The sequence below is a fragment of the Nyctibius grandis genome, chromosome 1 (assembly GCF_013368605.1).
Source record: "Nyctibius grandis isolate bNycGra1 chromosome 1, bNycGra1.pri, whole genome shotgun sequence".
NCBI classification, from domain to species: domain Eukaryota; kingdom Metazoa; phylum Chordata; class Aves; order Nyctibiiformes; family Nyctibiidae; genus Nyctibius; species Nyctibius grandis.
Window position 1 is genome coordinate 98356811 of NC_090658.1, and position 136650 is coordinate 98493460.

The 136650-nt window shown below is 39.8% G+C and overlaps 2 protein-coding genes across 6 annotated transcripts; both read right to left on the bottom strand.

Annotated features, from left to right (window-relative positions):
- Positions 1-288: 288 nt before the first annotated feature.
- On the bottom strand, positions 289-5928 carry SDHAF4 (succinate dehydrogenase complex assembly factor 4). Of its 2 annotated transcripts, XM_068402138.1 has the most exons (4): positions 5870-5919; positions 5247-5282; positions 3167-3319; positions 289-557 (listed from the first exon to the last, which is right to left on the bottom strand). In XM_068402138.1, the coding sequence occupies exons 1-4, from the start codon at positions 5907-5909 to the stop codon at positions 448-450; spliced, it is 339 nt and encodes a 112-aa protein (XP_068258239.1). In that variant the 5' UTR covers positions 5910-5919; the 3' UTR covers positions 289-447. The 2 variants fall into 2 exon arrangements, with proteins under 2 accessions (XP_068258239.1, XP_068258247.1); XM_068402146.1 differs by lacking the exon at positions 5247-5282 and having other exon boundaries at positions 5870-5928.
- Positions 5929-9458: 3530 nt separating this feature from the next.
- On the bottom strand, positions 9459-57268 carry FAM135A (family with sequence similarity 135 member A). 4 transcript variants are annotated; one of them, XM_068403975.1, is made up of 14 exons: positions 57137-57268; positions 54397-54474; positions 52131-52180; positions 50232-50387; positions 43018-43091; positions 42561-42715; positions 40024-42307; positions 37743-37807; positions 35962-36053; positions 33801-33898; positions 28040-28191; positions 23026-23136; positions 11700-11813; positions 9459-10955 (listed from the first exon to the last, which is right to left on the bottom strand). In XM_068403975.1, the coding sequence occupies exons 1-14, from the start codon at positions 57177-57179 to the stop codon at positions 10750-10752; spliced, it is 3678 nt and encodes a 1225-aa protein (XP_068260076.1). In that variant the 5' UTR covers positions 57180-57268; the 3' UTR covers positions 9459-10749. The 4 variants fall into 4 exon arrangements, with proteins under 4 accessions (XP_068260076.1, XP_068260060.1, XP_068260051.1 ...); XM_068403959.1 differs by having other exon boundaries at positions 37743-37903; XM_068403950.1 differs by having other exon boundaries at positions 37743-37903; positions 39991-42307.
- Between the last annotated feature and the right edge of the window lie 79382 nt (positions 57269-136650).

A 136650-nucleotide genomic window follows, 5' to 3' on the forward strand; every position in this document is an offset into this window, starting at 1 on the left:
GGGGCTTTTACCATCGAACCACTGTGCTAAATGCGAACATCAGCTAAGTACTGATCTCCTCGGAGGCGGCTGTACTTTTGATGAACGGTATCTAGGTTCATGAACTGCAAAGCTCTTTTAGCACTTTTAAGTCACTACATAAATGTTTAAATAAAGAACTCCAAGCCCTTATACATCTCAGTAAGATCTTGACTACCAATTTCACATCACTATACTTGCATTTACACTTGTATAGTGTAAATAGCACTAAAGATCAGGTGCACATTGAACAAAAAACAGCTCTAAAAATTGAGTTGCAGCATCATGTTTATTTACATAATATCTCTCAGAAAAGTCATCACAAGCATGACAGAAACAAGACGCTTCACAGTAAATCCAGGTCAGAATTTTCTGTATATTTTTCAACAACTAGAAATATTTTATTAGCAATACATACACATTTATACATTAAAAATCAATACAACGTCCTTTTCTCTCCCAGTCTCCGAAACGTGTAGGTTCAGGGCCTTTAGGTCCACCCCTCTCTTTTGTAACGGGATTGATTCCATCAGGGAATTCTAAAATGACAGGGAAAGTTCATTAAAATGCCTATAATGTTGACAAATGTAAGGATATGTCACCATCAACGATGTTTGCCTCTTAGTTTCATTTTCAAACACAAAATCAGTTCTCTCTTGTTTTTAAAGGCAACCTTGAGTTAAACATTTCCCAGAGTCATCCAACAGTAATTTCAGAGACTTTTGTGACTACAGTCAGCAACATATATGAGATGATATTCAGTTATGCAAATAAAAAAGCAATTCAACGTATGAAGGCACTAAAGCACCACCGTTTCTCACAAATTCATGGCGAGAACTTGTGTCATTCAGGTATGCTGTACATATGTTCACTACATCTAAAACACCAGGTCACTTTCTGTGTTTGTTCAGGTCTCTAATTTTAACCACTTGGGTTTTAATTTTAGTCAAGATTCTATTATTCTTGTATTTAAAACACCATGTTTTCATGGATACTGCTATGTTTTTCAAGAAATAGCATGTTGATATTAACAACAGACTAGATACCACAGTCACAGCAGGTACTATAAAATCCTAAATAGCTAAAATTAGACTTTTTACCTTCTAAAACTTAATCTAAGCTCGCTAAGTCATTGTGATGCCCTTTCAGGAGATGGAGACTCTTTGTGAGTTATGAATGGGACTTTCAAATCTCTCTGGTTAGCTTACACCTTAGCAGTGCTTCTTCTGTTCCCAGCACCCTACTAGCTTATGCCATCTACTAAAACACCATGGAGCTTTCTGCACCTCACAGTCAACATCTTTATGCTACTTAGTGCTCCCTTACTCAGGGCCCCCTCTTAACAGTTGCTGCACTATGGCCATCCCCCTAGGTACCACCAAGCCACAAAGTACTTTTTAGCACAGCACCACCCTAGGCTGAGTGTTTTGTCATCCTGCACTAGGCTGCAGGGCTCCCTGAAGTTCACTGTACCCGACACATCCCCTTGCCATGCTGATTCTCCAGAGCCTCCCATATATACGCGTAACTCAGGGCTCCCTCAGCTCCCCAACTCAGCCCTGGCAGGCAACACAAGTAATGAGAAGCAGGGTTGAAAGTGAGAAAAGACAACAACAGAAATCCTGGAGAGCAGAGAACGACAGCGATGGAGGGAGACTCACGTAGCTACAGGCTATACGGAATGATATATTGGGATGCCTGTTTAAAAATTCATGGAGACCAGGATAGGAAATGTCAGTATCTGAGCACCTCTGGCAGTACAAGGAGCGCAAATGCATCTAATACTATTTTGTAGATGTCATCATCCCAATATCCAAGCACTACTGATGTGCTGACAGTGGATGCAGAAGCTCAGAGGATTTCTCATGAAGCTACACAGCACTGGGAATTTGAACAGCCAGCTTAAACTCCTTATGTTTTTTCCTAATAACCATTGAGGACACAATGGGCAGTCAGCATTCTAACAAACTATTGCTGGTGTTATATGTAAAAATTATACAGGTACAACTAAATTTAAAGCAGAAAGAAACCTTCAGTCTTGCTCTAAACATAGAACACCTAAGCAAAATGCAAAATATAGTAATTACGCATTTGTTTTAAATGACGCAGCGATGGTATTTGTTTTCATGGGAATAAAAGGACAAGAATTAAATAGCTGCTTACACAGTAACTGCAACTCTGAGTCAGTTCTCCAGTGAGTCACAACCTGAAATTGCTTGCAACCATTTTGGAGACGATACTGTAATTTTTCAGTCATTTTGTCATCTGAATATTCATAGTAATTGACTGATATATTAAAAAAGCTTGTCCTAGAGACCTCAAAATAGATAAACATGGGGTATCACTACTCTAACCAGTAACAGAACAGCACGTTATGGTGAATAAGATAAAGCACTTTTAGTTAGGGAAAGACGGCTAATTAAAAAAAAAGGAAAAAAGAGATTCTGTCTTTCTCCTGTCTGATAAAAAAAGTACACGTTTCTAGTGACTTTAGCAGCGACGTACGTGGTGCCTCAGCCTTGCCAGGTTCTCTACATCAACACAATCAGCAGTTCATTAGGCCTCCCCTGACCTCACTGAGTGGCTCAGTAAACTCGGTATTTGTTGTTGCTTTTCAAAACACTACCTGCAAGATTAAGAGAAAGACTGACCATGAAATACAGCACGAACCGGAAGTCTTTCAGGGACTAAGAAACAGAACAGGCTTTTTGGATAATAAAAAGTAGCTGGTGCCCTCATGAGTTTACTACCACCATTTATAGCTGTGCTATAACAGACCAATACCAGCTACATTTCTCAGAATCATGGAGTGGTTTATACTGGAAGACACCCTTGGCAGACATCTGGATGCAACCCTGCTCAAAGCAAGGCTGGTGTTAGGTCAGGGCATCCAGGCAAATTTGAGTATCTCCAAGAAGAAAGAGATCATAAATTCTCTGTGTGACTTCTTGCAATGTTTGACCAGCTTGTTTTGAAGACCTTTTCCTCTCATACACCATTTGCTGCAACTTGTGCCTATTGCCCTGCCTTAGAAAGTGATTCTGAAGGGTGCTGAATGCCTACCCCTCTTCTTAAACTGACATCAGGCACAGCATCTCAGGGTCTTGCCTTTAAAACATGGCTTTCAATTCTGTAAAACAGGACTTACTTTCCAGGGGTTCCCTCTCTATACTGGACTCCTCTGGTTCATCAAATCGACCTACTGGTAACTTCGGTTTCTTAAGTGACTGCTTAGCAGGTTCAGATCTTCCATCTGTCTTAGAGCTGGTGCTCCTCAGAGAGCTGCAAAGCAGTGATGACTCTATCAAACAAACGGACACATGTAGCATAAATGTGAGTTTAACACTGAGTAGCTCTATGACTGTTCAGAGCACCTCTGAAAAATCCTCACTTCAGAAACTAGGGAGCACAGGACCAGAAAACAAACTGCAAATATTAGTTTACATTCAACTCATGAACACCTAAGAAATCAGCACAGATAATTATTTTTGGCCCTAGAAACATATGCAGGCAAAACTGTGCTAGTTGTATAATTCAGTTCACATGAACAGTGTATTTTAAACCGCTCAAACTTATCTTCACTGTTATCTTCTTGTATTTTAGACTCTCAAGAGCAATTATGCTAGCATAGACCAGTACATTCTGTTTTCCTGTAGAAGTCCTAACCTCCCCCGAGAAGCCTGCTGATTTCCAGGTCTTGGCTCATTTCCAGCAGCTTTTGAGTCAGAAAGAGCTTCTGTTTTCCCAAAGGAAAGTTTTAAAAAATAAAACGTTGTTCCCTTAGTAACAGGTTTTCCAGAATGTTGGTAGAGAATAGCTGGGCTTCCCTTATGATGGCAAAATAATTCAGCTGTTAGTCAAAAGCAGGACAAACTTGGAGCACATTTAAGTTCAATTATATAACTGCATGCAAATGCTTTAATTAAAAGCATAAACTTTTTTCCTTTAAAGTCCTGATAACATTTTTTTAACGTAAATGTAGGAGAAAGCCTATTAATATCCATACCTAAAGTTCTTTCAAGTAGTATAAAAACGGAGGTGCACAGGTATCATAAGTCATAATACAAGAGTCATAAACAACTCAAAAATTACTTATGAAGATCCGTCAAAATGACTGATATTTCCGCATTTGGTTAAAAAGCCAAACGTCCACAGTGAACGTGAATTACTCCCTAAAAATATTTTATCTATGGACACGTGCCTAACGCAGCTCTGGCTTTTCTTAAGAAAGAAGATTCAAACAGAAATCCTCCCTGCACCAGCCTGGGTGCAAGGCACCTGAAAGAACTATTATTCTACCTTGCCATCATCGGGAAACGTTCTCAAGCAGCACAGATCTGACTCACATATATATACCCCAACCAACAATCCACCTGCATTCCCAGAATCAGCATATTCATTCATCCTAAAATACCACAACCTTAACATTAAAGCCTACAGTCACATAAACTGTACTATGCCTGCCAACTGCTGCCAGTGCCCCAAAGGAATATTTTTTTTTTTGCTTTAAGCATGCCGTAATGGACTATCAGCAGTGAAGAAACTAATCCTTTTGCATACATTGGATCTGTCTACTCCTGCCAAGCATGTTGTCATTCTTCAGCAAGCTGAAAGAGAAGCTAGCTAGAAAATTAAATTAGAGCTGATATTCTAGCCCAAGTTTAAATAAAAGTCAGATTAAGGTACTGATATGAAAGTGATTATCTCAGGCAGCAGAGAAGAGGGAAATTCCATTTTCCTATTTGCAATACTTCATACTGTTGACCAAAATACATTCTTCTTGACACAGAAGTGACAGAAGTTCAATGTTAAGTACCTCTGAAAGAGATGAGATGAACAATCAACTTTACCAGTAAACCATATTCTACAAACTGACTCCCTCATCCTTTATGGACAGTCACAAAGCCATCCAATCCGAAAAGAAGCTGAAAATCCTGAGCTTTTAAAGTTGCTGCACAGCCAACATCTGCAATATCCAGTCTTTTGAAGTGACCCACAGACCGTGATTTATCATAACAAAGCCATTCATGCAGCTGGAGCTGGGCACCCAGCAGAACCCTTTGGGCAGACAGGAGCATCAGCCAAATCTTGCCATGAACCTAATGGTGAAATAGAGCCTAGGAGAGGTCACAAACATCTAACAACATTTTTTTCCAGCTCTTCTATTAACATATACCGTCTTGGTCTGTTTCAGGAATATTGTATCAAGAGCATCACAGAAATCTCACCTTTTGATGGAGAAGGAAGTGGCCTGACCTGCTGCCCTACAAAACAGCCTAAACTGAGCATGCATGTGGGACAGACACTGTTACACAGGCTACTTTTATTTGTCCTGCTGCCTAGGTTTCTCCATGAACAAATCACCTGAATTTCCTAGTATAAAGGACACAGACCAAGAACTTCCAAGGCCACAGTAAGTTCCCTCCAGCTATTCTACAAATATTAAACCACGGCTTAATGTATTACTACCGTTTAAAAGTTCACAGCAACGACGGGGAAAAAAAACCTCCGGAATTGATAGTGAGGCCTGATAGCAGTAGGTCTGCAATATAGGGGGAGAATATCAAGAACTAGAGGGGAAAAAAAAAGCAGGAAATCTACAGGGGAAAACAGGAGGGGGGCAAAACCTGTGGTGCCTCACCGCCCCTAACCGACGCCGTGGGTCGCACACGGCTCCCGCCACCCGCCGCCATCTTGGGCACCCCTCAGCAACCCCAGCGCCGACAGTCCCGGCCAGCAGCCGCCCCTCTCTCCCTCGCTCTTAACTCCCCTACGTGAGGAAGGGGAGGGGAAGCTGGGGAGCCCCTCAGCAGCAAAGCCAGGCCCCTCCCTCCATCCGCCCGCCTCTTACTCGCTGCCCCCGACGCGCCGCGCAGCAGCCGCACAGCCATGATGCCTGAACCGCGCCGCGCATGCGCAAACAGCGACGGCCCCGCTCAGTGGGCGGGCGAGAGGGGGCGGGGCTCGCCCGAGGTGGGAGCGGCGGGAAATGCGGTTCCAGCCAGGGCGGCGGCGTCGGGCAGCGTAGCTCAAACCGGCCTTAAAAACAGCCCCATTCCCCCGCCGTGTCCGATGAACGGAGGTGAACGGTGCCTTGTGAGCAAAGTTCTTGAAGAAGGCACCTCCGGGCTCTTGGAGGCGCTCGAGAAAGAAGCGGTAACCCCCCTCTTCCTCCTCCCCAAACCTGGAGTAAAGGTGTCTTTGTCTCTGAAGACTTCACCGCTTAAAGGACCCATTCCCCCCGTGTTGTGCAGCCCCGCTAGTTTTTTTTTTTTTTTTAATAATGAAAATAATTAAAGTGTTGATGTAATGCACAAAGGCAACTTCAGACATGAAAGAGTTTAGGCTGATGCCATACTGATGTATAGACCCAGTGTTTGTCCTTACCAACTGAAGGCTGCATAACTTCAAAGTTACCAGAACATTATTAAATTAATAATTACAATATTAAAATAATAAACTTCTATCTCTCTCAGTCCTATACCACAGCTGCTGCCTTTTCTGTACCCGAATAGGCAGCATTCATCCTCCCAGGAAGAAAGCATCAAGAAACTGAGCAACCAAACCCAAGTGCTGAACCAAAGGACTTCAGACCACATCTCTCCAGTTTCGCAGTTTACCCAGTGAAGGTGCTTTTAACACTCCCCTCCCTCTCAGTATAAACCTAACCCTGGGATAAGTAACACCTGGGTTCCTGGGGTGGAGCTCCCGTCAATTAGCTTCAGTTAATGTTTTGAATATGACAACGTGCTTTTTGTCACTCTTCAGACTTCTCTGGCTAACCTTGTTCTTCCATAAAACAGAATTCAAAACACTGTCCACAGCTATAGAACTGCAGGAAAAAACTTTCACGCAGCTGTCCTTGGAGATCAGAGTCTAAAATAGCATTTTGTGTTCACATCTGAAGAGTTTAAGGACGTAAATCTCCTTGGTAAATTAACAGCAGTAACGCTCTGTTGAGTTTATTGCATTACATCCGGCAATGCCTACACACTGAAAGTGATTAAATTTAACTGACTGCCTTATGTGTGACATTTTCTCAATCAGCTTTTTGTAACATAGTTAATTGGACATTAAAGACTGAAAATAATGGGAAACCTTTTATTTTAACACCAAGATGCTGTTAAAGGCTTCCAGATCAGAGAATAAAGAGGAATATTGGTGGCTCAAGCAGAAAAATTCTCTTCTGCTCAAAAGCAGCAAGAAAAAAAACAGATCTATTCCAAGTTCAAGAACATACCACCCATGTGCTCAATACAGCAAAAACGATCATGAAATTCTTACCTTAAAAACACGCCTACCAAGCTATCTGCAGGTACCAAGTAACTGTAAGCTCTGTTCCTTGACAGTTTAACACAAATCCATGAAAAATCATGTTTATGTGCAATCTCTAATGGTAAGGATGAAATAGTAATTTAAGATTAATTAGGAACTGTTCTTCCACCTAAAAATAAGCTGAGGTCTTCAAAGCATTTTTTTCCTGTTCTTTATTTATTGCACTGCTGTAAAAATGCAAAACTTACTTTTTACTCCTGAATTATGTATTTCTAGATCTTGTGAATGAGAAGGTAATAAATCTGAAGACCGGTAAATACAGATGTAGCACGTACCACAGGGATTTTCCACTTTGTGATTAAATGCAACGTTTTCTTTTTTTTTTGTTTTCCTCCCTCTGTTTACCGATATTTATCTCAAAACAATCCTGTATGCTGCTTTGTTTTGCTGTTCTAAAAAGCAGGGGACAGAAGACTTGGTGCTAGCACAAACTGCAGCAGGTCAATCAGCTGAGCCAGAATGTAAGCTGGCCATGGGGGCTATCTGGAAAGAACCACAACCAGCTCTGTCACAGGCAGCAAGCCAGCGTGCCGATTCTGCCTGAACACCTCCTCTTCCTCTCTGACCACGTCAAGAAGCATGGTTATCTGAACACCACCCCTAGTCAGGGCTGTGCAAATAAGATTGGCTTGGAATGAAGGGTGTCTTGCGATTACAGAGTAAGTTTTCTTGGCTCTGCGGCAAAGCCTGGTGATTTCCACAGTAGGTCGTGAGCTCTTTTTCCCAATCTGCAAACAAAAGTTCAGATGCTATCTCATTTTGTGCAGTGACCTCCTAATAACATCACTAAGAGCTTTGTGAAATAACAGTAGCAGCCTACTGCCTTCAGGGAACAAGAGACCGGCAGCTTTCTAAAGGACTGTTAAGACCTTAATTTTTCTCTCTCTTTCTGTAAGCAGCATTATTCTCTTTCAAGCAGCTGTAGGATACCTGCATAGAGGTCACTACCACTCCAGGAAGGTGAAGCCCCAATTCAAACGGAAGAGAGGAGGATGGAGCACTCTATAGCTGCTACTGCATCAGATGACATTCAACTATGTATATCAGAGTCCACATTTCTGTCTAGTAAATAGAAGGCAGAAATATGTGGGACCGGGGGGGTGTGCCATGCAACACATGCACCGTTGTCCTAACATCCAAGATGGCATGTGTTGATACAAGTGTGCCATACAGTCTGTTAAGTGCAACTGCATAAGCTTCAGCTTCAAGGACACATTGGGGGTCATCACGCTGCTCACTACCGTCTTACTGTACACAAGTAGCGGCCATTCCTTTGTGACTTCAAGATGTCACAACAGCCCCCACAAAAGCTACAGTACTGAGAGGGCTACAGATGCACTGCACTGGGCAATACAGACTAGGGGAGAGAAAATGAATGTAATGTTCTAATTTGCCTTGCTCCTTGATAAACTTAGATGCAAATATCACCTGATTCCCTGAACCATCCATTTTCCTCAATGAACAAACCAAATTCAAGCCTCCTTACATGGACGGGATCTACTATTAAAAAAAAAAGGAAGTGGCTATTTCCTGCCAGGATATTTCTGCTTTGCTCGTCACAAAAGCATGCTTTGCACTTCTGGATTTCCAGAGATTCAGCAAGACAGACATTTTTCAGTAGTGACAAAAATGTCTAAATACTTATGTACTAAGAGTAGCTTAACTTGATCATTGCAAATCAAGGGAAAATTTTTAGATCTAGCTGCCTAAACTGATAAATGTTTAGCCACTAGCCAGCTACTAGAGTACTGTTAAAGAAAAGACAGTTCAGATGTCAGAACTTAATTTAAATATTTAGAACCTACTAGCACCATCATAATGTAAAAAAATTATTAATAAAAGTAGGCATTGTTAGAGCTGGAATGTATTTAAGATATCTTTGTGTCGTAAGGACTTGCCTACCACAACTCCAATTAAATACTCTTTTAAGTGTGTACATTGCCAAATGGCAGGTGGTCATCTGAAACTTGTAAGCTACAGAGAAAAAAAATCTATTACAAAGACTGTATTAACAAACCAAATGCAGAATCACTTCATTATAAACTATTATTGCTATATTCATTTCAAATAATACAATATTATTAATTATATACAAAAAAGCCTCTCCAGAATTTTGATAATTAGCAGAACATTTCAGTTTCTTTAATTGCTTCCATTAGTCATTTGTTCATTTTATTAACACCGGATGCAATAACACAACGCTAAAAATAAACATGCATTATACAACAAACTCATATTTTTCAAAAAATGTTCATTACAGTTAGCGAATGCACATGTGACTCTTTCCCCCCACCTTTTAGTGAATTATTGTTTGAAACAGAGAAAAGGGAAGGAAGGGGAAACCAAACGTAATGCTATTCAGCACCAGTAGAAAGTCAACAGACCTTTAACATTCCGGTATATCAAAAACATTTTATCTGCATCACTAAACAGGTGAAGTTTACAATATCGTCCCATTTGAAGACGTATTGATTTATATTTACAATACTTTCTAGTCAATAAAACATTTTAACAATATTTAAAAATTGCTTAAATTCATAAAAGTATTGCAGAAATTTATAACATTTACTTATTTTACGTACATACAAGGAAGTCCATGTAAAACTGTCTATGTTCATCTGAAGAACTGACAGAGTAAAGAGCAATTTTAATACAGTTTGCAAAACCCCAATTATTTGAAGGCAGCTATCATTAAACATTCAAAAATCCTTAGTTGCCATTTGCTTCTGAAAACTAAAGTTCCAGTAATAAAATTGAGTATGTAAACTAACATGTTTTTGAGATCAGTAGAAAATATATTCCCACAGGCATAAAATATTTAACAATGATGATAATGATTTTGTAGAAAACCGTTAAGCTGTAGTGACATCGGAACAGAGGACTCGGTAGCGGCCTTTGAGAGACCCACAGATATAGTAATTTTCAAATATCTGGTATTTGAGCAGCTCGTTGTGTTTCCAGTTAAACTTCCTACAGTGCTAAAATACGACAACAGAACGTGTAAGACCTTATTAGAGTTTTTAAATCCAATTTATTTTGGCATCTAAAGCCTCTTGTAAAATGCAACCAAGTAACACTGACTTCTGTAGTCTAAGAGCCGATAATAAACCAACCAAAAAGTACGCACTGTGCTTTAGTCTCCAAATAATTAGGTACCCAAAATTAAGAAAAAGTAATAGAAAAGTAAAAAGAACAAAATAAAAAAATATTGCACAGTCACATTACCTAGAAAGTAAAGTTGATGTTAAAAAGCCCTAAGTGTGGACGATATAAATTATCTTCCATATAAAAAGTATAAATATCTCTTAAAATACAGCTGCAGCTATACTTTAATACCACACATTATTTGATTCATCTGTTAATGAGGTAATAACCCAGTCTCTTACAAGCTTTTCTCTACTGAAAATATTTTAGGGCAGCAACAAGAAAGAATTTTTCTAAAAATATTTCTGAATCAAGAACAGCAATGTGTGCAGCTCTCCCTATGAGCGAATCTGCTGTATTGGGTAACGCATTAATTACATTATAACGAACCAAATTACATTCCTTATTTTGAAGAACTGGCAGAAGCAGGTTCTGGATCATTTCAGCATAAATTGGTCCTGTAGAGGAAAAGAAAAGTTGGACTGTGTGAATCACCAGAAACAAGTATGGTTCTTTGACCTTGAACTCAAAATTAATACATTCCAGAATAAGAAAGGTAATGATATGTTTTATGCTGCTGTTAAGATAGAATATATAGGAAGTTTAATTTCCCCAGAAATCTTGGAAAAATAATTTTAAGCTATGCATTTTAGTATTTGTACATTTATAGTGAGAATGTGCTCATCAGTATTAATTTATTACACTATGTAAAAGTTATTTCTTTGACAATATATACCGCTAGAATGCAGTTGTGCTAGGATGTCTCAACAGTGAATACACCAACCAACCATCACTGAAAATGGGAAAACTACCTTTTCTGTCAGTGCTAGTATAGAGCCTCAACTAAATTCAGCCCACGTGCTCGCCGCTACAACTTGATGTCCTCAAAAATCAAAGCTTATTTGTCCTCCCTATTCATGGAGTGGCACACCAGGGGCTGTGTTCATCCCACCTAACTTTCAGCAAAGTCGATAAGCTAGAAATTTATTTGTCTCATCTCCCTCTGCATGTAAAAGAACAGGACAGATCCAGAAAGTAATTCAGCTCCCACATGGATTTTCTCCATTACTACAGAGTAAGCCCAGGGTGTCTAAACATGTAATAGAGGGGCCTCAGTTAAGCACCCAAAATCAAATGGGATGAATCTGAAGCCTATGAGGTTTAACCTGAGCAGTCTGTTTATTTTGCTGGATATTTATTACCTGATTGTTTATCCTTTAAAGCTGTTTTACACATCTCAATGCGAGCGGAGTGATAAGGAACATAACGATCCTGCAGAGAGCCTACTAACACAATGTTTTTGAAGTAATGAAGACCTACAGGAAAAGAGAAAAAGGCATCTACTATAATGAATCCCTTGACAATTACTACAGAATAATTAAATATTTTACAACTGAAATTTAGCACCAATTTATTACAAGATCTTGCACAAAAAGGCAGAAAGTTCAATTACAACAGGTAGAGCTACAGAATAACAAGATGTTGGGTACCAGCCTTTCCTCTGTACTTATTTTAATACCTACAGGTGTGACCCAGTGGTGATGTTCTCCATTTAAACAGAGCATGGTTCAAACCTTCGTCTTGCTTCTCAGGAATAAAGTGGTTGGTTTCCGCATTGCTAAAAGAAACCTAAAGATGGACGGTGCCTTGTCTTCACTGATGTTTCAGTCCACAGCCTAGCTGCACCAGGAGTAATACCTGGCACCGACAAGTGCATGATACACCCCACCTAGTGCAGGTGCCTCTGCTAGGCACTGCCTCACTGTAAGGTTTGGCCAGCTCCAGCACAGGTGTGGGGTCCACTCAACAACTCCTCAATATAATTAAACCTTTATAATTAAAGCCAGACTTCCTACTTCTTGGACAAGCACTCTAATAGTAAGACGATGCAAAGGTAGGAACCCCCAGTAATGATGGAGTTACAGTCCTTAAGACATTTAATTGTTCTGTTTTCTCTAAAAAGCTTCAGCAGATTTTGGGTGCTGCCCATCTGCTCAGGCCAAATACAATGGACCATTTAGGAAATTAGGTTGCCTTTGCCTCAGAAGAGCTCCTTCTGAATATCACAGCCATCTACAGTGAAGTAAAAAGGCAACTGTTAAGCACAACCAGAAAATGCTCAAACAGTTCAGGTGTGTGTAAAGGTAAGCCATACTGAAAAGCAGCCAGCCTGAATGGCTCTCTAGGAATCTCACAGCTGTTGGGTGCTTACGTCTTATCATTGGTAGCTTTGATCCAACTCTATTTGCACTGGTGTTAATGAGTTTTGCACTAGTGCTATTAGCCCAGCTTTTAATTTCAGGAGAATAGTGGTCAGATCCTGTAGCTGTTAGCTTTTAATTTACAAAATGTACTTAGTCCATTCTGAGAATTATAGAAATACTGCAAATAAAGTAATTCTTCAAAGGTGTTTCTTGGAATCTGCAGCAAAAACTTTCTGTGTTACCCTCCATAAACCAAACTTTTCTTTCATTAAAAAAAGAGATCTGATCGTGTAGGAAAAAGAAATTATTTGCTATCTGCTTTTCAGAAGCTATACTGCCAGGACAAAGTTCTGGATTCCAGTTTCCCCATTTTGTTCAGACTGAATATACACTAAGTATTAATACACATCTCTTCCTAAAGCTGTCAATCACTTTCCTTTTTTCAGAGGTGTTTTCCTAATTTTCAGTATTTTGTACACTCCATGTGATGAAGACTACATCTCCAAACCAAGTCAGTTACAGAAACAATGCTGAACAACTTTAGCATGTGAAAAAGAAAACGAATCTTTCCAGACTTCACAGAAAACTGAAAGCAACAAATTCTGTAAATCTATGAAAATATAAAGAAAATGCATCCAAACTAGATCCCGGTTCCTGTCCTCTTCAAATAGGAAATGTTTTGGGGTTTGTTTTTTTTTTTTTGCCTGTGCCCACTGAAAAACACCACTGTCTCAAAAGATCAGCTAAATCACTGAAGTCTTTTATTTGACAACTGGTGAAAAATGACTGCAGCAAATCTTAGACCAAGATGCAGATGCCAGTTCCAAAATTTTGTACTGAGTTGAAAAGAATGCATTTGGAATAAATCAAGGACAGGAATTCTGTGCAGGCTAATCTGTAATAGTTTTGTAAATTCCTTGGGAGCCTATCTATCTTGTATTAAGTTTTTTTGGTATGAACTTTCCCTAGAGAAATATCCATTAGCATTCATGTAAAAGGTACAAAGAAGGGGACTGCCTAGATCTTTTAATCAGTCTGGAAAAGGAAGAGATATCCTGGGGAATCTTTAGAGGAACATCAGTCTACATCAATCAACATTTATATAGACTCTCTTCATCCTCACATGTGATATAATACAAACAAAAAAAAAAAAACCCAAATCAGGCTTAGGACATCACAGTCTAATAAATCAGGCATTCCCTTTTGGTCACAGTGACTCATTTTTATGCTTTATATCCTGGTTCATAAAAATAATGTCTTGGGCTTCATTTTAGGCATGATAAATATCAGGGATCTTTCATTACAAAAAAGTGTTTGAGGGAACTCTTCAGTAGGAGCAAAGAAGGCATATAGGGTATTTCATAAGCATGAGTTTTATTGTTTAACTATTCTTGGGTGGTTTTTCTTTGGATGGCTCTTTGTGCCTATTTTGAAGATAAAGGCCCAAGTCTTACATCCTGAAGTTGATTATTCTGACATCACACAATCACAGAATGTTAGGGATTGGAAGGGACCTCGAAAGATCATCTAGTCCAATCCCCCTGCCGGAGCAGGATTACCTACACCATATCACACAGGAACGCGTCCAGGCGGGTTTTGAATGTCTCCAGAGAAGGAGACTCCACAACCTCTCTGGGCAGCCTGTTCCAGTGTTCGGTCACCCTCACCGTAAAGAAGTTTTTCCTCAAATTTAAGTGGAACCTCCTGTGTTCCAGCTTGCACCCATTGCCCCTTGTCCTGTCAAGGGATGTCACTGAGAAGAGCCTGGCTCCATCCTCAGGACACTTGCCCTTCACATATTTATAAACATTAATGAGGTCACCCCTCAGTCTCCTCTTCTCTAAGCTAAAGAGACCCAGCTCCCTCAGCCTCTCCTCATAAGGGAGATGTTCCACTCCCTTAATCATCTTCGTGGCTCTGCGCTGGACTCTCTCTAGTAGTTCCCTGTCCTTCTTGAACTGAGGGGCCCAGAACTGGACACAATATTCCAGATGCGGCCTCACCAGGGCAGAGTAGAGGGGGAGGAGAACCTCTCTCGACCTGCTGACCACACCCCTTCTAATACACCCCAGGATGCCATTGGCCTTCTTGGCCACAAGGGCACACTGCTGGCTCATGGTCATCCTGTTGTCCACTAGGACCCCCAGGTCCCTTTCCCCTACGCTGCTCTCCAACAGGTCTGCCCCCAACTTGTATGGGGTTGTTCTTGCCCAGATGCAGGACTCTACACTTGCCCTTGTTATATTTCATTAAATTTCTCCCCGCCCAACTCTCCAGCCTGTCTAGGTCCCTCTGAATGGCTGCGCAGCCTTCCGGTGTGTCAGCCACTCCTCCCAGTTTTGTGTCATCAGCGAACTTGCTGACACTGCATCTATTCCCTCATCCAAGTCATTAATGAATATATTGAATAGAACTGGTCCCAGTACCGACCCTTGAGGGACTCTGCTAGACACAGGCCTCCAACTGGACTCTGTCCCATTGACCACCACTCTCTGGCTTCTTTCCTTCAGCCAGTTCACAATCCACCTCACTACCCGATCATCCAGACCACACTTCCCCAGTTTAGCTGCGAGGATGCTGTGGGAGACGGTGTCAAACGCTTTACTGAAATCAAGATAGACCACATCCACAGCTTTACCATCATCTGTCCACCAGGTTATGTCCTCATAAAAGGCTATCAAGTTGGTTAAGCATGACTTCCCCTTGGTGAAGCCATGTTGAGTGCCCCATATGAACCCCCTATCCTTGATGTGCCTAGACACAGCACCAAGGACAAGTTGTTCCGTTACCTTTCTGGGGATGGAGGTGAGGCTGACTGGTCTATAGTTACCCGGGTCCTCCTTCTTGCCCTTTTTGAAGACTGGAGTGACATTCGCTTTCCTCCAGTCCTCAGGCACCTCTCCCGTTGCCCACGACTTAGCAAAGATGATGGAGAGTGGCCTAGCAATGACTTCCGCCAGCTCCCTCAGCACCCGCGGGTGCATCCCATCAGGGCCCATGGATTTATGGACGTCCAGATTGCTTAATTGGTCCCTGACCCAGCCCTCATCAACCAAGACAGACTCCTCCTCTATCCTGACTTCTTCTGTGGCCTCAGGGGTCCGGGGCTCCTCAGGACAGCCTCCAGCAGTATAGACAGAGGCAAAGGCGGCATGGTTCATATGACACCTGGCAGTGTTCAAGGTCAGGTCGGGGCTTTGAGCAACCTCGTCTAGTGGAAGGTGTCCCTGCCCATGGCAGGGAGGTTGGAACTAGATTATCTTTAAGGTCTCTCCCAAGCCAAACCATTCTATGATTCTATGATATATCTAGACCACATACCACTGTACAGATGGGAAAGAGAGGAGTCAAAATGGTGTATACAGATGTACAGAGCCTAGCTACCCCTTGGATTTCTACAACATGAGGTAATTCAAACCATTTGTCAATGAGAAGGAACTGCATTCAACAGCATCCTTTCTGCTCTCCAGACAGGGTGTGGGACTACTCAGGACATAGGCACAGAATGATCTCTAACACGGAAGCGTGCAGTGCTAAACTGTGCCTAAACTAAGTGTACTTGTGGACAAAGAAGCAGCTTATCACTATCTTTCATTTCTGTAGCAGTAAAAACTGACCCAGCAGTCATCTTTATATGTTGTTCTTTCACTTACTTCCTAGACTTTAAATATATTCTGCTGTTAATTAAATTAAAAATTCACGAATAAATTGTGAACAAGTATACAGCTCAGTTAATTCCTATGATCTACATCTTTATTTTCACACACTACACATAATACAAGATCTGTCACACATACTGTAAGTATTAAAAAAAATCCCAAAGTTAAAATTATTCTAAGTAATTAATGAACCATTTTTTCTTATACAGCAAAATTTTCAGCTGCTGAATTAAGAAACCAACCCCAAAATCTAATTAGGCCAACATTTCCTGATTGCTGTAGTTAGGCAAAAGTGCTGGAAGATTAAAACCTAATTCTATCAGAATAAAATACATTTGAACTCATCACATCATCTAGTGAACAGATCACATGTTTTTGCAGAGTACTATAAAAAGCACTGAGGTTGTCACTAACTAGAAAGTATTGACTAGATTTTTCAACAGGATCTGAGATAGCTTGGAAAAGAACAATCCAGGTGAAATATTACTCCTGAAATAACAAGGTTTGTCCCATATAACAGAATGTTCTTTCCTGTAGCAACAAACCTTTAATGGGCTTTCCAAATTTTTATGATGATCCTTATCACCTAATGAAACTTCAGTCTCAAAGTGAATGTAAGCACACATAGAGAGCACCATTTCTATCATTTAACCATAGTGCCATTCATGTCCACCAGTGAATTCTGAATAATAGCATTAGTCATTATTAATGATATCTATAAATTAATGAACAATGTTTTCCAAATAACGCATCAAGTGGAAAAATCTGTCTGGAACAGCAGATATAGAGACCTGGTAACTCACAACTAACTACAATCACAGAGGAATAAATTTTTGTATATGTTCAGGCACCAGAATCGCATGTTAAGTCTGCCCTCTAGCTATAGCCAACATCCAAGTAGGGAATGGGAGATGCAGTCACTGCTACAATGGGCTGCTGATACTGTCTGAGACTTGTATGACAAAAAGGATGACAAAATTCCATACCACCACCCTTTAACTCATTCAAAACAAGGCTTCAATTATTTGCAATGGACAATATTCACTGTGGATACCACAGAGTTCTTGAGCATAATCAAATCAAAATCACTCACAATAAACTTAAAAAAAAAGTTCAACAATCTGATTCCATTAGTAAACTGCCATCTTCCTTAGGAATATACCAATCACAGAACCCTAGAACAGAATAGCATATGTTGGAAGGGACCTTCGGAGACCATCTGATCCTACCCACTTGCTCAAAGCAGGGCCAACTTTGATGTCAGATCAGGTAGCTCAGGGCCATACCTGGTTGTTCTGACTCAAAGGAAACGTCCCAGTTTTGTCAAGGTACAATACTCCCAACGTTTTCTACAACTCTGCCCATTTACATGCTTGTTTAGAAAAGGGGTTCTGGAAGATTTGCCAAAAATGCAATCTGGAAATAGGGACATCAAAAATTATGCCCTGGAAGGCAGCCATCTCCTGCAGCTGGTTTTCCACACTGCTTTGTGAAGTTAACACATCACACACACAGCTAGAATTACGCCTCAAAAATTCAAGCATTGAGAGATCCTGAGTCAGCTGGGATCTCAGATTAAGGTGCCACAGTACAAATGTAAGGAAGCTCAGACTTTCAGCTGCAGTCCCACAAGAAGACTGATTAGGGAGCTAGATTTACATCAACTCGAAAGTTCCATGTCAGCTCAAACTCTGCCTTGAAGATTTTACTTTAAAGAACTTGGCTCCAGATGCTACAAAACCTACCAGATTCTTCCAGCATTGTTGGAACAGAGCTACTGAGGGCTGGGAAGTCGTTCCTCTTAGCAGAACTGATTAGGTTAGTCTCCACGCCATGCCACCAAAAGGGATGCTATTTCAATTCTAGTCTCATCCTCATCACGAGTCATAAACATGCACTCCCTCAAGTCAAGAGCTGAAATGTTTTTTTCCCCTCCACAAAGCCCAATAGCACCAAGTAAGCTAAGCTGACATCTTGTACATAATAGACAACTCAAAGAAGAAAACATGTCACACATGCTTATTCACTGCTGATCTGTTGTTAACATGGCAAATGAAAACCAAAACAAATGTCTTTTCCTCCTTTCAGAGATTAGGAAAATGCACACTTTTAAAGGGGGAAGATAAAAGGCAATAAACAAGCACATCAGAATTCTGCTAATCAAGACCTGTGGAAGTGCTAAGACATATGAATCTATGCCTACCTATGTACATACAAAAATATCGCAGAAGAGACTGTGGCTGTACATTCACATTTGTGAACTCTGTGGCCTAAGAGGAACAGAACTGTGGAGCAAACCCACTGGTATTAAGAACCCCTCATCCATCACAATGCCCATTTTCAGGAGAGTTTACTTTGGACTAGTTCTAGTCTGGTCCTGCGGATGCAATGTGCATTGGCTGCTAAAGCTCATTCATTGTGTTCTGAAGTAAACAGGGATCATAAAGAGATTTCCATCTGAATGCATTCCTTAGTGCTAATGTGGGCATATTCTATGGCTGACAAATGGGACTTAAAAAAAGTTCAGAACTAAAGCTGAGGTAGAAAAACTTGCAGGTCCAAAGTTTGTCGCAGGAAGCACTCCTGCCAGTGAACCAACAATTCATAACTGGGACAGCAAACAGCATTCTGAGGTTTGCTTTATAGAAGCCAGTCTCAGCAGGCCATGCTTCTGACACACATCATTATTCATTATAGGAGAATGAGTTCCATCCAAAGTTTTGGAGTCAGTCTACTCACCAAGTCCTTAATTGCAAATGATCAATCACAATTTATATCAAATTGGGATCTACCGCCAGGGTCTTCAGTTAATGTTGTTTCAGGTGACTGACAAGCTCAAGTTTCTGCAGGCAAAGACCAGCTGATGGAACAGGACTCTTTGTTTTTAGTACTTGTACTGACCAGTGTACTGGCATTCTAAACAAGGCATTCACACACAACAGTCTTGTCTGAAACCAAACTAAAGCCAAATGTTACATGTCACTGACATTCTTCTTAGGCAATCAGAACACCAAAACCAGCCTACACATGAATGAAACTCTTCCTTCACTGCTAATTTCTTAACATATAAGGCAGGGTCTCTGAACTCATCGAAAATGACCATCTGAAATACTTTGAACAAGAAAGTGCAGATTTGTTGAGTGGCAATGGCTACAAATCAAGAATCTGGAGTTTATTTTCCTGGACTCCCTGGAATCTGTTTATTTTTATGAAAAATGTAACTAGCTGAGTATAAAAAGTAAATAAGGTAAGAAACAAAATATTCTAATTGAAGAGGAAAAAAAAAAAAAGAAGAGCTGCTCTTGTTTACCTGGCAGAAAACAAAGTGAACTGGAGAAGCTGGGAGAAGTGCTTGGGACAGTGCTCAAGTTACACTTGAAAGCATCTTCAGTTTCACTGAAGCTACTGCCTTTCCACTTCCGCAGACAAAAATTACAATGTGCTCCAACTGCAATCAATTATGTATTTGAACACACTGATCAAATGCATATCCTTCCTTAATCTCTTAAAAGAAAAAACTTCCAATTATTTTTATTTTGGTGATGTGCCAAAAATCAGTTGGCATTTCATAAGCTAGCTGACTTTTACATTTGATGTTAGAAAATAAACATGAAGGTGCAGTTATCGCTTGCAGAAAATACTTAAGCATAACCAATAGATTAAGTGGCAACAGAAATCAGGAGCTGTGCAAATTGCAGAACTTGTCACTGAATCCCTACATGGTGCTATGCTGCACAGCTCATTCACGCACTAGTTACAAATAATACTTAACTCATTCCCCGTTATCCTTCTAAGGACAGGTCTGCATAATTACCATTTCGTAAGTTTTATGGCATATGTCAACTGTTCAGTTACAAAAAGTACTCATTTCTAAAAGCCAAGCAATTACAAAATAGAGGACTATACATTTTTTATTTTTGTGCCTAAAAATCTTCTTATCAAGTTAATTTAAAAAAATTAAACTCTTATTTTTTGTTGAATCTACAAATACTACAACATGAAACACTATGCACACATAACAGAAATTTTCATGTATTTTTTCATCTGTGCAACTACAGTTATGTTTGTAATGAACACCTGTCATCACAGCTGGCATGTAATGTAAACCTGATGTAATTTCTTGTCACACTATGAAATTTAACAATCATTTCCAAGACGCCCAGAAATTACCAGACAGATTGTGGCTGCTGAAGAGATGACAAGCAGATTTCAAGGAGATTATTGCCAAAGAACATAATTCTAAACATTATGAAGAAGCAACATCAGAAAACATAAATTTTCCACTGGGTCAAAGACAGTATAAATCCCTCAACTGCCAACATAAAGTGATCAGTGATTAAAGTAACTTAAAATTCAAGAAACAGCATCAACTTTAACTCTCTTCATTTTGAATAAATAATCTGATTACCTTCTGTTCCTTATAAGCAAATCAGGTCAGCTTTTGCTCCTTATCAGCAATTAGCAATGACGATAATTGTAAGACAGAAAAATAGCTCTAACTTATTAGAATTCTGAATTGTCAAGTCCAGAAAGAAAACATCCAGGGTTTTTTTTTTTTAAAAACAACCATCCAATCAGAAATGGCAAATATTTAAGCCTCAATTTCTTCCCACTACCTGCTATTATTCTCTGAAATAGAGATTTATTTTCATAGGGTAACCTATTACACAGCCTGAAAAATTATTTTGTCTTCGTAATTCTTGAACTTGAAGATAAGATAAGGCTTTCTAAGGTTGCTTTAACAAGTTAACTTTTTAAGGTTACTCTTTCTGCTTTGACAAACTTGATAGCTGGGCAATGAATGAGTTGTACTTGACTTTTAAAAAAATATTCTACAACTGTAACACTCCATTAAGGGCATAAAAGCAAAACTAGTTGACAGACAAACCACATACAATGCTATAGAAAAACACAGACTAGAAAAGCAGACACTTAGTTAATCATAATCACTTGCCATTTGCTGTAATTTATTGAATCAGTAATTTCAAAAAGCATTTACAATTTTAAGTATCAATTCCTATTTATACACCAGAAACAGATAAAGAGAATTGTTAAAGTAAGTTATCTGTCATTCTGCCTTGATAAATTACTTGAAATTGAAACTGAAATGTTCCCAGAGTTCACTTGCTAAATGAGAGCTAACTGTATCTCCAATGCTAGATCTGAGGAAATTCTGAAAACAAAACAGGGAGGAAAAAGCAAGATGGGTAAAAATGTTTGTCACAGATCCTCCTAGATGCATTGTTGTGCCTCCCAGTTCAAGAAAGATAAGGAATTACTGGAGAGAGTACAGCGAAGGGCTACAAAGATGATCAAAGGACTGGAGCACCTCTCTTATGAGGAGAGGCTGAGAGAGCTGGGTCTGTTCAGCTTGGAGAAGAGAAGACTGAGAGGGCATCTTATCAACACTTACAAATACCTTAGGGGTGGGTGCCAAGAGGAGGGGACAAGACTCTTCTCAGTGGTGCCCAGTGACAGGACAAGGGGCAACAAGCACAAACTGAAACACGGGAAGTTCCACCTGAATATGAGGAGGAACTTCTTTACTTTGAGGGTGGCAGAGAGCTGGAACAGGCTGCCCAGGGAGGTTGTGGAGTCTCCTTCTCTGGAGATATTCAAAACCCGCCTGGACGCAACCCTGTGAAACATGCTCTAGGTGAACCTGCTTTGGCAGGGGGTTGGACTAGATGATCTCCAGAGGTCCCTTCCAACCCTTAACCATTCTGTGATTCTGTGTGATAGAAGCAGCACTGAGAAAGAGCTGTCAGAAATGTGCTCATGATTGCAATACTTCTGGTATTAACTGGTTTTGCTCCAGGATTTAAAACAGAGAACGGATATGAGCACAAATCTCTTGTTTCTGAATGGTGCTAAGCACCAGTACTTACTGGAGCTTCTTTTTAAAGGCAGAAGAGGAGATGCTCAATTGTACTTTTACCTACAATGCTCAACAGAAAGTAGGAACTTCATCCATTTTGGGGTTAAGCGACACAACCATGTGTTTAACAGAGATGTTCTCTGGCAAATTTGAGAACTAAAGCCACAAACCACCATACAATAGCATGGTTGAGACCTAGACCCCCAAAACATCACCTGCCGGATCCACAGCCACTTTTAGGGACAATCTCAAAACCAAGCGGACCACAGCAGAGTCAAAACAGTAGCAAGTTTGCTGCCTTACGGATTTTCCCAGCTGCAAAGCCAGCATCTGAAGAAGAAACCACATTAAGCAGCAGTAGATGTTTCTGCATCTTAGACTCCCGTTTTCCCACAGAATTAGAAAAATCAACAGAAGTTGAAAAATTAAAGCTGTATTCCTCCACAGTGTTGTCAATCTCTTGCATATAGCCTGGGGTAAAGTGATTTCTGGAATTCTTTTATATATATATATGTATACACACACATACACACATACATATACACCAGCATAGTGGCTGCACTCAGAACTTCTGCTCATTAGGTAGGAAGGAAAGCATCAAACCAGTGGTCCACCTCTGCAACAAAAATGGTTTATTGTTTATTTTACTTGAAGAATATGGGACTAAAGCCAAAGTAACTCTTATATAAACTGAAACAGGAGCTTGTTGGAAAGTTTTTTTCTAGGTCTCCTATTCACATTTATGTACAGTGGCCTTTAAAAGATAGTAAGTATTAACAAAGCTTACCTGCTTTTTTACTGAGTTTGTATAAGAATGTTTGTCGTGGATCTGAATGGTCTCGACATGTCAATTGCAATAAAGAACCAGACTTCTTCCACTTCTGCATAAACCACAGTCCTGCATTGTTAGGTACAACATTAGTATATATCCAAAATAAAATATGAAAAATAATTAAACTTAAGTACATAAAGTCCGTATATTTAGGTCCTCGCTTGTTAGTTTTATTTTTCATGTCAGCATTGTCAAGCCCAGAAACATTTAAAATTTTTCTTCATTATTCTTTCCTGTCTATATATAACAAAGCATGAAGACCATGATTTCCACTAAGGTACATGCCCTTCTAGAAAAAAATAAGTGTACTTACAAAAAGTGAAAATACATTAATAAGTTAGCCATAAGGCAATATACAAACTCTATTTGAATAATTTACAGAATATTACAACATTTTCATGTTGAAATACGTAGCACTAAACAAGAAGTATTCTCAGATTTCTAAAAATAACTTTATAGAACCACTGAATTCATTAAATAGAACTTGAACAAAGGAAGCAGAATTTTCTGGGAGGAAAACATAGTATCATATTTTCTATGATGCTGTACCCTCTTCACTAGTCAATGAGCAAAGCCAGCTGGCTAACTGGCCTTTCAGAAAATCTTCTCTCCCTTGCCAAGCAAAAGTAAAACAAGCAACCAAGCCCTTACAGCCTCACAAGTGTGTTGATTCAACCCTTAAGGAAATAGTTATCTTTTACTGAAGGAATTGTTTGAAGGTCATTAATGTATACATACAATATAGTAATTTAGACTTCAATACCCACTACATATTATCTTGGTATTTTCCCAAATTGGTATCTTGGTATTTTCCAAAATCTTAAGGAGTTTGAAATGTAGAGGAAGATTGCTATATGAAAAGGATATTTTGTACAGTCTTCAACTATAAAAGAGATTAAATACTCCAGAAATCCTTACTTTTTCAGTGAATATATATTCTGGATTATACTTTGACAGCTTTAACCTTAATTAACTGAAAGCCATTTGCTGGTGATTATACAAACAAGCAAACAGCCCTGCCTCTTTGTATCCTGGAAAACTGCACTTTCTAAAAGCCAAGTAATGCTAACCCTTTTGGGTGATTCGGGTAAGATTCAGTTACAGATTAAAATATGTGAAAGAAACTGTCCACAGCTATACTAGGTTAAACACCCAGCAGGTGCCCATAATGAATTATGTTGTAGATGTCTTAATCCTGAAGTGAACCTCACCGGTAATGTATTGAGGGCTATAAATGGTACCATTTCAACCACATTCAAAGAGCTCTCATGTTCCCCCTGCTTCTATAAACTCCAACAGTAACTCCAGTTAGCAATTCCTGTCCACTTTTCTTAAACTCAACACATGTGAGTTCTTCCTCCTCATTTTTGTATGAAACAAAATAATACAACAATCAATACAAAAACTGGCACTAAACAAAGTAATTAATGATTTTTAGAGTGTTTTCACAGAGCTTAATGAGCATGCTTATATTTAGTGAAAATAAGTGTTACTCATTTTGGGTTTGGGCTCTCCAAGGTAGGTGGTAATCTCAGAAACAAGTTTTCATTTAAAAATTTGATGCTACCTGAAAATATTTTCCAACATTTATTTCGAAAGTCAGCAGTTTCTACAAGTTCTCCTAGAGCTACATTTAATCTTTAGAAAAACAGATATTCATAAGGTACAAACACACTGCAGATTCTAAGGTCTACTGTAAGACATTCTTGAGAGAGAAAAGACACTACTAGTAGTTCAGAATTATTTTAATGCATCTTACCTATTTGTTTAGCAGATTAAGTATACTAAAATTCAGTTTATAATAAATTGAGCTCAACACATTAAAACTGGAGTTTCTTTATGGTGTAATAGAAAACCTGAATCAAACACATGGGAAAACACGTCAACCATCTCTTGCACATCCTCCTTTTTTTTTATAAATCTTTCTCCCTTCTTATGACAGTGAAACATACCCTTTCTCATAATCAAACTAATGCAAAAATGTGCACCCCACATGAAACTAGGTTCGATGGGGGAGGGGGATAAGACCAGGGCAGCCACAAATGAACCTGGGGTGACAGGCCTGCGTCGGGGGCAAGGCCGCTAGCCCAGCTGAAGTGCATTTACACCAATGCACACAGTATGGGCAACAAACAGGAAGAGCTAGAAGCCACTGGACCACAGAAACGTGGTGGGATGACTCTCATGACTGGAGTGCTGCTATGGATCGCTATAAACTCTTTAAGAGGGACAGGTGAAGCAGGAGAGGCGGTGGGGTAGCGCTGTATGTTAGGGAGTGCTTGGACTGTGTCGAAATTGAGGAAGATGGTGAGGACAACAAGGTTGAATGTTTATGGGTGAAGATCAGGGGGAATGTCGGCAGGGCGGACATTACGGTGGGAGTCTGTTATAGACCACCCAACCAGGATGAGCAGGTGGACGAGGTGTTTTACAAGCGGCTGTCAGAAGCCGCCTGGTCGCCGGCCCTTGTACTCATGGGCGACTTCAACTTGCCGGATGTCTGCTGGAAATACAACATGGCAGAGAGGAAGCAATCTAGGAGGTTCCTCGAATGTGTGGAGGACAACTTCCTCATGCAAGTGGTAAATGAGCCCACTAGAGGAGGGGCCCTGCTTGACCTGTTGCTTGTGAACAGAGAAGGACTAGTGGGAGATGTGAGGGTCAGTGGCCGTCTTGGGAATAGCAGAGTTTTTGATAGTGGGGGAAGTAAGGAGGGGCAAGAGTAGAACTTCTGCCTTAGATTTCCGGCGGGCTGACTTTAGCCTGTTTAAGAGGCTGGTGGACCGAGTCCCTTGGGAGTTGGTCCTGAAGGGCAAAGGAGTCCAGGAAGGCTGGACATGCTTCAAAAGGGAATTGCCAAATATTCAGGAGCAGGCTGTCCCAGTCTGTAGGAAGACAAGCCGTCAGGGAAAAAGACTGGCCTGGTTCAACAGAGAACTTAGGCTAGAACTTAAGGAAAAAAAGAGAGCCTACTTGCTCTGGAAGAAGGGTCGGGTAACTCGGGAGGTCTATAGGGATGTGGCCAGGTCGTGTAGGGAGAAGATTAGAAGGGCCAAAGCTCAATTAGAGCTCGATTTGGCTGCTACAGTCAAAGATAACAAAAAAAGTTTCTACAAATACATCAACAGCAAAAGGAGGGTCAAGGAGAGCCTCCATCACTTGCTGAATGAGGAGGGTAGTGTAGTGTCAGGGGATGAGGAAAAGGCAGAGGTACTCAATGCCTTCTTTGCCTCGGTCTTTAATGTCAAGACCTGTTGTCCTCAGGAGACTCGGCCCCCAGAGCCTGAAGTTAGGGACGGGGGGCTCTGTGAACCTCCCGTAATCCACGAGGAGACGGTTACTGACCTGCTGTGCCAGTTGGACACCCACAAGGCTATGGGCCCGGATGGGATTCACCCCAGAGTAATGAACTGGCAAATGAACTTGCCAAACCACTCTCGATTATCTACCTGCAGTCCTGGTTAACTGGAGAAGTTCCAGCTGACTGGAAATTAGCAAATGTAACGCCCATCTACAGGAAGGGTCGGAAGGATGATCCAGGGAACTATAGGCCTGTCAGCCTGACCTCGGTGCCAGGCAAGGTGATGGAACAGATCATCCTGAGTGCCATTACACGGCACATGCAGGACAATCGGGGCATCGGGGCCAGCCAACATGGATTCATGAAAGGCAGGTCCTGCTCGACCAACCTGGTCTCCTTCTATGACCAAGTGACCCGCTTAGTAGATGAGAGCAGGGCTGTGGATGTAGTCTATCTAGACTTCAGTAAGGCATTTGACACTGTCTCCCACAGCATCCTCCTAGACAAACTGTCTGCCCGGGGCTTGGATGGGTGGACTCTTAAATGGGTTAAAAACTGGCTGGATGGCCGAGCCCGGAGAGTGGTGGTGAATGGGGCAAAGTCCAGCTGGCGGCCGGTCACTAGCGGTGTTCCCCAGGGCTCAGTTCTGGGGCCGGTGCTGTTCAATATCTTTATAGATGATCTAGACGTAGGGATTGAGTGCACCCTCAGCAAATTTGCAGATGACACCAAGCTGGGTGGGAGTGTCGATCTGCTGGAGGGTAGGAAGGCCCTACAGAGGGATCTGGACAGGTTGGATAGACGGGCCGAGACCAACGGCAGGAGGTTCAACAAGAACAAGTGCCGGGTCTTACACTTTGGCCACAGCAACCCCATGCAGCTCTACAGGCTGGGGGAAGAGTGGCTAGAAAGCGGTCCGGCGGAAAGAGGCCTGGGGGTGCTGATGGACAGCCGGCTAAACATGAGCCAGCAGTGTGCCTAGGTGGCCAAGAAGGCCAATGGCATCCTGGCCTCTATTAGGAATAGTGTAGCCAGCCGGTCTAGGGAAGTGATCGTCCCTCTGTGCTTGGCACTCTTGAGGCCGCACCTTGAATACTGTGTCCAGTTCTGGGCCCCGCACTTCAGGAAAGATGTTGAGGTGTTGGAGTGAGTCCAGAGGAGGGCGACCAAGCTGGTGAAGGGTCTGGAGGGTCTGACCTATGAGGAACGGCTGAGGGAGCTGGGGTTGTTTAGCCTGGAGAGAGGAGGCTCAGAGGTGATCTTATTGCAGTCTACAACTACCTGAAGGGAGGTTGTAGTGAAGTGGGAGTCGGCCTCTTCTCCCAGGCAACTAGCAATAGGACAAGAGGACACAGCCTCAAGCTTCGCCAGGGGAGGTTCAGGTTGGACATTAGGAAGAATTTCTTTTCAGAAAGGGTTATTAGACATTGGAATGGGCTGCCCAGGGAGGTGGTGGAGTCACCATCTCTGGATGTGTTTAAGAAAAGACTGGACATGGCACTTAGTGCCATGGTCTAGTTGACAGGGTGTGTCAGGGCAACGGTTGGACTCGATGATCCCTGAGTTCTCTTCCAACCTGATTGATTCTGTGATTCTGTGAAACTGCTAAGTGCATATTTCAAAGACAAAATCTCCCCTAAACTGATACTACCGAAAATAATCCTTTACCTGTATTAACAAGAGCACTGCTGTTGTAGAGGGTACCAAGATGTGGTCCAGACAGAGACAGGAAGGTATGAAGTTTGTTGAGGTAATATTTAAATCGAGGTCTTGTGAGCACTGAACGGATTATTAAATTACCCAGTGAGTGTCCAATAAAGCTGTTTAAAAAGAAAAAACAGTATAACATAGAATTTGATGGCAATCTTTTTTTTCTTTTAAACAGAGAAAAATAAAACTGGTGTCATAAAATGCTGAAAGAGCATAGGAAAAAAATTAATGAAGTTTCCATTCAGAAGCCTGTATTTTAGGTCACACAGAAAACATAGCTTGGCCGTATCTCCCAAGCTGCACAAACTTGTTATAAACATGTTCTGAGCTCCTCCAGAATTATTTTATACATCGTTTTTGAAAAGCTAGTGAAAACAAACTATCCTTCCACCGGCATCTCCCACCCAAACCCAAGATTATTTCTGGTTGTATTTCCCTTAGCACCAAGTATTCAGAAAATATTTTATGAGCTGTGCATGACTGAATAAATCACTACGTTTGCATGTGATGGCATTCAGTATGATAAATGCGTGAGAGTTACTGAAACAACCTAGTGGAGAAGGATTCCAAAAGTATTCCTATAAGGCAGAAAACTGTTACTTGACTGAATCTGATTGTTTTAAAATAGAAGCAACATATCAAATCTGCTTAGCAGTTGGACCAAAATAAGTGATTACCAGCTTGAGCAAGGCAATTGAAGAATAGTTGTCTGCCAGGAGAATATTACATTTAGTTGTTTCCCTGGTTAAGCGAGCTAGGGGAAAGAAGGATGGGACTCTTTAGCTTCATGTATCTAAGAATAATTATTATTTAATCTGAGGTGCCTACTGTTATACCCACTCGTCTGTATAAAGCATTTCTTTAGAAGGGACACTACAAAATAAAGCAATTCTAGTTATTATGCAGTTATGCTTACAGAACCCTGCTGAGGGAAGGACCACACCATCCTAGGCACTCACTTAAAGAGGATATGGTAGAGATAAGATTCACAAAATTAGAAGGAAAAAGTGCCTTCCCGTTTTACAAATGTAATCTCAGGACATGGGGAGAACAGACAACCATCCAAAAATATACAGTAGAACCATCGTGGCTGCATCATATGTGTGCCACAACATTATACCCGTAAGATCATCCTTCCCGTTTGCTCTGTATCACTACATTCATCAACAAAAATAGGTAAAACAAAGCTACCAGTAATATCTATGTAAAATACAGTGCTAAAAAATTACTTGACTGTTTAATTGCTTCCCAAGCAAGAATTATTAACTCTGAAAATTCCAATTTAAAACTAAATGAAAAAATTCAAACCTTTGGTTACAGAATCACAGGGCCACCCTTGAACTCCTAAACTCTGACATAATTATACATTTCTATGACAGAATAGGCTATTTGTTCCTTTACCAATACACAGTTTAAGCATATACGTATATTCTTCCCGTTCACTTTTACTACTAGATTTTCAAAATTGCTGCAATATCAGAACTTACTTGCTGCAGCTTGCTATGTTTGCCTAAGTAATTTAGAAATGAAAGATACGTATCCTCTCTGCTGTCAGCACAACAGCAGTGTATTTGCAAAACAAAATACTGAGCTGCTGACTCTCTTGAATACTAAAATTTAAAGGCATTCTCTGAGAGTACATCATACAGTCCACACATGAAAACCAAAATCATAGATTTCTTTAGGAACAAGAAAATGCCCACAGAAACTGAGTGAGTTTATTCTCAAGGTGATCTGCATGACATAATTGCTCTTGAGTAAGAGAGATTATTTTCTAAAGAAGATCTGAACACTAGCAGTGATGTTCTCTGACAGTTCAGCCACTATTTACTAAACATGATAAAAGGATGAGAAACCCTTATATTGTACCAGAACAAACGACAATTTTGTCACTGGAAAAAAAACAGTGATCGATCAATCAACCATATCAACCTCAATATTATGGGCATACCTGAACCAAAACTTCATAAACATGAAAGATCCATTTGAGGGAAAAAAAGGTGTTCACAATTAGCTATGTGACTCTACCTCAAAGACTAAACACTTGTTCTTGATTTGGAAAGACTTCAAAAAATAACAGAGGTTACAGTAATATATTGTGTTCAAATTCAGATGTTTAGGTGAATACGTAATAGGCCTTTAATATTATTTTCTAATAGAGAAAGGTTAAGGATTTGCTCAAATCAAAAAGGAAAAGGAAGGAAAAAACCCTCCAAAAAGGGTTTGGAAAGTGTAAGACAAAAACATAATCCATCCTACTCATTGTTTCAGATTCCTGCAACTGTGGGATGCTCTGCAAAACCAATGTATTTCTGAACAGTAGGTGGCAATATTACCATCTTTTGAATACAAGATACCATTAACTCAACACACTGAAGTCACAGAATTATAGTGTAGCACTTCTATGCGCTTTATGGCACAAGTCTATCAATTCAGATCATACTGGAAAATTAGACAAAGTAAAACCTCATTATTCTATGCCAAAAAAAAGAAAAATCCTGTCCAACTATAAAAATTTGTGGAAGAAAAAAAATCCATCAAAAGCCATAATCAAAAAGGTGCTGAAACAATGAACAGATGTTTCAGTATATGCATAACATTACAAATTGCTTTAATTTTTTGTAAGCCAATGTTACTTAGGGAAGAGGGTAACAAGCTCAATAATCCAACTGAGGTGAAAGTCCAGTACAGGTCATCAGAAATGTATGTAAGAGCTGACAAGACAAAAATGGTTTCTGAAACTACATTATAAGAGCATGTGGTTTATTTCCTAGCTATGTGATGATCCGGAAAGGCTTCCATACTTACACGTACTCAAAACGTGAACAGGTATGACTGAACGATTTGACCTGCTTCAAAGTTGCGTTAACTTTGAAGGTGGCACTGGTATGAGTGGGTAACTGGTCCAGATGACCTCCAGAGGTCCCCTCAGCCCAAAATATTCCGTGATTCTTTACCAAACAGTTGTTTTATAAGACAAATTGCTGTTGGTTTGAATCAAGCTTCCAGTTCATGCTTGCTACACACTTGTAGTGAGCACAAAGATTTTGTTCAGAGGAGATCAACGCACAGGTTGGGTTACTGTACTGCTGGCAATAACTGGTATTAGCTTTGGCAGTACCAAAAATGCTGGTTCACTGCAGTTGACAGTATAGTACAGCTCTCGGTTCTGATGGTACAGGAGTGCCTTTTATTATCTCAGTACAAGAATGTAGCACAATAAATAGGATTTTGCCATTACTTGAACGCACGAGGCTTTGCATTGACCCAACAGCGCAGAATCTCAGATCTTTTCTTGACTTGCCTTGGCCTGAGCTGATTTTAGTTTGTTTTAGCTGTGACAACAATCATCTGGAAGTGAAGTAACAAGTCAGGCCTAAAGTTGCTTTAGTTTCACTGTAGTTTCTAGTAACAACAAGTAGTTATGTGTGGCTTGAACTGCATATCACTAGAATAAAGTGTGGTATGGAAGAGTGCAGACACAGATATCATATGCCAGAGGTCTCCAATGGTCTATTAACAGTCACTGCAGAAGCACAATCTCACAACTCAGGAAAGAAAGACAGTATCAGGGAGAACAGAGAACGAAAAAAAAAAGAGAGTAAGTGGGAAACAAAAGAAAGAGCATGTGGGCAGACTGAAAATATGAAAGTATGAAAATAAATCCAGGCAGATCCAAGGCCACGGAGGCAGAAACCCCCACTGTGAACATCATTCTCCTTACACTGAAGCCCCAGGATGCTGATGTCCCGCTGCTTAAGGAAAACAGAAACCATCAATCTTAGGACCCAGATAGCTGCTGGAAGGGAGCCTACCACCCGAGAAAAGATACTAGAAAGTTTCTGCATAACAACATTAGCCATATTAATAATGGGACTTTTCTGCATTAATTTGGACTATGAATTTCAGTAGTACTCTAACTAGACTAATGGCAATTTTTCCCTGCATTTTTTATGAGATTATGAAAACACTAATAGGACTAACAATAAATTCTTAGCTCTGCATACGAAGCGTGTTCCCTTTTTCCCGTAACTTGGAGTGTAAAAGTGTAAAAGAGGGATTGAACAGGTATTTCTGACACACAATGCTGTCAGCTTTTTTGCCATACAAAATCATTACAGGTGTGGAGACTGATCTCTAATTCGACTCAGCTACTGAGCATCACTTGTATAGAGAACACTTCCTTTAGTAGACAGGGAGATTAGTCCACTGTCTACTATGAGGTAGAAACACATCAGCTACTTGAACAAAGATTTTGTCAATAGTACCTTCCTGCGCTTTCTGGGGCATCCTTTAAAGGAACTGCACATAAGCACATCTCTTTCTGAAAGCTCTCTCATGTAGCTACCAGGAAACAGTTGCAGGATTTGCTGATAGGGTTAACTTTCGCATAAGAAAAGCTAAAGTTGAGAGACTGAGACTTCTGCTTTGCCAGGGCCAAAGACAAGTATACACCTTGAAAAGGAAACTAAAATAAAAATTGATAATTTCTTTCTTCTTTCAAGTGACAAGTAATAAATAAAACTGAAAAAACATTTACAAATTGAAAGTCTTATGAGATAAGCGGACCAAAAGCGAATGAGAATTCAGTTGTCAGGTATGAACAACGAGAAGGTAACTGGGTGGATTTGCTCATTACAAGCCTTCAGACCACAGCATGGGAGAGAAGGTATCAGCGTGTGCTGGTGGGTTACAGAACGCTCCTCTCTGGTACCGAGGGAGCTAACATGCAGTCTGTGTAACACAAATAGGATCACACTGGTTTTTTTTAAATCATCTATGTAGACAAAAATAACCATGTCAAATCTTGCCTATCTCAAAATAGAAACATTTGTTTAAAAAGTGAGATTATGTTTAAACATGTTAGATGTTTCCTCTAGCTGAATAAGGCCTACCAAACTCATGAGTATGCAGAAACTTCTAGGAAATGCATGTGACTAGCAAATCAAAAAACCTTCCAGATGTGTAATTCGAGGATGCCTAAACAAATGGATGAAGTCAGGCTTGAATTTGCTCCTTTCATCTACCAATGAGCTAACTCCCAGCAACACAGCTCAGTTAGTAAGGCAGTCTGCCCAAACGGTGTACCCTACTTTGAGAAAATAAATGGAACGGGTATTCTCTGGAAGTAACTGAAAAAGGAAACAGGAATGCATAGACTGGGGTGAGCCTTCTATTAAGATGCAAAACATGCGTTTTGGCACATGAAACAATCAGAAAACATCAAAATGATGAAATATTTTTTTCATGCAGCTGCCCTTCAACTTCACAGATAAGATGGATTTTCCCTGTAGGAATGAGAAGATAGACAATCTGCTATGTCATACTTGGTGAAAAGACTATAAAATCAGAAGAAAGTTAACTTTATCTTGGCATAGTGCTATTACAGTTTCCTTCAACTTTCTCAAAATGTTATGTTTTTCTGCAGAACCCTACCATGCAGGATCTGAGGAAGCACAGAACAGCAGTTCCTTAAATGTAATGCTTAACTCTGCCCTAAAACCACCAACAGGACTAGGTGAGCTTACAACACTGTTCAGTCTTCTTTCAGCTGAGAAATTCCCTCTCTCTCCTTTGTCCTCCTTTCCCCTGCTCCTCCCCGTCCCTGAATTTCTCTTTCCCATCTCTCTGTTGGCCGGCTCCTGAGCATCACAGTTCAGAACAACACAGGGCTCTAGTGTTAAGTTTATTTCTATAAATAGTATAGAACAGATATTACCTGATTTTTGAAAGGGTTAGATTATAAATTTGTATATACTGTATAATTTCATCTAAAAGGCGATCTGTCATGGAATCAAAATCAGCAAAGGTATCATTCTGTAAAATAAAAGAAATAAAAAATAATAACTGTATTTTCCAATGCAGCAATATACATTCTGCATTCAGTCTGAATTCTTATTCCCCAGTGTTTTGATCAACAGCACACAAATAAAAGCATCCATATTAACTTTGAATACAAACACTACAGCTAGTTATTATAATTTTTTGAGTTTTTTTTCTTGTAACACGGAATAAAGTGATACACATTTTACTCTAAGACTGCTTTCTTCTAATACACCAAAACAAATCTTAACATTACACAGCCAGCCTTACTTCTAAGCCTTCCCCTACACATTCTTATCTGTAGTAAAACAGAAGACCAAACTGCATATTCAGAACTAAATCACACTGCCCATGAAAGAGAGACAAACTGCGACAGCAGAAAGAGTCCCCATTAGTACTGTTTATTCAAAACAAAACAAATCCTTAAAGCCTTATTCTCAGTTCATAGCTGATTCTCTGCAATAATTAACAGCAAGAAATTAAAAAAAGAGGTAGGTAAATGCTGCCTAAAACTTTTCAACACAAGTTCCAAAGGATCTGTGCTAAAATCTGTAGTGTTCAACATATTGGTAAATGATCTGGGAAAGGGAAGAAGGAGATGAGATGTCAGACTCTGGAGACAAAACCAAATACCCAGGATAGTCAAAACTAGAACCAGCCAGAATTTCAGAAGAATCTTACAGCACTGCATGCCTGGGTGATAAAATGGCAAGAAATGCAAAAAAATGTTACATAGGGAAAACCAGCCCTAAACATATATGCAAACAATAATCTATACATCTGCGTTCTATATAATCAGCTATGTTAGGAAAGCAAGGGAAGAACAGAAAATATCAATATAGCATTTTGTAAGTCCATAGTGCACAAGCATCTTAAATGCTCTGTCTAGTTCTGATCATCCTATTTTAAATGACAAGAAGTTTGAACATGGGCAGGGCAGGATATAATGGATGATCAGAAACTGTTTCACATGTGATCTTGAGAAATACTGAATGGACTAAGTCTCTTCAGTTGCCTCCTGAGGGAGAAATTATACTTGTTTATAAAATACTTAATTAACTGAAGTGGAAAATGGGGAATGATTATTGACTATTTTTTTTCCAAAACCAGCTGTAGGGGGATTTGTTTAGATTTCCTTGTTTGCAACTGAATTAGTAACGTATATGAACCACAGAATTAATCTCAACTGTATGCTATGGAAGTTGGAAGTAAAAACATCCAAAAAGAAGCAGCCAACATTAAGGAGAAAAGTCCATCAGTAACTATTAGGCTCAGTGGTCTCAATGGAATTCCCAAATCAGAAAGTTTCAGAACTGCTGACTGCCAAAAACTATAGGGCTAGAGAACAAAAAGAACGGCTCGGTGCCCATCCAGCCTGTTTCACAAAAGCATCCCAGCATCTATCACCAGAAAAATGCTACTGCACTAAATGAACCTTCCATTTGAGTCACTGAAGAGACTCTTTGTTCTAATTTATCCCTGAAGTATATCTAATACCATATGTAACACACAAAAAAAGTGAAAATTGGTCTTCTGTGCTTTGTCAAGTTTACTTCATCTGAAAATAATAAAATTCACAAAAGTTTAACCCAAGAGGTAATTTGATATTTGTTCAGTGTCATGATGTGGATCTTACAGTATACTGACAAAAGAACAAGAGACAGGTATTTTGTATTTCTCAGATCCTGTGAAATAACACATCTCCTTTCTTGCCACACCAGTTTTCAGTATCACCATTTTTACCATTAATATTGAGGGTATTTTATCTACAATCCTAACTGATTATGCTGAGAACTTAGGAGATAGCAGGACACAGAACAAAGTGGCAGCAACAAATGTTATGCCTTATATAATATATTTACCTTCAATATCATACTAGGTTTTGTAATTACTTCAACACAAGCCACAGATCAAATCATGGATTCCATGAGAGCGCAACAAAAATATACAGAATGTGGTAAACTGCAACGCGATAGTGCCATTAAATAAACACATTTGAACATGTACATTATTTATTGCTTTACAAAATCTTTTTTTTTTTTTTTGTTGGCAAATACCTGATTCCTTTCGGACATAAGAAAATCGATTCTCTCTCCAGGCAGCCCTAGCTCAATGTAAGTCTTCACTAATCTTAGATCTGCGCTGTTACCTTAAAAGGAAAAACAATCAAGAGTTAGATACTGCGAAGTTAACTTGCAATAAAAGCACTTAGAATGCTGAAATGAACCTACAGCACTTTATATTTAAACACAGCTAATGATATTCTCAGCCCTAATTAAAATTCAGTAAGACTTGGGAAGATAAACTGCAATGCCAAATGCAGTGGCAAAACAGTCTATAAAAATGATATTCAACGCAGACACCGTTTTAAAAAAGCAAGGATTTAGGAAGTCATGTCTGATTTTGTCTTAGCATCCGACAGTGAACATTACATTCTTGAAAACCTAATTAACTTTGATAAAAGTCAATTAAAGAACTCAGAGCTAGCTTAAAGAATTCAGTGAAGGAGCAAGGAATAAGGGCAAGTCGTAAACATTTTCATAGAATAAAAAGGCAGTGACTGTCAGCACATAAAGGTCCATTTAGACTGGTACCCAAGACAACAAATGCTAGTTTAACTTGCATCCTGAAGATTTCTCTATATCAGTGAACATGTACGCTTTTGAAGAAAGAGTACCCCTTCTGCCTTGGAGAACAAGATTTTTATTTAAATCTGTTATTAACAGGAAAGAACTTGAATGAACTCACCATTTCATAAGAAAATTATAACTATATGGATTTTTCTAAGGCTTCTAAGACAGTTTTTTTGGCCCAGTTAACTTTTGTGTCAATTCTAGGCACGCAAAAGCACTTGAACATCTATGCTAGTAAGAAGGAACATTTCTGAGTTTCGTTTTAAAAGTGCTTAACAACAGATGCTTTTTGCCCAGAGGAAGAAAGAAAAGCTATTCCGTTAATTTTTTTTTAACTTAAGAATTTGAGAAATGAACAAGAAGGCTGTGCAGTGTTTGTCCAGTCCAATATTCTATCTATTGCCCTCTTGTGTTTCCTTATAGTATTTAAGAAGCTTCTCAAACAAAGACAAAACTGTTGATGGCAGAAAGCTATGAATATCTTACTTACAGGAGATATTATTTCTTAACTTGCACATATGCTTTGAACTAAAAGCAGGTGACTATATTCAAACTATTTAAACTTTCCAGTCTTTCTTTCAATTAGCAAGAGATTTCCTCATTTCTACTACAGTAGAGTCTTGGAAATATTCAAAAACCCAACTGGGTTGGGTCCTGGGCAACCTGCTGTAGGTGACCCTGCTTTGAGCAGGGGAGCTGGACTAGGCAAGCTCCAGAGACCCCTTCCAACCTCAACCATTCTGTGATTCAGTAATCAAATCTTTTAAAACCTTATAAACACTTGACTGCATTTTACATATACTGGTTTTTTTGCTAACAAGATACACATATTTTATTTTCCTTGACAATGTAACATTATGAATTGTAAATAAAACTGTTTTGTTAGTAACTCCATTCTATTACCGCAATACAGACAAATACCTATATGACATAAAAAACTGGAAGATGTCTCTAATGTGAACAATGGCATAAAATGGGTTTATGTGCATGAAAGTTTTACTAAAGACAAATGTTACATAAAATTTTTAATTTAAACTATCCTATGGAACACATTGTCAAATGTAGCAGTACAATGTCACTACAATTTTCATTTCCCTCCAGTGAACCTATTTCAGAAGCATTTGGCTGAGAGTTCAAATGACAAAAGCTAAGCCTGATCAGTAATCTGAACTGTATCTCATTCAGTATCACATTTCCCAGCGTACCATCTAGGCCATGGACGCAGACTATAAGATGTATGCCTTCTTCTGAACAGTCATCCTCTTCCATACTGAAATAAGGTATTGAAGAAGCCAGTTTGAAAACATCACTATACATAAATCCAGGAAGTTTAAGTTGCTTCAATTCTTCTTTAGCCTGTAGGAAACTGGAACGAAACCATATTTATGATAAAATAACATTTACTATTGCCAGACAAACGTAGGGTCTCTTAGGATACGGTTTTCTACGTCCTTTTACTTTGTCTTCTCTGTAATCGATACAAAGGGAAAATATATTTATCAAATTACTATCTTCACAGAACAAGTCAGTTCCTCAAACTATTTTTTATTGCAGCTTCCTACAGCCTCTTTTCCTCTGTAACAAATCCATACCCCAAGATCTGTTCTCTTCTCTCCTTTGAACATCTCTGCAAACTCTGAAGTATTTCTGAAACTGAAGATTCTGGGTTAGTTCTGATCTTGAGCAAGCAACAGCTTTGTTTAAATGCAATAACAAAATTACAGGAATTACAACCAATCAAGGTTATATATAAGTCAAGGTAAAGATTTCCACTGACTTGTGATAATTCTTGCCAAATTTAAAACCTATTTCCTAGGTCAACAGAGAGCTGGAGCCAGTGCTATAATTGCTCACCAGAAAGTCCCTCTGGTAGGCTCAATAACTGATACTTGCTTCAGAAGAAGCCAGATCCAGACCTCTGATCTTTTAGATATTACATAAAGGCACACAGTATATGGTTTCTAATATCTAGGCTCCCCACATGCTAGGAGTTCGTTGCGTTCCTCTCTTCCTTCTCCTTCCCTTAGTTTTGTTGTGTATGACCTTCCTATCTAATTAATTGCATATCAGTTTCCCTGCAGCACTTCAAGCTTTATGCTTTCTTATGCCTCTTTCCCTCCTTAATTCGTCTGTTCTGTGTGATCCCTCACAGCGCCATGCTGTATCCCATCCTCTTCCACCTGCTCTCTGGTTTCCTCCCATTCTACTTTTTGTTCTCTGTTTTCGCAGCGTTATCTTTAACTCATTCCTCACTAACTGGCAAGAGCAATCCGCAATGAAGTCAGCCTAAACAGAAACCACTGCAGGCAGTTGGTCTTATCACTCTGGAGCAGAAGTTACTTAGTTTGTACTCAAGGCATATTTTCTGAACTGAACGTACCAACGTTAGTTCTCTGTGGAGTGGATTGTGCCCTCTGGAATTCCAGTTATCCCACCCTCTGGGAGACTCTGCTTTCCCCAAGGCCAAGTCCTTGATTTTACTCTGAGTTCTCTCTTTCTTTTATTGTTACAGAACACCCTAAATAGTCTCTGCTTCTCATCCCCCCCACTCCATGCCAGTACCCACAATCCAGTATTTCAGAAGCTATTTTTCTGTCCACTTCTAACCTGTTCTCCTCCACAATTGCTCAATCCTTCCTCCTGTTTTCAGCTGCTTACCACAAACTATCTGGTCTTTCATCTCTTCTGCCTGCTTAGCATTCTCCTTGCTTCTACCTCTCTTCTCAGCTTGCTTCTTTCTGATAGCCATGTTTTACTTCCAATACAACATATTAAGCTGCTGCTTGCCATGTTCAGTTAGCAGCATGGGGTTATCAGGGAAACTCCTGTTTACAGCAAGAGGAGGTGCAACCTGGGATCCCTGATGTTCCTCTAAATTTGGCTTTCCCAGTATCCAAATTGCAGTGTACTTTAGAGCACTATGGTCTCTGAACTGTTACATTTTGGATATTTGAAATTAATATCGAAAAATAAGGCTGACACCTTGACTAGCATTGCACATTTGCTTCACTTAACTAATCAGATGGACAACCAGTTACAGAATGTTTTTGTTTTTATGTTTTTAAACTCAAAGCATATTTTTCTTGCTTGCTATTTTAACAGCTTCCATTTCATAAAACACCATTTTTATGCTCAGTAGCTGTTACAACATCACTTTTCAGCCAAATGATTATTTTTTTAAAAAGGAACATATTAGAGAAACAAACAAAAAAACCCACGTTTTGCTTGAAGTTTGTCAAACCACATGAAACTACAAGATAACTGATAGAAGGAATTCAGTGCTAACACACTTTCTCTCTGAACACCTAAAATGTGATGTTACTTGAGTGTGCTGAATCCACAAGCCACAGTCCTGGGGGCACTCTGGAGCCTAACCATGCTTCTTTTCCCCTTCTATACTATATTGACATCATTTCTAAAAGTAAAAAGCTTTGTTTTAAAACAATCACTTACGCTAACATTTGAGGTTTCGGGGAGCTTTCATACCAGGAAAGAGATGAAGCTGAGCTGTAGGATGTGCTGCTTGGCTGTTGTGTAATTGCATCAGATTTATTCCTTGAAGAACAGATAACATTGCAAGGAGAGTCTCTCAGAGAAGAAGGAAAAGACAGACAACCAGGAGTGCAGACAGGAGGCACAGTCATTCCATCTCGCAGATGCCCACCATCAATCCTTTCAGATCTCAGGGCTCTCTCTTCTGCTGAGCCATGATCCTGGTCAGCACTGGAAGCTCCATCTAATACACTATAGTCTGTTTCTTCATAATACCCGTTTTCAATCATTTCTTGATCCTCCTCTTCTTCCTCGTCTTGCTGGGAAGAGCAAATAATTTGTTTTTCATATGTTTCCTTTTGAGGGCTAACAGGATTGCTGTTGTCCATAGGCCAAATATCTGAAATATCTGTGCTGCTTCGAGAGCCAAAATAGTTTTCGACAAGCCCTTGCCTTACCATGTCAGTGCTACTGGTTGGAGAAGGATTATCTGTACCAGTTTCATTTTTAGCTACTGACAGTTCTTCAGTGGTCTCCTTCACATCTAAAGGCTCGTTACATTCTCCTTCATTTGTTTTTTCAACCTCATACACTGCATTTACAGATGAAGAACCTGAAACAACAGATGGCTCACCCATACAAGTAATTTCCAAATGCAATTTAACTGTTTCTTCTGTAGTGTTACCGTGCCTTTCAAGGTCCTGAGAGTCCTTGCAGGTTGTGCCAAGGTCTGCCTGTGGGCTGTAACTTTTCACATTAGTAGATGTATCCTCATCTGAAACAACTAAGTCTAAAAGGTCTTTTGTTCCTGAGAGTGAGGAATGTATAGACAGAGTTTTGTTATCAGAGTGCCCTGAAAATACAACACACTGTTGCTGCAAATTGGTGTTTGATTTTTTACTGTCATCACATGTTGGCAAGTCAATTGCTCCAAGATTCAATACCGTTTTACTGTCACTTAGCTGGCATTCAGGTACAATAGATATCTTTGAATTCTCATCAGGTGACAGCTCATCATCATCTGAAGGCAGAGAATTTATGGATGTCAGAGATGACTGTATTTCACTTACAGCGCTGGTACTCTCAGTGCAATGGCTTTCTATTGTGTTTTTTATAGCACAGTCTGGTTTTAGTAAAAGCTGAGGAAATACTCTCTCACCATTGTATGCACTTTGCCCTTGAACATTTTCAAAAACCTGATCAGGGTTGGGGTGAGTTGCAAAAGAACTTGGTTCACTTTCTACACCTGAATCTGAAAACCTAGAAGAGGCGTAAGTCACACTAACATCTGGCAATTTAGTCATGTCTCCACCTGCAGAAAGTTGACTTTCTTTTGTAGAAAGAGTAGGCTGATTACTTTTCATTTTTGTCAAGATGTCACTGGTATGTCGGAAGTTTCTTTCATGGACATCTTCCTTTTCAAGCACTGGTTCCTGTTCTGCTGAATTCAATTTATTTCCAGATTCTGAAGACTGAATATTGGGCGTCTGCAAATTCTCTCCTTGCACTTCATCTTGCGGAAACTCTGCCCATGATCCAATGTGAACAGTTACTTTCTCCCCTTCATAAGGATTCTTATTACTTGGTTTGACCTCAATTGTCCTGACTCCTGAGGAAGCTGGTTGACCTCCATGACAACCTTCAAGTGTACCTCTGGAATGTAGAGCACTGTTTGCTTGTACAGTTCCAGAACCTGTCTGGGAGATAGTAAGTCTACCAAAAATAGCCACATTTTCACAGTGCACAGGGCTACCTGGACCTGGTTGGACACCTTCAATCTTGTCAGTCTTTTCCTCAGTTCCAGATGGCAAAAATGGAAGTTCTCTTTGACTTATTTGCCTGGTGCAGGTCTTTGTATCACAAGGAAATCCACCTAATGTAGGGTCCAGCCCTTCATTAGCACTGTATGAAGGCCTGCCTTCTGAGCTTCTAGAGGCATCTTCCAGTGCTGCACTTTTCAAACATTTGTAGCCTACTAAGACCACAGAGTCCTTAGAGTTCTGCTTCACAACTTTTTTTGTGTTTTCAGGTTTCATTGTTTTCATGAGCTTAGTAACCTTAACTTTGGATTTATTTGCATCTTCATTTTTCCCTTTCAAAGTTTTTGTTAGCGTCTTTTCACTTTCTGAATGCCAAAGGTTGGAGGCACCTGCAGGTCTTATTCTCAGTTCCGGGCTAGTAAAACCAGCTACAAAACCTTCTTCAGCATCAAACTTATCCAGTTTATTGGATTCTGACCTTGGAAGACTCTGAACTACCAACCAGGGTACATCCAGATCTTTAAAAAAAGCCAGAGGGAAGAAAAACAAAAAAAGCATTGTTTACAACAAGATTATGCAGGTAACTGAAGCTATAAACCACTAGAAATTACAGAACTTTACGCATCCTCAAAACTCAAACTAAACAAACATTTCCTAGCAAATAAATGTACTCCTTTAAAGCCAGCAAGAAATTTAACGAAAAATACTCAGGTTTTACATAATTTTTTCTCATTTCTTCAAAAAGAAAACTGCACCGTGATGTGTGTTTACCTTCAGTAATTGAATCTAAATATCGATCTTCAAAGATTATAGGCAAGGAGTTCATATCTCCATCTAGTTCACTGCATTCAATAGGGAGGGGTGGAAGAGAACTGCAGAAGGAAGTGTTTTTGATAGCTGCACACATCTGTAGGTGACTTTGAGCACTGAAAAAAAGGAAGTAGTCCTACATGAAAAAAACAGAACTATTTGTTTTTACATTAACAGAAATTAGCAGTAGTCACTTTAGTAGAAGCTTTTATACTAATTAGTTATTTAATAGCTTTAATAGTTATTTAATAACCTCTTATATAACTTTCATTAAAAAACTTCAAATCTATATTTAGAATATAAGTTTCTCTTGAACCTGTTATGTAAGTATTTTTGCAAGACAGTACTTCTACACAACATAAGCTACAGAATAATAGTACTACATGCTACATACTGTGCACTTCAAAAGGCTACTCACTGTAGTTCTTGATAGGCAAGGGCAGCTTGCCTAGGATGCTCAAGACAGAAGAATGCTTCTGCAAATCTGCGCACCTGCAAGATCCAAATAAAGTTAGAGCTTATTTTATACTACATACGATTTTTGAAAATCCACCAGCATTCCTGCACAATGTTAACAACCTGTATGTATTATATAGACAGTTACTTTTTTTTTAAATGTTCAGTCTCAGTGGGAGAGAAGAGGATGCTACAGACAAGACTAGCAACTGAAATGAGAATTTTAATTTGTGCACTGGATGACTGAGGGGAATTATATTAGATTCAACTGCCTGCTGGAAACTTGATTACCAAGAAATCAATCATCCAAATCAGGCTCACCTGAAACAGTAACACAAAAAATATTAAGAGAAATTTCAACGAGAAGAAAGGAAATGACTGTTTGATGGACACTTCTGAATGTGCTTCAGGATTACCTTCAGAAGTAGAAACCCGTTAGATACTCTACAGTCTCAAAATACAGAGAAGTATGTTTCAAACTTTCCATGAATACTCTCCAGCCTGCAGTAAACTACTGTGTAAAAAAATCTTTTGTTTGTAAATATTTCAGCTGCAAATGACACAGACAGTAACAAAATGTACAGTAATTACAAGCACTGTATTCAAGACTTAATTGTATGCCTGAAGTCAATAAACTATACAATACTAAAATGGTATTTTATAACATATGGGAGCATATTTTTTAATCATCAAGCATATAGTGTGGAAATAGAGAGTGTGAATTATACGGCGATCTACTACAAATAAAAAAATAATCAATGTATTGAAAATGCAGTATCTACAAATCCCAAATTTAAGGTTTTGCAAGGTGAGATTTCTCACATTTCCAATATTACACAAAAATATTAATTCAATCTAGATGCATTTTTAGAACTTTTATTTTTGCAACTTCCCAATTACCTGTATCAAAAAAATGCAATTCAATGCAGTATGACAGTAACTTATTTGTTGTAACAAGACATACAAAAAGGAGAATGTGCTGTACAGTGGCTGTTGGCAACTGCTTGTGCATTAACTTGAGCATAAACATCAATTTGTTTATATCAATTAAAACAAAATTTCTATCCCACTTAGAGAACCACATATGTAACCAGGCTACTCAGTCAGTCATTTATTTACCAACCACTTCCTGGCCCCCTACTCCTTTATTTCCTCAATATACTCTGGGTCTTCCTCTTCAGTTACCTAATTTCCCAAACAGACCATGGAAGTTTGCAGCGTATCTGGTGGAGCAGGCATCAGACCTAGTGCAGTTGCCTCTGCTCTTTCACTTCACTCAAGAGCTGCAGCCAGCATCCGCGTCCACCCCGAGCACAGTGTCACGGTTTAAAGCTGGGCCGGCTATTAAACCTGTGGCAGATGCTCTCTGTTAACCCTCCCCCCCCCACCAAAGGGAAAGGGAAAGGGAAAGGGAAAAGGGAGAGAGGCTTCCGGGTTGGAAAGTTAAAACAGTTTTAATAAACTATAATAATGAAAAAGAGTATAATAATAATAATAGAAATAATCAAATATATACAAATATATACAAATATATATACAAAACCAAGATCGAGCTCCCCTGAAGTCAGCCACGTCACCACCAGCACTGCAGGGCAGGCTCCGGGAAGGCCCAGGCTGGGCCTAGCGACGGTCGAGAGCTGGATTCAGGGATGCACAGATCGGGATCAGGGGCAGCAGGAAAACAGACGGAGTCCTCTTTGGACACCAGCCATAGCAGAAAGAGAGTGAGACCCTCGTGATCCCCCCGCTTTATACTGAGAATGACGTGGATGGGATGGAATACCCTCGTTGGTCAATTTTGGGTCACCTGCCCTGTCCGCTCCTCCCTGCAGGTGCGACCCCCCTTCGGCTCTTCACTCATAAGCAGTGAGGAATTCAGCAGTGACCTTGGTTTCTCTAAGACTAAGTACAGCAAGAGCCTTACTGCACAACATCCCTACCAGTGCCTCAGTGATAACTACAAACTTCGAGCGTTATCAGTCCTGGAAGCAGACACTGTCTGCAAAACATGCAGTTAGTTTCAGAAAGTGCAGTTACTTAGAGGAGACTTAGCTGAAAGTAAAAATCACTGAAAGGAAAATCGGCCTGGTTTAGGCCAAACCAGGACACACAGACATGGCACTAGGAAAATCCTGTGCATTAACTGGCAAACATGAACTTTCAGGACCACATTAACTTTTGTTCAGAGATAAGCACTTGCAGAGGAGTTAGTTTTCCTTCCTGATACATTGCTCAGTATACTTTTAGGGAGTACCGTTTGGATGAAGTTTTATGTTCCGTAGCTTCTACTTTTCCTTCTTTTTTCTTTTCATAAAAGAAAAACTGGAAAAAAAATGCTCCAAGGTGCTTAAAAAAAAACCCCACCCCAAACCACAAACATTAAACCCCTAATCTCTAACTTGCACTAGAAGCTGAAAGTCCTGTCCCAACCTCCCAGAATTAAATTTACTATATTATATGAAATTAATCTCAGTGACAACATCATCTGTGAATAGTCATGGAAAATGTTTTGAAGTAAAAAGAAAACACTAAATTTGACACTTCCTTGTAAATGCAACTTCCAGTCTCAGCAGCGTCCAGACACACACACAAAAGGCCTATCTGCTTTCCTTCAGAAATTATGTTGAGTTTGTACATACATATGTGGGATTAGAATCGGTGTTCCTAAACTCTCCTCTGCATTTTCCCAGCTGGCTTTTCTGAACAGACATTCACCTTCCAAATACATGATTTTGTCAGAGCTAATCCCCAGCCTTTCCCCCCAGAAAGGGAGACGATTATTATACAATAGACTTACAGACAATTTTACAGGTTAAAAACTAGATTTTAGAACAATTGATCATGAAGAGTGGACTGGGTATCATTCTAAACTAGGCAATTTAAAAATTAATTAAAGATCCTAATCAATCAGGTAATAGGAAATAAAATAGTAACAGGAATATTGCCCAATTAGTAGATGTCTCTGGTTTAAGCCAAGAAAAGAGCATAAAGCTGTTTCCCAGGAGGCAAGCAAGATAGTTTTGACTTTAGATGCAAGCTATCACTTTACCATCTAAAGTAACTCACCTTACCGTCTAAAGTAACTGGCATTACATGGAGACCAGATCTTTAGAATTCTGACACTCTCTCAAACAGAAAAGGAAGGCTTTTTTTTTGTTTGCAATCAATCCCGTTTCTAATTGTTTAAGCAATTCCAGTGCTTTCGAAGAAAATCTGATTAGCAGCTCCAGATAGCTCTTAGCATAATAGCAATGGTATAAAACTAGTTGAAAGCAAGCTCCAAAAGCCCACATAAATCAATATGAAGGAGAGAAAAAACCCAAACCAACAGTAGTTTATTATGTTTAATCAGTGCTTAACTTATAGAAGGACCAAGGCATTTGCTAGGATGCTGTTAAACAGGCTCTGCAGAACCAGAACAACTACCAGCTGGTGCTAGTGACTCAGGTGCTACCGACTTGCGCCAACTCCACAATGACTTTGCAGAAGGAAATTGTATCTGCTACTCCTAGTCCCTACAGACTTCCCAAAAACGCGGGTTTTATGGTCCTCCCAATGTAAACAGAGAGAAGGACAAATCAGATAGAAAAACTGCTGTGTCATCTACAGGGAGTCCCCACACATTTATGAGCAGCAGTCTGAGATCTTCGTTCTCAGCTCTCATATTTTAGGACTAATCAAACTGAAAGAAATCATTTTGGAAGAGCATGTTCACACCTACCAGAAGATGTCACTATGGAACAAACAGGTGAACTTTCTGTAATACCAAATAAAATACTCTAAGCAGTTACTTCAATAAAACACAGTTGTAAGCTTTATCAGTGTGATAATGTAGTCAACAGATGTTATAGTATACCTAAAGTGCTCCTGTTTTTTTTTATGTAGTGCTTAATATTCGAAGTATTTGAAAACAGTTAAGCAGTTAAATACTTAAGTAAAATAATTCAAATAATAATTTAAAATACTTAAAATATATTATTTCATTACAACCTTATTTTCTAACAACACTTCATCAGAAATAACTGTTTTATAAGCATCTATGCAAAGAAGGTGAAAGTCATTTGACCAAATATAGATGACAGGCATTTATAGGGGGTATTTTAACAGAAATATCTAAACCAGTCAGATGAATGATGCCTTAAAAGGGTCCATTTAGCTTAGATCAATACTAAACTTTGCCAGGGAGAACTTTCCTGTAGAGGGTATAGTCTATAAATATTGCAAGATGAAAAGGTAAAATTAAAAGAGATTTAGCATATAGTAGAGAACACAAGAGTATCAATTTCCAAAGTAAAATGCTGATTTAGAAGAACAGAATTTTGTATCATACAAAAATTTTATTCCAGAAAGGACAGATATTCTCTCAAGAGGACAATCAGTAGGTCATCTCACCAAGCTCTACTAAATTCACTAACTAGAAAGTCTGCATCATTTGACTTGTGCCAATAATGCCTCTAGTGAAACTTGATCATTACAGGTTTCCCAAAAGAAGTTTACATGAATCCTCAGAATATAAATTCTCAAGAGATTATTAATACAAATCACAAATTATTATACTAAGCACTGCAAAATAGGATCCAAAATCAACAACCAAACATGCTCTTAAAAATGTCAAGGCTCAAATTTGCCATCTCTTTTTAATTTAAAGGTTTACTGAATTTATGGATTGCTGGCTTCTGGTCTACAACTTTTTACATATATTTTAATTACATAAATACTTTGCAAATAGGCACCAGCTCTTCATATCTTGGAGTACAGAAAACAAGCATTACATTTGCAAATTAGTGCTTGCAAAATTCAGTAACAACACATTCCTGGTTCTCTGTAACTTGGCTCCAGTGGAATTTTTTGATGCCATATTATTCAAATTTCAGGGTCAGCCTACTTGCTCTTCACTATCAGGCTCTAAATGAAAAGGTAAATTTAAGATTACCCATGTCCTGCATCTCTTCTTCAGTCTTCAATGTTTGGGTACATAATGTACTACACAGTAACTGCAGAACTCAATAAGAAATAGCAATTAGCCACTTCTTTCAAAACTAAAATAAGCTCAACTTTTTATAACAAGGGTCATCTCTGAGCTCAATTTAGAAAACTCCTACGTTTTAGAGACTCGGTGTCCCACACTAGCAAGCTACACCGAGCACTATGTAAGATTCTTTATCCCCACACCACTATGCTGCAAGTGTGGATTCATACCTCCAGAAAAGAGTATTTCTACAGCTTTTATTAAAGAATAATTTGCTTTTTTCTTATTTAAAAAAAGCAAAAATTAAATATGATGTGGTGCTTGAAACAAGTTTATTTATGCATAGCGACAGATAACAAAAGAAGTGAGCTTAACAGCACCTGGAAAGGGAAAAAACGCAGGCATGAAATCAAATGATACTGTTTTTGAAAAGAAATAAGGAGGGAGGAAGGGAACTGCTATTCAAATTTTGTGAAAACTGGAAAGCATCACAGAAATACTTCTAATATGCAAAATATCTCAATTCACATACTATAATAAACTACTTTGCTTTTTATTTCCTAGAATAATCACAGTAAAATTAAATTCTTGGGGTATTTAAGAGCTAGAAAGAATCAGAGATTTTTTTAAAAATCACATTTAAGAAGCTAAGTACATCTCAATAGCAGTATCTTTTATTTTTTTTTAAACACTGGAGCAGTAAAAATAAAAATATTAATACTTATTTTGTTTTTATTAAATATATACTTGTACAAACACTAACATACCAGCAGTTCAATGCAAGTGCAGATTAAGTGAAACAGTATTCTCATTTCATACCTTCCACCAGTTAACCTGAAGGATTCTAGAATTTATATGAAAAGCACAGAAAGGTATGAAAGATTCATAGATAGCCAGTAAAATGATCACACTTTCCTATGGCTAGCATGTCTAACAAATAAGCCTTGTTCTCCTTCTGAAAGATTCCATTTATTCTCCAAAATAGGCCATTTCCACAACCATGATTCCCTCATTAAACAATGTGATTTATCAAGTCTGTACATAAGACCACAGTCCAAGTATCCTTCATAATCAGCTTCCCCTCCAGAACCAAAACAAAAAGGGTTTTGATGCAAGTGACAGAAATGCTAGTGAGACAAATGAAATATCTGAGAACTAAAGCCTTAAAACAGTCTTTGTTTTGGGTTGTCACTATTACAAAGCACTGATAACATGTATTCTCATTAACTAGACCTTCTAACAGGCTCTCTGCAAATGGTTTTACAAGAAGCACCTCCAGATAATCTCTTAGAATGACCTATTCTATAATGTGCCTGTGAGATAAATGTACAGATTTTCATGTCAGACAGTAAAGATGCCAGCCAGCTGAAGATCAAGCTGTGTGTTTGCTGAGTAGGGGTGGTGGGTGTCATTGTTTATTTGGTTTTAATGAATCTTACTCTCCAAAACATTTAAAATGTTAGGCTTCTTCAAATCCTTGGCCACAAAATATGGGAGGGAAAAATATATTTATTAGAAAGTAAGGGTAATGCTTTAGTTCATATTTCAAAATATTTCACTGTGAGAACCAGCATTGCTGTGGTTTTGCATGTAGAAACCCCACAACAACTGTATCTCACATACACGGATCAACTGTGTGTGTAGGTACTCACTATATATATATTTTTATACATATACACACATACTCACATGCCAGATCATTTCCAACACATCTCTTCTTTTTTAAAATCCCACTTAAGAGCCTTTTCAAAGCTTATGAATGTTATAAAGTCTTAATTCAGAAAGAAAGTACATTTTGGTTTATGATGTAAGCAGGCAGCCTAAATGCAGTAGGGAAGCGAAATGCAGGGTGGGCACTAGGCATGACTCCTGCAGAAAAATACATCATTCCACACAAATACATCTTATTCCACAGATGGCAATTTGCCTTCTGAACTGCATTTCGTATTCAAAAGATCAATGAATTAGTTGGTTCCTATATATAAATAATGCATTTTATGTATTATATTCCAATAATAAGTTCTAACAACTTGATACGCAAGCTAACAAATGCAATACAACACCGCCCTTTATGATTCCAACAACTTTCCCAAATAAAACTAGAAAAAATAGAATCTGGAGTCTCATTTTAATACATATTTCCATAACAATGTGTTCCAGTAAGAGTAGAACATGCCAGAGTTCCTAACACCAGAGTCAATACTTACCCTTAACGTGTGATGCTCTTGTGCTAGCAAGGCTGTAACCTCCTCTTGTAAGGTAATGACCTCCAGAAATTGCCCCCAGAGAGCCATTAGAAGTGAGCAAAGCTGAGCAAGATTCATATTTATAAGTTCTGCCAGTTCATCAGGATTTTCCATTTTCTGAAGTTAGGAAAAAATATTTACACACTTAACAGATGACACTATAGAAGTACAAAGAGTAAAAAAAATGTACTTTATCCTAGTAAGAATTTCAATTTAAAAAGTAACTTCCAAATGAGAACTGTTTTGCCTAAGTATGAGAATTAAATTAATCTATGTTACAACACTAACAGATTATTTCACATTGCTTTAAAGTTGTCTTTTGGAATTAGGACTCCTGATCTTAAATTAAAGCAACAATTCTCTTTATGGCAACCACAACTATGAGTCGCAACTGCTGTATTTTCTACTATGAAAAAATGTAGGGTGCCTGAAAGGAACAGGAATCAGGAATTAGAAAACAGAAAATCGATACTTAGTATGTTAGTCCAAATTTGATACAACTGTAAAAATTTAATAAAGACATCTCCATTTCAGAATAGTCACAACTCACAATAACATTTATATGATGCTATGTATCTACATACACTTTAAACATAATCAGGAAGCAGTGTTACAGTATAGGCTTCCTAGAACCAGATCGCACAAAGACAAATTCAGTGTGAAACAAGTTTTTCTTTCTTAGCAATGTACTATAATCCTGTGATATAGTCCACACAAGTCAAATGTAGACTGCTAGGCTTATGTTCCCTGCCATTTTACAAAAACGTAATTTTTCAGAAACTAACTGCAGGCACATAAGGCACTGAGGCAAAGGGTTTAAGAAGTAAAGATAGTAAAGACTCAGCTCTAGTAATATTAACGAGCAAGTAGAAAAAAGGATTGCAAATACTGAAACACCAATTTAGCAGGCAAGAGTGGAAATAAGAGGACAAAGAATTTTTGATGAGAACTGCACAAAGGAACAGAAAGAAGAAAAAGGAAAAAATCTAAACATACTTCAGCAAGGTGAGGGAGAAACTAAAGAATTCACAGAAGCTATGTAAATGTAAAAAACCTTTTAATATATAAAGCAAGCTTATTAGTTGCTCATAGAGAGCTAACTGTGCTGGCTCTGCCTCCAGTTACACAAATGATATCCTTTTAAAGCCAGTATTACATTTCTTTGCAGTTATACTAGTACTACAGCAATGAAAGGTAAGCCTACTGTTCTGCAAAAGCCGGGCAGATGGCCCACTAAGCAGCAAAGCATGGACAATCTTTCAAAAAAGTTTTAAAACCTGTGCTTTAAACTTTGCCGTGACAATGAAATTAGCTATTCAGCTGGGGCTAGTTCTGACTAAGGAGAGAGTTGGGGAGACAAATCTAGGTAATCTGAAGTAGACAGTATTTCCTTGAGAATGCACAGAAAACAGGAGGAGGAGATAGCATCAGAACAAGTCCTACCAGATGAGGGGATGACTTGGAAAATCTGCTTTGGTACAACTTACTACTGCTTGATCTGCTAACATTGTTATTTGATACCATCAAAAACAAAGAATTCAAATTATAAATGCAGAAAATTCAAAATGTGATTTTGATTTTTTGATACAAGTAATACACCTTTCTATAATCTTCAGTTTCATGACATACAAAAGTTACCATGGCTGCTACTGATATGCCGACCCACCAGATTAATAGTTAAGCTTTGGAGTCAGCTGAGCAGTTTCTTTTTGAATGAGGAAGAGTTGAATTAAGCATTGGCAAAAAATATACAGGATGTTATCACTGAAATAAACAGTTTATTCCCAAGTAGCACATGAAATTAGCATACTCTACTTTTATAGTTATTTCACTTATTTAATACATGAAAAAAAATTGTACCTTTACTTCTTCACACAATTCTGTAAGACGAACTTCTACATCTATGTTTTCTGGAAAGATGAGAGGACATATCCATGAAAAATGTACTTTCCAAGCTGCAGAGTAAAACCAATTATCTCACAAAACAATTTTAAAACATTAAATGGAAAGAACCCATCAAATAAAACTTGAAGCCATATTTAGTGCCACAATCAACTTTAAATCAAGTAAATTATAAACTCCCATTAAAATAATTTCTTAGTAATTTCCAAGATTGAGGACAGAATACAATAAAAAAAAAGTTGGCAATTGAGCATCATGATCACTTATCATGATACCTTGTCAAGGATACCAATTTTCCATTCAAAATTATACTTGAAAATACTGTAATTTAGATGATACAGTTTGCAGATTATCCATTGAGAGCTGCTCAGCTATTCTGCAGCAATGTCATCGTTCACAACCAAGGTAATACAATTCCTCTTCTACCTCAGATTTTCTAGAGATACCTTATTTCAATACTATTTTTCTACAGGTATATTATTTACCTGATTTGCAAGCTACATGAATATAAACACAATTCTTTAATTGTCTGAGGAAATGATATTTTAGTCAAATAAAACTGTTCTTTAATGGATCTTTCTGTCAATAGCTCAATGTTAAGAGCAAATCAGTCTTCCATGGTACGGCAGCTTAAACTGGATCTGAACCTTGAATGACTTATTTATAAATAAAACCAATTTATTCCTTCACATAAGATGTTTTTCCTTGTTAATCATTCCTACTCTACTCAAGGAAACCTGATCAATTAAATAATAATTTAGTACTATGTTTTGATTTCCTTCTACATCTGAGGTACCAGTAACAAAGGAACCCTAAAATTGTCTGTAACAAATATTTATATTTAAATTCATTTTTGAAACTCAGTATTAAGGAAAAAAACCATAATGTTTCTTGAAAGCATACACCAACAAAACATGCCTTGAAACCCACAATAATAAATTTAGGATACGGATAATTAACGTAGGTTTACAGAATGACAACAGTGTATTTACTCAGCTTGTCTTCGAATGATACCACCTAGATTTGGTAAGTATATATTGATTTTCAACTAATTGCATCCATTATACTTAGGTTTAAACTTAATGCCAAACAAATTAACTAACACAACTCAAAGTTCTGAGAAAATATGCAAATTGCAAAAATGCATGAAGTTCTCAGAAACAAGTTTAGAAAATGTTTTTGAAAGAACCTACATACACCTATATTAGCTGAACAGTACTTGATAATTATTACTAAAATATATGAAAACAGTTTAAGATATGATACTATTTTTGGGACACAATACTGATTATTTATCTTGTCTGTCACACTGCAATTGAGAATAGGCTTTGAACAACATTTAAAACTCCGAAGTCTAAAATCGTTACGGAAAATCCCAAACTACAATGTTACAAATAAAAAACCACAACTAAAAACAGAGTAGTGGCAATACAAGAGAAAAGGAAATGAAATATTAACATTCTACAGCAGTAACGTCCACCCAGCAAACTTCTGATGGAGTTTTGCTGGCCCTGCTAAAAATTAGTTTTGTTTTCTTTTTAAAACAAAACCAAAACACAGTTATAGATGATTAAGCTGGTGACCTACTCAGAGACTGAACTGCCATTTTATTCTTTCCCCATCACAAACTTCCTTGTGCTTAAACAGCACTGTCGTCTTTTGTCCAGCATCAGGCCAACATGGACGCTCTCCAAAGGGAGAACTGGCCATTTAGATGTGGACAAATGCACCTTAAGCTTTGAGAATGTTTTGTGTAGTGTTTGGAATAATCAAGCCTTGAGATATCAAAATCAACCTGAAAGATTTCTCAGGAAGAAAAGGTATTAGTTTTTAATTATCTAAAAAATTGAGTCTGTGATGAATTAAATGAAATTATAATTTTTAGCTATTTTATTTAAATGGTGACAACTGACTGAACTCTTCAATCATTTTTGTTTAGTAAAACAGAACCACATTAAACCAAAAACCAGTAACAATTTCTTATTTTATTATCTATAGTCAGCCTAGAAATGAGTAGCTCAATTCTGCAGATTTCATCAGAGTTCAACATACGTTCACTATGGCTGAATGGTGGAAGTGTTCGTGTTTACAAAAGAATATAATATTTTATATTATTAATAAGAATATAATATTTTGTGTTATTAATAAGAACATAATATTTTGTATTATTAATAAAAAATTAATAAAAATCTGAGGGGTTGTATCATCTGCTTTGAAAACATACCTAGGTAGGCGTCTCTCTGGGTTCGTGGATATTTTCTTCTGAGAAGGCGTTCATAAAGGACCTGCATGCTGGCCTTGGCTAGTTATAGGGATTGCACACATATGACTAGTTACTACACTCCTTTTTTTCATCTGTGATTTATTATTTGCCTTAAAGTTAGTAAAAAAGCTTATTGCTAGCCTAGCAATTAGTGCAGTTAGATCAGTACATGAAAGCATATAATTTTAGTGTAGTTTCTAGATTAGATGTAACTTGTGATATACATTAAGCTAGCATTTATTTCCTGAAACCAATAATACTTAAATGCTCAATTACAGTTACTGAATCCAACAGTTGTCTGCACATGCTTCACCAAAATCACTGTCTTGTGTCAAAATTATATGACAGAGCAACAGCAAAGCAAACAGAAGAAACAAAATTAAAGAGATAATAATTTAATTTAAAACAAAAAAGTGACGATTCTGGGATTTAAAAAGGACTTGAGATTCTCTTCTGCAATGCCCATTTAAACTTCACACATAAAATCTCCACTATAAAACAGTTCATTTAGTTTAAAAATTAAAAAAAAAGTAAATGACAATCGTGTACTTTGTGAAGTCCAGAGCGCTTCAATTTCTTTATAGACATTACAGAAACAATAACTTTTTTTTTTACTGTTGATGGATTTTAGAAAAATTAGCATTAATGGTAGGCATTAGTTGTGTTTTTGTGAGCAAAAGGTGAGTAATAGGAGCATAATTAATATTTACATTATTAGTCCTTTTTGTTATATCAATTGTCCCAATCAATGTATATACAAAATAACTGAAATAAATGACAAAAAGGTTTACAAATAAGAAAAAGCAATTCTAGCAGAGACTTAAAAAAAGGACAAAAAAAACCTCCACAGGAAACAAACCGTCAGCAGAATATGTACAATGAATGTTAAATGTAAGTAGCAATTTTCTCTTCATATATTTATTCTGAGCATTTTTGTTCAAGCTTGCATTACTAAAGGTAAGCTAAATTACCCACAGAAATGACAAAAGGTCTAACTCAAGTTCCACTGAAGCTTATGGCTTCTTTTCTATTACACATATATTTTGTAGGAATGTTTTAGGGAAACTGAAGGTCCTATCTGAAACATTTAAGTATCAAGATTTAGTCTAAGCCTATCCTTACAACAACAGTGCCAACAGATTCTATTTGGGAAAAAGTACATTTTGTCCTTAAAAGGAAGACTAAGAGTTGAGTCGTTCCTTTAATAGGGTGTTCCCCTCCATATCAAGATTAAGATAATGGACACAGAAATATTCTTTGCACCATAACTGTAGCAGTATTTTTGCTTCTATAAAGAAAAAGCCTCAGATTCTGGGATTTTTCTATGCACAGGTTTGTAATGCACTCTCTCCCTCAAAAAAAAAAATTTCAAAAAATAGGTTTGTATTTTAGAATCATGGAACCGTAGAACAGTTCGGGTTGGAAGGGACCTGTGAAGGTCATCTAGTCCAACCCCCCTGCAGTGAGCAGGGCCATCTTCAACTAGATCAGGTTGCTCAGAGCCCCAGCCAACCTGACCTTGAATGTTTCCAGGGATAGGACATCTACCACCTCTCTGGGCAACCTGTTCCAGTGCTTCACCACCCTCATTGTAAAAAATTTCTTCATTATATCTAGTCCAAGATATACAAGTGAAACATTCTCTGTTTGAATCACTAATTGACCACATCACCTTTTAAAAACAGTTTTCATATCTCAATTTCCAACCTTATTGTTTCATAATGCTTAGTTTTGACATTGGTAAAATTAAACAATACAGAAATCAAGAAATGTTCTCTACAATCAATGTAAATTCCAAAAGGTCTAGTTTTCTGATTTAAATAGAACTTTACATGACTAAAAAGGTATATGCTTGATGAGGAAAAAGTCTAATTCATCCTTCATAATGCCAATGTATTTTCCTTTTTTACTTTCACCACTCTCCCAGTTTCTCAAGTTGAGGCTAGGCTCTCTAATATACCTGCATTCTACAGAAATGTAATGGACATTTCCATACATTACATTTCACGTAATATTTTCGCAGTTACTTTTATCAAATGTAGTTACTAGAAGTCTTCACTGCCATAGAACTTAAATTCCTTTCCATGAGGCTCTCCTGTAAGAGTTTAATTTTAACTTTATTAAAGAAATAGCTTATCTGAAAGCATATTTTAACTACTCAGTTTTATAGAAACAGTTCTTGTCTACTCAGATCTTTTCTGATTCTTAGGTAACTAAGTCTGTTTAAAAAGTTACACGACAACCTGACTCAGCAGCAATTTCTTCTTGTTGGGTTTTTTTTCAGATAAGTTTCCATTGTAATATTCTTCTCAAATCAAAGCTTTCAGAGTTCAAATTTTTATACAAATATACAATGTTTCCTTATAAGAAACAAACAAGTGCAACATGCTACTTGGATTAAGAGTTTCTCTAACTTTCTCACCACTAAACACAGTGATTTGAAATAACAGGGCAAATCAAGACCAACAAGAAAAAATGTATTTGCATAAATTCAGGCTGTTATCTCCTCATTTTATTAGTAACATGACAGTACTTGTTTCTTTTTTATTTTTTTCCTTGAGTTATTAAATTCCAGCTCAGTTCAAGCAAAAAGATTTTAGATATACAAGTTGTATGGAATTAATGCCAGTTTAATCTAGAAGAGAGGTATTCTTAATAAACATTGACAGGAAAGTGATGCATTTTATTCAATTCAACATACCCAGTTCAATTCGGTGAGAAGAGGGGAGCTCCTTTGTTATCATAATGAAATAGCTGTGTAACCCTTTGAAAGCAAGCAGCAAACTGGCACAAAGCGTATAGTGAAAATTATAAGCATGGCTGAGAAAGGACTCTGAAACAACAAAACTGCAACCCTAAAAAAAAAAGAAAAAAGATAAGGCACATATTAATTTTGTACAATAAATGAAGTGTTAACAGAATAACAAAAAAGGTAGACTGCCTCTTTTCGCAAACCTCATCCATATTTTTGTGATTTTCAATGGATTGTAATATCTTAAAAATACAGTTAGACACTGAAAATTGTAAGCTTTCCATCTGTATGTTTCTGAGGCATGTAACATAGCGTTTTGGAACAATTTTTTTCACTTCCCATATCATGTGGCACACCACAGTAAGTCTAACAAAGTTCATTCTTTAGCAAGTAGTATTCCTGCAGAAAAGATTAAATTCACATGGCCCAACAAAATAAAATGTTATACTGATATATTCTTACATCTGCTGATAACTGTTTTGTGTAGTTATTGCCAAAGACCACACTTTCAAGAGAAGGAATCACAGAGTCCCTGTTTTGTGCTGGTGCATTCCTGTTCAACCATGTATTCCTTCACTGGGCCGAGGACAAACTGCAAAAAAGCACAAATGAACTGATAATTTGGATGTACTAGTGTCACAAATCTATTACAGTTAAAACAAATTCTTGATTTTTCTTGAAAAGTAGTTAGAAACAAGGACCTGTCAGTAATACCCTGGAAGTTCGTAGCATGGTGGGCTGCCCTTTTAAAACCCCTCAGGATGGCCCAGATACCTCAGTTAGTCTCTGGTGCTGCGCTAGGGGAGTAGTGCTTCTAAAGCGGTTCTCTTCAAAGCGTACTCTCAGCCAGTGGAGAAATTTAAGAAAATTATTACCCTCAACTGTTCTGTTGCCATCTCTCACCATGAAAGTCATCAGACTGTGCCAGGAGATTGTGGAAGCTCTTACTTATTATTTCCAATGCAAACCTCAACTAATTTAAACAATATTCCTGAAAGTTTAAGCGATGCAGATAATCTTTGAACTGTAACAGTTAAGAGGCATTAATTTTCTGCCAACTTTGCTGTGGGGACTTCACCTCCTAAAAGTGAAGCAGTAGCAAACAGTTGGAAAGCTGTCACACAAACTGCCATTGCTGTTTTCCTAAGGGATGCCTGACCTCTGCCTACTGAGGAGGAAAGCCCATCCTGAAACTCCTGGGAGAACAGAGCATCCTGCAACAGTAGCCTTGTGAGGACACAGAGCTAGGAAAAATTAATGGAAGATGAATGAAGGCAGAAAGTGGGGACTTTTAGATAATCGGTAGAAATAAGCAATGACACATTAATAAAACGAGTAGATTGTACAGGATTCCAGGGCTGTAACCAAGTGGAATTATCTCCTCTCTTTCAAGGAAAGTGTTAATACTGGTTGTTCCCGAGAGAAGGAGAACCTGGATGCTACTCTGAAAACGAAAACACTTAAAAAGTGACCCCTCGGAAAGGAAGGGATGCCAATAATGTGAGCATGACCCAAATAGAGGAACAAACTGTCATCCAGCAAAGCTCGAAGGATGAAGGGGAGTGAAGTCTGCAATGTTCAGGTTTTTCAGAAAGACATGCTCCAGAAAAGCAAGCAGGATATGGATCCAGCAACTATAAAGTATTTGCTAAGTATTACAATATGGGCTAGCCCAGATGAAATAAAACACTAAATTTGAAAGTTTCTTCCTCTCCTCACCCCAAACTAACTTAAAGGACAACTTGGATCCCTAAAATAATTTTATGGACACCACTAACATTCTACTCTAAAGACAATCGAAGCAGCATCAAAGTTGCTGTTTTGTTTCGATATCTCCTTACACAAGCTATATCAAGTTGAGGCTTAGAATTAAATAGCATTATCGTATCATCACTTGAAAAGCCAGAAACAGAGGAAAAATTGTATGAAAAACCTCAGATTTTCTGCCACCTTTTAAAAAGTTAGCAGGGACAAATACATTTCTGGCTGAAAATTAGTAACAAAACCTATTTTTCCTTTTCTCACAATGAAGTTCGACCCTACAGCTACAGGATGAATACAGAGAAAACACTTGAATTTCACTTGTGGTACTGTGTGACAACTTATACTTTACATACGTGTTGCTACTTTAAGTGCATTATTTCATCAGACAAAGTCTTCAACAACAATACTAGCTTAAGATAATTCCCACCTCCTCACTACTTGTTCCTCTCCCAAATAATGCTGTGCCATCCCTTCAGATGTGCCAGTTCAGTTACTATATAACCACGCTTAAAACACATCACCAAAACGTTCCAACTTGGGAGGGGAAAAAAAAAAAAGCCAAAAAAAAAAAAAAAGCCAGTTGAATCCTCCAAACCAGCACAGTCCTACTGCACAGAACAGCTGTCTAACATAGAGACATAGCTCTCCGTGATGTGAAGACAGGGACAAGCAGTGGGAATACCTTAAGCTAAAGGTTTGGACATTTATGGCACAGCCTGAATTTGAATATGAAGAAACTTGGGGGAAGTAGCATGGTGTATATGAAGACCATGAAAGAAGGCAAAGATAGAGATGCTGAAAAAAAGCTATGTAAAGAACCCTTTGTATGTGTGATTGACTGTATGGCCCTTTTTCACACTTACTTTTGAAACAGAGAAGCGAGGTAAACAGAGATTGCAAAGGGTGACACAAGTCAATGAAATAAAAAGCCTTCAGTAAAAATTAGGCAAAAACTTTTTTAAAGAGAAAATGAAATTCTCCAGTTTCATTTACTTTAGAAAATGGTAAATGCATCATCTGCAGACATCATTGCCATTACAGTAATAACTGAAAACTGTGAAGATAGCTAACAGAAGATGCCCTATTTGTATTTATGGCACCTACTTCAGTCACTAGCTAGAGTGAGCAGCAGATCTTCCTGATTAAGAAAATGTATAAATATTTATACATATAAATATACATGTATAAATACAGATATTTATACATTCCTCCTCTTCTCTGGTCTTGGGTATTACCTCTCTTCTGTACTACATACTCTTATTTCTAAAAAAAAACCAAAACCTCAAAATTTGTTCCAGAAAACTTTGAAAACAAGAAGTTTCTCATCCCTTTGGGCTCTGAATACCAAAATCATCATAAAGAAAACTATATTTGCCATAGATTTAACTCCTTCCTAAGTACTCTATTTTTGTAACATTTCCATTTGGACACTCAATAATCTATTTGCATTTTATTAACAAGTGATTACCTTATCAATGGCTGATGCAGAGCAACCAAAGAAGCATGGACTATAACCGATATGACAGAAAGGTGGAAGTAATCAAACATAACATTGACGTAATGATGAAGGCCTCGGTGTAAGTTAAAGTGCAACTTTAAAGTTCGGCTGCTAATTGGCTGTAGTGTGCTCAGGTCATCTGGTCTAAAAAGGAATTAAAACAAAACAACATACAATTAGAACAATCATATTTAAAGTGGAAGTTATTAATAACTGATGCAGATAGCAATTTAGCACAGGTCTATACTGGAATGCAACGACATCTCCCCCAGGAAAAAAAACATGAAAAAAAAACCCGGAATGAGACAAACCAGTTATGAAGTCTTAACAGACTTCAGTGTTGGATTTCTTTTTGCCCTCATATACATCTAATATGAACACACTACGTCTAGATATAGTATGGATTTAATCAGTTTAAAAAGTTAACATATATTGTTGCTTTAATAAAATCTTCTTTATTTAAACTTACGAATAGTCTGTATCCGTGAAGTGTAGATCTAATGTTAGCAGAAAATTCATTTCATTAAGAGACTCCTCAATCTAAAAACAAATTGCAGAAGCATGAAATCTTTTCAGGTCCCTTATTTATACTAATCCAAATTGTACATAACGAAGACTTAATTATTTGAATACAGTGAAGTTGAATGGCAGATTACCTTCCTCTCATCTAACAGCATTTTTATTTTGAAAATCATCACGTCGTTCACAGAAACTTCCTCATTTTTGTAAAGAATCTGAAATGTTTTACTGCAAACTATATTGTCATGGATTGAAGCAGGAAAGGCAAGATCTGCACCTGAAAAGAGAAACAAGTATTGATATAAATGGCCTAGAATCTGGAAACCCTGGAGCAGCTAATACGTGGAACTATCATTCCTATCAGTTTCATGACCACTATTAAAACTGTAACACCAACAAAATCAGCAGTTTCCGTTTCAGTCAGCAACTGCTGGAGTTTGAAGGAGCGCATTTTGTTTCAAAGAAATGCTGTATGAATATTTTTAATGTAATGTGCTTTTAATATAAGTTCTAGACTGAAGAATTTTTGCTTTGTTCTAAATTGGAGTAAGACATTCTAGGCATCAAAAATTCTGATAAAAATCCTGAAATCTGTCTTGTTTCATCCAGCATTCATATTGATTTGCAAGGTTTAACCACACTGAGAACTCTTAATTATCTACAGATGAGGCAAAGAGGTTAAATGACATATACTACTCCACTGAATTAATCAAGAACAGAGGTGGTTCATTCTTTCCTTCCAGATCTTTGCATACTGCTCTGACCAGACCAGTTCCAAGTATATCACCTGAACCTTACACTTCTCATTCAATATAACACTTCTGCTTTCAATCCAGAGGCTGCTCATCAAAAAGAGTTCAGAAAAGCGTAATAAATGGTTAGCGAATCCTTTGCCAAAAAAATGTTGAAAGACTTGTAGAAGAAATGAGAAAGGGAATGGTTTAAAATAGTTATTGAGGAAGTATTTAGCATAATAGCAATGGATTATCACACAGAAAATACCATGACGGACACTATCCTGTGAAACAACACAGAAAAGAAGATAGAACTTGGAAGAACAAAAGTAAAAGAAATGCCGACACTTTCTTATCACTCCTCTACAAGCAGGCTCAGTAACATTAACCTCTTCCAAAACACGAAGTCTTAGAAATTGTGTAAATGGGAGTGCAAAACATTTTTTTTTAAATTCTAGAGACCTCTCATAGAAAATCACTGCACCTAGCAAATATTTCCACTCTACAATCTTCATAACATCTTAGCTCAACTTCCCTTCAGAAACTAGAAACAAGTAAAAATACTGTTTTTTGCTGAAATGCTTCCATGCACATCATCAATTTAGGTGTCCTGGACAAAATGCCTACAAACTCTAAATCATTAAAGAGTAATTCCCCTATATATAATGCCCCTTTCAGCTTATATCCATCCGTGTCATCTGTTACAGGTGAAGGTCAGAGCAGGTATGGTTTCACACGACATGTAATCTGATATAACCGCACAGCATCAGCAAGAGGGATCTCCCACTCCAGTCTGATACAAAAGAAGTTAGAGAGACACGTGGCTGAGGTCCCACTTCCTATGCAGCAACGAACTCTGAGTTACAGCCCTCAGTTCTGCTGACTTCAGTGTAACATGAAACGGCACCCTCAGAAGTGAGAGAGAGGAGTCGAAGAGGAAAAACTGACACCAGGAAAAGGCTGAGCCACATCTACATGGGGAGCAAGGTCTCACAAATGTGAAGTCAACAAGGCAGAACTACTATTTTTTAAGTTAAGTTAACTATGCATTGACTGGCCAAGACTATTTCTAGGTTTCTATCCACACAAAAAGCCATCTCAGCAATGGAGGGGAAAAAATAGGGGGGAATTAATTTATTCTTGCGTTGTAAAAATGGACATCTCATTCCTAACAGGCTTTTTTTTTCCTTTTTTTTTTTTTTCTGAAAACCAGCCACGAGTTTCTAATAGAAGGAGGAATTCAGAACAGCTTCAGATCTGAAACAACCGTCATACAGGCTAGAATTACGTATGGTTTCCTTTTAACCTTCTAGAGCATGAATATATCTCCCTTCTAATTACAAGAATGCCCGGAGACCTTCACAAGGCTGGAGCTAAAGCAAGTGGCTTGCCCTACCACATCTGTAATGACACTCGTTCTGGGTCCCAAGCAATTCTAGTGAACTGCTAAAGGACGTGGGAAATAGAAATGGAAGAAAACTGGATTTAAATTATTATGGGACCTCATGAAGAGCTGGAAGGAGATGCAAAGGAACTGGAAGAAGGGAAAAACTGAGACTGTATATTTGACTTGAGGAAATAAAAGGAAGACACAGATCAAACAGTCTGTGGGAGAGAGGAAAACACAGCAAAGGTAAGAAAACTGCAGGTGAGTTGTGCAGAGGCTAGGGAGAGCTAGAAGTTGGCAAAATGACTTGGACTGGAGTGGGAAAATCATGACACTGTCAAAGGGAATAGGATTTAGAACAGATAAGTATGAGAAAGACAGAACAAGAGGTAGATAGAAAAGTATAGGAAGATGTACCTGACCAACACAGGACATCATTCTCAAGAGTGAGAGTTGTGGGCTCCTGTCCAGCCTCCTCTATGGTCAACAAGCAACAGACACTTTCAGATAGTGGGTCAACCCTCTAAGTGCTAGTCCACATGTAGCCTAATAGCAGCTATTTTCTACAAATAACAGCAGTGTCAGTAACTGCCATCAGCTATTCTACCACCTTGAGCAGGAGAGCTGTGAGTTAGAGCTACAGTGTCCAGCTCTGCTAAATTAAGCAAGCAGCTGAAACAAATGGAAGGCAGACGTCCTCAGCAAGACGAAGCGCTATCATATCCACACTAAGGACAAACTAACACCTTTCCGTTGACCAGCTTGTACCCTTCCCTCCGCTTTGTTGTGGCACAAACATTATTGTAACTACCTGATAAACCAGAGAGACTGATCTAAAAAAGACCCCAGTTTTTGGGTTTAGAGGGGATTGGTTTCTTGTAAAATGCCTGCTTGTCAGCTGAATGAGTTCCCCAGTTGAGTTCCCGGGCAAATCAGACACTTGTGTCAACAGAGCACAGAGCAATATGAACATAAGGAGTGGCAAGGGGGAATTATGGGCTGATTTTTTTTTGACAGCACTGCTGATCTAAATTCACGTCAAATTGCAGTCTTAACATTTACATCCTTTATGCTTAGTAATGAGAGACAAAGAAGCTAACATGTACATCACAATTTACTAACAAGATTGCAGCTTTCTGAAAAAATAACTGAAGACCATTCTAAAATAAAGCATGAAATGGAAAACCTTTTTTTTTTCAGCAATATTAAACATATCATTGAGTGACACTATTAAAAGACTATTGTTTACTAAAGAATCAGTTTAGCCGAGCTGAATTCCCTATACCACACTAAACTTTGCCTTTGAAGTGGAGTAACCTTGGTTCATAAGAATTATTTATTTATTTCACACAAATCCAAGAAAGACTCAGGAAGCATGACTAAAATTTAGCATATACATTGTTGCTCTACTCAGTTACTTTTAAAATAGCCTCAAAAATGCAGGTTTTAGTAATCTCATATCACATTTTCTCAGACTGTAGTAGGTTCTTCTTCCTTGCAATTCCAAGAATTCCACCTGGCATTTAAAAACTTTATTTTTTGCTTTTGACATTTTTACAGCATGCTGACGTGTGGGTTTCACAGAATTAGGAGTGCACTAACAGGTTTCTTCGCATTCAGTTTGCCTGGACAAAGAAACTAGGTTAAAAAAAAAGAAAAAAAGATGAGGGTGTGGGTAATTCTGTTCAGGAAGTTAAATCAATTTTCAACTTTGCCACTAGACAGCAAGAGAGAAAGTTTGAAAACAGCAAGACCAGATCCTTTCAGGGTCTTCCTTTTGGAAAAAAATGGCTTAGCAATCTGTGTAAGGATCTGTATCTGAAGTCCTCCACTACTTTGAGGATATCTACTTAAATGAGATCTGCCCTTGGTCATCTTAGTCTGAAACACGGAGAAGACGGAGCAGATCAGTGGAAAAAACTGAAGATACTAATATAAAGGAATCACCACATTTTGCTACCAGCAAAGGGAATTCACAGAGGAAAAACAGTAAAACAAAAGTAATGAACTTTTAAGTCTCATTGCTAAGAGCAACCTAGTTTTTCAGCAGGTCATCATGAAACAACTTATATTTTTATTGTGTTAGTAACACAATTAAAAACACTTTTATACTAGTTATAGCAATATAAGACAAAAAGCATGCTCCCTTAATTAGCAAAGCAACATAATGACCTCATTTACTGAAAGTTTTTGCACTTACCAGTTGCATGTAACAAGCTAGCTTCTAATTTGTGGGGAATTCTTGGAGGAATTTTCATAGATGCACGAATCTGGTAAAAGCTAAAGCAAAAGACAGTGATTTGCAACACATGCAGTACAGTACATTTCATTTATCATATACAGTTACATACAATCACAAAGGTAGGATGGAAGAGTGGGGAGGAGGAACAGGGCAAGGAAGTCTACGAAGCTTAAAACTGTCTCATTTTGACTCTTCATCCTGTTGGGTTTTTTTCTTAATCATTAACCAGAGCGGCACCCAAACGTGAATAAAAGAAGGAAGTCTCAACACAGAGCTAGTCTTCCCATGCCCCACAGTGTTGGGGCAAATATTTATGGAGACACATGGTAAACTACACTGGAGAACTGATATGAATGAAAAACCAGGATTGTCAGCTATACGACAACCATCTCAGAAGGATCTACCATGTAGCACATCTACACGACTGCTATAGCCAGTTCTACTGCTGAAGGAGCTATTTGTGAAACTGCAACACGCCCCCCACCAGGACTCCCAGAAAACACACTGCTTACCAGACACTCTCTACATTGCTTGTAGCCACCAGATATTAAAAAGTGCAAATAAAGGATCACATTAAGCAAAATATGACAGTACTTGCAGTGTTAAGACATAGTACTATTGCCTTTATGCTATCAAAGGCAGGTACTGCAGGCTTAAAGCCTAAAATTTAAAAAAAAACAACACAAAAGTCTACTTTTTCTGCATCTCTGCCCCCATCTTTAAACAGTTTTTAATCCTATTCAGCTCCATACTGTTTCCAACTTTGATTTTCATCTACAAAATCCCTAACTGTCACCCATGCTGATTTTATGGAACTCTTTACAAGACACAAGCACCCATAAATACACTTAGATGAAACGTTCTCTCCATCTCATCCCATTTTAGATCATTTTTTTTTGTTTGAAGGGTTTAACTTCAGCTTCCCAGTGAGCTGATGTGACCTACCACACAGCCCCACAAACACTAACACCAATGAAAGGGAGGGAGCAAGAACATTCACACATAGAGAGCAGGAAGACAAAAATGCCTTTTTAGGCAAAAGCATGGTCTTAAATGCCCTTATGAGGATGCAATTTACCCTTTGCATTCCACTCAGTCTTATGGCTGATCTTCATCACCCCCACCATCCAAATCCAAACTACTCTAATCTATTGTGTTGTTCTGATTTTGGCTTCTGACACTTCAACTAAAGCTGACCATCCAGGACTTCGCTAGCAACCGATGCAACTGTGTACTAGCCTAACAATCAACCAATAAAAAAATTCTTAAGTTAATCCTTTCACAAAATTAAAAAGTCAACTTTAGTCTGGTCAAAACTATATGTCACAGAATGCTTTATAACAGAAGACATTTTATGGACGAGTGATACTGCTAGAGATAAGAGATGACAGCAAAATGATTCCTACCTTTTAAAAATCAAATTAAAGTGAACCTATTGCAAACTAATAATTATATATTTTGTTTTTAGAAACCCACAGGTCAAACATGATTCCATATACACTTCTTAACTGATTCATAAACAGTAAATGAATTCATTTTGTATTGGATTAAAAAAAATGAATGTAACATTAAGCTTTCACTGTCGTCTTCTCTAAGAGTGTAAGGAACTGAGGAGATTAAGAGAGACCTCTCAACATTAATCCAGGAGGATGCAACCTAGTACACTAATGAGTTCCTTTTTTCTGGGTCAGATGTGACTCCTAACATACAATCAGTTACTCATTTCATCTATACTGAGGACACGTGATACGTTATAATGTGTGTATAATTATATATATGTGATTTCTATCATACAATCAGTTATTTCATCTATACGGAGGACACGTGATACATTATAATGTGTAATAGCCTCAGCAACAAGATACATTCCACCAGCCCCAGTTTCACACTGTCATTTTATGGATCCACAGTAAACATTTATCAAGAGCCTGACACCCTACCACTAACAACCTGCATACTCCCATGAACCAAATGACTAAGCTGTGATGGCAGAGCATAATGCTTATTACTTCAGGTATTAAGAAAAGAATGCAAAATCATTGGTGCGGTTTATATTAAATATTGTGCCTCAGTAGTTCAAAGATATGCCAGATATTTTACTTCATCTCACCATAATCTTCTAACAAACTGGGTCCCTTTTTGAGAATTTAAAATGTCAAAAATCTGCATCATTCTCAGTTCATGTTTAGAACCATGTGACAGCTCTACAGAGCATAAATTTAACTAAGGCTTAACAACGACTGGCGTTCCTCAGGGATCAGTATTGGGACCGGTCCTGTTTAACATCTTTGTTGGCGACATGGACAGTGGGATTGAGTGCGCCCTCAGCAAGTTTGCCAATGACACCAAGCTGTGCGGTGTGGTCGACACACTGGAGGGAAGGGATGCCATTCAGAGGGACACTGACAGGCTTGAGAGCTGGGCCTGTGTGAACCGCATGAAGTTCAACAAGGCCAAGTGCAAGGTCCTACATGTGGGTCGGGGCAATCCCAAGCACAAATACAGGCTGGGCGGAGAACGGATTGAGAGCAGCCCTGAGGAGAAGGACTTGGGGGTGATGGTTGACGAGAAGCTCAACATGAGCAGCAATGTGCGCTTGCAGCCCAGAAGGCCAACTGTATCCTGGGCTGCATCAAAACCAGCGTGGCCAGCAGGTTGAGGGAGGTGATTCTTCCCTTCTACTCCGCTCTGGTGAGACTCCACCTGGAGTACTGTGTTCAGCTCTGGGGACCCCAACATAAGAAGGACATGGAGCTGTTGGAGCGAGTCCAGAGGAGGGCCACAAAGATGATCAGAGGGCTGGAGCACCTCTCCTATGAAGACAGGCTGAGAGAGTTGGGGCTGTTCAGCCTGGAGAAGAGAAGGCTCCGGGGAAACCTTCTAGCAGCCGTCCAGTACCTGAAGGGGGCCTACAGGAAAGCAGGAGAGGGACTTTTTACAAGGGCAAGTAGTGATAGGATGAGAGGGAATGGTTTTAAACTGCAAGAGGGTAGATTTAGATTAGATACTAGGAAGAAATTCTTTACTGTGAGGGTAGTGAGACACTGGAACAGTTTGCCCGGAGAAGTTGTGGATGTCCCCTCCCTGGCAGTGTTCAAGGCCAGGCTGGATGAGGCTTTGAGCAACCTGGTCTAGTGGGAAGGTGTCCCTGCCTGTGGCAGGGGGGTTGGAACTAGATGATCTTTAAGGTCCCTTCCAAGCTAAACCATGCTATGATTCTATGAACTTTACTCAATGCGGATAGATTAATGAATTAGGACCATAACAAGGCAAAATGAAAGGGAAAGACAAAATAAAAACTGTGCACTGAACAGAAAAAAGGTGCAATGTGATACTCCTATCACTTAATGGAATAAGACTCATTTGTCCTAAAGATGCCATTAAGTGACTATTTACAATCTGGGCCTCAAAGAAAGCAATCAATGGAATTGTTTGTGCTTAGAACGCAATTTGTGAAACAAAAAGGCTGTCAGGACATCCTTCCTTTTCCTATTACTACTTGCTAGCAATTAATCAAAAGCAGAATATTCTACCCTTTACCCCGTAAACCCTTTACCTGTCTGATGTATTTTAATTTGGGCTAATGGGAAGATGAAGGTGTATTGTTAGCGACAGATGGCTTCGATTTTCAGCAGATTTATACTTTAAGCGGTTTATAACATAAAACTAACAGGTTCACCTGTTAATCTAGATAATAAAATCCTGTAGTAGTTCAGCTCAGGGCAAATATGTAAATATTAATTCAAAATCCTGTGCCTAGATCTTTGAAACATTTATTTAACTGCATCAAGATATTTAAATAAAAAAACCCCAACATCCCACACAGTATTTACCCAAATTATTCACTGCCAGTCGTCTTTAAATGCCGTATATATTAAGGACCTATCTGCAAATGAAGAGCTATGATACTGAAATAGGGTACCTTATTCACAAAGGAATTACATTTGTAATACATAAAATAAGGAAATGCTTTCCAAAGTTAAGATATACTTTCCTCATTTGACAGCAAATTTTAAAAAGAAATAAAAAAAAAATGCATCACACCTCATCACCCTCTTCCCTCCAAGCCCTGCCTTCCTCATCTTCCCTCCACCTCTCGTTCAGCTCATTAATCAATTTGTGTTGCAACGCTTCTTCTATTTAAAAAACAAAACCAAACAAAAACAAGTCACATTCAAGTATTTCCCAACTGTGCCATAAACACTGTTTAGTTCTCATACACACAACTACTGACCCATAAACCTGATCTATTCTACTGTATCTGCTTGGGCCTCCATGCAACAATTCAGTATCAAGGACTTGTTACTTGCCTATCACTTGCCTATCAATTATCCCAAATATCCTTAAAATACTCTGTCAATAAGATCTGAATATAATCAACTCTCCATTATCTTATGTAACAAGCGAATGAAGGCGTCCTGGGTAGCAGAAAAACCCAGACAACAAGAGTGCTACAGAACATGCCACCAATGGTACAGCAAATGCACCCAAACAGATGAAGTAGCTTGGGTCTCCCAAAGCTTTCAAACCCCAGTCCGGCATCTTCCAAGAGGTGGCACGTGCAGATTTAATCAGCAGTTACAGACTTAGTACTACAACTTTTCAGAGGGCGTAACAGTCTGGGTCCATCAGTATGTCCATACTGAAATGCCTTCCTGAAGCCCACAGGAACAGAGATCACGGCACAAACATTTCGGTGGCGTGGCCTGTGCTAAAGCAAAGTCAGTAAGATTCACATGCCCAAACTTGGTACAGCGCATCTTCTCTGACACGCACCTGTAGCCCCAGAAATGTGACAGAGGAATACTGAAACTCACCCTGCACCAGTTTGGGTCCTTCTCAAGTCCTGACTCTGGCAGCAACCTGGAAAAATGTGTTACTGATAAAAGAGACAGGGGCTCTATGTTCATTTCAAGATTTATGTAAAACTGGTTTCCAGAGCAGAAGTATCAAAAAAAGAAAATAGATCAAGCTTTGCAATTAGCATTCCATTCCGGAAAAGTACTGGGGTTCTTAAAGCTTAGACGAGTAGTGATTTTTTTGTGAAGATTTTTGAATAATAATTTGAAAAAATCTGTGTTATAACCTGTCCCTTAATCTGTCTTTTGACTGCATTAAATGAGGAAAACACCATTTTCCCATTATTAAGGGCTGCAATGTTCAGATAACAAAGAAGTCAGAAATATTTTCATGAAGAAGCTTTAAAGCTACTCTCCCTGCTTTGAAGAACAGAACCAATGGTATGCAGAAAGGTGGTATACTGTAAGAACACACGTTAATCACCTGTGAAAACAGCAGCATCCATCAGTGTAAGGACCTTTTGCTACCTTTTGCTCCATTAGCTGAAGCAGGATAGCTGAAACTGATAGTTTCACTAAACAGAGAATAAAACAACAGAAATATCATCAAGAACTGTAATGATGATAAAAATGCACTAAAAAATGGATCAGAAGCAAGAACCTGACATGCAGTAGTTGCTAAATTACCCTGAACAGATAATGCCATGATGTTTACAACCACCACCTGATAATTCAGCAAAATGCATTTGGATCATCTTCGATGATACAACTACGGTTTGGCATTTTAAAAGCCTAGGCTACAACAGCAGCTAACGAAGTAGTCTTTAAGGTGAGTCACTACAGCGCAGGGAACAGATCTGGGATGAACAGCAGACAGACAGTTGGATGAAGGTCTGACACCACACGAAGAAAAGATTTTGAGTGAGTCTTTAGCACCATTCTGTCACGACAATGAGTAGGTTACGACTGCTAGAGGTTCACATTGCTGATGTAAGAGTGATTTGAAGGACAGTCTCCAAAGGGAGACTGAGCAAACTAAGACTTAAGGATACTTAAGCATTGGAACAGATTGTCCAGATAAGTTGTGGAATCTCCACCCATGGAGGCTTTCAAGACCTGAGGGGACAGAGCTCCAGGCAACGTGGTTTGGATCGAGTGCTGACCCTGCTTTCAGCACGAGGGGAGGGTGGACTATATGACACGCTACTATCCCTTCTACCCCGAATCAGTCTATGATCCCAGAGGTTAAAGAAAATCTATAAAACAGGGTTCAGCAATTTACAACATGGTGACCGAAAGGCAACATAGCAAGAAGTGCATACGGTTGGGAGCTGGTACACAAAACATGTTGGAGAGACATCTGTGAATAGAGTATATTCCAGCTCCTGGCTTTCCCGAGTCTAAACTCAGGAAGACATTCCTGCATGTACACAGGCAAGACAGTTCTCAACAGGTGATTTGCCTGCTTCTTTGAAAGGCAGCATCTTCCCGTTTCTATTAAATTTCCAATGTCATAGACTTGAAGGAAAAAAACACAATCTACAACACTACCTCTGAAAATTTGACCACCTCTCCTTCTCTAAATGCTTCCAGCATTTACCTTACTTATCTTGGCCACAGACATGAGGTAGAGGATGAACACCAGACCTCTTGCTTTGGTTGCGCTGCTTAAAAGCTTTGTCCTGAAACAGTTCCACATCCATCCCCCAAGAGATACCTTTGCATTTGCTTCACAATGTGTGAGTGAGCCTAAATATTTGAGATGTTTACTGAGACAGCATACACAAGCAGAGCCAACGTCATCAACAGAGAGCTTATAAATATCCAGGAGATTTCTGTCAACCCCAGTCTATGCAGTCTTCCTTCAGTAAATAAATGTGTGTTTTTGCTGATGTCCATTTATCTCATTTGGTCCTCAGTATAACCACATGCAAATCCATCACCATGCTATTGAAAGGTTCAAGGACATCTGGAGCTTAGTGTCCTTACTACAGACCTTGTAGGAAAAGGTCTTCTGAAAAAGGTAGTTAGAAGTACTGCTCTCCTGTAGGCAGAGGAGACCTCTAGTGCCAATCCTGTATGACGGATTACATCTTCTCCATCGAGCAGCATTAAAATCTTGAGGATTCAAAACCTGACATGTGCCAGAAAATGCTTTCCCACACAGGAAAATTTGACAGGTTTCTTTTTTCACTGGGATCATAATTTAGATGGGTGTAAGTAAGTTTATTTTCATCACATTTGTTGAAAAACATCATTTATAGTCTGAATAAAAAGTAGGTTTAGCTATAACTGGAATCTGTCTTGCTACCAACAACAAAGGAAATGTAGGAAGTAATGGTTATTTGACTTTTTAATGCCCTCACATGGAACCGCAGGCAGTAATGTGTGCAAATGCAGTCATAAAAAGGACAACCATTATTAAAAAAAAAAATCTCATGCATAAAAAAGTGTATGTGCTTTTACAGAGATGCTGCATGAGCATTTACTTGAAAAACCACCCAGTTGGCATCCGGTCACTAGTGGTGTCCCCGAGGGCTCAGTATTGGGCCCAGTCCTGTTTAATATCTTTACTGATGATCTGGATGAGGGTATCGAGTGCACCCTCAGTAAATTCGCAGACGACACTAAGTTGAGTGGGAGTGCTGATCTGCCTGAGGGTAGGAAGGCTCTGCAGAGGGATCTGGACAGGCTAGATAGATGGGCCGAGACCAATGGCATGAAGTTCAACAAGGCCAAGTGCTGGGTCCTACTCTTTGGTCATTACAACCCCACGGCCATTACAACCCCATGCAGCGCTACAGGCTGGAGGAAGAGTGGTTGGAAAGCGGCCTGGTGGAAAAGGACCTGGGGGTATTGGTGGACAGCCGGCTGAACATGAGCCAGCAGTGTGCCCAGGTGGCCAAGAAGGCCAACAGCATCCTGGTGTGTATCAGGAATAGTGTGGCCAGCAGGACTGGGGAAGTAATTGTCCCCCTGTGCTCGGCACTGGTGAGGCCGCACCTCGAGTACTGTGTCCAGTTCTGGGCCCCTCACTTCAAGAAAGACATTGAGATGGTGGAGAGAGTCCAGAGGAGGGCACAAAGCTGGTGAAAGGTCTAGAGGGTATGTCCTATGGGGAGCAGGTGGGGGAACTGCAATTGTTTAGCCTGGAGAAGAAAAGGCGGAGGGGAGACCTTGTCACACTCTACAATTACCTGAAGGGAGGTTGTAGTGGAGTGGGAGTCGGCCTCTTCTCCCAGGCAACTAGTGATAGGACTAGAGGACATAGCCTCAAGCTGTGCCAGGGGAGGTTCAGGTTAGACATTAGGAAAAATTTCTTCACAGAAAGGGTCATTAGACATTGGAATGGGCTACCCAGGGAAGTGGTGGAGTCACCATCCCTGGAGGTGTTTAAGAAAAGACTGGATGTGGCACTTAGTGCCATGGTCTAGTTGACATGGTGGCGTTAGGTCAAAGGTTGGACTCGATGATCCCAGAGGTCTCTTCCAACCTATCTGATTCTGTGATTCTGTGACTTTGCAGCTAAAGTACATTCCAAGGGAAACGTATGTCCTGAAAAAGTTTCATAATACAATTCATCATTGAGGTGAAACTTTTTTGCAGTTCCTCTCGCCAGGCAGAGGAAAGGCAGAAGCACACACAGCAGAGTCTGACCTTTCCTCTTCTGTGAATCCTAGTGTGCTCACTGCACACTTAAATGCGCTCAATCACACGAACAAGAGTAAGCATTGAACATTGTGGACTGCAAAATTCAAATGCACATTGGGTCACCTGCAGGGCAGCTTCTAAATTTATCAGTTTACCAAATGAAGAAACAGCTGTGACCCTGCACTTGCAAAACCTCAGGAGAGCTCTTGGGATCTACTGAATGCAAGGTTTTGTTGAACACACACTCTCCACTGCAGACCATCACTAAGACTTCTCTCCTTCTCCTTTTTCCAAGGTGACAGAGCAGTGGCTCAGGTGAGGGGAAACAGAGCTGGGGAGGCAGCACTGCTTTGTAAATACAGAATGTGGCACTGAAATGAGGAACTGTGAGAAAAATGGACAGAGGAGAGAGTCTCCTGAGGAACAGGCAGCTCTGGAGGCAATGGTGTCGCTGTAATGGCTGCATCAGACTGACCCTGGCAGAGCTGTGTCTTCTACAGATCTTCTACAGTTCACATGTCTTCCCACAGAAGCAAACCTGCACCAAGAGAAACTCCTGCTGCAGTGAGAGGTTGAGTCAGCAAAATACTGAAAGAATCCATCAACGAGAGACAACGTTTTTTTACTTCTGTTCAACATCCCTCTGTCCTACAAGCTAAGCCCCTTGCTATTACAGAGACTCTACATTACTAATTCTTTCATGGATTTACAGAAATCCATCTTAAAAGCATTAAAGATGTTTAGTATTTCACACAACCAGTCACAAGCCTACAGCAACAAATGCCAGCATACACACATTTTTCAAGGCAATCTGAGTATGCTTCTGATGTTTAAAGCACTTCAGATGATCTTGGAACACAAATACTCCATTTTAAATATTACCACGAATTTGTCAGAATTATTTGGTAACCTCACAGGTGTTCTGCAAAAAGGCAGAGGCACACAAATAAGGGGCAAAGAGGAAAATCAGAAAGACATAAAATAAGGTCTAAGGGAACCGAAATAAGAGAATTTAAAAGAGACACAGAATGAAGCACAGGCAATGAAATGCTGATTCTCAAAGTGACAAATGTAAAAAGAGAAGAGAATTGGTTAGACTTGTTCCTTAATTTTCCCGGCCAGGACAAATGCAGTCATCCATAAAAATTTAATCCTACCAAAGCCACCTGTTGCCCAGAGACTACCAACTGGCCATCAAACTAGTTACAGGGCTTATCTAGACAGGATATTATTTAATATAGGTATTGAATGCACAAAAAGATTATTATCTTGCAATCACTTTGTAATAAGTACTTCTAATACGGACCAATATGAGATTACACTCTGCTGTAATTGTGGGGTTTATCTCATTTAACAAATTCTAATTCAGATACTCGAGCAGCGGGAAAATTATCGTGCCCAAAAGACTTTGTTTAAAATCTTTTATCAATCCCTTCTATGAAAAATTCAGGTATTTCACAGCTGGCTAACATATTTTTATTAAGATAAATAAAACAAAGGGCAAACTTACAGGAAATAGATAAAAAATTCCCATTTATTTGAAAGCAAGTTTCCTTGAAAGTGGATTACTTTTAAAGAGTTCCTCACATGTCTATGGCACACATTATTTCTGTTAATTAAAGATATATATATAAACACAACAGTTATTAGACCAAAACTTTGATGAGAATTATTTGGGAGACTAATACCTCAAATAAGTTACAGCAGTTTGTAATGAAACAGGATTAAGTACATAAGTCAGCAGAGAGGGGAAAGTAAATGCAGCTGGGGATTTTGTCTTTTTATTACAAAAGCCTTTTCTCCATGTTCTTACCACAGGCACACTCAGGCAGAATTCCTGCAGTGGTTATGAACATTTATTTAAAAACTTGGAAAGGGAATACCAAATAAGTATTGCTTTTTTAAAGAGCCATATAAAAATACAATATTGGCCCTTATTTAATCAAACAAATCTTAACTTCTATTAGTCTATGTTTATAATCTTAGTTCCTCTTTTATTTCCTGTTATTACTGAAGGGAATAAGAAAGAAATCATACTAAATTACCTTGCGTATTTAAATTATAACTGCTCTGTGAAGCTCCTCTTCAGGATTAATGATCCCATATTCCCTTATAAGACAACTTTCTAACTCTATCTGTTTAGCTTGAAAGTATTTTTCATTTGACTTTTTGATTCAGCACACTAGCCTCACAAATGACATACCACAAGTGTTTAACCACTGAGTGGCTTGAATGTTTCGGTTTTCTGGGGGCAAAGGTATGGGATGTTGGGTTTTCCTGGTAACCAGGGTCACAATTTTTCAAAGTTGCACCCCCTGCAAACAGGCAGCAGTTTTTACACAGACACATCATAACACGTTAATTCTGAAATCAAGGTTTAGCAAACACAACAGATGGGAGACCAGAAGACAAGTCTGACAACTCATTTTCTGGCATTTACTGGTCTTTCAAATTTCTTAAGTTTTGCAGCTGTGCAGTTCTGTTCCTCTCATCTGTCAGCAATCAAGTATACAAGCCCATGAATTCACTTCGCAGCTTATTTTAATCAAAGGTGATCTCTGTTCTAATAGCAAATACATCATACATTTAACCAGAGATGGAAATTCAGGTACCACAAAGAAAACTGCTGCAAAAAATCATGACAACAAAGCCCAGGTGAACTGTTGTGTCTTATGTAAGATACATCAAATAAGGGTCATCACTCATCCCTTACTAACATCTTTATCTCTTCCCCTGTAGAAAGCTACATCATTCAAGGAAGTCACATTAGCTCCGCTAGTTCAATGTTCTAAATTGGATCACTATAGTTTCAGATATAACATACTGCTGTGAGATGTTATTGGGACACTAAGAAAGAAAAACAGTCTTTCAGAATCAGAAGCATCTACCTCTTTTCCTTCAAGTAAGGCACAGTTTCACAATTCTTTTAAGTTAGCTTAAGACAGTGCTGACACCAGTAGGAGCAATTTGCACTCCAAAACATCTTTCACATGTTTTTTCCCCTCCTCAAACAGGTTTTGACGTTCAGCAACTGTATGGTAAATCAAATCAACATGCTCATCGACCTGGAAAGGGAAAAAAAGAATCCAGTAGAGGCTATTACAGAAGGCAGGCCCGCACAGTCAGGGGAGAAAGCGGGACTATTCCCTTCAGTGACATGATGTGGGCTTAGGTCAGGTTGAGCTACGGGTGGGACTCTACACTCAGAAATAATGTGAAATTGTACTGCCACTTCCTGTAAATTATTTTTTCCCTCAACTTCAAGAGTTTCAACTCTAAAAAGATTGAGAGCGGCAGATCTGCTCACAGTGTACTGTATTTATGCACTCATTATTAATGTAATTCTTAAGGAATAATCTCAAAGAATATTACCAGAACAGTATTAGAAGCAAGCTATGAAAGTTAGCAGCAGAGGTCAAGATCTGTTTCTCTAAATTCACATTCATATTAAGATGATCCTAAAAGCTCATGAATGTCAAAGAGTAAGGTGAGCATTCAAGATTTGAAAGCAAGAGATTTGCAAACACTCCACTTTTTACCCCTTCATGAAAATGAAAAAGTTGCTGTTCTTGGACAGACTTTTTATTTTTACCACAGTAGAGCCACCTCCTACACCAAAAATATCTTTGGTCTCCTAACACCTACCCCATCTAGTACACAGCAGCAAATATACCCTTAGAAGAACACAGTTAAAAATCCAGACTCACAGGAGTTACCTTCTGATATCAGTTTAAATAAACTAAACAAATTAGCGGTGTTCCCCAGGGCTCAGTTCTGGGGCCGGTGCTGTCCAATATCTTTATAGATGATCTAGACGTAGGGATTGAGTGCACCCTCAGTAAATTTGCAGATGACACCAAGCTGGGTGGGAGTGTCGATTTGCTGGAGGGTAGGAAGGCCCTACAGAGGGATCTGGACAGGTTGGATAGATGGGCCGAGACCAATGGCATGAGGTTCAACAAGAACAAGTGCCGGGTCTTACACTTCGGCCACAACAACCCCATGCAGCGCTACAGGCTGGGGGAAGAGTGGTTAGAAAGCGGCCCGGTGGAAAGAGACCTCGGGGTGCTGATCGACAGCCGGCTAAACATGAGCCAGCAGTGTGCCCAGGTGGCCAAGAAGGCCAATGGCATCCTGGCCTCTATTAAGAATAGTGTAGCCAGCCGGTCTAGGGAAGTGATCGTCCCTCTCTACTCGGCACTGGTGAGGCCGCACCTTGAGTACTGTGTTCAGTTCTGGGCCCCGCACTTCAAGAAAGATGTTGAGGTGTTGGAGCGAGTCCAGAGGAGGGCAACCAAGCTGGTGAAGGGTCTGGAGGGTCTGACCTACAAGGAACGGCTGAGGGAGCTGGGGTTGTTTAGCCTGGAGAAGAGGAGGCTCCGAGGTGACCTTATTGCAGTCTACAACTACCTGAAGGGAGGTTGCAGTGGAGTGGGAGTTGGCCTCTTCTCCCAGGCAACTAGCAATAGGACAAGAGGCCATAGCCTCAAGCTTCGCCAGGGGAGGTTCAGGTTGGACATTAGGAAGAATTTCTTTTCAGAAGGGGTTATTAGACATTGGAATGGGCTGCCCAGGAAGGTGGTGGAGTCACCATCTCTGGATGTGTTTAAGAAAAGACTGGACATGGCACTTAGTGCCATGGTCTAGTTGACATGGTGGTATCAGGGCAATGGTTGGACTCTATGATCCCAGAGGTCTCTTCCAACATGATTGATTCTGTGATTCTGTAAATTACGTGGGCATAAACAGATTAAGTAGCCAAACCCCTTCTTCTCCTGCCAGGTTCCACAACCTGGATACCCCTAAGACACATACTGCCCACCGAACCTGTTAAACAGGTCTAAAAAATTAAACAAGCAAAACAAAACAAAAAAAATTGTTTTTCTAAAGTCTACATTTTGTCAAAGGCTTTTGAGAAAAAAATAATGAGCATTGCAGAAAACTTCAGACGGTATCCAAAATAATTTTAAATAAATTGTACATAGGAATGTATTCAGGAAAGATAGGAAACAAAGACTGCTGAAGGGAAGGCATGCAGAAAGACTACAAGATGAAAACTGAGAAGGGCAGAACAATATGATGAAAGTGCATAGAAGAAGCACTAATCACAGGAATAGGACTGAAGTGCAGAGATGATCATCAAGGTGATACTATGATTTACTGTGTATGTACACTGAGGAGCCTCAATCTTCCCATGGGCATGGGTAGCCGAATCCTTGTGTTCCCCTTATGAGGCTGACCTTCCACCACTGCTCCCTGTAAGCAGGGATCTGCAAAACCCACTGAAGAAGAATCCAAGTTCTCCTTGGGGAGCTGGACGCTGAGGGTCCCTGCTGCTCTGGATGGCTGCAAACTCACCTTTCTATCATCTCCTTCCTCCTTTCAAAACTGGCCTACAGAAAGGGACTTGGCATTCTGGAGGTGACTAGGGCCCTTTCCCCAGCAAATATCAGGGGTGGGTCCCTCTGTCCTCTGCAGTTGTCTGAGTCCTTCTCTTTGTTGCTCATGCAAGCTGGCATCTGTGAAGTCCTGCCCCTTCTCATAATAAGGAAGTACCAGGAATAATGCCTTCAAAATGAGACTATACTTTTACAATGTAAGGATTTTTTCAAGAAATCAAGCTTAAGGAGTTCTGTTTTCCCCTTTTCCTCTGCCCTGTCCTCCCCGACACTCACTCTCGCCCCTCTGCTGCAATATATTGCCCCCCTCAATTACACCAATGCACTACGTGCAGAGCAATGCTGCAAACTGGACCAGTTCAGCAGCTCAACTTACAGCACGCCGCTACAGCAGCTCAGCCAGCACAACAACACAATGACTTGGATGAGGGAACAGAGTGCACTGTCAGCAAGTTCGCTGATGACATAAAACTGGGAGGACTGGCTGATGCGCCGGAAGGCTGCGCAGCCATTCAGAGAGACCTGGACAGGCTGGAGAGTTGGGCGGGGAGAAGTTTAATGAAATATAACAGGGGCAAGTGTAGAGTCCTGCATCTGGGCAAGAACAACCCCATGTACCAGTACAAGTTGGGGGTAGACCTGTTGGAGACCAGCGTAGGGGAAAGGGACCTGGGGGTCCTAGTGGACAGCAGGATGACCATGAGCCAGCAGTGTGCCCTTGTGGCCAAGAAGGCCAATGGCATCCTGGGGTGTATTAGAAGGGGTGTGGTTAGCAGGTCAGGAAAGGTTCTCCTCCCCCTCTACTCTGCCCTGGTGAGGCCGCATCTGGAATATTGTGTCCAGTTCTGGGCCCCTCAGTTCAAGAAGGACAGGGAACTGCTAGAGAGAGTCCAGCGCAGAGCCACGAAGATGATTAAGGGAGTGGAACATCTCCCTTATGAGGAGAGGCTGAGGGAGCTGGGTCTCTTTAGCTTAGAGAAGAGGAGACTGAGGGGTGACCTCATTAATGTTTATAAATATGTAAAGGGCAAGTTTCACGAGGATGGAGCCAGGCGCTTCTCAGTGACATCCCTTGACAGGACAAGGGGCAATGGGTGCAAGCTGGAACACAGGAGGTTCCACTTAAATATGAGGAAAAACTTCTTTACAGTGAGGGTGACCGAACACTGGAACAGGCTGCCCAGAGAGGTTGTGGAGTCTCCTTCTCTGGAGACATTCAAAACCCACCTGGACGCGTTCCTGTGTGATATGGTCTAGGTAATCCTGCTCCGGCAGGGGGATTGGACTAGATGATCTTTCGAGGTCCCTTCCAATCCCTAACATTCTGTGATTCTGTGTGTGATTCTGTGATTCTGTGAACCAAGAGGGCACTGCACTGCGGTGGCATGAAGCAGCTGGCAGCAACGCAGGCGGAAACTCTGCGAACTGGCATTGCCAGGCAAGCTCTGCATCTCTACATGAGAGCTTAGGGAAATTAGAATTGACATACCTGACATCTGTCGTAACTCTGTATCCTACGGGCAGGGATGCCAACTGAGATGAACGCAGAAGTTCAAACAGAGGTTTTGTTTCAAAACATACTAATCTCTTGGCTGCTCTCAGCAGATCATACTGACATAATGGTCTCTCCTGTTCAAGAGATGTCTTCCTAACACAGAGGTTGGAACTTTTACAGACATTTCTCTCAGGAAGTAGTCCATCATTACAGTTAAACCAACACAAAAGCTAGTTGGTGACAGAAGCGGGGATCTCATTCCTCCTGTGTCTTTCATACTCCTTCTGCACCAGCACTGACAGAATATCTGATCCTGATGTGGGCCAGGGAGAAAAACTGGCAAAACCAGAATAATATTCTGTATTTTTTTTACTTTCCTGCTGGCATACCATTTTGAGCTGACCAACCATAAGGTAGAAGAGCATTACTGGAGGCACACAGGAAGCATCAGGAGCAGGACCACCCTGTTCAGGCAGCTGCTATCCAACAGATCTTCCTATGTGAAACACCCACACCCTTAGCCCAGTGTTCCTGCCAGCTTAACCCACTCTCCAACTACTCTGCTGCCAAAAGCAAGCCCACCTGATGGACCCCAAAACTGACAGGATATGACCATGCATATCATACCTTTTGGCAGACCCATGCAGTTGTACTGGCTCAAGCCAACTACAAAACCATAGATGAAATCACTGTTTCACAACAGATTCAAGTTCATGGTGCTACCAGTGGGCTATGCTGTGTGCACTTTCTCACCCTCTCCTTCCACCAAAACCAGTGCTCAAGCAGTTAGTTACACAACCATCCATATCAAAGAAACTGGCACAGGTAAAAATACACCCCACCCCCCACCCCCCCCAGTCTGATCACCTGAAAGCTACTTCTGGCATTAAAAACACATGAAAATACAGAATGAGCAGCAGCAAAGGTATTGATCATTTAGTGTATGGTATTCACCATCTTTTTTGGAGAAACAATAAACATTTTTAAAGTAATTTTAAAACTTTGTGGAGAAACAAAGTTTTAAACTCATGAATGAACATGATGCTCCAGTCCGGAGTGCCTCTAACCCTTTGGAGGTGTCTTGAGCTTCTTTCCCAATTGCCAACATGAGTCAGAATTTGGGAAAGGGAGAACAAGTGGGAGGGGGATGACATAAGGTAAAAAAATCCAAAAATCTGAGAAGTTACTTTATATGGAGTATAGTAATTGGCAGGAGGTTTAAGGAGTGAAAAAGGAAGATATTTTGGAGACAGGACATGACTGAAGCGGAGGCAGCAAGTCTGAGTTTAGTGGTGGGACTGAGCCTGGTTCCATGTTCAGATAAAGTTATATGCTGAAGTATATAACAATCCAGTAAACTGCTGTTTATGATTACAAATACAGGTATATATCAAGGTATAATTAGATGTATGTGTAGCAGAAGAGACACAAAAAGACACCATGCCAGGAACGTCTGTCATATCACAAGTCAGTCAAGACTCTGGAACACAGAATAAGCACCTTTCTCTCTCCCTTCCTTCAGATAGCTACAGACGGCAAACTAACTTAAAGAACTAACATAATCACCTTTCTGCTTTAACTATTAAGTGTATTAACCAAGCACATATAAATAGGACAGAACACTTCCGAATGACAGATTTTTCTCTGGTTTTCACTGTCATCACACAGGGACAGGTCTGAACTGTAAGTCTATGCAGAAGCTACACGCTTCTGCACAAGAGTGCTAACCTGTGAGAGTCTCTCAAAATTAGCAATTTTAATGCCTAAACATGTATTTAATGGAAAGTTAAAACTACTACTGCTGTCACATGCCATTCCAGAATGCTGAACTCAGTAAAACTCAGATTTAGAAAGAGAAGGTGCATACTCAAGAAACCATTATTCTGATGTCTTCAACTAACACCTACTCCCATTCTACCTCTGTACTACTTATAGAAGGTAGCTATACTGTCCCACAGATTAAAAAATGAGCCTTCTTCAGAGAAAATCCTTTTATACTCAATATTGTCTTACACTATCATTTACTTCCTCACTAAACTCAACTCACTGATCATGTTTCTGCTGACAGCCTTCATGGTAAGGCATGCTGATATACAATCTTTACTTTGCAACATAAAATGGTACCTGGTCTTACATACACAAGACACATCCTTCTTTGATCGCATAAAGAAAGAAGAAATTACACAGACTCCCCCCAAAGACAGTCGTCAAAGGAGAACAAGTGACAACCCGTATCACAATTACATACAACCTTGCTGTCTCACAAAATAGCTGCACGTATCACAGTGCTGTCAGGCTCCAGCAAGACATTAAGATGGCATAACTACACACCTAAGCTCTTTATTTTTTTGTTGTTAAAAAATGGAATTTTGCTAAATTCAATGCCTGGAGGGTATGGGATGCCATTAGACAGCTTTAATTCTGAACTGACAAAATATTTTCAATTGCAAAATAATTTCAATTGCAAAAGTTATGATGTTTAAAAATTTCCAAAAGTACTACATGGTCTAAGAGCTAAAATCTGAACAAAATGAAGGTGAAATTTGTACCCAGTATCTGAGAAGTCTAGAATATGCAATGAGTACCCATCAACACTTGACAAAATTTAAGGTATATTTTTTGAACCAATACGGTGGGGGTGCAGGAAAAAAAGCAACACACCTAAGTTTTATAAAATATACCCCCAGGACAACTACAATTACCAACTGTTAGCTATGTCTCTGTGAATAATGACTGAAGAAATAAGCTCCTGTACACCGTCACCTTCACGCATCAGAGTATGTACCTAAAACAGGTAGCTTCAGGCATCTGATTTAGTTTCTTAAGTCGAAGGCTAGTCTTCTAGGAATTAACACAGGGTGGGGAGAGGATTCTTTAGGCTTCAGAGTAGAAGTCCAATTTACAATGGCTCCAGGTGACCCCTAGATAAGCTTCTCTGTGTGGCTAGAAGTCTCCTAACACAGGCATTGTACTCAGATATCTGAAGACAAGCACTACAACCGCCCCATGCCTTCAGTTACACCCACATAGCTGAGGCAGAGTATACTTCAAAAGCCTTAATTTCTCAGCTAACTCAAAGAAAGCAGTGCTCAATTTTCTACTTACTTTTCCAACTCCTATTCTCAACAAATACAAGGTTTTTATTTAAAAGACAAGATTCTGAAGTACTATCATATGGTCCTTCAAATTTTAACTGCTCTTTGGGACCAGACCATGTCATTGGTTATCTCAGACATTCTGTATCAGAAGGGCTATGGGAGATTTGATGATAATTCACTTCTGAAGTCATACCAACTTAAAATATGGACTTTCCCACTGCTCGTTCCCAGTCTTACTCATTCTTGCCTCAGAGCAAGCAGGACCTGTGTGTGTGCATCCACTGCTGAACTAGAATCAGGAAACTGATCCACTTTTAAAAAATAAAAATAAAACTGGAAGAAAAGTATTTGCAATATTTTTCCTAGACAGACTATTCACTTGAGTTTACAGCCCAGCCCTCCAAATCTTAGAACTTGTATTACTGTAAAACCATACGCTGAAGAACAGAGCTCATCTTGCAACTGTTAAGACAAATTTGACAGCTTTCTTCTCCCTTTGTAAAGACTGTATTACATTAACTAAAGATCACAGTACAATACTTCAGAAGATAAACTACATGTCAGAAGGCAATTCACAACACACATTTCCAGGAAAGCTACGTCATTCAGAAATGTATTTGAAAGTAAAAAGGTGACTGGGCTGTATGAATTAAAAAGAAAACCAAACAGGTGAGCCTGAAGTGTTCCCTGTCCATTCAGAGTTTGTTAATTGATCATATGCTACAACATAAAACATTATGCAGAGGCTACTGCTTTATTTAAGGACAAAACCTTTTCATTCTTGATGTAGCCAGGAGAAAGAAAAGTGGTCCTACTAAGAGTGTACTCTTCAAATTTTAATTTCCTGTTAACGAATTATAAAACTCATGTAGACAACTCACTGAATCTAGAAAAAAATACAACTTTTCATATATTGCTTTATTTCTTATGAAATTACTGTGTCATCATAGTAGGATTCATTAAAATTCATACTCTAATTCAGCGTATTTTCTTTTACGCTACATTACACAGCCACACACACAGAAGCATAAAATGTCAATGCTGTTCATACACATCAGTAAGTATCTGCACATGGAAAAAACATAAATCTATGGAACAGAAGAATACCACAAGGCTAAATTTCCAGTAGTCTCTGAAGCTTAAATTCCTTTGACTTTCAATGGGACTTAGGTTCACAAGCAACTTCGTGCTACTGAAATCCTACTGATAACCTACTTTCAGATATGATACATCTCCAAAAACGTGTTTTATGTGAGAATCTGCTAAAGTCTCTTCTGTGTAAGGTATTTAATATTCTTCTTGCGTCTGTTAACCAGTATTTATGAAGCAGAAACACTTTAAAAAGTGTGGTGGAGTTACATTACTAATGTAAAATCGATGTGATTTTGCAAGAATCTTTTAACCCAAAACAAAGTCAAATAACAGATAATGAGATACACTGAGCACAAACGTAAACCTGCAGTTATAATAGAGCTACTGTTAAGACTTTACTTGCACCATTCACAGTCTACTTGGGTTAACAACAAATTTATACTTAGCTTAAATAACCATTACCAAGTTCTGTTTCCGAAACCCACAATGAAACAGCAGATATTCTACTTCACAAAGAAAACCGCTATGAAAAAAAGACAAAGCACAGACATAGAGATATTACTATTGAAAATTGTCTAAATCCAGCTTTGGCCAGTTGTGTGCTCGTGCATATTACTGACAAAATAACAAATGATTAGTGACAAAGTAACATTAAAAATCCCATTTAACATTGGGATTATAAGAATGCACAGAGATAGGGAAAAATGTAGACTAATGCCATTTTCAAAGCAGACATTGCAGCAATGCATGCACGATGCTAAACTAGAAACCATCAGCTAAGCTTCTTTAGCCCATTAGATTTGCCAGTTCACAGGTGAAAAAGCAATACACAGCTCATCTTCTCACAACTGAGGGTTACCAGGGAACTTCTCACGCTACCCACACAAAAGGTGTAGCTATTCCAAGTTAGACATCAGGATTCATCATCCGGTGGTGGAACACTGCAACTTAAACTGAGCACTGCAAAGCACTGTGACACTTTCAATAACCAGTTGTTTGAATTCAGAAATGCTCAATACATTTATATCTCAGTTCAGGATGCTGACACATACAAAACACATATGTAAATGAGGAGGGTAAGCATCCATAGCCCACAGCAGAAAATGAGTAAGAGACAACTTGCTCGTACAGTAATTTGAAGAACAGCATTGTAAATAACATTTATAATCATCGGGAGGCAGTGGCAGGAGGTAGAGCAGAAAGCGTTATAAGAAAACATCCCAAACTTCTGTTACAAACAGTGCTAAAATTGCCACTGGTGTCCCACAACCTCCTACCTGCACGAACTTTTAAATATCAGGAAAAGATAGGTCAAAATCACATTACCAGGACTTTATATAGTCTAACTGTCCATCTAGAGCTGATAACATCACCGCTAGAAAAAACAACAATGCGATACTCTAAGTGCATATGAAAATGTTTCAAGAGAACATTGTCCTCTGTTCTATGTCTGAAACTGATTTTCATTTCAGTTACCTGGAACACGCTTGTTTTGTTGAAAAAGTATTAAAAGGTTATTCTTATTAATGTTTATTATAAGTAGGCAGAATAGGTCTTCCAGTAATAAATCTAATAAATTAACTAGCTCTCTGTTGGGCAAACAGAGAAGAGTCCTTATGCTAAAGGATTTACAGAAATAAGAGATAACATGCGAATGGAAATACAAATAGGGAAGCACATTGACACAGATACAGTATTTGTCAGTGTGGCAAAAAATGATTCAGGAAATAGCTTTTATCCAAAAATAGTGGCAAACAAAAAAAAAACACCCAAACTTTTCCCCATCTCCAGCACAGAAAGTAATATTAAACTGACCATACACATCCAGAAATCCCAGACTCTGGTCAGTAACTCTCATTACAGAGAAACCCTGTATCTCTAATCATTCTCAAGTGTACATGACAATTTTTTTTTCAAAAAATATAAATGTACTGAGCATCTATTTTGCAGATTTTTCAAAGAGGAAAATCAGTATGGAAAGATGCGTATCCTGGTTTGAAAACTGAGTAAGTGGGAAATACAGTCTGACAGCTCTGCTGGTAGGAGCCAGGCAGCATAACACAGGAAGGATGGAGACCTTGCTTTTCCAAACTACGCTTGCTGCTACACTCTCACTATTACAGCTGGGTTCACAATTTGCCGCCTTCTGACACAACACCCTGCTGGCTCATGTTTAACCCACTGTCCACCAGGACCCCCAGGTGCTTTTTGCAAAGGTGCTTTCTAGCCAGCTGCCCCCCAGCGTGCACTGACATATGGGGTTATTGAACCCCATCTGGAGGACTTTGCATTTGCCCTTAAGTTGATGGGAGTCGTATCAGCCCATTTCTCCAGTTTGACTAGATGTCTCCAAAGAGCAGCTCTGTTCTCTAGGGTATCTAACCATTCCCTGCAACCTGTTATCATTAAAAAACTTGCTGAGAAGGCACTCTGTCTAGGTTGTTAATGAAAACACTAAACTACTGACCCAGTAGCAATCCATGAGGGATGACATTAGCCATCAGCTCCAAGCTGGACTTTGCACCATTAACAATAACTCTGATTGTTGGTTGGAGTCCGATCATCCAACCAGTCTTCCCTCAACTCGTTCTCCACTTCTGCATTCCACATCTCACTCAAGCTATGTTATGTTTCCCTTTGTATTTATAAAAGGTCAGCACACAGAGCCCAAATCTAACTGGAGCTTTTATGAGCTAAAATGACAAAAATAGCCTGAGCCTTGCTATCTCTCTCCCAAAAAATTACATTTATTTTATTCATTTTGTCACACAATACTTACATATCAATCACTGTTTGGGCAAAAATTCCCATCATCACATCCCACTAGTTCAAAAAGGAAAATTATGTGAAGCCTTATTTGAATGTAACAACAGATTAAAATAAACTAACAGAGCTACCTGGAGCAAGTTGGGTTTTAAGCAAGTGGCACAGAGTTATAAGAAAATATAACTAAATAGCTGTATTAGATAAGGATACTACTTAACTGTTCTTTAATTATACTACATAACTCTGTGACTTACAGTTACAGTGCACCTTTCAGAAGCACCTAACCACCAGAATCACCACAGACATAGGGGCAACCTTTCTTGAACTAGGTGAGAAGCAGGGAGCCTCACATATAGACATGCCTCATGTATTAGAATGAAGTGTCTACTCCGTGTATTTCTCCTCCGCTTAGAATAACAGTTGTCTAAAAGTAAAGAAAATAAAAAGTCTGCTTTAAAAGGGTCATTTAGGAGAATAACATTTTTATAACAGTGAGTCCGTTAGAGGACCCTTCAGGTAAATTTGATCCTGAGTGAAATACTATGAGAAATTTTGGCTGAGTCTGCACTACTGATTGGTTTAGATCAGCAGAGCGGTTTTGAAGCACTTTCCCCAAAGATCCCAGTTTGCTGCACGCTGGTTCAGTTCACTGAGGGCTTTCCATGTATATAATCTAGATGTCTCCTGGAGAAAGCTAAACCACAGGCTCTGATCTACATGCCCACAAAATGCTCTTCAGCCCCCAGGGGAGGGCAAAAAGGTCTGAACCAATTACTGGTATGGACAACTTCAAAATACACTCACGATGCAAGACACCTGGCCAGAGGATGAGACTAAATCTAGTCTGAAGTAACCCTGGACACCACACAGATATAGGGACAGTCAACACTGCTAGTAATTCATTCCTAAAGTACCAAATTAATAGGTAGTGTAGAACACAGTCATAAGTGCTTGTGGCAATAGTGTCACCACAGATGCAGATCCAAGAAAACATGCTACAGTTGGATGCAATAGCTGACAGATTTCTTCAAATAGTTATAAAACCAGGAAGATATAATATGGTTTTGATTGGATATTGGGATATGCGGACTCTACAGAAAGAGGGGGGTGGGGTGGGGAATGTGCCACAAATTCATATGACCAAACTGATGCAGTTCACATTTAATAAAAGAGACAAAAGACTGATATCTAAAAATACATCAGGGTGAACACTCAGACTGATAAAGTCATTCAAAGCATAGGACAAAGCTGATCAGAAAAAACAAACAACTAAAAACTGATCAAGAAGGAAATTTAGGCTGAAAATTATGACATCTCCAACAATCAGGAGTGAGAATCTGGACTCCCTCTTCAACCAAACAGTTTGGATAAAAATCTAATTTTTAAGAAGGAGCTTGGTCAGCTTGATGATTACTTGCAATAGCCAACATTTTACTTTACACAATTCAGAAGGTCATTATGCTTCTAACACCATGAGACAGGCACGCTAAGCTGGGTAGGCCTGAATGCACACACGCCCAAACAAACCCAGAATACAATCAATTCTGTACTTGACTTTTGTGAGAAAAACCAGGCTAAACACAGCAGTAGCTCAAAAATAGAGGCTAACAATGAAACTAAAGATTTCCTTTTCTGCTGATTCAATCCGTCATCCAAGAGGTCCTCCCTAGAAAAAATACTAGAACTTACCCAAATTGACAGAAATTATTGCAATAGTCAAACACTCAGTCTTTTGAATTATTCTGGAAGCTCCCTCTCCTTCCCAAGATCGCTTTTTAAGGGAACGTGCCCAGAGTTACAGGTCCAGCTTGAAAGCAGAGAGGTGTACTACTCATGTCATTTTCTTATATCAGCATTCCAACTCTGTGAACTTGCCCTGTGAAGTTACTGCTTTTCAAAGAGTAAGCTACGAGAAACATGCAAGTAGAGCACTGATAATTTACTGCTGTGGCTTTGCTTCTCAACTCGCTTTCCGAGGAAACATTTGAATTGCAAGGTTAAGACAACCAGAAGAACCTTCTTCAGGCTCTTCTCTATTAGAGTTAACATGCTGCCATATTCTACCCTCTCCTTCTCCCCACCAATTTCAGAGATTAAAAAGGCCACAGTTCAACAGACCTGTGCTTTTTGGTTGAAGTAATTAGAATATTCTCAGTGTTTTCCCAGACCTCTTATGCCTTCCTTAATCCTCCTCTTCCAATGAAAGAGTGAAATTACAATTTTTCCCTAAAAAGGGGACATAGACAGCTTGTTGCATATACTTTGACTGCAAATGGTAGCAAGCATAATGAGTAATCACTTCTGTCAGTACCAGCTTCAGGTCAAATTTAGAGAAAAGCTAGCTTTAATAAAATATAGATGAAAACTAAAGTAACATGGCAAAGATAGAAGGCTAGCTAGCCAAGATACGTTTCATAACATTATTTTATGCCTTTTTCTCCTGAGCTCCTTCTCGAGCCTACCTTTTTTTTTTGTATCACTCTTCCCCAAAATATCCACCTCAGAGGGTTAATACAAGGTGGAGGAACTATGTGCCTCCCAAAGCAGTGAAGTTTTCCCATTACTTTACCTTCATCAACCCACCGTGTCGAAAAAAACGAAACAAAAAAAAACAAAGACCCCCAACCCCATCAAAAACAACAATCCCCCCCACCTGCCTTGAATTATGACAGTGTTAAAAACAAGAATGTATTTCTTATTACTAAAATGTTTCTAAGTAAAGTTATTCTACAGTGTTTTGGAAAAGGAAGCTATCATAAATCAACACTGATATATATTGTTCCCTGTCTGTAAACACTGAAACAGCCTCAACCAGATTTATCTAAAACAAACATCACAAGAACTACAACACTGACATGTATTTTTACTGTAGTCTGCTAGAAGAGCGACAGAAGGGCAATGTACCACAACACTACATGACCAATAATCTTTAATGACTTGAAAATAACCTAAAAAGGATTATTTCCTACATAGCCATGGGAAAGGAGAACCTTAGAAAGTAATCTGGGGACAATCAGGTAATATCAAATGAAAGGAATGTGAAAAAGCCTTCTACAAAGACCAGGTGGAGTAAGAGGAGGTCAGGAGAGTCTAATGAGGCAGTATGGAGTCTTCTGTAACTGTGGAGGCACAGCACAGTGTGAGGAGGAGAGAAGATGGTGAAATTCTCCACCGCCAAATTGGTAAATAAGTTAATTGGGGCAGCAACACTTTTAAAGGATTCAAGAGAAACATCTATCATATTTCAAACAAAAGGGATTACAGAAATTAAGATATGAAAGGGTAAAGGCCTGGATAAGAATATAATCTACCCTTTCCTCTTCTCCAATTAGTCAAAAAATATTTTATTACGGCTTAAGTTTTAGGCCAAATTATATTATTTTATTCCTAGAAAGTATATGCCTTTCCAATATGAATAAAAATTTTTCAAATCACTATAAAAATAGCCAATACTACATGAAGCAATGCTACATGACAGTCAGTACCCACTAAGATCTTTCCAACATCAGCCATCCACCAAAGTAAAGTTTGAAAGAACGCACTACCTACCCTCTTTGAAACAAATCCACATTGAAGAATTTGTGGAGCTCCACGGAGAATTCTACCATAGCCTGAACTTCACTCATGTTTATGAGGATGAAGAAGTCAAAACTTGTCAGCACCTTAGTTACTGAAAACAAACAGAAAACAAACTTTTTAGAACACAAGCTAAGGATAATGCCTATCTGGTCCTTAAAAAGGACGCTATACACAATTTTGCACAGCCTTCCTTAAATGCAACGTGCCCTTGGATAAACAAGAATATAGGATGTACCAAATCCTGCCCACAGTAACTTCTATCCTTGTTGTGAAGGCATCAACTGTTATCAGAGAAGTATCACAACACACCATCAGCATAATACAATCCTGGCACTTACTGATACCTATGTACTGCAGCTCCGCTCTGGTAGTTGGCTGGAGAGAGGGGAAAAATACTGCCGACAAGGAGAAAAAAACATGGTCTGCTTCCAGCCCCTGTGGATGCAGAATGACTGTGCAGGCAGCAGTGCTTCAACTCTGACTTGAGGACAGGGACAGCTGAATTACAGGATGGCCAACAGTGCAGAGAAAGTGCTTGACCAGGTAGCGTAAGGCTTTAGATGGAGAGGTTCTAGAGGGAATGCAGGAGTTAAGGAGGGCAACATGCTCATTTTTAGTCAATCTTTGTTAGTAGTAAAGTGTTAATTCTCACCGAATTCTTCGCAGCCACAGACCAGCACCTTTCTGCTAATTTACAACTGCCTGCTGATACTTAAATTAAAATCCTACAGACTTTACAGAGTTCTGCTGTTTTTCCTTCAACAATATCAACTGGATTAATAAAACAGCCCACACTTTCTGCAAGCACTGCTGGTTTGAGGAATAAACAAACCAAAAAAAACGAAACCAGACTGTCCTTCATGTACATTAGTCCCATCTTCTGGGTCTAATGCAGAAGCAGTAAACACACAAAAGCTAGCCTGACTGGAGCTTGAATGGATTATGGGTTTTTTTGTTTCTCAGATTTTGAACATGCATTTGGGTGTTTGTGAAGCAGCAGGCAGTACTACCGAGACTGAAACAGAGCAGCTGGCAAAAAGAAAAAGTCATCGCCACAGCAGGTATCAGTCACCTGAAAGCAAAGTTACCTTTAGGGGCTACCTCGAGCCTACCAACTAAATTATCTTGGCATATGACTCAAGATAAGATTTACCTTTCTGTACTCACTCTAGAGGAGCTGGGAGGCTTCAAGCACCATAGCCCAGGTCTAGATTTTTAACTATAAACAGGAAGTTAATTCTCACCTTGGTTTAACAGCCAATACAAGGACTCTGCATGCACTTTACAAAAGCACAGAAACAGTGTGTTACTGAAGGGACAGGGGACAGGGGAAGAGGAATTTTGCTTCTGAAGCTGTTGTGACAATATGAAGAACTCAAGACCAAAGGCCCTTACTGCAAGATCAAAACTACAGCATCTAGATGATGCAATTAAACCAACTTGTCTAAAAATCCTGTATTCACTCAAATTTCAGTCCGGGGACCTCAACAGATTAACTGAATGATGGTCACAAGTTTTGCTACAGTATGCAGCACTAGGACTGTCACTAATAACCTGCAGGGCTTTGCAACAATTCCCTCTTCCATTGCTTTGTCTATAGGATTGTGTAGGGATGCCCTCAGTGGTCTTTAAAGATAGAATCAAGTAGTTCTGCACTCTAATTCTCTGGGGTTACCACATCATTATCACATGTGCATCACCTACCACGATGCAAGCGTAACTTCTGCAAACAAAAGCTCATCTACCACTGAGCATAGATCCAGAGATCCTATACCCCCCGTGACCCTTGGCCGCTGGGCAACAAACCTTGTGGGCCATGCATAAACCTGTGATGGAACTGTCCGATACCTCAGAAAGGAGCCCATTTTAAAACACTCAGGAAAAAGCAAAAGGACTTAAACAGCCAAAGGATGCCATGGGGCAGTCTCATGCAGCTTGCATTTTCATGAAACTACATTTTCAAGGGAGGAAGACATCACATGCCTCTGACTCCCCAGCAAAGTGAGTGGCACTGTCTATGTCCCTGAAGAGTTTGCCTCCACTAAGAGAAGGGAAAACTGTTTCTGCAGGAGTTGTTGGGCCAAGCAGTCATTCCCAAACGCTTCAGGGTCCCTCAAGTCCCCAGTAGGAAAACTCAGAACAATCTAGAACTAGTCGAATTAGACAAGTTCAAAGGTCCATTTTATGAATTACTTAATTCAACAAAAAAACCTAGAAGAGCCACATCTTGCATTACTGACAAAAGGGCTGTCCAGCAAACTTGTGGTATTTCTATTGTGTTTAACACGGCTCTAGCTGGGGCCACTCCCTCCCTCGACTGTCGAGTTCACTTAGCATCCCCAGCCAGCCCACTAAAAATTGCCTGGGCAGGCAGCCCCTGCAGACTGAACACAGGGTCCAGCAAACACAGGCCTGCACGACACAACACCACGTTTTAATCTAGTAACACAATCTTCGCTCTACTACCAACAATATTTGGAAAAGTTGCATCCATACCTTCCTCCAGTATCAACGGCAAAACCAGTAAGAAACACTGAGCCACAGTGCACAAACCGGTGCATCCAGAAAGCACTGCTGCATGCCACCGCAGGTACGTGGGATTGCAGTCTATCAGCTGACCTTTGAGGATTGCTTTGTCTTTGCCAAGCACCAGCTTGTTCCATGTGCACCTTAACCTGGGTGGAGGGGAGCATTCACTGCCCCCAGCTGACATAAACCAAATTGCTACTTTTCTGTCAAAGTCTTTCATAACAGTGCAAAGGAAAACAGTGTTCTTTGAACTATATAATAGAAAGTGTTAAGCACTGATTAAATATTTTAAAAGAGAAACTCAAACGTGGACTATGTCTTTAATTTTTGTACGCTAATCATACAAAAGCCAGCAAAAAAAGTTAAACTCATGCAGAAGTATTTATTTGTATAGATTCCATTCAAATTTACAGCTAAACTTCACTGACTAACTTCAAGGACATTAAATGTTCACAAGTCATTGTAACACTTAATGAGTTTATTGTTGTATTTTAAAGCATATAATTATAATTCAGAAACCAAGCTACCAAACTGTATGTTTGTTCTGTCTGCCTGCAAGAAGCAGAAGAATCCTTCACTAAGAACTCTCTACATTATCAGCAACAGAGGTTAATGCCGCATATAAACATGTATCAGAAGATCTGATAATAAATGAGAATATCCTAATACACAGATTAGAACAAACAGAGGGTTTCGTAACTTTTAGTAGCTACTTAACACTTACAATCAAAACAGTATTTCAATATTCAAAAATATTTAAGCACTGAGACTGAACATCTCCAATAGTTAAAATGTCAGTTAAAGCTACTTAATCCTATATTGAGGGCCAAAACTTTACTTTCCTTCACACTTCTGTGGGTTTACTTACTTTCTTAAGTTGGAAAATCTCCTACATATCCTGGCCAGTCCATGCTGCCCCCACACTAGCTCACCACTTCTTTAGTCATCCAAACTAATCTTTTCTGAGGCCACAATACAGAACAGATCACAGGATATCAGATTAAAAAGACCATCCAAAGGAAAAAATGTTTCTTGATTCTGTTTTTTTTTTTCTAAATTGATCACTTTAGTGATACTTTACAGCAGCTGTATCAGAGCATCTGCAAGTGCAATGAAAAGACAGGTGGGGGTGTACAGAAGCCTCCTAAACCAGCTTTGTTCTCAGAGAAATGCTTGTGTAACAGTGCCATTAATCTAGATACTTGTATTGGGAACTGCCAGACAATGCTAAGAAACAAAATCGCAGTACGTTCAAAGAATGTCTTACCTCCACTGGTAAATACTCCATTTTAGTATGTTAATTAACCAGTCTTCCAGTTCTTCGCTATTGCTGTCAAAAACATACTGCTTGAACTAAAAAACAAACAAACAAAAAATGTTTTACTAAGAGCAATATCTCTTGAACTTTTCAGTACTCATGTTCTTTATTTTCTTTTCCTGCATCCTAATAACAGCCCCTATCATGTCCTCTCCAACAATCACCCATGTCCTGCCTACCAGCATTCTCCAATCTGCCCTCGGTTCCTGCACTGCAGTCTTCAGCTTTCTGCAACGATAGCAGTCTGACACCTATTTTTTCCAAATATAAAGTAAAAAAATAAAACTTCTTGTGAAGCCTGTGCTCTGGCAAAGTTGACGTTGCCATGTTCAGCCAAACTATCCCTGTCTTCACCAAGGAATTCTAAAACCCAGCTCCCAGAGGACTCTGGTACGCCCCCGGCCACCCCACAGCCTCCCCGATCTCCAGGGAGAGTCTCAGCTCACCAGCAGCAACGTAGCAATGAGGAGGCAGGAGAATATTCTGGCCTGAGTCATCAGATATAGCTCATGCCCCCACGCAGTCCTACATAGCTACCAGGGAGGAGACAACCTACAAGAATAGGTCAGATGAAATTCTCCTGGTAAATCTCATGTCCCTTCTCCTCAGGAGACAAAATTCAGGGGACAAGGGGGAGAGCCCTAAGACCAATAACCCACTTTCTTAAAGGAAACATTACAGGTAGGTCAATGCCACCTAGTATTCAGAAACTCTCCTTGAAGCTCCTGCTAAACCACTACCTTAAAACTGTTAAGAATCAGTCTATCTCCTCCGTATTCTTAAACCATTAGGTTATTTAAAAAAAAAAATCCTAAAAAATAATCAAAGTCTCCCTTTTATCTAATGACCTTTAGATTTAGGAAATAAAGAGAAGAGAAAGCTTAGTTATCCCTTCTTTAGAGGAACTTTGCATCCTTTCTGTATGTATGTTTAAGAGCAATACAAACACAAAACCTATCACAGCTTGTGCAGGCAAGCCGTGAAACTAAACTGGTTTTGCCTCAGCTTCAGAGAGAAAAAGACAGAGAAAGCAGAGCATAAAAAAATGTATTATCTGGAAATTTTTAAAATAGAAATCACGTGTGCATGTCATGTGTGATATTACATCTTTGATACCACAAATGATCAATAATGCCCCAGTAAAATCCCGATACCATAACGCCACATCAAAATGGCACCAACATTTATTCCATTTGTTTAACAATGCAATCTAACCTGTGTTATACAAGTTCCCTTTTAAAAAGGACTAATTTCTTTTTTAGAAGACAGAGAGAAAAAAAAAAAAAGCAAAATTCCGAGTAGTTCAAATTGTTCTAGCCTTAGATTTAATATTTTATATTCAGTGGCAGTCAAAAGCAAAAACACAGAATCCTACAAATGAAAACACAACAAAATGTTTATTTTCCTCCAGTTTTCTTCTAGTTGCTCATTTAACACAGTCTTCAGGTAATTTTTTTCTTCTAAGTTGCTGTAGGAGCTTTGTACACCTCCATCCCTGACCATTTTTTCCCTGTCCTCTTCTTTATGCTCAGAGATCCAGCACCTGCCAACACAAATTCAGCCACCACCTATCTGTCTCTGTGCTGATGACTCAGAGGTTTGTCCCCCCACCTGGCAACTGTCTTCCATTACAATTTTAGCTGTTTCTTGGACACAGCCTTCAGCTGGAACTCAATGTGGCAAAAACAGAGTTCTTGACCTGACCTGCACAGCTATTCCTAATACCTACTTGCTGAGCGTGCACAATAGCACAGCCCGACTGTAAACCTAGACAGTATTTTTCATTTAGTTTTCCCTGGGTTCTCATAGACTTTGGCAAGACTATGCACAAGACCTGTCAAATTTTTCTGCACATGATTAGAAATATGTCCATCTATCCATACAGCCAAAACTCATCCAATCTAATATCCTCTTTTGTTTTCATTACTGTGAGGCTGAAATAGCATAATTCACTGCATGTGTTAGTTCAGCATGGTGCTGCGAGGAACCAGCCTGTTATTTTGATCATTTCACCTCTCTCTCTGCATCCCCTGCAGAGAGCCTGCACTACTGCATCAAGCATAACCCTCTTGTCGTCCTTTGAAATCCTTTCACAGCTGTGCAGCACCCGGTATCACAGTGTTCCGGTTGAAGACTAGTTTCCCAGCACTACAAATAAATCCTGTCTCTCCGTAATTAAAAATGTGAGAGGGTAGAAAAGAAATGCTAATTGAGTTTTGGATTGCATAATCATCATGTTGTAAAACAAGGAAACAAACAAACCAACCAACCCCTTAAGTGGAGATATCTAGGATACCTTATTCAATTCGTTATCCCAATTTTGAAAAGGCTACATGGCCACCACTCAGAAAAAGACAACAGAACAGACTGCTTTATATCAGGATTTATTAATTAAATTCTTTTTAAACTTTCACAGCTATAAATAATTATATGAATGTAAATAACCACAGTTACTTACATATAGTTAAACAATGACCTAATTTTATTGGGCTCAGGGCAAAACCCAGCTATTACAACTTTCTTCTTGCCTGGTTCTCTCAGCCTGTATTACTTCCCAGATAGCCATTAAAAGGTTTGATTCACTATTTCTAACAAAGCTAATGCAAGATATCTATGACATTTTAATGGACTAGATAAACAACCAGCTCAATCAAGTATTAAAATTCAAATTTCCCTACTTTTTGCTTTAAATTTAGCACCAATATCTGGTCTTCTATGCAGCACGTTGATAAAAACAACATACTCACTACTTTGAGCTGACAACTTGATTATTCCCACTGAGCATGGAAGTCATTAATATGTTGCACTTATTTCTTTTCTTCTCCCCTATTAATAGATCACGTATGTGATACAATAATTCATCTTGAACACTTGTTAGGCTTATTCCCATCTACCCTAGCATTGGTCTTTGTCTGTCTGACAAATGACATGTTATTTCTAAGCTTCCTCATTAAAAAGTTTAACACGAAAAGTTCTGTGAGCAGCACAGTTAAAAGCTTGCTTTCCTACTGATGTGTCCTTCTCCCTCCACCATGATAACCCCCTACCTTTTATGACCTCTTGACTAGGCAAAAAAATCTTACATCCCACAGGTACGATGAAGCTACATCCACAGCAACTGGCCAGCTGCTACAAAACAGACCCCATTCCAGCTGACTTCTGTATTTTTCCTCCCAGTAAGGGCACTAACTTCATTGTCTTCTCTCTTCAGCCACCAATTTACACTAAACAAAAACTTCATCATCTCGGAGATCCCTTCTCCTCTTCCACATTAGGCTGCATTGAGCAATGGTTTCAACAGTAATTTGCAAAGAAAGAGGAAATAGAACATGAGCAAACCAAACTGACTGTTTTATTTACCTTTTACAAAGACTTCTCCTAAAAAGAAAAACCACATTTTAAAAGTTATGATTAAAAGGGCATGAAATAACTGGCACAAACATGACTGCCTTTGAGTCAGAACCAGCAAAATGCAGCATTTTGATGAAAAGCAGTGGCAGTTCAGGATATGTGCTACCACATTAAGCCAGCCCTTTGTCCCACTTTGGTCCCACATACCAGCTGAGTGCGAAAAATAAACCAAATACTACTGTGCTTTCCTGCAAAGAACCAAGGAGAGTGGACAGTGTAAATCAGTAGCTAAGCTGTCCGTTCACCATCAAGCTACCTTAACAACAGTGATGAAAATAAAGAAATACCTCTAACTAAAGCAGAAGTAATGTATCTGGAAATAAATCTGTAAATCAATTCTTTACTTAATTTGCCTATAATTTTCAATTAATGCAATCAATCTATCTTTTCCTAACAATCTAATCAGAAGAGCAATATGAGAAAAAAGAAAAATTAAGTGCTTACTCTAAATACTTAATTAAAGTATTCTGGAACTTTACATAAAAAGCATATAATGATCTTACAGTAAACTAAAAACATGTAAATTGCAAGCTGCAGTATTTTGGCTTAAAGAACAAATTGCATAGCTTAATACGTTCACCCTCTCATAATCTCAAGAATTTATGAAGGATGGACTGGGTAAGAATTAATAAAGTTGGACAGGGAAGCTTACTAAAATAATTTGATTCTGCCCAATTGAACAGGTTCTTCATAAAATATTAAGGGTCTCTTTTAGTGTACTTAAAACATACTTTATTTTCCTACTTATACAAAGGAAGAAAGTAGTATCTCTTTGAATGCCATACCCCAAGCAATGCCATTAAATGAAAAATAACTCTCCCATGGATGGATGAATCTGGCATTAAAATGTCTGCAATGACAGTTAATGTCATTACTCTGCTATATTTTATGAATCAGAAGAGTGTCCAAAAGAAAGTTGTTGCAACTTCTCTCCCACGCCAAGCAAACTTACTGTCAAAAAAAATTAAAACTTTGATTTCAAGAGAAATGAAAACTAAATCTAACTGCTCATGCTCAGTAAATTATTTTTAATAGGTAATAATTCCATGTTATTGTCCTCTGTAAATAAAACAGAGCACAATTTACAGAGTTGAGTCATTGTTCCAATATCTGCTCTGAGGTCATGGTTTGACAAAACAGTAAATACAGTTTAGAACTGACAGGCTGATTTTGTATTGGAAGGCTTTATGCCAAATAGTTACTGTCTCTTCCTCCCACAGTAGGCATTAAGTCAGCACAAGTGATATATTGTATACTCGTATTAACTTAAGAAATGCGATAGTTTGCCTGCCTGATCAAAGTTACATTAGGAGATAATCTGATAGTAAATCTGATCCAGCATCAGTGGTCACAAAACCACTTCCTTGGTAGTTCCTACACTAATATCTTCTGTGGTGATAGGCTGGATGGGCCAACATGGAATAACAGTGACTCTGCTAGGACTTACATGCAGATATGTTATTTTAGAAACACATGGGAGTACTGTATCAAAGCCTATTTTATTTTTCAACACCTAAGGTTAATAACTCAATATAAAGTCAGCCTGATTTGGGGCTGGGTGTACAGTACTAAATCTTTAAAAACATAATCCTTGATTTCACTTTTTTTCCTTGTGGTTTGGCTTCCAGTTTCCTACTATTTTAACAAAACAAATTGAGACAAGAATTACAGCACATAAATGTAGGTTAAAAGTTTGATTCTTTGATTTTCAATTAAAAAAAAAAATTCTAAAAACTCTGGAAATACAAAACATTGTTTTCACCTTCTCGTAATTTCTGTCCACTGCCTTTATTCAATACCCGCCAGTGAAATGTCATAGATTCTTATCTTGTACCTCCTTTGTTAAGGATTTTCTGACCATAGGCCTTCTAAGACCCTCCCTGCAACTCTTCTGTTACACAAAACATGCATTAATGTTACAGTTAAATCCGTATTATTCTAGTATAAAGTGCAATTTAGTTATGGTTGTATGATACAAGTGTAAAGTTCAAGGACAATTAAGCAGACTGTCATTGCAAGCAATGACCCAACTTGGTCATGGGAAAGTATTTCAGAATGTGCATTAAAGTTTTTCAAAAAAATATTGTAGCAAACAAACATCTACACGTCGGTTTGGTGTAAGACGTTAAGCTCTCACTGCTTGTTTATCTTCATACTGACCAGGTGAGGAAGAGCTATACTTTTCTCCACAACCTCAGGGGGCACCTCCTGCAATTTATTTCCTGCTCACCTCCAAATCTTAAGAGCACTAAGTTGAAACATATCTAACCTTGTAAATTTACTTAGCTATTACCAAAACCAGTCAAGCACCAGATTTTAATACTCTATCATTGATGTCCCCCACTCTCTTTTCTACCATTGAAGAGTAAACCAGATCTGACCCACCAGCTACCAGCGGCAAAAAAATCAACCAAAAAAAACCAACAAAAAAACAACCCCCCCCTAAAACACCCCAACAAACAACAAAAAACCCACCCAAAATAAAATTAAATCATTCTCTGCTTTCCTTTGTCTGCTTTAGAAGAGAAGGGACTAAACACACTATGCAGAGTGCTCTGTGTGCTTTTTGATCAACAAATGCTCAGAAAAAGAAGTTTCTGAAGAAACAAGCGTCAAGTAAAGAAGACGCTGATCAGCAGTGATGGACAACTGTGATGGCAGCTTGAACAAACTGAGCAGAGCTCAGCATATATGCAATAGGAAGAATGGACGTCAGCAAGCACCCTGAGAAAATAGCACATTATATATTATCAGCAGCAAAATCTTCAAAGGATTTCCCTCTGCTACCCTTGGAGACTTGCTCCCACCCACAGCTCAAACAGCCATCTCTGCATTTGTGCTGGCAGCTGTGGGGGGGCAAAAAACCCACCACCACCAAAACAAACCTTTACAGGTATTTTGGACGTTACTTTGTAAGTTTTTTTGGGTTTGTTTTTTTTTTATTTCAATCACAACATTTCACTGATTTAAATACAGCAGGGCTTCACAAACAGCTTCACTGATCTATCTGAAAGAGTACACCAATATTAACATCTAATCTGAAGAACTGAGCAAGGGCACACTGAGAATTCAAGCCAACTTTGCCCGTGAAACTACATGAAGTCTTCTACACCAGCAACAGCTTCAGAAGTTTCTGCCCCAGGTGCTCATTCCCATCTGCACAGCATCAGTACATCGCCCCCGCAACGCTGCCAACACAGCGCTCGTGGGACAGCATTTTTAAATGAATTAGTTACCATTTTAGAATCATCTATTTTTTGCAGAGCTTGATCAGATCACTTCCTTATCCTGTTTCAAAGCACAGCTCCACAAATAGCAGTGCCACTGCAGCGATGGGGAAGGGAGGTGAGCAGCAGCAGAACGCAGGGGTTCCTCTGGCTACCTGTCCCCTCAGTGTGCCCGTCTCCTTAAGCCATGGCCTCGGTGCAGCAAAGCACAGAGGTTTAAGTGGCAGGGCGAGAGCAACTGCCCCTTCCCACAGCCATTCCTGAAGAAAAATACCCACCATTCCTTCCCCCGATATTCACTTCAAAAGTTGAAAGAGGAAGGAGACAGTACTCCTCCCCTCCCAGGGAAGGACGCAGCCCCAGAGCCCAAGCGCCAGCCCAGCCCAGCCTCTCCCCTGCTCAGCAGGGCATGTCCCACTCCCTCCTCACAGGCCTGGCTTCCCACGAGGAAACCACTCACCTGGAAACCTTCCCTGGCAACCTGGACTAGGGATATTTTTTTCCCCGAAGGAAGCTGGAAAGCCAAGCAGCTTCCAGCAGCTTTGTCCCAACAGGCTGAGAAACACGCTCTGCTCGCAGAGTTACTGACCAACAGATCAGGCGTCGGGGGACAGGAACAATTTTTGGTGAAGAAGGGCTCTTCCACTCCCTGTCACGGAGGAAGAGAGAGACAGGGCCACCCTGGTCACCGCAGCCTGCTCCACCCCGCACCCAGCCGAGCTCCACAGGCTGCAACTCATTTAGTACCGGTGTTGGTTCCCCCCTCACTACAAGGCCGAAATAGAAGTTACTCAAAAGAGTCCCTATTAAACAGACAGATATAGCAGCCTTATCAAATTCAAGTTTTGCTTTTGTTTAGTTTGCAGCTGGAAGGCTTTATGCCCCTCTTACGTCCCCCTCCCCGCGTGGCATTTAACTGACAGAACAACACTGACACGTGAGAAGCCTCTAAAAAAACTGACACAAACTTAAAATGGCATAGCTCTGCTTCCGAAATAACACACTGAAAATAAAACAAGTCTAATGATCACCTTTGGTAGCTTCAAGAGGCAGACTTGAAGGGTTACATCAGAACAAAGCAGTAAACTGATTTTTGAATTAGCTTGAACCATCACCAGTGCTATTTAAACAATTTTTGACGCTGTTTTATAGGGGACAGTTTTTGTTTACTCCTTTTCTCCTACAATTTACTCGTCATATTTAGTTAGAAATTCTTGTACTAACGTTTCATAATCATTAAATCCCTTACATGCTGCTTTCAAATTTGCTACAACTAGAACAAGTAAAAACACCTATTAAATACAACATAACACATCCAGGGGAAAAAGGCCCAACAACCAGGAACCAAAGTCATCAGAGGCTTTCCCAACCCTGCTGATAGCGTAGCTGGCTTGTTTTCAAACAGGTCCTTGTTCCCTCCTGTCCTACCTGAGAAGGACAAACCAACAGCTGACCATACTGACCGGCCACGAAAATTCATCTTTCCATCTAAACTCCGTTAGCTTTTACACCTTTCACAAGTCAGAAGGCAGATACACATCTGTCAGAGCTCCTAGCCACCAACCCAAATTCAGACCAAACGTTTGTAGCATTAGCTGACATTCAAATTAATTTCAGAGTCATACAATGTATTTGCCACAGAAGAGGTCCTGTCTTAAGAATAAGCAAAGTAAAATGAGCAGCAGGTAAAAACCTGATGGTTCAGAGCTTCTGCCCCAGCAGCAAGGGCTTTCATTAGGAAAAGAAGTCCAGCCTGACAGAATGGCCACAAGCTTGGAGATCTGAGTCTTGATTTTCACCTTTAGGTCTAGTATTGCCTCAACCGTTAGAAGTTTTCTTCCTCTATGCTGTTTTACGTATAAAGCAGTAAAATGTACATTTTCTACTATCTATGCCTCATTGTTTTGGCACTTCAAACATCTTCAACATCTTGGCACATTTTGATCTGAATTATTTCACTGAGGTGAGGGGTTTAAGATCAGAGGTGCATGAAATCACAGGCCCCAGAATTATCTGATAGCTGGTATAATCTCAGAGTTTGCCCAGAAAATTCAGAAAATCTTTAAAAAATATATATATGCATTTATAGAAAGCTAGATGGGCCACATATGAACACGCAGGCAAGTAATATATACTGTAGTTTAAAAGTATTAGATATGCAAATACCTCCACTAATAAAAGACAGCAGCATTAACAACACTATTCAGTTGGAATTTTTTTACATACAATTGTTATGCTGAAAAATCATCAAGTGACAACTGAACTGACAGCCTGGGAAGAAAGTACAGTTTCTTTGAATAATACTTCTTAAACCTGCAGAAAAGCACATACTATTATATTTCCCTTCTAAGTTTAAACAGAAAAAAAAGATAAAAGATATACTGCAAGCCATTCTGATACCAAAATTTAAAGGGAAATCTTGCTTATTAACTTTAGGAAATCATTTAAAGCATAAAGAAAACTCAGTTTATTTTATAGCTACCTTGAAATCCCGTACACAACAGGTAATGAATGATCTGTGTCATGATCAGTGACGGGGAGAGACTCATGAGGTTACAACACGTGAACAAGGTTGTGATTATAGTAAGCAGAGATAGATCTGAAAAACAAGCCAGTTTATTATTTCAAAATGTCAGAAGTCAAAGGTAAGGCTTCCTGCACAACTGATGAGTGCTCTGGATTTTTTGTTCTTAATTCTAAGAATTTGGGGGTGTGGTGTGCGCAGATTTGTGATTTATTTTATAAATGAGATTCAGCAAACTATATGCATACATAAATATACATGTATAATTATACAGTATTAGAGGTAACAAATTTTTAATTTTTCACTTGAAAATTAAAAATAGTAAAAAGTGTATGTTTTCAATTTTCCTGACACAAGCCATGCAACTCAGAAATTAGGCAATTTTAAATTTATTTTTAGTAACAAATATTGATAAGGGAGACTTCGTATCTTGTTTCCAACAAAATTGCTTGCAAAATATAAAGTTCAAGATTCTTAACACTGAATGTTCCTAATTCCAAAACCTCTAAAGAAAATCCATTAAAAAAAAAGAAGATAACACTGAAACCATCTAATGAAAAACAGAACTGATGTCATTTCAACCTGCTGTAGTATTTTCAACTTCTGTTCTGCTTGTAAATTGAACTCCGTGAGGTTTCGTTCTGTGCCTTTCTTTGCCTGTTCTTTCCAAGAATAGTGCTGTCACTGATTTCCTGCTTGAAGTAAACACAATTTGCTCACCTGACTTCTCCCTGACCTCAAACTACAGCAAACGTATTTCCTTTCTTTCAGACTTCTTTTCTTGTATACTCTTTGTTGTATACTCTTGTTACCACAAAGGTTCCATGTATTGTTCTTTGAGGAAGACAATTTGTACAACAGGCTTCTACAAATATCAGCAACACCACGTTACCAACATACCGATTGCTTTTGCTAGAAATGAATGCATAAATATTTAACTACTATGTTCATACTTCTCCAGTGACGTAGTTTTCTATACACAGTACTTCATGAGTTGTATCCCATAAATGAACATGATCAAAACGTGCTTAGTAAAATGCTAGAGTGGGTCAAAATCAGCAGATGATTAACAAACGTAAAAGTGCATGTCTTGCCACACAGAAAACATATGGTGCGTGAACGTCGACAGAATGTGAGGACATAGTTTACTGTTTTGCCTAGCTGTGGCAGAAAAACACAGAAGTGGCATTTATTCAGAAACATAGTCTTGATTCTAGCAAGCTCACAGAGACAAGAAAAAGTGGCTTTTGAGTGGATTTAACCAATCAAAGCCAGTCTCTCAATCTTGATTTAAAACAGCGAGATGCAAAGTCTTGAAGGTTCCTATATAGGATCCCATATCCTACATATAAAGCATCTGAAGGTTGCTATGTAAACAAACTTTTAATTTAAAAAAAAAAAATCACATTTTCCAAGCTTTTTCACTAGGAAGGAAAAATGAATGCAAGATTAAATCATTCATAATTCAAGAAACTGTAAGTTATGACCAAAGAAGAAATTGAATGTAATACTTCCGAGGAATACCTATTTTGGTTACATGATCTCTGAGCCAGTGGCCTGTCAGAGATACCTGACATACAACAGCAGCCTGGCAAAACAAATATCCATCACGAACAATTGCTGGTCAATACACAGATGCTACTCGTCTATCCTGCCATGAATACAATTAAAGCACTAGTGAGATGGTATTTTCCCATACGGAGGAAAAGGGGAGGGGAGAACCCCACACAACAAAAATGCAACTCTTCCACCTTGGTTAACAAGAGGGTATATTCCACCAATCCCACCACATAGTCTGTAGGGATTGGGGGCTGAAAAGGAACAAAAGAATTTCAAAACACAGGACACAAAGCATAAGATGAATCATTTACCAAGCAAGGGTGAGAAGGACCGGTCTGTATCCTTAACAACTTCAAACACTGAAACAATGTCAACAGTAACAAGAATCCACAACCATTTATTATGATTCTCACACTGAGGTCCACCTTTGATACCAGTTTAACTTTCACATTTGTTCAGGACAGCATCCAGGCCAAGAGAGAGACACAGGCACCAGTACTCTCAGCATTATATTAATAAACATTCAGGTATCCATCTCCTAGATTGCTGTAGACATCTAGGCTCTCTTCAAAGAAATAAAGTAAGAATAGCGCAAGAGTCAGTGTTCAGACAGGGCTCCCATATCTTTACCTGCAGTAGTCCAAAACCTTGCCCCTTACAGTAATCTGCTTTGCCCCTCTGCAGAATTTGCTTTCCTGTCTACCTCCACAGCTAGCCAGATGGCCGTGGCACACGTATCCCATCCTAGTCACTTCCAGGACCCTCAAAGAGAAGCTTGCACCAAAACATCAGACCGTAACCTGCTGAGAGTGACATACTGACAGAAACATCCTGTCACAGGGTGTTCACAACACCTCAAAACCACAACAATCAAGTCCACCAGAACTTGCCAGAGTCTCCCTCGATGGAGAACTGACTAGCAAAGTCAACAGGAAACACCAGAAAGAGTGGTGGATCTCGATTTTCACATCACTCACTGCTTGGGAACTGTATTCATTAATTCTTCTACGTGGGATAAAACGCAAGAGACGGTTCTAGAACTGAGCTCTAGAACCCAGATACTTCCAAGGGAAACGTTACAACCACAAAACTAGAGCGCCAGGTAACAGTTTCACAGCTATCATTGGGGCATCAGTGGCTTCAGAAGAGATGCCGGGCTTATTTCTTCTGAAGCCTGAACAGAAACCGAGGTGTTATTTTTGAGGTTTTGCTGAACTCGGAACTAAATTCTACAGTAATAGAATTAAACTGAATCAACAAATCTGTTGGGTTGTCTGGCACATTTTGAAAATCACAGTTTTGAAGACAGATTTCGGCTGCTGTGTGTGCTTTACTATTACTGATTACTATTCACACCAAACCTTACCCAGGCCAGTCATACTGACTGTAATTTAAAGTGAAGGTAACAAACCAATTTTATTAATAAAGCAGGTGTTAATTTAAGAACATATCAGCCAACTCTTACCAGTTTTATAGGATTGTATTTCATATAAAGGAAACCTAAGCCATTCCAAAGAATAAGCTCCAATTCATGTTCTGTAATTTTTATTGACTCCTGAAGGAAAGCGTAAGAATTGACTTATGCTACTTACAGGGGAAAAAATACGAAGGAAAAGGGAAATAAGTTTGGCCATTCAAGGAAAGTGCAGACTAAGATTTATAGCTATGCTCTGACATACCAAATGCAGGTACTCAGACTGTGACTACTGGCACAGTCGTATGGAAGAAACAGAGCAAGACGACAATTCTGCATTTCATTCATTTTAAAGTACTTGCAAAGATATAGCTGGAGCCTGTATTATTGTTCACTTCCTACAAAACAGTATTTTCAGTTCTAAGGGGAAAAGAATTGCTGAATGGAATAATAAAAACTATGCCGAAGTATTTAATTTGCTCCTCCACAAACCCAGCATTCTTTCAGCCCGAAAAAGCCATACCGTTCCAGCAAAACACAGCTTTACCGAACCAGGTTTGGACTGTGGCAGTTATCCTTTAGCAAGGGCCAAGCCGCTTTTTCTTCATGATCAAAGTGCTAAGTAAGAGATACTTCACAGACGAAAATGTAATATATTCCCTTCCTGAGTAATAAGGATCACGCCAGTAACATTCCCTGCTTCTTATCGGTCCAGCAAACCAAAAAGCACTGCGTGTGGATTTTAGCTCAGGCTTTGCCCATGTGTAAGACAACATTAAGCTAGCTGACTGAATTCCTTAGAAAACAAGGCAAAAGCCAGTAAAACAAAACCGACATTTATGCCCACTTACTTGATAAAACGTAACACTTCAAACAGAAGTTTGTTTGCCTTTCAATTAGAAAAATCCACTGCAACCAGGAGAAAGGGGAAGTGGGCTTAAACACTTCAGCACGAATACCTCTTTAGTTACAATATCAACATAACCATAAATCCCAATTAGAATTTTTTGAAATCCATTATGCTATGCAATTTCTCTTCAAAGTGGTACATCTGCAGTATATAATCATGAAATAAAGTTTTCAAATAAGTTCCATTGAAAATTTTGCTTAAAATAACACAAGACAGAAAGGAAAGTTTATTTCCCCAAGAGTGCTTACTGATCATGCAAATTCTGCCGTAAGCGTCCTAAGGTTAATTCACCCCTAAAGACATCCTACAGATGGTAACAGGAGTCACAAGCATCTGCTGAAAGCACGCACCGCGTACCCTGCCGTACCCCTGCAACGCACAGCCTGCGCCTCGGAGGAGAACGGGCTTTCCCCTGCTCGGAGGGGACGACCAGAGCCGGGCCGGCCCCGCCGGGCAGCAGCCGCCGGGCGGGCGGGGAGCCGCCAGTGCCGCCCTCCGCGCACCAGGAAATAGCTGGGAGCGATTCCTAACGCTCGGCCAGCAACTTTCCACACCGCACGAAGAAATGATATTAAAAAAAAAAGACAGCCCCAAACACTGTTTCAAACACTGTTTCAAACCCTGGGAGAACCCGATATTTCTCAGGAAGGAAAGGAGAAAGAAGGCAGCAACGCCTCCGACTGCCCCGGCACCGCGGCCGGCACTCGGGCACTTCACCGAGGGGACGAGGTGGACGTTATTTCTGACCTATTTTCGGCGCCGCCTCAGAACGATAAACAATCAACAACGGCGGCGAAACGCTGCCCAGGCAGAAACTTCCCGGCCCCAAGCTGCCCCCCGGCCGGGGAAGCGGCGGCAGGCCGAGGGGCCAGGTGGGGGCTGGCGCCCCCAGCCCCACGGCGGAGGCGGCCGAGCCCCCCGGGCGGCCGCCAAACCCCCCGCCCCGTCTCGCCGCTCCCCAGCCGGGGCTGCGGAGAGGCTCACGGAGTTTTCCTGACGGGGTGCGGGGAGCGGGTGGTCAGCCCGACACAAGTCCGCCGCCCGCCATGCCCGCGGCGGGCACAGGCCGGGCACGGAGGGGCGCGTTTCGACCCTCCCACCGGGTGCCCCGGCCCGCCCCGCCGCTCTCCCCCACCGCCTCGCGCCCCCTCGCCGCTCCCCGCACCGACCTGGGACACAAAGGAGCGGCTGTCTCTGCCCTCCGATCGCCCGCCGCCTCCTCACCCGCACTCCCCGCGGAGTCCAGGCCGCGGCAGCACCGGGATGGCGTAGCGCAGGCATCCGACGCCAGCGCCTGCTGCTCCCGCGGCGGCCCGTGCCGCCGGCGCCCGCTCTGCGCTGGGCGGGGGAGGGGGAGCGCTGGGAGCCGGCCGAGCGCCGCTTCCTGCTCCCCGGCGCCGAGGGGCGGCGGGTGCCAGAGCCTGGCAGCTGCCGCAGCCTCGCAGCTGCCGCCGGGGGGGCTGCGCCCGCGGCTAAGCAGAGGCCGGCGGCGGCGAAGCCCGCGGCCGCCGCATCCTCGGCTTCTGCGTCGCCTCCGGCTCTGAGGAGTCGCCCGCGCGGGTCCTGCCAGCCGGAGCCCCGGCTCGCCCTGCTGCTGCGCCCGGCTCGGGCTCGTGCTCCCCCTGCTGCCCCACCGGGCCAGGCCGGGCCGCGGCTCGGGCTCCTCCCGCGGCTCGGGGCTGGGGCGGCCCCGGGCGGCGGCGGAGGGGAGAGGCCGGGAGCCCCCGGGGTGGGGGGGCGGCCAGGCCGGGACGCGCCGCAGGCGGGCGGGGTGCAAGGGACGTGACCCACCCCGGGCTTGGCCCTGGCCATCATTCGCCCGCGGCCGCGTTCCTCCAGAGCCCACTTCATGGCGCACACTTGAAGGCGGAGGAGGCCTCCCTCCCTCCCTCCCTCCTTGCTGGCGGCCTTGGGCGCCCCGCGGCAGCCAGCGCTGCCCTCCCGGTACCCTCTGCCCTGGCCTGGGCACGGAGCCCGCGGGCAGCCCCCGTGGCTCAAGCTCTGCAAGCCGGTGCAGGGAGCAGCCCGCGGGGAACAAGCACCCCGGGGCTCGCGTGGAGGCGGAGTGGGGCAAGCTGTGGGGCACCTGCCCGGGTGCAGGACTGGAGATAATGAGCTTTTTAAGACCTTGTAGTGAAAAAGTTCTCATTTCTGGAGTAAGATATTCTAGCAATGTGATAGCAAAATACAAGTAAATGGGGTGTAAGAAGTGATAATAAAACTGGCTGTTTTAACACAGAAGAGGAGAGATGCTGGGTACTACAGTCTCATTAACGAGCGCAATGTGTAGCTTGAAAGTTAGTTGATTCAGAGAGCTTCTGAAAACAAAATGATCGGCTGTCTGGAAGAAAAATAATTTTCTTCTTCACCTTCTATCTGCTTTTCTTCATCTGAAAAAAAAATCCTGTATCTGAAGAAAACTTTTATAAAGGTAGCTCTTTGGACTCCAATGTGGGTTTCCTGTCTGAAAGCCTGCAGCTGTTTTGCAGAAAGGTGAGTTACAAAGCAGTAGATTTGCTTGCAGTTCAGGGAGCCTTTCAGGCCAGTCAGGTGGCCAGCAACGTTAAATTTGATCTGTTAGTCTTCGGATAGGATTCTTTCAGTAATATTGTCACTGATTGATTTAGCATCCAAAAATGCAGGCACAAAATTAGGAGTGTGAAAGCAGGAAGCCTGAGCGATGCTAGGTTGGTGTGAATGACAGGGATGAGAAGCTGATTGCCATGAAGTACTGAGACCAGCTTTGTGAGACATCCTTGTGAGTTCCCAGCACCTGTTTGTTTCTGTAAAATCTGATTTCGATTAGTTTTTTGAGATTAATGATTTAAATGAAACTTGCATCTGATTTATCATCAGGACTATGCGAGTGTCTCGAGGCTTTTTCAAAAGGCAGTTTTGAAAGCTATATCGATCTGGTATTGATCCTGGAACCTGATAACACATGGCTGCCTTTTTGCTTTTTTACCCTTGGTTATTTCAGGATGGACTTGAGTAACTGCTTCTTGGTCCTGCAGAGTCAGTTCTGACATACCAAAACAATACTGGCGCAGTTTGTGCATGGCTGACAGAAGGATCCACCAGGCCTAAACACAACACACCTCAAACATACTTGGCTCAGATATACAGCGGTTTTGTACTAAAAAAGGCTTGGCACAGTATAGTGCCTGTGGCTCTCAAGAGCTAGATTTTGTTGAACGTGTTCTGGTTTCTGAACAGTCCGAGGCCAGGCTGACAGTTTGGATGGGCTTTATATATTTGCATAGATACATACTTGCCTGGCTCACTATTTTTGTTATTTTATCTCTCTCGAACCTTGCCTGGACTTCTGCTATTAGGAAAATGTATGTCTCAGGCTTCTTTCCCATTAAATGGAGGAAGCATTTCTTGGCAACTGCCTTTTTTCCTGATACGAGCAGAAACCTGGCAGCTTGTTCCCATAAACGGCATAGATCCCATTAGAGAAATTTAATTTGCTCCCTCACCAAAATCCATTTGTGAAGATCTATCATCAATCAGCCCGACTGCTGGCCATGTTCTTCTTTTGCATGTGGCAGTCAGTACTGTCTTATGGGATGGGGTCTGCTGACCTCCCTGCATGTCTTTCTGGTGCCTCCCTGCTTGTTCATGCACAGAAGGATGACCTGACAGCCCTTCTGAAGTAAGACAACCTTCTGGAACAGCAGTTCTCTCAGTCTCTATGCAAAGCTGCCCTCACTTCTAGGAGATTTTTAAAGTTTGGGTGGTGTACATAAAAACTGCCACAAAATGTGTACCCCATTCCAAGACTGGATGCACTGGTAAGCATTACAGTTTAGAGATGCCTATCGGGAAGTTATGGATTATCCTCACTAATAACTAGCGTAGAGAGGCCTAGAAGTAACTCATTGCTTAGGTATGATGCAGGAGACCCTAGAAGCCCACTTCAGCAATTTGAGTTCTGCCAAAGCTGTCTTTCCCATGGGGAATTAAATTAAATCCTAAGCTCATATTGCTGAGTATTTTACTAGTCCAGGATTGGTTAAAAGAATAGTTCACTGATTTATGGATACGTCTGTGTGGCTCGATACAGCACTAGTATTGGTCTGTATCCTTCAGCTAGCACCAAACTCATGCAGACTAGGAAACAAAAGACATGTAGCTTCTCAGTTCAGTAGCGGCTGAACCGAGAAGCAGGACTGGGAACGAGGTGTGATACCACATGACAGCAACTGCACTCCTTCCAGTTCCAGAGCGGCTCTGACCAGTCATAACCTGAGGATCTCTCCACACTGCTCCAGTGTGCAGTATAGCAAGCACGCTATACTACACAAGCACGCTATAGGAACAAGAGTAACGTGGTAAAGGGCCAGTGAGGCAGAGTGGAGCTTCAAAAGTCTTGCAAAATTGGGTGCAGCTTAATCTTAATTCCTGGGAGAAGAAAATACAATGGATATTCTGGCAAGGAAGCTTGGTAACAGTGTGCACAAGTGGTTGGTGTATCAGGAGGCCATTCAAGAAGAGTCTGAAGTAAATAAACTGAGAGAAAACAGTTTTTTTGAGAAATCTGTATAGGTGGACAAAGAGGAAGGTTGAATCTCAGAAAAATTACCAAAGAAAGAATTGGACATCAAATAGGATGATAAAGATTGCCACATTTTGAGTCAACATTATATCAGGGGGATGGTTCATCTATTACTCTGCCTAGGATTTAAAATTGAGTAAGTATGAGTGGAGGAACGATTCCTGTCAGAGAAGCAGCTGTTGATTCTGCTTATTTGCTGTCAAAACATGGAAAAAAGCTGAATGAACGTTCAACTGATTGCTCAATGAAAGTAGAATTCTAGACAACTGCCAGATTTGGCTGTGTGCCCCAAATGAATATCCAGATATAGGATACACAGCACTAAGCATGTTCATTTTCGGATAACAGATTTGTGTGAAACATCCTCTGCAATGGCTTAATCATAAGAAAACATAGAAACTAATTACATCTTGAGAACATTTTCATAACTGTGTTGTGTTGAAAACAGTGAATGAAAAGACACTTTTGTGTACTGCAAGGGATTGCAAAGTTGTCGTTAGAATATATAATTACAAAATCATAATTAAACAAGCGTGCTACTAAAATAGCATTACAATTGCAATGTTATTTTTTACTTTAAAGAATTTGATCAGTACAATCTAAAATTAACTTTTAAACTTTATTACATAATTAATGGATGTGATATATATTTATAGGATTCACAGAAGATGATTGTTAAAAAGTAGCTTTTAACCAATCGTGGTTGTTCCCTTAGATGACAAATGGGAGTTTTTTGGTCGTTTGAGGACTGCAAAGCAAAAGGTGTGAAGAATCACAAATCACGTATAGAGAACAAACTAGTGATATAAAAATAGGGCTACAGAATGTACAGGGTCAACCTCCACTTGTCAGCAGAGGCTCTCTAAAGGCTGCGCAAAATGGGGAACTCAGTGCTGTAGGTACCTTCAGCTTGCACACTGTTAGGTTGATGCAAAAATAAGGAACTTGCTTTTTTTAACACACAGCATGCTAACAGTGATATAGGGAACCCTTCAAACCACTGCTATGGTCAGTGGTTTCAGAGGAGGCAACAGGAATCTCAGTTTCAATGCACTGACTTTAAATAAGGGACCTCCAGGAGGTGTCAAAGTAGCTAGATACAGGATTAAATGACCGGACACAGGTTAGGTGTTGGAAATGTGCAAGTAAATATGGGAACAGAATTAATGCAAGGACATCAATTAAAAAGAAGTTGAAGCTGTAGAGGGAGAGGAAATGATCCCAATGTGGAACTACATTGAAAAGGGAAAAGGGAAGGAGAGAAACCACTAGAAGACAGCAATGTGAGGCTTGCAGAAAAATAAGATTTTAAATACAGCATGTTAATTATCCTTCAAAAACAGGCGAAACAAGGATATGGAAGAAATATAATCCATAGGATGTTGGAACAAAATACCTATAGTCAGTTAGAAATGCTGGGGAAGACAGATTCTACAGAGAAAACTGCATTTGGTTTTATTTTTCTTTACAAGTGTAATAAGAAAGAACTGCAAGAGTCAAGGGCACAGCGTATGTTGCATTAGTGTTCATCAAATGAAAGCCAATGAGGGAAGGAGATGTAAAAAAAAAAAATCTTAGCTAGGACTTATGAAAATAATCTACTTGAAGATTTGCTTTATAAACTCTAGTGCCAAGAGAGGCTACAGAAAATACATTTGCATTAAGTGTCATTGCTACTTAGTAAGTTATGGTGTATCAAACCTAAATATCTCAACACAGTAATGCTGAATAATCATATCGACATCTAATGATTTCATTTCTTGTCCTTTTAGGGAAAGCAGCCATAGGAACTAGTTACACCTTCTAGAGTGCAACAACGGTACTTCCAGAGCAGGTTCTCTTAGACAGTGATGAGCCCATAAGTGCCCTGTTTGCAGGGTATGGGTATGCTCTTCCATGGAGTCTCTGAAAACAGTTTTCTCCAGGTCGTTCCCTGGCCCTGTCATGGGAGGGACGTGGCTCTTGTGTCTCTGGCCCCAGCTGCACCCATGTTGAAGCTTCCCCCTCCGGCTCGGTGACAAGTGGGGCCAGGTCCTGCTGACGCCCAGCGGTGCAGGAAGAGCTCTTGCCTGTGGTCTGGTCACGTGTCAAATGATTTCTGCCTTGGAGCCTACTGACCTGGCTGTTGGAAGGGTATTCCATAGCCTAGCAGGTCCCACCTTAATACTAAGTATTTCCTCATACTCAAATCACATTTTACTTTGTCTTAGGTTGCACTTAGCATTAACAGTTCTCGTACTACAGTCTGTAGTGAGTATTGTAGATGCTGATGTTCCCACCAGAAATCACTGTTTATCATCTTGAGCTGCACAAGTTTAGGACTACCAGCTCTTCCCATAAGATAACTTCACTTGGTAACTGACGGTCTCTGAATTCTTTCCAATTTTCTGTAGTATTCGAATGGAGCAAAACACAGTATTAGAGGTATAACCCTGCTGGTGCCAGATAGAGGGAGACAACTTTATGTAGTGATGGGTCAGTCTGTATATACGAGTCAAACACCCCCCAACTTTTTAATTTGCATTTCAGCAATATCAAATGAGATCTTCATGAACAGTTTTCTGTCCATTACCAACTCCATGATATTTTGGAGTATTTTCTCTCTTGTTGTATTTGCTTGCATTTTTCTGAGCTCAGTGTTAGTTTACTTTTGCCAGTCATATACTTAGTTTCTCTGGAGCTATTCTTCCTTTGTGCTGATTGTTTTTCTTAATTTAGCTATTATTTCTAAGATTAATTAAAGTATTGTTTGATTTTGCTTCTGAAATACAAATTAAAATCATTAATTAAGACCAAACCTAAAAGCAATGATTAAAATATTCAATTAGGTGGTTTTCCAGAACTTTCTATGTTGCTATTTATCATTGTCTTTTGTGTACAGTATCTTTCCCAGACTTCTGTCTAATTGCGTAGTATAAGATTTACTGTCACTCTTTTTTAAATGAGAGTATATACTTCTGAGAGCTGGAGAGCCCAGCAATGCAATAAATCCATGTGGATTTATTCTGCAGCATGTGATTGATGGTTGAAATGAGCTCTCGGTTCTCATAATAATCTTGAAAAGTGGAGAGAGAGGGGTATGGTGTTACAAGCATGAAGAAAAGCAAAGAAAAACCTTTTGGGACTCAACAATGTTTTGCTCAGTTCTTTTTGCTCTGTGTTTGTCAAGGTCATGTATGCCCTGAAGCCAGGGCTTAAAGAACCTGAGTCCTGTACTGGTTTGTTATAGGACTGGTACAAGAGATCCCCACAGTTGCAGTTGCAATCACAAAAGAAACCCCACCCAACTTTATTGAGATGTGAAGGTGAAGTAAAGCATACACCTCAGTTAATTACTTCATTTCCTGAAAATGCAGCTCTGTTAGTGGAAATGTTTTAAGAGCTTTGTCCGCCTTTTTGGTGTCTTAACTTTCTTTCAGTCAACAATGAAGTTTCTAAAGCATGGGAGTGGAGAGATAGTTTGTAGATAATCTCAAATCTATGATATTGTTGATTTTAAAATGTGTTAATATGAAGTTTTATATACAAACAGTTGTGATTTTTTAAAATATAAATTGTCATATTTTATAGCTTGTTAGAATATGAAATTCTGTCAAGTTTACAACCTCAACTGTTAAAAAAACCTGGATCCCGGCAGAATTTAAATCATGTTGCACAATTTCAGGACTGTCAGGTCACTTATCATTTAAATCTACCACTACTGTACCTATATTTTGGATCAAAAAATCATGTCTTGAGAGAGAAAGTATTGCTTAAATAGGAACTTCTGAAATGCTGGGATTTTAAGATCCTAATGATCACAACAATTTGAAAGGTATGAAAATGGAAATTCACAGGTGAAATCACAGAATCACAGAATGTTAGGGATTGGAAGGGACCTCGAAAGATCATCTAGTCCAATCCCCCTGCCGGAGCAGGATTACCTAGACCATAAAAATGCCATCCTGAAACAACTAAGTCAAAAGAGACACATTTTTTTCTAATATCAGGCAAGCATTTCAACAGACTCAGTGGAAATAAAGAGCTCTTGCAATAAAAAGTTGTATTTTTCAGGGTTACTGAATAAGAAAAAGTATTCTGAAGGTCTCTGGCCTTTGCATAGCATTAAATGTCATTACAGGACAAAAGGGAAGTTGCATCTGAGGGCAAATACTTTTGTTATTACTACAGATGGTCTACTTCCAAATTTCCCTAACTAACTGTAGAAGTCTTCTCCCCTCCACTGTGACTCTGAGAGTGGTTTAGGTTTCAGTTGTTCTAGAGAGAAGTGAGGATAAGGTTTGGGAAAAAAGATGATGCCGTGTCGGGGTGGAGACCTTGTGTCTCCAACAGAAGAATGTTTATTCTTTTTTTTTCTTCAGCTACCTCACATATGAGTTGGTTCAGGTATCTGCTGAAGAAGAAAGCTGTAAGATTCATTTTATAAAGAAGGATGAGCAAGAACATCACAAATTGCACTCACGACCAGAAGTCATACAAATATTGCTGCTTGCAAATACAGAAGAAAAAGTGTTTTGTTCAAATTTATGCTACCTTTTTGTTCAAAAGGTTATTGCTTGAATTTATACTACTGTATTGCTTCAGACAGTTCTAACATAAAATTAATTTTGCAACTAACTAATAAAATGGAAGAAAGGTCCTTGTCTTTTACCATGTGTACTACAAAATACTATTTTTTTTCTCATTATTTTATTATAAATCTCACATTATCTGGGATTTTAAACGCCACATGTCCCAGAAATGTGAATATAAACACACAGGGCTAGGTAATGTTAATTCTCAGTAAACTGAATGTCTCTGCTCTTATGCCTATAAAAATAGGTTGGAAAACATGAATCCCAAAAGCGGAGAAACCTACAAAACAAATGAAACTCGTCCATTAATTCAGCTTTTTAAATTGCCAGAACTTTTGGATGATTGAAGAGGTACTATGGAAAAAAGAACATATTTTTGCAAGTAACCAAAAGAGTTCCAGGCAAGATTATGGCTTTTACTATCGCTTAGACAAGACAAGAGTAATTGGTTTTCTGCCCCTCTGTGGTTGCCCAGACATTCGATCTAAGCATCTCTATATATTTTCATCATATCAGGTGGAGCTGAAATGGGCAGTACCTTGGCTCTCCCCATCCTACTCCCTATCCAGAACAACAGAGCCAGCAGCAGCTGTCTGTCTTTACTGCTAGTACAGACCCAAAGCAGGCTGCCTTTAGCCTCTCAGAGAATAGGTAGAAAGAGATAAACGAACTAGAAGGGTTGCTGCAAATTATAGTACCTCAAGGTAAGATGCAGATTACACACACAGCCCATCACATCCAGGTGTTTTGAGATGTGTTCATTTCTTTGCAGACATCATGCAGTCAGTCTTCTGCATAGTATAGTCTGCATTAACAGGTCTTTTTCTGCTTGAAAAGCTACCCTACCATTGTATACACAAGCCAGACACCAAAACTGCTTATCCTGCTACTGCAAAGTCACATTAACTGTTGCTGAAATCAGATCAAAATGGTGTTTTTTCACAAGTTGTTGTACATCCATCCTGTGCAGTGGTATAGGGACCCGGGAATAATACCACACAAGTACTCAGCTGGAAAATGACCCCAAGATATGACTTTGGACCAGAGGGAGAAAGAAAACATGGTTTTAATTCTTCAAAGTGCAACACTGAATTCTCCAATATTAGGTCTACACATTTAAGGCTCTTATAATGGTGTCAAGAGAGTTGGACATGAGGGCAAGAATTAGGTAAAGAGGATGCCAGGAGGATGAACCAGGCCACAGGCTCTACAGTGCTGTGAGCAATGAGCCTCAATCAATGAAGGGTACATGTTAAAAACTGGGATGTCTGCAAAGATATGTCCCAGCCTCTCCTTTCATGCAGCCCCCCAAAAAGGCTGATCAAATCACTCTCAGTTCAAATGATCTCTTCTTCACTTTGGACAAGGAAGAACCTAAGTGAACTTGAGAGAGAAGAAGAAAATGAGCATCACCATAGGATATGATAGGCTCACCTATCTTTGTTCTCTATGAAGAATGTGAGATTTGGGGGTGGGTTTTGTCCTACAATCCCTTGCTGCTGCTGCAGCAATGGTCAGAGGATGTATTTCCCAGTCTACAGGTCAGCTCTGCTCAGCCTTTGCTCCTTGCTCATGCTATTATTCTTCTTACAGTGGTTCTGGGAAAAAACTTCCTGCAAACTGGCATCAGATGGTGGTTGAATGCAATAGTATCTTTTAATGGAAAACATTAATGCAAAAATAAAAAGCATCATGGAACATACCCGAGCAAAGCATGACTTACTGTAACGCTCCTTAGAGACTTTTCCATACTTGAAGTATTAAGACATTATCCCCTAACTGCTGCTCTTACTTATCCTGTTCTTGGAGATTAATAAAATATAGCTCTTGGATCATCAAAAATTCCAATGCATTTCTGAGATTCTTTGATACAGAAAAAGTGTCTCACTATCACTGCAACTCAATATCTAGACATGAGAAGGTTTTGCCTGCATAGGTGGATGGCTTCCTTTCTTAAGTAGGATCTTTTCTCCATGCTGATATCTGAACAGCACAGTATTTATGAAGTTGCAGCACATTGAAAAGGATTTAAAACAGTTACCTACTGTTCTTCCTGCTGAGATCTAGACTCTATCATTACACTAATTTATATTTTGGAAAGATAATTTACAGATAATTAATAATAAACTCTCCAGTTGCTTTCCTGGGGAAAACAGTTCTATTACAAAGTTTCACAATATGCAGAAAAATACTGTCTTGGAGATTCAGCTAGCACAATGGATTTTTTTTTTTAGATAAAAGTCATTACTTCTCAGTTATGGCTGTGTACTGCGAGTAGGGAAGTAGGATATACCTTTCCAAAGTGTATTTTCCTCTATCAGGTTCACATGCAACAGGATCAATTCCTTCAATGTTAGTGACAGGCTTCAAAGAATGAGGTCAAAATAATGGAAACCAGGACATTACATGCAATGTTTTAATAATTTTTCATCACAGTCAGAGAGCTATTTCACTCACATTGAACGCCTGCAAAAATACTGAATTTAAATACAAGCCAAGTGCACCAGTGAACTATAATCTCATTGACTGAGTTTCAACATGTTACTGATAAGCCTGAGAATTTAAATGCATACAGGTGTTCCTTATCGTCTTTGCTGCGACAGACAATACACCTGTGACAGCCTTGAGTATTTCGTGGCTGCAAAGCTGTTCCTTTGTTCGCAAAGATATTGTGGAGGAAAATATGCCCAGTATCCAAACAAGAAAGCAAACAGCCCAGTCAGCCAGGGTCACATTTCATCACGGTGCTCCGAGCACCATTACACTGCCACTTGTCCTGCTGGCACATATCAGAACAAGGCGTCTGCAGTCAAGGCAGCAGATGGTTCTTTGGGCTGCCTAAAACCAGAGTTGGCATGGACGCATCATTTATGACGCTGCTAAGAGAGAACAAAATATTGGCATGCACGTAGTAACAGATCTCTGGATAATGAAGGCATCCTGTATCTCGTTAATCCATTCACACAGAACAGTAGCCCCCAAGTTTCTGAATAATATTTTTTCTACCAATGTGCTTGCTTGTTTCATATCTGGTGATACATATGCATTCAGTCCATAACCCATCCATTTAAACCCAATTAAAGACAACTGTTTGGGGAATATTTCAGGTTTTGACTATGCTTGTGGACAGCACAGCACGAGCTGCCTTGAAAACATCTGTGACTGCTGGTCCAACAATTGAATTGCCAATACTCAATTCATGGCCAATTCATTTCTTTCTATTTTGCCAGGCTCTGCAGAGTGAAAGCAACACATTTCTGGCTGGCACAATGGTTAAAGCCCCAAAAGCTTCAGCATTGCAGAAATTTCAGGACCCCACTGCTTCTTGTATCCCATTTTTGCTGTGGTATTTCCAAAAGAAAGGAGTGAAAGGGAGAAGAACACAGACTTTCAGTGTGCCTTCTCCGCCACATCAGATTGAATTGTTCCGGGAACTGTTTCTAAGCCTTAGACCAATTTATGTTTTAATGCTCACGATACATCAGCTGAGAGCACTCCACAAGTGTTAACCTAGAGCGAGGCAGTGAATGATGATACCACGGGTTAGAGAACATGCACTCTCTTAGCTGAATTGCTTGTTACAGCCAAATGCAGATACAGAGTGCTGATATCGATCACTGCACTTACATTAATGATGTGATCCTTCTGCAGTGGATCAAGCCACCATGCCTTAAATAATCTGCAATTAGTATTAAATGACTCTAGCATGCATTTTCAGTTAAACTCTGAGGGGGAGAACAGTTGTCAGAACCTCACTCAGATACAGCACAATAATGTCTTCTGAGGAAGGATGGGAGGGAGGGAGGGAATGGCAGAAGGTTTTCAGTTGCTTTCTTTTCAGAGGTGATGCTCCCTTTAGTCCTGTTGTGTAAGGTCCTCTTCACTTTGGAATGAGGTGGTCAAGAACACAAGGTTTACAAAAGAAGGGAGAACACAGACCCAAATATATATGGCCAGCAATCATTCAGAGAGCAGAGATTTCATTCTTCTGTAAGGTGTTTCTTTTCTTCTCCCTCTGTTTCCTGCTCAGTTCATCTTTTGGTATCTGCTTCTTGTAAATGGACCGAGTGCTACAGTTTCTTGTATGCCTATGAAACATTTGCATGATGGATCCTGTGCCTCTAGGCCTCTTTATTGGCTGTTGTATATGGAAATCAGTAGGAAGGGAAGCAGAAAACCCTTGTTTGCCTCCTGAAATACATATTCCTTAAATTACCGATATTGAGCTTTTAAAAATGTTGAGGTTTTAACAAAATAAACTGTGTGCCACATTAACCGTTTTCTCCAGGTTTTGAACCTTTAGGAATTGCTGCTTCCAGCTTACATCTGTAACACAAAAGCCACAAGCATGATGTTACTGCAAGTAGAGTGAGATTGTCATGGCTTCACGAGTAAAAACACCTGGTGAGAGAACAAAAAGATCAGAAAAGGTACCACAATAACCCTGTGAGAGTGGGCAACGGCAGTAGTGCCAGCTATAGCACCTTGGCATTTCACTTAGCTAAGCCAAGGCACTGAAATACATGCACAGGTACAAGTTACTTAATACTTCACCTCTGACGCCATGCCGTCATGTGTAAACGTGCATGCACACCTGAAGCATGCAGCAAGGATTTCAGTGGCCTTTTAAAGAAATCTGGCCTTTGAACTGTAGCAGGCTCAAGGTTTAATGCTTAGTGGAAAAAGGAAAGAAGACTGTGGTGTAGGTAAAGTGATGTAATCCAAATATGCCTGAAGATAGTGCTATAAAAGTATGAATGACCCATGAATAACTGGAATTAACAAGATCTTTTATAAGCCATAATAGCTTTGTCATCATACTTGTGGGGTCACGTCTCACTGCGGTTCCCCACCACCATTCCTGCTTTGTGGGGTGCATTGGCTGCGAGTGTCAGGTTAAAGGCTCATCTTCACAAACGAAGTGAGGCACAGAGGAACCACGGTGGCAGGGATGGACCATAATCTAGTCATGGCAATGGAGGTCCTGCCCCGGCCCCCCCATGAGGGCTGTCCCTCAGGAGCAGTGGGGGCTCCCCAGGGCCTGGCAGCCAGGGCCTGTCCCACCACCCCAGACGGGAGCAGGGCAGCCAGGGGGAACTGGGGCAGCCCCAGCCCTGGGCATCGGGCACCTCCCAAGGCTGATATGGGGTCCTGGGCCATGGGCAGGTGGGGTTGCCCCGGGGGGCCAGGCAGGGACAGTCAGGCCCATTGTGTTCACCAGCCCCTTGGGAGCACATGCTCAGTCCAGCTACTGGCAGCCCTCGGGGACGTGGGGCTGAGGCAGCCTCGCCTCTGCTGCACTGACAGCTTTGGCAGCTCCTAACGATAAACCCAGACTATTGAGAATGATAAGCTTTTCCATTATAAAATACATTTTTTTTAGCATGCCTAAGATCCAGCAGTCGTATTTCATCGGATGGCATTTTCCAGCTTTTTAGTTTGTTTTTAATACGTGATAAGCTCTTCTGAATGTTTTGTATTGTTTCTTACTGGACGATATCACAGAATCACAGAATCACAGAATGTAAGGGATTGGAAGGGACCTCGAAAGATCATCTAGTCCAATCCCCCTGCCGGGGCAGGATTGCCTAGACCATATCACACAGGAACGCGTCCAGGTGGGTTTTGAATGTCTCCAGAGAAGGAGACTCCACAACCTCTCTGGGCAGCCTGTTCCACTGTTCAGTCATCCTCACCGTAAAGAAGTTTTTCCTCAAATTTAAGTGGAACCTCCTGTGCTCCAGCTTGCACCCATTGCCCCTTGTCCTGTCAAGGGATGTCACTGAGAAGAGCCTGGCTCCATCCTCTTGACACTTGCCCTTTACATATTTATAAACATTAATGAGGTCACCCCTCAGTCTCCTCTTCTCTAAGCTAAAGAGACCCAGCTCCCTCAGCCTCTCCTCATAAGGGAGATGTTCCACTCCCTTAATCATCTTCGTGGCTCTGCGCTGGACTCTCTCTAGCAGTTCCCTGTCCTTCTTGAACTGAGGGGCCCAGAACTAGACACAATATTCCAGATGCGGCCTCACCAGGGCAGAGTAGAGGGGGAGGAGAACCTCTCTCGACCTGCTGACCACACCCCTTCTAATACACCCCAGGATGCCATTGGCCTTCTTGGCCACAAGGGCACACTGCTGGCTCATGGTCATCCTGTTGTCCACTAGGACCCCCAGGTCCCTTTCCCCTACGCTGCTCTCCAACAGGTCTGTCCCCAACTTGTACTGGTACATGGGGTTGTTCTTGCCCAGATGCAGGACTCTACACTTGCCCTTGTTATATTTCATTAAATTTCTCCCCGCCCAACTCTCCAGCCTGTCCAGGTCTCTCTGAATGGCTGCGCAGCCTTCCGGCGCATCAGCCACTCCTCCCAGTTTTATGTCATCAGCGAACTTGCTGACAGTGCACTCTATTCCCTCATCCAAGTCATTAATGAATATATTGAATAGAACTGGTCCCAGAACCAACCCTTGCGGAACTCCGCTAGACACAGACCTCCAACTGGACTCTGTCCCGCTGACCACTACTCTCTGGCTTCTTTCCTTCAGCCAGTTCACAATCCACCTCACTACCCGATCATCCAGACCACACTTCCCCAGTTTAGCTGCGAGGATGCTGTGGGAGACCGTGTCAAACGCTTTACTGAAATCGAGATAGACCACATCCACAGCTTTACCATCATCTGTCCACCGGGTAACATCCTCATAAAAGGCTATCAAGTTGGTTGAGCAAGACTTCCCGTTGGTGAAGCCATGCTGAGTGCCCCTAATGATCCCCCTATCCTTGATGTGCCTAGAGACAGCACCAAGGACAAGTTGCTCCATCACCTTTCCGGGGATGGAGGTGAGGCTGACCGGTCTATAGTTACCCGGGTCCTCCTTCTTGCCCTTTTTGAAGACTGGAGTGACATTCGCTTTCCTCCAGTCCTCAGGCACCTCTCCCGTTGCCCACGACTTAGCAAAGATGATGGAGAGTGGCCTAGCAATGACTTCCGCCAGCTCCCTCAGCACCCGCGGGTGCATCCCATCAGGGCCCATGGATTTATGGATGTCCAGATTGCTTAATTGGTCCCTGACCCAGCCCTCATCAACCAAGACAGATTCCTCCTCTATCCTGACTTCTTCGGGGGCCTCAGGGGTCCGGGGCTCCTCAGGACAGCCTCCAGCAGTATAGACAGAGGCAAAGAAGGCATTCAGTAACTCTGCCTTCTTTTTATCCTCTGTCTCCAGGACCCCCACCTCATTCATCAGTGGGCCTACATTGCCTCTAGTGTTGGCTTTACCTGCAATGTATTTGAAGAAGCCCTTTCTGTTGTCCTTGACCTCTCTTGCAAGGTTTAATTCCAAGGAGGCCTTAGCTTTCCTAGTTGCCTCCCTACATCCTCTGACAACAGACTTATATTCCTCCCAAGTGGCCAGCCCCTCCTTCCATGATCTGTACACCTTCTTCTTCCACTTGAGTTTGCCCAGCAGTTCCCTGTTCAACCATGCAGGTCTCCTGGTACCCTTCCTTGACTTCCTACCTGTTGGGATGCTCTGATCTTGAGCTCGGAAGAAGCAGTCCTTGAATGCTAACCAACTATCTTGGGCCCCCTTACCTTCTAGTACCCTGTCCCACGGGATTTCCCCTAGCAATTGCTTGAAAAGGCCAAAGTTGGCCCTCCTGAAGTTCAGGGTTGTGATTCTGCTAGCTATTCTGTTCCTGCCACATGACATCCTGAACTCTACCATCTCATGGTCGCTACAACCAAGGCTGCCCTCAACCTTCACCTCTTCAACCAGACCCTCCTTGTTAGTGAGGATCAGATCCAGCAGCGCTCCTCTCCTAGTTGGCTCATCCACCATTTGCATCAGAAAGTTATCATCAATGCACTGGAGGAACCTCCTGGACTGGGGATGGCTGGCTGAGTAGGCCTCCCAGCAAATATCAGGGTAGTTGAAATCCCCCATGACAACCAGGCCCTGTAATTGCGAGACTGCTCTCAGCTGCCTGTAGAAGGCCTCATCACCCTCCTCATCCTGATCCGGTGGCCTGTAATAGACACCCACAACAGTATCACCCCTGCCAGCCTGCCCCTTAATTCGCACCCACAAACTCTCAACTCGCTCCTGATCCGCCTCTGGACAGAACTCAGATGATATGAGTTGATATGATATGAATATATGTTAAATAGTTAAATAGTTATAGTTAAATATTTATAGTTATATAGTTATAGTTAATAGTTATATATAGTTATAAATAGTTATAGTTACTTAAACCAGAAATGACTGCATCCACTAAATTTCTCTTCTCACTTTTTATGGGTTATTTTGATTATTGTTTTCGTTTTCTTATGCATCATGATCACAGTGTATTTTGAATGACTACTGCTATGGGGATTGGTCTCCATTAACAGGAAAAGGGTTTATTTTACGAATACAAAAAGTACATAGATTTTCAGCAACTAGATTATATTTTAAAATCCCCAAATTTCACAGTGTCAGGAACAAATTTTACCCATGCCAAGCTGGATAAGCATAGTCCGAGTTCTTTAAAGATAGCTTTGAAGCACTGAGTACAGGTGAAAAAACAGAGCAATATATTCAACGATGTTTATCGTTGGTCTATTCTAATATAAGTCATCCTATATTTCTTTAAGTAAAACCTTGAGCCTGATTCTCTGACCCACATGGTCTTGGGAGAAGGTGAATGGCAGCAGGAGGAAGCAGTCCAGAAATTACTGGATGATATACAGCACCTTTGAGACAACATCCAAATAATAAGTTTGGCTCTTGAGCCCATCCAGATGCAGTAATTCCGGGACCTGGCCATACCTGTTCTAGTTTTTCCTTTTCATTTTAATTGCTTTGTTGTTTTTTTCTTTTTTTCCTTTTGAAAAACAGATTCTGCTTTGTGATTCGCAAAGCAGCAACTGGAAGCATGAGTCTGCCCATTTTCTTATCTTATTTGGGCTCTGACTGCATTTAAATTATGGACAGTGTTCAAATAGGCTGTGGTAGTGCAGCACCAGCCTCTCGCTGAGAGGGATGAATGTAAGATCAGCACTTTTGGAACAGGAGATTCAGCACATCCATTGTCTGGCACTCCACGTTTATAGTGGTCAGCATAACAATAGGAAATATTTAAATTGAAATAATTTGCTATCATGTATCTAAACATGACTGGAAAACAACTCATTAGTTCTGCACCCCTCAGATGGTGAGGCACAGCGCTGCGGTGAGGAGCTCTGCACTGGCAGTCAGGTGTGAGGTGTTCTCCACCTCGGACTTGGACGACAAGCATCACGATGAAACCTGAAGGTCCTTAATCAAGTGAGCTCTTGTGGGAAGTAAGGCATGACTAAAGAGTTCGGAAGATACTCAATTTACTTAGTTGAGACAATTTATTAATGTTTATAGTTTGCTACATAAAATATTAGAAGTAATATTTTTAAGGGCACAAGTGCAATGTTTCCTCTATATCGTGTCCATCCATGCAGGCACAACTTACAGTCACAGTAAAAATGGTGTGTTACAGTCACTTTTTCCCCCCAAATTGCCCAGGATATAGGAACTATTTGCTAATATTAAGCAATAAACAGTGAAATTAGTAGATACAGTCTTTGTAATCTGAGAGGGAATTATTTCAGAAAATTGTTTATCCAGGTCCAATGACAACTACTAACAGTCTACTCTGTAGTACCAAATGGACTTGTATTATCATGGTAAAGATATTACCCTAAACAAAGAATGTGTTGCAACCAAATCCAGTGACGAAATTTTATCTGTGCTGTCAGCAGGCCTTCAGCCCAGTTTCTCCTGGATTCAGTCTCCGTTTGCTGAACAAGCCTAGACAGGTCACAGCAGCAGAAACTAGCTTGGATTCAGCATGGTTAGGTATCCAGTACAGAGGAACCCAGAGCATGTTAGGATTTGTGCTCTTCTCTTCCTGTTGGGAGCCAGCTCAGACCTAGCTCTTGTACAATGTTGTCAGGGTTTGTATGATCAAAGCATTTTATGTCTAGATGGGAACATCATCACTAAAAGATGTGATCTAGCTAGAGTATGACCTATCCACAACGAACCCTGAAGACTACACAAAAGCTTAGCTGTGGGTATGTATCCTTTCCAAAACCTCTCTGTGCAAGAAGTTGCTATGCTCAGCAGCAATAGCTCACATGAGGACTTCTCAATCCATTTCATTTGCAGTGACGTGTATTAGCTTAAGTAATATATTATTAGCATTACATCTTTTTATTAGCCCAAACAATGCGGTGGCTTAAACTGTTAGCTTAAACTATTCAGTCATTGCTGAACTGGAACTTCTGAGTGAAATGTGAGGAGCTGTCTTGGCAGATCAGCAGGGGTGGGAGCAAGCACAGAGGGCAGGCAGAGCAGAGGGCAGAGCACAGCAATCTCACACACCAGGGCAGATGAACCCAAGAAGGGCATCATCCACAGCCAGAGTAAGTAAGCGTTTAAAAAAATCCAGCTGATCTGGTCTGAGAGAGTTTAATGTAAAAGTGGTTTTACACAGTAAATAATTAATTCCATATGCTTCGTACTTCGGATTCTTTTCTTTGCCTTAGCTAAATCATGTCTCACTTTAAAAAGCAAACAGAGTAAAGCTAAATGTCAGAAGAGTTTATTTCCAGATGAGTGATACAATTATTAACAAGCAAGTAATCAAGCCCTCAGATAATATACAATTCAGAGCATACCTTTGACATTTTGACTAAAAGTTTAAAAAGTGCAATTAAATCATTGCACTTCCCTAATAGAGTTCTTACATCAAAATTCTGGATGGCTAAGTTAACTCATAATGATTTATTTAATATTTTTTTAAATTACACTTGATCACTGCTATCTGTTTCTGCAGAAAATCATTAATGCTCTAGTGAAACTGGTTTTCTATCACAAATATTGTCCTATCTTATTAATAAAACTTTTCATGGAAATTTGTATGTATTATAAATTTCAGAGGCAAAATTATATAAAGGTGTCATAGAGATAATATGTAGAGCCAGTTTACATAAGTCGAGCTGTTGAATACCCTCAAATATATTTTATTCTCAAGACAAGCATACAAGTTTTCAGGTCCATAGGCACAAATTGTATCTCTCCTTTAGGCTGAGAAGTCACAAAAAAAAAATCACCTTTTGAGAAATAAATACTTCTGGTAACGCGCTTTGTCCTCACCAATCATAAAGATTAAATTAAATTGCAAAGCTGCTGTAACTTTTGTGAAATTCAGATTTCACAGATATGTGTTGTCTTAAACTGTCAGAAAGATAATGCAGTCCAAAAGATTTAAATACCCATTTCTGTTTCTCCTCTCCATATCCCCAATTTTATTTTCCTCTCATCTGGCAGTTGAAGAAATTGGCACACTACAATAGTATGCCAGAAAAATGTGTCATTTATCTACAATTACCCTTATGCAGTACGGCTGTAAGCTACAGGTCCTGTTGGCCAGCTGAAATCTGCTGAAATCATATATAAAACTTATTTTAGAGTAAAATTGTTCAATAAGCTAACTGGTTTTGAAATTCTGAGCTGGTATCTTCCTTCAAAACTAGAGTTCTGCCAGCCTTGTTGAGATGGTTCAGTCTTACCCCCCTGATTAGTCTGTGTACATTCAATCTTCCTGATGTTTCTCAAGTGAAGTTTCTCAAGGGAACTTTTTATTGTAAATCTGAGTAGACTGATGGACAATGGAAAACAATAATAGACAAAAAGGCTATGAGACATGATAATTTGAGAAAGTGAAGATATTTCACTGTTTTCCAAATACTTAAAATGTTTTGGAAAGCCTTTGTTTCAAAATAGGTAGGCCTAGAAACTACAATTAAAGAAAACCAAAAAACGATTAAACTTAAAGCAGGGTTGCGTCTTTCCTGTCATTACTATTTAGAAAGGTTTGATTGTTAGTGTTACAATGACTGAAACCTGATTTTCCCATAGGAAGAATACATTGTCAGTAGACAGGTAAATACTGTGGCTCTTTGTATATGAACTATCTTTTTCAGCTCCCGTGTGTGCTGTCTTCAGCCATACCTCTTCCTTTCTAGAGTTTTATTTGAAAGAAGAATCCTAAACTCAGACTCACCACTTCTCTTGAACCAGGATAGGAATATTTGTTGATAAATATTTAGGGACTGCAATATGTAACTGCTGTAGCTACGACAACAGAACTAATAATTGAGGCTGGTGATCGGGAAGGTGTGAGGAAACATTGAAAAGGACCTGGGCAGGTCAATGCACTGTTCATCACACTAGGGTAAAGCTGCCATTGTTTATGCTGTGCTCAGGTACTACAGTAATAACTGTGTCACAGGTAAGTTGTTTGCTAGAATAAATAAAGCAGTGCGGACACGTTAAGTCCCTTTTTGATGAGTATAGTTAACGTTTGCTTCTTAAAGGAAATGCTGAACATCCTTACAGAAAAAGAAAACACAGCAGTATTTAGCATTTGGTCTTGAACCTTCCTCTAATAAAAGGTTAGTGAAGGACATTGTTTTTTTCCCCCAAGTTTTCCCTTGTTCTCTGTTGGCAGTATTTCGATAAGGGTGTAGAGAATATGGCATAAAATTAGAATTGCAATAGTATTTAGGGCTGATGATAAATCAAAAGATCAAAATGCATCAAACAGAATCTATCATTGCTTCTGTTCTTGATACTGCCAACCCAAAGTATAGGAAATTCACTAGCAATAATGCACAGAAATGGTTATGGCTGTTCTTTACTGGGCTATCTCCTTTTTGGAGAAAGAACTACGTCTCATCAGGGACACACAAGCCCTGCAACTGCTAATAGCAGGCTGGAGGAGGACACTGAGGACCCTAAAGGAATGTATGATGTTGGTACGAGGTAGCATTGGTGTGGAGGACAGTAGTTTGAGGTAAAGGGTGGAAGTCTGTTTGCTCTACAGGGCAGACATAGTGCTATAGATCACACGACAGCCTAGAATGCAACTTGTAACTTAATGGCCTTCATGACCATTTTGAATGGTGTAAGGAATCACTGCCATACCTTTGTAGTCCAGACTGAGAAGGATGCAAAGGTATTATTTATTATGACCATAAGGTACACAATATGGATTATCTCCTGTTTGTCTGAGGGCAAAAGGGATCTAAATTTAAAGCAGACTCTCTGTATTTCAATGATGATAGCATTTGCCCTGGAAAAGGCAGTTCAGGTTTGTTTAGATACTCTTCTGACTAGTTTCTGAGCTTGAATGCTGTGTGACCTGTACAGACTTCTTTTCAGCTGATGCAAATCACTCTTCTTGACATGCTATCAGAGTCACAGACTACTGACCTTCAGGACACAGTTCAAGAGATGCTTATTTTATTGAGCAGCAGATTGACTAGTTATGGACTTTTTCCTTGGGTTTGTTTTTGCCAACAGCATATCTAATTTGTGATTTAGTATTTTTATTCAATGCCTAGCTGCCTCAGCAGCCCACTTTAAGAACTAGCCTATGAAATATGTACATTTTATTTCTGTTATTTGCAATTAATCATCAGTGATTATGCTGTGTGATTATCTATCCCATTTAATTTAATATCAGGAATGGATGTCTATTACTTCTGCCATCCGCATATTTTTCCTGCCAGCTGCTATTCAGAGACCAGCTTTTTAAGGCATTTTCTGAGCAGAGAAAGATGGCTATCTGCTAATCTTGACCATGCACATATTTTAAGATTTGTTGACTTGATTATATAATGGAATTGGAAATAGAGAGCAAGATATATGCAGTTGAAGACTTTGTTGTCAGTTTGTTGATAAATAAATATTTAAGTAATTTCTTATCATTAATTTTCCTTTCTAAATCACTGAGATTTCCCATTTCTCATTTAGACATTTTTGAAGCTTCAGAAACTGTTTACTATTCAAGATAGGATATTTTAGAAAGAGTTTACTGTAGTCTGGTAAAGGACAGCAAGTTTTCCTCATTTTATTAATCCAATCCCGATAGCAGTTTCCCATTTTCAGTTTCAAAACCACTACGTGTATTTATGGGTAAAAGTGTATTTTCACGCTATTTTCATTTCCCATGTAAGTGGTAGTTTTGGACAGTAACCAGTCAGCACATAAGGAGTTCAGTTTGAGGTCTATGTTAGATATCATTACTCACCTTTAGATCCCACCTTCCTCCCAAGCCTCGGAAGGGTCCACATGAGTAAGGATCTATCTTTGTATCATATAAAACAGTCAGTGGGAACAATCTGTAATATCCTCTACCATTTCCATGCACTGTCTGAACATTGTAGAAGAAAATGGATCTCTTCTGTCAGATGATGCAAACTCAATAAATCTCTTTTTCTTCAAAACAAGACAAATCTGACTTGTTCGTATTTCTTCCTCTCACTGTGAATCCTTTTCAGTCTTTCCCTTAAAATCTCTAGCTGTTCAGGCAAGACCTACAACTTTTATTCTCTGGATGCCTGGTCTGCTTTATTAATTTTGATTTGTTTTTACATGAAACTAGTTTATTCACCTGTTCACTTAATGGAAAATTAACATCAGTGATGAAGTTGAATTTTCACTACACTGAACGCAGTGAGCCCTTCTTCTGACTCTACATTCTGATTAAATGTGGACTTTGGACAGATATATCTGTCAATTTCCACTTACTAGAAAAAGGCAGAAATAAATGCAAAAATAAAGTTTACTTGTAGCCCATTTATAAACATAAAGAAAAATATTTTTTCAAATAAATGATTCATCCTTGGGAAAAGAAAAATAGAGAGTTTTCTAGTGCTTTTGCCAAGCATTGGAAGGGTAAATATTCAATTAACAAAATATGTCTGTATTCAGTGGGTAAACAAATTTCCTTCTCTCTTTCACTCCTATCCATATCACCACAAACATAAAATGTAGATTTTAGAGAACGCATTTGCTAGTCCTTGGAATAATATGGTTTTCTTTTTGCATTTTTATATTAATTTATTATATTGTGAAAAAACATATGATTTATCAACATTATTACCTTTATTCTGACAAACCACTGCAAAGTGTCATCAATAACTTCTCCAGTTATTTCCATTATGTTTCCGACATACCAGCTGCATTGCAACTTCTGTTTTGCTAATGAATGAATATCTTTCCAAGAACTTTAAGAAAAATTACATTAGTAATTTACATTATTCTTACGTTCTTGATCCTTACGTTGGTAGTCTGTATTTGGCTATAGTATACTGTCTACCTTCTTTCTTAAAAGTGAATCACCAATGTAAAACATATGAAACGTGTTTCTCTTCTTTTGTAATAATTGAATGCAAAGGATACAGTAGAAATTCCTGAGTATTTTTTTGCTCAACTAACCAGAGAAACTGGAAATTTTTGTTCTAGGTCAAGTGAAACAGAAATACTTACCTGTTTTTTATTAAAAAAAAACCATTAATTTTTTAAAATTCATTTCAAAATTATTCTTTTGACTGAATATGAAATGATACTTTTAGTTGTGGATCATTTCCCACTATTAATTTTTATGTTGGTAATTTTTGATACATTCTTAAAGAAAGATTGTTTTTGGAAATGAAGAGCAACAAGATAAAAAATAATTTTAAAATGTTTATGCAAATTGTTTCTGTATTTCTGAAATTAACTAACTATTCATTTTTTGCATTAGAAAACACGCTTTTCTTTTGGCCAAAATTCATTTTTTGACAAATGAATCATTCATTAAAACTTTTGGCCCAACACTTTTTCTGCTGAAGTGAAAATTGATATTGATATGAAAAAATAATTCTTATAGTTGACTATCAAAGATACTTTAACACCTGATTTTTGAAATATCATGCAATAATCACATAAATTATTCTCCATTTTTTTTGTGTGTGCTAATCAAATGCTAATAAAATCCATATATTGCAAGAGTTACAGTATATTGCCAGTATTTTTAGTTCAGAAAGACAGAAAATTGGAGGATACTATCATCTCAAACCTTGTTTTTATTTGATTTTTTACATATAGGTTGGGAATGTGAACAATCTTCCCTCATGTTTGAGAATTATTTTCTAACTAAATCAACCTTAGCAAGCAACCAGAACTCTGCCAAGTTGAGATTCTGCCCTGATCCCTCCCAATGCTCTGAGCAAACCTGGGTCTGGCACTTAATCATGGATTTGTTCAGGATTCTTTGACCGCCATTTCACTCATCAGCTATATAAATGGCAACAGAGAAAGAGGAGTCATCATCTGAAAAGTCTTTACTAAAAAGGCCACTTACTTCTCCTGGGTGTTATAAACTACAGCTTCTGTGAAAGATGTACTGTATCTGTTCAACGTAATCATATGTCGTGATGGTTTGATCTTATTGTACACATCTCTGTTATTAATAGAATCTGTGATTCAAACATAGGTTTTCATGGATAATCATGTGCACTCATTTTAACCTTTTATCCTTTCCATGGGAGCATTTTGGTCTGCTATATTCACTTATTTTTTCTTTTTTGGCATATAATTAAATGTTGTAATCTCGTAAACTAGTTGCTTTCCCTAAAGACATGCTGTAACTTTATTTATAAAGTGGGCAACGCCAATAAAAAGATACAAAAAAGTTGTGCTTGAGGGCAAGGCTTGGACTGTTAATGGTACACAGTTATTTTTCTTTTTCCTTTCCAGTGTATTAAAGTTTCATTATTTTCCTTTCATTGGCTTTGATTAATGTTTTTATAATATAACACACATGAAGCCTATGCAACCTACAACAGCATGTGACAAGTAACAAACAACCCATCTAATTTTAACTTTCTCTGCCTGCATACATTTTTTTTGTCCTTGCAGCATTAGAATTGCTAATCCGCCTGTAGCTGAGACCTAAACCAAGCACTGCAAAGTCACATAAATATGTGAGAAACCATAGTCAGTTTTGAAAGCTGAACAGAAATAGCTTGGATTTGAGGCAAGAAAACGCTTATTAAAGCTTTCAGGAAATTCTACAGCATGGTTAGACAACAGGTATTGTCCCCCTCGTTCAGTATGTTGTACCTCATTCCGAGAACATTTAAATGAAAATTTGATTCTTGTTGATATTTCTGTTCCCAATTCTGATATCCATATTTGTGTTGATCCATACTCTTCAGCACAAATACTCTATCTGTTTTATGAGAATATCTAAAACTGTAGGTACAATGTAGTGTGAAGAAAAGCAAGGGAAGTCTGAGTCTTGGCAGTGTTGCCATGTTTTAAGGAAGATGCATTTAGAGGAAAATCAAGAAGGAGGGAAATAATGTAACTGAAGGGTGTCAAAGGGAAGTGAAACAGTGAGGAAAGGACATAATTTTATGTGCAATATTTATTCTGGAAGCACTGTCTTCTAGTTGCCAGTTGTTCTCTGGAAGTCAAATGACACAGGAAACCCAAGACGAAGAACATGGCAAAACCCCACTTTTGTAACATTTAAAAAAAAAAGCCTAGTCTGGACATGAAAACTACTGATGTCTGGGAGATCAGAGGCCAGAGCCACAGAATGACTTTTAATACTGCAACTTTTAATACTGTTTGATGTAAGATAGAGAAATGATCCTAGCAAACATCTTCTGCACCTGCCTACTGGACTGGGACTTAGATGGAAAGACTACTAGCAGGTGGATCCAAACAGTTTTAGGTAACAAGAAGCCCAGTTTAGTCCACAAAAAGTAACAACTATAAGTGCCTCAGGAACTGTTCTGGTGAAAACAGACATGCCCGAAGACTTTAGGACAAATAAAAAGATTGGTGGGGATTACCTACTCCTTGACTTTAGGTCTCCAAATTCTGCATTAGCCCACTGTCAGCCTGTTGGTGCTTATGTAGATCCTAAAAACAGGATTGAGAGAACCCAGCAAGCTAAGAGGCCATCTAGGCTAAGCAGCACAAGTATTAAGACTTAGAAAAAATACACTGACAATGCTTTGAGAATGACTTTCAGATGGGTCAGGCATTAAGAGAGATAGAGGACAGCCTATTTTGTGAGTCTTACTGAGTTTTAAGTGTGGAGGAGCACAGGGGATTGAACAAAGGTCTTTAGGACAGAAATGTAGGCACCCATGGATGCTAGTGGAATAAACAGTCTTTCAGGCAGACAACACACTGAAGCAAGGTGAGGGTTCAGAGGGTGCTGTTGACTGAGTTTTGATTTAAGGCATCTAAAACCTCTTTGGGTTTTTTGACCAAATGCCCAGCATGTGCTGGTCCAGGCCCCAGGCATTTGGGTTCCGTGTGCCACCCTGGCATCTGCTCCTTATCTGCACCAGCTCCTTCCCAGGTGACACAGACAAGGTGCCAATGTCCCATTGTCAAACTGCAATGACTACACCAGCATAAGCTCTGCAGATCAAACCCTGTGAAGTTACTGATAAAGGGCTCAAGAGTTTAGTAATTTTCTCTGCTGTCAAAAATTTTTCCTACTTCACTACTTGGAAGAAGAAAGAGAGTACTAATCCTGCAAGGAGGAGACTGGCTAGAAATCTGTCTTATTTCCACCTCATGCATCTTCAAGAAATCCAGCTTCCTGCTGGAGCATATATATATGCATATTATCTGAGATTTCATAACATGAATACAGATCTACCCTCTGCTCTCAATAGCAATACATGCACTTTGGCACTGTTTAGGATCATGATTTTTGGGAAATAATTACAACATTGAACCTTTAGGTCCTTGACTCCTCCGGGAGAACCCACAGCTCGGGCTGATGTACCCCAGCTGTGTACATAGTGGGTGATGAGATCTGGGATGCATCGCTATGAGGAAGTAGAGAAAGGTGTGGATGAACACAGCCTACGCTTTTGGTGGCCTCAGTGATTTTGTCTGTTTTCTTATCAGTGTGTATTGGAATATAAATGATTTTCTGTTGTATGATCTGGAAAATATGTGAATACATTTCAGAGTGATTCAACTAGAATCATAAATACAAATACATAACAAACCTATAATTAACACTCCAGAAAGAATTTATTCAGAAATTTCTTAAGAGTGCATATGAAAAATCTTGTCCTTATTGGTGGGTCTCAGATACCCACTGCAGGTCACAAACACATAAACTTTCTTTATTAATTTTTAAAATTTTCATTTCAACAAGTCAGTCATTAATACATCTGATGATAATCCATTTCTATCTCTGCATTTTACACATCTTTGGTCTCTACCAAAGCACATCCAGGGGTGAAAGACTGGATCTACTAATATTCGTTTACTAAACAGTTTACATTAATGCCTCTACACCTGCAATGGGAATCCAAACGAGCCATCTTTAGGTGGACGGGCAATGACTCTCCCTTGATGTAAGTAAAGGGGATTCGGAAGGCTGACTCTTTCATCCCTGTCTTTTAGCTCACGCGTTGAGTTGACTTGCAGCTACAAGCTTACCTTGTGAAAGTATCTGGGTTTTGTAACATTTTGCAACCCACATATCATAAGTACCTTTTAAAGAAATTACATGTA

Bases quoted from the DNA above. Each gene is read 5' to 3' on its own strand.
- SDHAF4 (XM_068402138.1), bottom strand. From the start codon at position 5,909: ATGGCTGTGCGGCTGCTGCGCGGCGCGTCGGGGGCAGCGA. The intron at 5,283-5,869 runs GTAAGAGGCGGG...GCTGTTTTGTAG, and splicing joins CGGCGCGTCGGGGGCAGCGA to GGCAGCAGGTCAGGCCACTT. The intron at 3,320-5,246 runs GTGAGATTTCTG...TTTGTTTGATAG, and splicing joins ACTTCCTTCTCCATCAAAAG to AGTCATCACTGCTTTGCAGC.
- FAM135A (XM_068403950.1), bottom strand. From the start codon at position 57,179: ATGATAACAAAGGAGCTCCCCTCTTCTCACCGAATTGAACTGG. The intron at 43,092-50,231 runs GTAAGTATTGAC...TGGATCTTGCAG, and splicing joins AAGAGCATCACACGTTAAGG to GTGCGCAGATTTGCAGAAGC. The intron at 23,137-28,039 runs GTAAAGGATTAT...CTAACAATGCAG, and splicing joins CAGTGCTCTTGTTAATACAG to GACTGTGGTTTATGCAGAAG.